At 33.9% G+C, this 144,179-nt stretch overlaps 6 protein-coding genes, 1 long non-coding RNA gene and 1 pseudogene across 10 annotated transcripts; 4 read left to right on the forward strand and 4 right to left on the reverse strand.

The window, feature by feature from the left end:
• Window positions 1-56,883: 56,883 nt before the first annotated feature.
• Window positions 56,884-58,976, forward strand: LOC148206443 (uncharacterized). Its single transcript, XR_015786082.1, has 2 exons — window positions 56,884-57,048; window positions 58,182-58,976. It is a non-coding gene; the product is annotated as an uncharacterized LOC148206443 (long non-coding RNA).
• Window positions 58,977-64,224: 5,248 nt separating this feature from the next.
• On the forward strand, window positions 64,225-67,387 carry LOC148206444 (uncharacterized). Its single transcript, XM_088107868.1, has 6 exons — window positions 64,225-64,327; window positions 65,076-65,241; window positions 65,383-65,560; window positions 65,603-65,863; window positions 65,908-67,194; window positions 67,274-67,387. Exons 1-6 carry the CDS (start codon window positions 64,225-64,227, stop codon window positions 67,385-67,387), a joined length of 2,109 nt encoding a protein of 702 aa, XP_087963994.1.
• On the forward strand, window positions 67,387-68,239 carry LOC148206445 (uncharacterized). The gene is made up of 3 exons (XM_088107875.1): window positions 67,387-67,496; window positions 67,566-67,823; window positions 67,894-68,239. The coding sequence occupies exons 1-3, from the start codon at window positions 67,387-67,389 to the stop codon at window positions 68,237-68,239; spliced, it is 714 nt and encodes a 237-aa protein (XP_087964001.1).
• A 588-nt stretch (window positions 68,240-68,827) lies between these two features.
• On the reverse strand, window positions 68,828-69,434 carry LOC148206446 (uncharacterized). The gene is made up of 2 exons (XM_088113575.1): window positions 69,209-69,434; window positions 68,828-69,124 (listed from the first exon to the last, which is right to left on the reverse strand). Exons 1-2 carry the CDS (start codon window positions 69,398-69,400, stop codon window positions 68,918-68,920), a joined length of 399 nt encoding a protein of 132 aa, XP_087969701.1. The 5' UTR covers window positions 69,401-69,434; the 3' UTR covers window positions 68,828-68,917.
• Window positions 69,435-82,232: 12,798 nt separating this feature from the next.
• LOC124820921 (ethylene receptor 2-like) lies at window positions 82,233-86,150 on the forward strand. 3 transcript variants are annotated; one of them, XM_047292712.2, is made up of 3 exons: window positions 82,233-82,653; window positions 83,456-85,372; window positions 85,562-86,150. In XM_047292712.2, exons 2-3 carry the CDS (start codon window positions 83,633-83,635, stop codon window positions 86,099-86,101), a joined length of 2,280 nt encoding a protein of 759 aa, XP_047148668.1. In that variant the 5' UTR covers window positions 82,233-82,653; window positions 83,456-83,632; the 3' UTR covers window positions 86,102-86,150. The 3 variants fall into 3 exon arrangements, with proteins under 3 accessions (XP_047148668.1, XP_047148669.1, XP_047148667.1); XM_047292713.2 differs by having other exon boundaries at window positions 83,515-85,372; XM_047292711.2 differs by having other exon boundaries at window positions 83,519-85,372.
• Window positions 86,151-108,042: 21,892 nt separating this feature from the next.
• LOC148206447 (AT-hook motif nuclear-localized protein 20 pseudogene) lies at window positions 108,043-109,794 on the reverse strand (annotated as a pseudogene).
• A 17,006-nt stretch (window positions 109,795-126,800) lies between these two features.
• On the reverse strand, window positions 126,801-133,469 carry LOC148206448 (bet1-like SNARE 1-2). 2 transcript variants are annotated; one of them, XM_088104305.1, is made up of 6 exons: window positions 133,284-133,469; window positions 130,605-130,761; window positions 129,594-129,650; window positions 129,456-129,515; window positions 129,275-129,360; window positions 126,801-127,261 (listed from the first exon to the last, which is right to left on the reverse strand). In XM_088104305.1, exons 1-6 carry the CDS (start codon window positions 133,295-133,297, stop codon window positions 127,234-127,236), a joined length of 402 nt encoding a protein of 133 aa, XP_087960431.1. In that variant the 5' UTR covers window positions 133,298-133,469; the 3' UTR covers window positions 126,801-127,233. The 2 variants fall into 2 exon arrangements, with proteins under 2 accessions (XP_087960431.1, XP_087960432.1); XM_088104306.1 differs by lacking the exon at window positions 133,284-133,469 and adding an exon at window positions 130,891-131,597.
• A 5,163-nt stretch (window positions 133,470-138,632) lies between these two features.
• On the reverse strand, window positions 138,633-141,518 carry LOC148206449 (uncharacterized). Its single transcript, XM_088104307.1, has one exon. The coding sequence runs from the start codon at window positions 140,842-140,844 to the stop codon at window positions 139,027-139,029; it is 1,818 nt and encodes a 605-aa protein (XP_087960433.1). The 5' UTR covers window positions 140,845-141,518; the 3' UTR covers window positions 138,633-139,026.
• Window positions 141,519-144,179: the final 2,661 nt, after the last annotated feature.

The raw sequence follows: 144,179 nt of genomic DNA on the forward strand, positions 1-144,179 counted from the left end.
GTTTAACTCATTCGATGCATGATTATTGGTTTTGTCGATACGGGCACGTACGGGGAAGTCTAGATCCGGGGAATTTCTCCCAATATGATATTGGTTGTCGTTAAGCTCCTGCACTTATGAACTGATCATTAGGAATGCTAGGAATTGTATGAACTCGTGATTAGGGAGAAGCCTTCTAGAAAGGTACTTTAGAGAGTGGCATTAACAATGATGATTTGAATGTTGAATTCCTAAAATATATGAGAGTGGATAAGATGAAATTGACCCCCAACAATATATTGATACATAAATTTCATTGAAAGTGTTTATCTTTTGCTTTTTGCCATTGATCAAAAACTTCATGCATACATGTTTATTTTCTGTCTTGCATATTAAACTCCAAATATTTCGTCTTTTAAGTCTTAACTAATCAGTAACCCACACAACTAAACTAGGCCGTGAGTCCTTTGGGAAGAACGATACTTGGTCTTACCAAGTTTATTACTTGAACGATTCGGTCATACTTGCCGATTGAAAAACAAGTTTGTGACATCATAATTGGGTGTTCATAAATTTGTCCATCAACTTTTTGGCGCCGTTGCCGGGGACTCGTGGTTTAACTGGTTAATTTGTGTGATTATTGATTATCTTTGACTTATTTTTTTATTTTTAATTTAAATTTCGAATTTATTTTATTTTATTTTATTTGTCTGTTTTTCTGTTTTTTCTGTTTTCTGTTTTTATTTTCTGAATCTTATATCTTCTCTTATATCTTTTTGTGCTAACCAAATCTTTTCTAGGGTTTTGTGTTCTTGTGTATGCAGGAGGCAATTCGAACTAGGAGCAAGAAAACAACAGAACCTCTGCTTGAAGGATTAGAAGACAGTAGACGGAGGAGAAGAATCAGAACATCTAGAGAACTTTTTCCTCCTCCGGAAACTCTGTTACAACCATCACCACAAGGTTCTGACAATAGCACAGAAAATATGGAGAATAATAATATCAGAAGAACTCTTGCTGATTACACCAATATAGCTGGACCTCAGCACTTTAACAGCATAGCTAGACCTAGAGTCGATGCAGCTAACATGGAGGTCAAACCAGCACTGATCCAACTGGTAAAGAGCAATCAATTTAATGGGTTATCTCATGAAAGCCCATATGAGCACCTTACTACATTTAATGAAATTTGCAACACAGTCAAAATCAATGGGGTGCCAGACGAAGCAATCAAACTTAGTTTGTTTCCTTTCTCATTGGGAGGCAATGCTAAGCTTTGGTTGAATTCTTTTTCAGAAGGAAGTTTCACAGAGTGGGAAGCAGTAGTAACAAAGTTTTTGAACAAGTACTTTCCACAATCAAAGGTGACAAAAGGCAAGCAAGAGATATCTTCATTTAAGCAGGGCATGGAAGAATCACTGGGGCATGCATGGGATAGATACAAAAGTCTACTAAGAAAAACACCCACGCATGGTTTTCAAGAACAGGAAGTAGTCTTAACTTTCCTTGGAGGGCTTGGTTCACAAACCAAGATGATGCTTGATGCCTCAGCAGGAGGCAATATTAAATGGAAAACTCCAGAGGAAGCCAAAGAAATTATAGAAAACATGGCTACTAGTGATAATGAGCTGCACAGTGAGAGAGGAGCTCCTATGCAACAAAAAGGGGTTCTCCAATTACAGACACATGATGCCTTGCTAGCTCAAAATAAAATTCTAACTCAACAGCTGGAGACTCTGACTAAAACTCTTGCATAATTACCTAAAGAGTTGAAAACTGCTGCACAGGTACAAACCCAGTTGTGCGAATTATGTGGAGGTGATCATATCAATGGTCAATGTGCTTTTCTAGTGGAAGCCGTGGAGGATGTTAATTTCATGGCTAATCAATTTCCATATCGTCAAGGGAATTACAATCAAGGGTGGAAACCACATCCAAGCATTGGTCAAGGACAAACTGGGCAAGCAAATCAATATAATAAGCAGCAGCAGCAACCAACCTTTTGGCAACAGTTATCTATGCTTAATGAAAGATCAACAAGGTTGGAAGAAACTCTTCAGCAATTCATACAGAAAACTGAATCTTCTCAAAAGAGCACTGAAGCTGCTATAAAGAATTTGGAGATTCAAATGGGTCAGATTACCAAGCAATTGGAAGAAAGGCCAAATAGAAATTTTGGGGCTAATACTGAGGTTAACCCCAGAGAAGAGTGCAAAGTGGTAAAGAGTGTGAATGAAGAGATAATTGAGTTAGAATAAGGAGAAACAGAAGAAAGAAGAGAAATAGAGAGCAAAAATACTTTTCCTTTTCCAATAAATCAAGAGAAACAAATGGACTTCACAGAATTATTCAGAATGGTGGATAATGAAGCACCTTGGGAACAAATTCTACAGAAAATTGCAGTTTACACAAAATCTGATGAAGAAATCTCTACAAAGAAGAGACGTAGAGATGATAAGGCAAAAGAGTGTATAACTGTTAAGAAAGAGTCATTCCCTCCTAAAGCATCAGATCTAGGCAGTTTTTCTATTCCTTGTACTATAGGGAAGAAAAAGGTAAAGAAAGCTCTTCTTGATTTAGGTTCAAGTGTTAACTTGATACCTTATTTTTTACTGGAGCAAATCGGCAATGTTAAAGTGAAACCTGCAAAGGTTAAAATAGTAATGGCCGATGGATCTTCAAAGGAGCCATGTGGGATTGTAGAGGACATTATAGTTTGTGTTGGCAAACTTCAGTTCTTGGCAGACTTTGTGGTGATGAAGATGGAGACCGAGAAGATACCTATCATACTTGGAAGACCGTTTATGAAAACGGCCAGGGCTATCATAGATGTAAATGAAGGTATAGTGGTGCTCCAGGACAGAGAGGAGAGAGTGGTGGTAGATGTCTTCAAAGAGGAGACACAAGCAAAGGAGGAAGAAGCTAGTTATAAAGCTGCATTTCGAGATGCACCCATGACTAGCCGTAAAGATGAAAATCTTGAGGTTTCAGGTAACCATTGTTTGTTGTTTCAGGTACCCCAGGAAGAAGAGATTGGAAGAGGAGAAGAAATTCCTAGAGACTGGAAGAAAAGAAGACTCCAACTTGGCACACCTGTTAGAATCAAGAACAAGTTGTGGGTTATGAAGGGCTTTAAAGAGAAGGAGATGATAGAGATAGAGTCTCCATATTCTAGAAGAACCAAAACAGTTCAAAGGAAACAGCTGAGGAGTTGGTGGAATGACAACATCAACTATAAAGAAGATGGAACTTGAACTTTATTGGGTCAAGCTAATGACATTAAAAGAGCGCTTGCTGGGAGGCAACCCAGTGAATTTAAAAACTTTTGATTTGGTTTTGTAATTTTTAATTTGTGAACATTATTTTTGTATTTATTTTGTTGGATATAGCATCTACTGAAGGATGCTAGGTGGTTAATTATCTACTGAAGGATACAATGGCTGTAACACCTACTGATGGGTGTTGGTAAGAAAATTTTGCACCTACTGAAGGGTGTTGGTGGATTTTGGGTCAGGCTCGTGACGTTAAACAAGCGCTACCTGGGAGGCAACCCAGTTGATTGAATATTTCTGTTTGTTTGTTTTAGTTAGGGTTTGCATAAGCATTTTGATCATTGAATTGCAGGGAGCCAGTGAGGGGCATGTCTAGGAGGCACGTAGGTTAAGAAAAGAAGGAGAAGAACACATCACGAAAGTGCCGCTGAGCGGTACTTTACCGTTGAGCGGTACTCTTGCAGATTGGGTTTTAGTTCCCCTTAGCGGGACCCGAGCCCATTAGGTTATTTTTAAACCTTAAGCTGCGTATTCTTTCACACTTTCAGATTTTTCTCTGCACAAACACTCCCACATACCTTCTCCAAGGTTTTCCACATCTTTTCACTCTTCCCTCTTAAGAAAATTTCTCTTCCACTCACTTTTTCACTAGTGTGCCATCAAAGTTTGGGGTTGGAAGAGAGCATTCTAGCTTGGAAGCATTCTCATTGCATCTAGTATCTCCACCCAAGTAAGTAACATGCATTTTGTTCATTCTAGGGTTTATTATTTTGAATATGATTGTCAAAACATGAAGATTTAGGGGTTTTGATTTCTTTGCATGATTTGATGATATATTTGATGTTTGAACCGATTAAACTGCTTGATTATGAACTGGAAAACTGAAAATTGCATTTGGGTGGAGTTAGGAAAGCTTTAAAACAGGTTTTTCAAAAATCTGCAGAGTTACCGCTGAGGGGTAAACTGCCGCTGAGCGGCACTCTGCCAGATTTGATTTTTCTGGTTTTTTGTGATATGGAATGTGGTACTGGTGGCGCTGAGGGGGAATTCTGGCCCTCAGCGGTGGTTTAGCTTCGAAAGGAGTTGTGTTCTGTGTTTTACTAATGATTAACATCATGTTCTGTGGTTGTGTATTTGTGTTTTGAGTGTAGGAATGGCATCCTCTTCAGGAAAATGATTGAAAACCATGGCAACCAAGAGAAAGGAAAAGGAACCAGAGCAACCCCACTCTAGCAGGTTCCTCTCTAGGAAACATGAGAAGCACTTTAAAGTGGTTCAGGACAGGAGACTTCTGATGGAGAGAAAGGTTGGAATGATACCTAACCTTGCTCCTCAATTTGGAGAGCAAGTTTTAGGGAATGACTGGGGAAAGCTAGCCACTTATCCTGCACCTGCTAACATAGCTGTGGTTAAGGAATTTTACACTAATGCAAAGAAGATTGGTGATTATCCAGCTGAGAATTATTTGGGCTATGTCAGAGGCCATGCTATCAGGTATGATCCTGATTCTATTAATAACTTTCTGGATACTGTATGGGCTGGTGAGCAGTGCTAGTTTGCTCTTTGCATGGAGGAAGGTGCTGATTATGAGGATGTAGAGAGAGTACTATGTATACCTGGAGGACACTTCCAAAGGAATCGATCTGGCTCAGTGGTTAACATTAGGAGGACAGATTTGACTCCTCTTGCAAAGTATTGGATGGCGTTTTTTCATGCCAACATTCAGCCATGTTCACATGTGTCAGATATTACTCTCAGCAGGGCATTCTTCATCTACTATGCTATCAGAAACTTGAATGTTAATATTGGGCAGGTGATAGTTGATGAGATTAGTGTGTGCGCCAATACTTCAAACAACAAAGCACCACTAGGACATCCTTCTTTGATCACGCACCTTTGCAAGATAGCTGGGGTGGACACTTCTGCTCCACCTTTTGAGAGGCCAAGAAAAGCTATTGATGAGGCCTACAACAGACAATACTGTGGAGGTGAGGATGTAGCTCAGCCAGTTCCACAACGCAGGGCTCGTAGAGAGAGAGGGCCAGCACAGAGCCAGACAGAGCCAGATGAGGGACATGTATATGTCTCTTATAGGAGCTCAGTTGCAGTCCATTCACAGAGGGCAGGTGGCCACTGCTGAGATGATTGTGGGGATGTATGATACACCTCCAGCCCACAGGTGGACTATGGATGAATTCCATAATGTGGTAGCTTGGCCAGAGGAGCCAGTGCATGGAGGAGGAGCTGGAGCTGCTGAAGCTTCAGCTAGAGAGATGGAAGAAGATGAAGCTGATGATGATGATGAATTTGAAGATGATGAAGATGAAGAGGAAGAGGAAGATACAGAGGACAGCTCAGACTGATGAGGAGTTGAGATAGCATTTACTGATAAATGCTATCATATGATTATGCTTTTGTGGTTTAAGTTTTCTGAACTTATTTGTTTTTGTTTTAGATTAGGGTTTGATGTACTCTATTTGAAACCTGGTTTCTTGTGATGGTTTGCTATTAACTGTGATTGTGTGATAAGTAATAATGAATGATGCTTATGATTAATTGATGTTGAGATGATGTGCACATTAAAATGCTTATACAGGTGATTCACAAGCTTTGTGAACAAATGCATGATATCATGATTGTGATTGTGAAATTAAGCAGGATGTGTATGTCAAATGTGAATGAGCTTATATGTGAGATTTTGAGCTCCAGAGTTGTTATTGTTGAATGCTATTACTTTGTAAGCATGAATGATTTTGCCCAGGTTTTCTATGATTGAATCAATTGCTTGTTTTGCATCATATGATCAAGGCCGTTTTGGAAACCTTTTTATTGGCCAAATTTGTAAAAATTAGCCCACTAAAAGAGAACACTTTGTGTTTAATCCTTTTGAACCCTTAGCCTTGAGCATACACTGAAACCCTTGATTGAAAATTTTTACCTTGAGTTAAGTAGAAGATCTTGTGTAGTATTGTTAAATGTTCAAGTTTGGGGTTGTTGGGAAAACATGAAAAGCATTGAGCTAAGAGCTAAAAAGTAAGAATATGCAAAGAAAAGAAAAGAAAAGAAAAAGAAGCAAAGCTCAATGCAAAGGCAAAAGAAAGTTGGGAAAGAATAGGATGATTGTGTTGTATGATTCTCTTAACTCAAGGATTTTGTGATCTAGAAAAACCAATTTTCTTGTTAGCCCAGCCACATTATAAGCCATAGAAAAGTCCTTGTGATGATGCATGCTTGTGAATGTTTTTGATGGTGGTAAAATGAAAGGCAAAGTTGATTCATGGGACATTGTGATAGTAGAGTGAATGAGTGATCATCTCTTATACACTTGAGTGTGAGTGAAATACTTGACTTAGTGAGGAAATATTACATGAACACATGAACATCCATGCTTAATTGATTGATCATTCATGAAAATAGCATTTGTTGGAATTTAAATGACTTTGTGAACACTAAAGCATGTGCACATCTTGATTGAACTCTTGGTCATAAGTTTGAGTGAAGTTGTTACCTATCTTGAAAAAGAGGATTTTTGAATGAGTGAACCATCATATGAATTGGTTGAAGATTGAGTTACATCTTATTTGCTTGAGGACAAGCAAAGTTTTAAGTTTTGGGTTGTGATAACAGTTGAAAAACTGTTATTTTCATGGTTAAAATTGATATTAAAAGCAACCTTTATACTTAGAAACTAGCTTGAAATCATGCTTTTCTTCATATTTTTAGAAATAAGAGAGCTGGATAGGTTTATGCTTGATTTCAGAGTTTTTGTGCAGGTTTTAAGGTGAATTTGGTGAAAGAAGTGAAGAAGGAGAGAGATGAAATCAGAAAAGACATCAAAAAGTGCAAAAGGAGAAGCCGAAGTCACCGCTCAGCGGCAGTTTACCGCTGAGCGGCACTCAGGCACTCACGGGAGATCCGCTGAGGGGCAAAATGGCCGCTGAGGGGAGAAAACAAGACACGCACTTACCGCTGAGCGGTAATTTACCGCTGAGCGGTAATTTACCGCTGAGCGGCACTTTAATGGGCTTGGACCTAAGTTTTTGTAATTTACGAATGGTATTTAAGCTTTAGGGTTTCCTAGGGTTAGGTATCTTTGGCTGGAACGAAGCAAACACTCTCTCTTCCACCCCTTTGAAGGAGGATCTTGGATGCTGAGGCTTCCTCTTCACCTTTTTAGGGTTTATTCTTTCATTCTTTAATTGTAATTTGTCGCAACCGGAATCGCGACGGGACGACGATCCAGAAAGAAACGCGGGTTTTGAAAAGAGATTTTGGAGTCGCCACCATAGTTTATTCTGGAAAACTACGGAAAAACCATAAAATGATAAAGCACGGTCCACGAAAACCAAAGATTGGGTTCGGGAGTCGGTTACGCGTGGGGAAGGTGTTAGCACCCCACAACGCCTGCCCTAAGGCAGTACCTTTAACTAAATGCACGAATATGATGTGATTTTCAAAATGTTTAACTATCCCCTAAAATAAAATTCTAAAATAAACAAAACATATTTTTTAGTTTTTTGGGCCCGACAAGGATTGACCTTGCTCCTACGTATTCTCATTCAAAATGAGAAATCAGGGTTACGTAGTTCTTTTAGAAAACTGCTTGAAAATTTTGTTTGAAAATTGTTTAGAAAATTTTGTTTGGAGAAATTGATTATGGATAAATTTGGATTTTTGGGGAAGTGAACCTGACAAGGACTGGCCTTGCTCCTACGTATCTCCATTTTTGATGGAGAATCAAGGATCACGTAGTTCTAGCTAGGAAGATTGTTTGTTGTTTAAAATTGTTGATGTTTTTGGGTTTTTTTTGAAGATTTTATACCTTTTTTGTATTTTGTTTAAGAAAGAGAAAAGGTTGTTAGCACAAGGACGATGCGTGCGATCACACATGTGCATAAACCTTTAAAACATATTTTGTTAATTTTACTTAAGGAAAAGAAAAGGTTTTTAGCACAAGGACGATGCGTGCGATCACACGTGTACCTAAACCTTTAAAACATATTTTTGTAATTTTATTTAAGAAAGAGAAAAGGTTTTCAGCACAAGGACGATGCGTGCGATCACACATGTGCCTAAACCTTCAAAACATATTTTTGTAATTTTATTTAAGGAAAAGAAAAGGTTTTTAGCACAAGGACGATGCGTGCGATCACACATGTGCCTAAACCTTCAAAACATATTTTTGTAATTTTATTTAAGAAAGAGAAAAGGTTTTTAGCACAAGGACGATGCGTGCGATCACACATGTGCCCAAACCTTTAAAACATATTTTTGGTATTTTTAATTTAGAAAGAGAAAAGGTTTTTAGCACAAGGACGATGCGTGCGATCACACATGTGCCTAAACCTTTAAAACATATTTTTTGTAATTTTAATTTAGAAAAAGAAAAGGTTTTTAGCACAAGGACGATGCGTGCGATCACACATGTGCCTAAACCTTTAAAACATATTTTTTTGAATTTTATTTTTATTTTATTTTGTGATTATTATGTGAAAACAAAACAAATAAGTCTAATAAATAAAACAAAGGGGTGTGAGATTACCATACAAGGGGTATGCAGTAAAAACCAATAACCCCAAACAAATAATGCAAATAGAAACAAAAGCCTAAAAATAAAACAAGAAAAACAAACCAACAAGAATAGAGGTGCAGAGATAAAAAACCAGGGGTGTAGAAAAAATGAAGCTCTTTTGTCCGGGCCAAAATCCTCTTCTCCAGACTTTGGATCTGCTACGGGTGTAAGGATGAAAAATAGAGGTGCATCAGAGTATTCGCTGGTCAGGCCCGGTTCTCTTTTCTTTATTTTTATTTGCATAAAGGCTTAAACCCAAATAAAAGGGGTGTGCGGGTGAAAAACGAGGTTGCGCAAAGAATTGGCTTGAACACTTGCATCCTCATGGCTTCAGCTTTCCTTTTACACTGACCTTTGCTGAATGTTTCACTGATAAATTTTTCTGCAAAACTCCAAACGTAATGAAACTTTTTTTCATAGAAACTAGATCGAAGGTGCTTTCATTTGATATCTCACACTTATATTTTAGACCTCTGGACTAGCTTCAGTATAACTTCGAAATCAGGTTTGGATGTTTCGTTTCTGGCACTGACCTTGTTTACTGTTTGGCTCATATCTTTTTCCGCAGAGCTCTAAATGCAATGAAACTTTTTAGGTTGGATTCTAGACTCAAAGGGCTTTCATTTGAATACTCACACATAATTTTTGGACCTCTGGACTAGATGCAGTATGATTTCGAAATCAGGCTTGACTGTTTCGTTTCTGGCACTGACCTTGGTTTACTGTTTGGCTCATATCTTCTCCCACAGAGCTCTAAATGCAATGAAACTTTTTGGGTTGGATTCTAGACTCAAAGGGCTTTCATTTAAATACTCACACATAATTTTTGGACCTCTGGACTAGCTGCTGCTCAATTTTGAAGAGATGAGTGGGGAAAGAATTTTAGTGTTTGGTCATGATGAAGGAAATCAATTTTGCGGGTAAAATATGTTGATACTGGTTTGCTGAAGGGGTGTAAGGAATATGGAGAATACAGAATAGGAAAGAGATTGAAAGTAATTGGGTTTCATATGAGCAAGAATCAGATCTATGAATTTGGTTTTGGAGGAATGAAAAGATTGAAAGGAAAAAGAAACTCCCTCTCTACTCTGGAACGTCCTCCCCTTTTTAAAAAAACCTGGTTGCTTGGTGTCCAACTTCTTTTAAAGCCAATATCCCCGCTTCTTGTGCTTCCTCTACGGCGCAAATATTAAACCAAACACGGGCCCTCCACTTTCTCTTCGTTTCAGTAAAATGAGTGCACTGCTTCTTGGGTGCAAAGTTGATTCCCATGGGCCCCTGCTACCATTTCCTCTCCAAGGTGCTGCCTCCATTCTCATCACTCTTTCTTCTCTGGACCTCCGCTTCTCCTTATGTTGGTGTACGTACTGCTGCACCTCCATTTTCTTTAAGCACACACACTCACTAAAGTTGCAGTGCTGCTGGGCCGTGAAGTAAGGATGTTGGTGGTTGAGTTTGGTTTGATGAGGGGATAGGTTTCCAGTGAGTAGTGTGTGGGGTGGAAATGAAAGTCAGGGGGTTGAGTGAGAGCTACCGAAGCTTGGGCGAGGGAGGATGGTTAATGGGGTTGAAGATGATCGAGGAGTAAGATGCAGATGATAGGCTGTTGGAGGTGATCACGGGTGAAATGGAAGTGTAGTTGGGATGGTTATGGGTGAGGGGCTGAGGAATTTCAAGTTGATAGCCATGGGTGTTCCCCGTAGCCGTGAGTGCGTCCTCCCCTTCTTAATGCAATCCTCCTCCATTCCAATCATAAGCCTGTGGTTGCATCTGTGCTGGCTGCCATATGGAGCATGCGTATAAAGCCAGCACGGGAGGCAAGTGGAATAATGTCTGCAGCATCAGCAACATGCCAGGCACATGGGAGGCAACCAGTAGTGGCTGCCATGGAGTCAAGCTTGTGTGACTGGAAAGCTGCAGGTGCGCATGGTGGCTGGAAAGCTGCAGGTGTGCGTGTTGGCTGCGGGAAAGCATCTTCTCTGCAAAGATTAGGAAACCATCGTGGCATCCCCCTTTTTTATTTTTTTATATATATTTTTTTTGTATTTTTCTATTTTATATATTTTTTTGTATTTTGGATATTTTATTTTTTTTGGTTTATAAAAAATACGTAAATAAAAAATAAAAAAAATACAGATAAAAATAAAATGAAAATAAGAATAAAGTCAAATGGAATAAATCAAAAATAAAGTAAAATAAAATTAGAAAACAAGATTAATTTATTACAATTTTTATTTGATTATTTATTTTTTACGAAAATGAACTAAAAATAAAGATGAATTGGAAATGGAAACAAAGATAAAAAGATGCAAATTTTTCACACACACTTTTATCATACCCGGACAAAATTGGGTGTTGACAGCTGCCCCTCTTTACTTTAGTTTTATTGTAGATAAAAATTAAGTAAAGATAGAAACACTAATTTTGTCCGCGTTTCAAAATGAACAACTAAAAAAACTAAAAATGAAAACTCATACTCACACATAAACATAAGAGTCACACATGCATGGAAATCACAGTGAAAAAAGAAAAAATGAGAAATTATATTGAAAAATAATAAATCACAATCAACATTGATATAACGGCCAAGTCAAACAAAGGGGTTGCTACCCAACAACGCAGAGGACTCTACTAATCTCAACTGGAGATCTCATCTGACGATATATGGATGAATGATATGAGGTGTACTAACCTCGTGAAAAGGGTGTACCAACCCTATGGAAGTGAATGAGGTGTAATAACCTCGTGGAGGGTGTACCAACCCTATGGATGAAGTTGATGAGGTGTAGAAACCTCGTGGAGGGTGTACCAACCCTATGGAAGTGAATGAGGTGTAATAACCTTGTGGAGGGTGTACAAACCCTGTGGATGAATGATATGTGGTGTACTAACCTCGTGGATGGTGTACAAACCCTGCGGATGAATGATATGAGGTGTACTAACCTCGTGGAGGGTGTACATACCCTATGGACGAATGATATCAGGTGTACTAACCTCGTGAAGGGTGTACAAACCCTGTGGATGAAGTTGATGAATGATATGAGGTGTACTAACCTGGTGGAGGGTGTACAAACCCTGTGGATGAGTGATGTGAGGTGCACTAACCTCGTGGAGGGTGTACAAACCCTGTGGATGAAAGATATGAGGTGTACTAACCTGGTGGAGGGTGTACAAACCCTGTGGATGAATGATGTGAGGTGTATTAACCTCGTGGAGGGTGTACAAACCCTGTAGATGAATGATATGAGGTGTACTAACCTCGTGGAGGGTGTACAAACCCTGTAGATGAATGATATGAGGTGTAATAACGTCGTGGAGGGTGTACAAACCCTGTGGAATGAATGATATGAGGTGTACTAACCTCGTGGAGGGTGTACAAACCCTGTGGAATGAATGATATGAGGTGTACTAACCTCGTGGAGGGTGTACAAACCCTGTGGAATGAATGATATGAGGTGTACTAACCTCGTGGAGGGTGTACAAACCCTGTGGAATGAATGATATGAGGTGTACTAACCTCGTGGAGGGTGTACAAACCCTGTGGAATGAATGATATGAGGTGTACTAACCTCGTGGAGGGTGTACAAACCCTGTGGAATGAATGATATGAGGTGTACTAACTTCGTGGAGGGTGTACAAACCCTGTGGAATGAATGATATGAGGTGTACTAACCTCGTGGAGGGTGTACAAACCCTGTGGAATGAATGATATGAGGTGTACTAACCTCGTGGAGGGTGTACAAACCCTGTGGAATGAATGATATGAGGTGTACTAACCTCGTGGAGGGTGTACAAACCCTGTGGAATGAATGATATGAGGTGTACTAACCTCGTGGAGGGTGTACAAACCCTGTGGAATGAATGATATGAGGTGTACTAACCTCGTGGAGGGTGTACAAGCCCTGTGGAATGAATGATATGAGGTGTACTAACCTCGTGGAGGGTGTACAAGCCCTGTGGAATGAATGATATGAGGTGTACTAACCTCGTGGAGGGTGTACAAACCCTGTGGAATGAATGATATGAGGTGTACTAACTTCGTGGAGGGTGTACAAACCCTGTGGAATGAATGATATGAGGTGTACTAACCTCGTGGAGGGTGTACAAACCCTGTGGAATGAATGATATGAGGTGTACTAACCTCGTGGAGGGTGTACAAACCCTGTGGAATGAATGATATGAGGTGTACTAACCTCGTGGAGGGTGTACAAACCCTGTGGAATGATTGATATGAGGTGTACTAACCTCGTGGAGGGTGTACAAACCCTGTGGAATGAATGATATGAGGTGTACTAACCTCGTGAAGGGTGTACAAACCCTGTGGATGAATGATGTGATCATTGGGTTCAACCATTGTCTTACAGAGGGCCGAAATGCAAAAAGAAAAACTTGAGGTTAGGGTGCCAGGCGAAACTGGGCTTGGGGGGCCAGTATGGGAACTGGGCTTTAGGATTTGGAAATTCTTGAAACTTGTAGTTTTGTGAAATGGGTTTTTTTTTTGTGTAATTTTGACAAAATTTTGATTTTTGAAAAGGCATCAGTGACCATTTCCAAAGAGAAGGTCCTAATATGAGGATAGGAGAAACAAAGTGTAACGACCATGGTAGAATGTTGAAACACTAACTTAAAGGCGGTGAGTAGAGTGTAAAGATGTGGGTGTCAAAACCCCAAAATGAGAGAAAAAACATGATCAACATGAAACAACATGATTTGAAAGAGAAAACCATAATGTTATTCTTTTTGTATTTTTGAAGAAGGATTCGACAACCATTCATATCGATGAAGAGGGTTTCGATCTGAAAGATTTTTTTTGATGGATGAATGCACACATATGGAAAACATTTGCTTTGTTTTGTTTTGTGTTTTTTTTTTTTTTTTTTTTTGAGTCAATCGTCTTACTTGCAATCATCAAACTGGTCATTATTTTCAATGCTTCTAAAAGTGAGGAATGTCATACATCCGAGATTTAACTTTGAGATTATCACATTTTGACTTTTTCTTTCGAGACATCAATGCACACATGCTTGAATTTACTAGCAAATGAAGAAATGAGAGCTGTTTAGAATGGTTTGGAAGAGAATGGGATAGCCATACGGGCATGTCACCTCCTACATTCCTCAAAGGAGATGTAATATGGAAATGTCAAGGGGAAACATGAGATACCCAAAAAGTTGCCCTAGTTTGGTGTAATCAGTATGATGATGAATCCATGATAATTCGGGTGGAAAATTGAAGTAAGATCCGCAAAGCTGCCCCAGTCTTGAGATTATGGGCTGATGAATTTCAAGGAAAAGATGTGTGATGAGATCCACCAAGCTGCCCCAGTTTTTTTGTTGTGTTTTTTTTTTGTTTTTGGCATGGGGTTCCGTTTGGGAGAGGTAATGGGCATGAAAGGATCGGCTAACAGGATGGCGCAAATTGGTTTTATTTTCTTTTGCATGCTTTTGCCTAGTTGGCAAAGAGATCCCTTCTTCCTGAGACATTAATTTTTTCCTTTTTTTTTCATTCATTTTCATAGTTTTTGTTTTTTTTTTGTTTTTTTTTGTTTTTTTTGTTTTTTTTGTTTTTTTTTGTTTTTGTTGGACACATTGTAAGTCATTTCGTCTTATCGCAAAATTAAGCTTTATGAAAATTTAAGCAAACATTATTCAATCTGTGTGGACTTTATTAGGCTTGTAATGTGGCCAGGGCTAGAAGGTATTGAAAGGAAGGGGTATAAAGGCCCAAATGAATATTCGTCGGATACATTTTTTGAAGCAAGGGTTGTCATCTGGCATTGTGTCAACTATTTGACCTTTTGAGCACTTTGCTTTCCTTGAACTCCATTTTTTTATTTTTTCATCATCACTTTGTGATTTTTTGTTCTTTTTTTTTGTTTACCATTTTGAAGGATTTCTCCGTTTGATCATTGAGTGCTCTTCATTTGCATCATGAGTTGACTCCTACCTGATGACAACCCTTGCTTGGGGATAATTTTGAAAAAGAATTTATTTTTTTGGCTCAAACGGGGTAACAATGGTTATAGTTTTTGCTTTTTTGGATAAAGAAAGAAGGTCACACATCATTTTGAACTCTGATTGCCTTATTTTTCAAAAGGTTAATTCTACGATTAGATGACCTCAACATGAGTCATTTTTTCTTTTTACTTCTTTCTAGACCGCCCTTTTGGGTTTTCAATCTAGTGGACTTATTCTCCTTTTGAAAATTCTTTTATTTGTCTCAATGGATTCAGGGATCACCCAACTAGGTCAAGCGAGGAAAATTTTGGTCTGGTCAATCTGCCCCAGTGTAAAGGTTTTTGTTACTGGGGGCAGTGATAATGCTTGTTGGGGAAAATCTTTTATTTTAGAGAAAGTGAAGGGTGAAGGCTTTCAAGCAACACACGCACAAACATCTCGAAAGAAAACATCAAATTGTTATTTTTAAACATTTATCCTCAGAAAAACTTGACATTCCAATTTTCTTTTTGATTATTCATCATTTTTCCCTTTTTTCTATTTTTGAAAAACAAGAGTTTGACGATTCACAAGAAAAAACAAGTGACTCCAGATTTCTTTCATTTTTTTTTGTTTTTTTTTTTCAATTTTGTTTTCCTTCTTTTTTTTTTTAAATACCCTTTCAGGACTCGATTTCCAGCACTACTTGGAGAAACCCTATAGTGAATGTTCGCTTTGAAAGTCATGGATGAAGACGTGATACCGATGAGCATACTTCTCCATAGCAAGACACTTCACAACATCAAATTCATTTGTACAATGACTTATGCTCTCTTATGTGGTCCTAAAGCCCACTTCATTTCTTCATGGCATCTGTAGAGACATTCTCAAGTCGTGCCTCAATGTTGGGTTGACTTCCTTCATACTTTAACCATCTTGAATGAATCAAAGTTTTCCTTTGCGCTTGAACCAACAGCACTTTTGGTGGAATGATCGATAGCCACTCCATGGTAATCACCTTTTGTATACGATGCATCACGAGTCTTGAGGTATTGAGGCTTTAAAGGCTTCATGTAACAAGTAAAGACCAAGCCTTTTTATGCAGGAGACTTGGAAGAAATGTTGCATAAGTCAGAAGATTAGGAGTGAAACTCATATGCCTTTCGTCTTGATCAACATTTTTTCTGCCTGACAGCTTGGTGGGAAGTTGAGTTTGGGTCGAGTCCATTTTTGTCTCAGAGCAGTTTCAAAGGGTAGGCCAATGGTATTTGAGCAGTGGGATGTGATTGAGCTCTTTCCTCTCTCCTTATCCCAAGCTTAGACCGAACTTGTTAACATTTGCCATCATGGTAGTATCGCGTCGGATTTTTCCTCACATTAATGTCAATTCTTTCTCCAAGTATCCTCAAGTTTGCAAAGTTTGAGGAAATACTGCTCATCATATGCTCATAGAAGGGTGATTGTAAAGTTTTTAAGATCATGACAACCATTTCCGTGTCACTCATAGGATACCCTACTTGAGCAGCAATCTCGTTCCACCCTTGGGCGTACTCTTTGAACGATTTGAACTCCCTCATCACGCTCTACAATTGCAATCTATCAGGTGCTACATCCAGATTGTACTTGTACTGCCTCAAGAAAACATCCACCAGATCCTCCCAAGACCGGATGCACGAAGATTCAAGATGAGTGCCCCAGTTTGGTGCCATGCCAACCAAACTATCTTGGGAAAAATGAATTAGCAACTTTTCATCACATGCGTGAACAACCATTTTCTTCCCATATGTCATGAGATGGGTCTTAAGACAAATGGTCTCTCTTTTTCATCTACGCTTTGGGAGGTATCACCACATCTGGGACTAAGCATAGCCCAACAACATTTTCAAACTTAAAGCTTCCTCCAACTTCTATGACTCTCGCCCTTTTCCAGCATTCCCAATTTACGTCTGTCAGCCTCAACATCCATTGGCATAACGACATGAGGAGAAGATTTCACCTCGGGTTGCTTTGTCATTGTCTTGCTTACTACATTGGGCTGAATCATTTCTGTAGGGACCATGAAAGTGGTTGCCCTAAGCTTGTTTCTTCCTTTAACTGCGTTATTTTATCCCTTTTGAGTGTGAAATTGTCTCGAGTCCGCTTCCAAGGATGTAGTGTAATTCTAGGGAAGACCATAAGGAGGGAAAGTTTGTGCTCCTGGAACTCTTTGTTGCGCTCATGCGCGCGAATCTACACGGCTTTGCAAGGCATTCAGAAGCTCTAGAATTCAATTCATTTGCTCATTCAATTGTTGGACACCGACTTTCATCCCTTCTTGAACTTTTCCTTGGTTCTCCAAGATCCTGTAACTGGTTCAAGTCCTTTAGGCTATCTCGGATGTTTAGCCGTATTTTTAAGTTTTTTTTTTGAAACAAATTAAGAAAACGAAAATGAACAGAAAAAGAAGAAACAATGTAGTTCAAATACTCTAGTCAGAAATTATAAAGCTGTGAAACATTGCCCCGATATAGTTTGGAAATTAACATGAAATAGAGTCAATAGGGTGGTTCATACAATGAAACATCCACCACCTCTAGAAGTTCCCAAAATGTGAAGCATGGAAAGTCCTTGTCAATCATCTCGGGCCTTAGCCATCCCATTCTTCATTTCTCTAGTCAGCTCTTGCAGCAATTGAGGAAAGTTCAATCCCCTTAGGTAAGTTAAAGATCGACACTGCGGACTCAACATTAGTTAATAACTTCATAACACCTTCAATGGCTTCATTGGCGAGGGAAGCTAGTTGTGAGAGACTTCTTTTTCAATTCCCCCTTGCTCAACAATATGCCTCTTCATTTGAGTTATCAACTCTTTATGTCTCCTTTTTAGCTCGATGTCAACATTCCTTATTCAGTTTTCCCACTGCTGCTTTCACACGTTGCTTAGTAGTGTGAAATTGCTCTTCACAATTTGGGTCTGGAGAAATTACATTGAATGACAACTTGACTGTCTTAACCCTCTTTGTGATCCATTGGCTAAGGGAATCTTTCATTAACAGTCCATGATCCTGGGCCTCTCTCGCAGTGAAGAACATTGCCCCAAGCGTCCCTAACTTGATGAAGCATTTCAACAAAGGTTCATTCCTCACAAGATCTGCCATGTGGCAAGAGATGCTGGCGTTGGCGATCCTCTCATAGGATACCCAAATTGTTTTTTATGCTGACACACACACAACACTAGATACCCATGAAGGGAACATTACGGTAATTCCCGCAACGGTGTGTGATACACGATCTTTGCTGTCAAGAAGACACGCGATTTTAAAAAAAAAAATCCTCCTCTGAGCCTGCACAGAGTTGCGCTCATTCATTTGCCTCTTTCATCTTCAGTTTACACCGCAACAACTCGTCCACATGACATGTGGCATTCAAAATGGCCTTACTCATGCGAGAGATCTTCCTTCCACATGGATCATAACCTCGACTAAGGGTCTTGGAAACTTCAGTTAGGACAATAGTGAGTGGATTCTTTAGAACAAACTTTGTATCCCACAAAATGCGTTCATGGCGACATAGCCGACAAAATCCGAGATATTAGCAAAGAGCGTGATACCATAGAGGATAAGAGCTAGTACATTCGTAATTGTTTCCCACTTTTTCCCTTATCCAAACGATACAAGTACCACTCTAGGTAACCATGAGGAAGGTTCCTCGCTTTACCCTTAAGCATGAATCCTCTCTCCAACTTCATAGGGCGCACTCTTATGATTCTCACTTGCTGCTAGATATGGGTATATTTCCCGAGGTAGTTGTATAGAGTTTTGCCCTCGAGAGGTATATCTAAAATTTGCTCGAATTCTTTTACCATAGGCACCAATTGGAAATCCCAGAAAGTGAAACATCTCAATGGTGGTTCATAAGACTGGGCTAAAAGAGTAATGGCCGATGTTTGAACTTCCACCTCTAACAGGCTCAACAAATTCCCATACTCCTTCCTGAATGCATCCTTTTGGGTTGTCTCCATTTTCTTCAGCAGTTCTCTCAGGCCATCCATATTACCCTCCCTTACTTCAATGGCTATCCTTTCCTTTAAAATGTCTGAACTTGAACCCCCCTTGACTTCAGATCTCATGTTAATTTCCATTTTATCTCAAATGCTTAGTCACAAATTTATAATTTCCGACTAGAACCAGTGACAAGACCATAAAAATGCATGAGAAAAAGAAAGAAAATAAAGAAAGAAAGAAAAGTATCAAAAGACATAGTGATATGTACAAGGTGTTGGATTTTATTAAGCAAAAATGAGGGTTATAAGACTGCACACATCTCCCTTTGTGCCCTAATAAAGGTTCAGCGCTTCAGATTGAAGGTCAAGTACATGCAACCTTACAAGGATGGCTCCCTGAACCTAAAGGTCGATGGTCACTAGAGCTATGGCCCCCTTCATAGTATCTCCACAACAGTCGAGTAATCAACTAGGTGTGAAGACACAAATGAAGAGAACAGACTCTAGCTGGGGTTCTCACGATAGCCAAACAGGAAGTACATCCCAGAGTGACACCGCTACACAACCCCTCTAATTCTAAGTTGCGCTCAGACCCGGGTATAGGGCCTCACTCATGATATGCATAAGGTGCGTGTGTGAAGGGAGAATGCAATGCATACCCAAACCCTCACCTGCAAAACAACCAGAAAAATTCCCAGGCAGATATAAACATGGTTTCTACCCTAGGGTTCAATATCCAACAGGCAAATTTACTCACATGTGATTATTCAATATCAAAGATAGATAAAGAAAAAGGGAAGAAAAACATAAAGAAAAACCACATTGAATTCGCGCATATAGTTAAATGGCTTGACTCTCTAAAAAATTCCCCAGTGGAGTCGCCATCTGTCGCAACCGGAATCGCGACGGGACGACGATCCAAAAAGAAACGCGGGTTTTGAAAAGAGATTTTGGAGTCGCCACCATAGTTTATTCTGGAAAACTACGGAAAAACCATAAAACGATAAAGCACGGTCCACGAAAACCAAAGATTGGGTTCGGGAGTCGGTTACGCGTGGGGAAGGTGTTAGCACCCCACAACGCCTGCCCTAAGGCAGTACCTTTAACTAAATGCACGAATATGATGTGATTTTCAAAATGTTTAACTATCCCCTAAAATAAAATTCTAAAATAAACAAAACATATTTTTTAGTTTTTTGGGCCCGACAAGGATTGACCTTGCTCCTACGTATTCTCATTCAAAATGAGAAATCAGGGTTACGTAGTTCTTTTAGAAAACTGCTTGAAAATTTTGTTTGAAAATTGTTTAGAAAATTTTGTTTGGAGAAATTGATTATGGATAAATTTGGATTTTTGGGGAAGTGAACCTGACAAGGACTGGCCTTGCTCCTACGTATCTCCATTTTTGATGGAGAATCAAGGATCACGTAGTTCTAGCTAGGAAGATTGTTTGTTGTTTAAAATTGTTGATGTTTTTGGGTTTTTTTTGAAGATTTTATACCTTTTTTGTATTTTGTTTAAGAAAGAGAAAAGGTTGTTAGCACAAGGACGATGCGTGCGAACACACATGTGCATAAACCTTTAAAACATATTTTGTTAATTTTACTTAAGGAAAAGAAAAGGTTTTTAGCACAAGGACGATGCGTGCGATCACACGTGTACCTAAACCTTTAAAACATATTTTTGTAATTTTATTTAAGAAAGAGAAAAGGTTTTCAGCACAAGGACGATGCGTGCGATCACACATGTGCCTAAACCTTCAAAACATATTTTTGTAATTTTATTTAAGGAAAAGAAAAGGTTTTTAGCACAAGGACGATGCGTGCGATCACACATGTGCCTAAACCTTCAAAACATATTTTTGTAATTTTATTTAAGAAAGAGAAAAGGTTTTTAGCACAAGGACGATGCGTGCGATCACACATGTGCCCAAACCTTTAAAACATATTTTTGGTATTTTTAATTTAGAAAGAGAAAAGGTTTTTAGCACAAGGACGATGCGTGCGATCACACATGTGCCTAAACCTTTAAAACATATTTTTTGTAATTTTAATTTAGAAAAAGAAAAGGTTTTTAGCACAAGGACGATGCGTGCGATCACACATGTGCCTAAACCTTTAAAACATATTTTTTTGAATTTTATTTTTATTTTATTTTGTGATTATTATGTGAAAACAAAACAAATAAGTCTAATAAATAAAACAAAGGGGTGTGAGATTACCATACAAGGGGTATGCAGTAAAAACCAATAACCCCAAACAAATAATGCAAATAGAAACAAAAGCCTAAAAATAAAACAAGAAAAACAAACCAACAAGAATAGAGGTGCAGAGATAAAAAACCAGGGGTGTAGAAAAAATGAAGCTCTTTTGTCCGGGCCAAAATCCTCTTCTCCAGACTTTGGATCTGCTATGGGTGTAAGGATGAAAAATAGAGGTGCATCAGAGTATTCGCTGGTCAGGCCCGGTTCTCTTTTCTTTATTTTTATTTGCATAAAGGCTTAAACCCAAATAAAAGGGGTGTGCGGGTGAAAAACGAGGTTGCGCAAAGAATTGGCTTGAACACTTGCATCCTCATGGCTTCAGCTTTCCTTTTACACTGACCTTTGCTGAATGTTTCACTGATAAATTTTTCTGCAAAACTCCAAACGTAATGAAACTTTTTTTCATAGAAACTAGATCGAAGGTGCTTTCATTTGATATCTCACACTTATATTTTAGACCTCTGGACTAGCTTCAGTATAACTTCGAAATCAGGTTTGGATGTTTCGTTTCTGGCACTGACCTTGTTTACTGTTTGGCTCATATCTTTTTCCGCAGAGCTCTAAATGCAATGAAACTTTTTAGGTTGGATTCTAGACTCAAAGGGCTTTCATTTGAATACTCACACATAATTTTTGGACCTCTGGACTAGATGCAGTATGATTTCGAAATCAGGCTTGACTGTTTCGTTTCTGGCACTGACCTTGGTTTACTGTTTGGCTCATATCTTCTCCCACAGAGCTCTAAATGCAATGAAACTTTTTGGGTTGGATTCTAGACTCAAAGGGCTTTCATTTAAATACTCACACATAATTTTTGGACCTCTGGACTAGCTGCTGCTCAATTTTGAAGAGATGAGTGGGGAAAGAATTTTAGTGTTTGGTCATGATGAAGGAAATCAATTTTGCGGGTAAAATATGTTGATACTGGTTTGCTGAAGGGGTGTAAGGAATATGGAGAATACAGAATAGGAAAGAGATTGAAAGTAATTGGGTTTCATATGAGCAAGAATCAGATCTATGAATTTGGTTTTGGAGGAATGAAAAGATTGAAAGGAAAAAGAAACTCCCTCTCTACTCTGGAACGTCCTCCCCTTTTAAAAAAACCTGGTTGCTTGGTGTCCAACTTCTTTTAAAGCCAATATCCCCGCTTCTTGTGCTTCCTCTACGGCGCAAATATTAAACCAAACACGGGCCCTCCACTTTCTCTTCGTTTCAGTAAAATGAGTGCACTGCTTCTTGGGTGCAAAGTTGATTCCCATGGGCCCCTGCTACCATTTCCTCTCCAAGGTGCTGCCTCCATTCTCATCACTCTTTCTTCTCTGGACCTCCGCTTCTCCTTATGTTGGTGTACGTACTGCTGCACCTCCATTTTCTTTAAGCACACACACTCACTAAAGTTGCAGTGCTGCTGGGCCGTGAAGTAAGGATGTTGGTGGTTGAGTTTGGTTTGATGAGGGGATAGGTTTCCAGTGAGTAGTGTGTGGGGTGGAAATGAAAGTCAGGGGGTTGAGTGAGAGCTACCGAAGCTTGGGCGAGGGAGGATGGTTAATGGGGTTGAAGATGATCGAGGAGTAAGATGCAGATGATAGGCTGTTGGAGGTGATCACGGGTGAAATGGAAGTGTAGTTGGGATGGTTATGGGTGAGGGGCTGAGGAATTTCAAGTTGATAGCCATGGGTGTTCCCCGTAGCCGTGAGTGCGTCCTCCCCTTCTTAATGCAATCCTCCTCCATTCCAATCATAAGCCTGTGGTTGCATCTGTGCTGGCTGCCATATGGAGCATGCGTATAAAGCCAGCACGGGAGGCAAGTGGAATAATGTCTGCAGCATCAGCAACATGCCAGGCACATGGGAGGCAACCAGTAGTGGCTGCCATGGAGTCAAGCTTGTGTGACTGGAAAGCTGCAGGTGCGCATGGTGGCTGGAAAGCTGCAGGTGTGCGTGTTGGCTGCGGGAAAGCATCTTCTCTGCAAAGATTAGGAAACCATCGTGGCATCCCCCTTTTTTATTTTTTTATATATATATTTTTTGTATTTTTCTATTTTATATATTTTTTTGTATTTTGGATATTTTATTTTTTTTGGTTTATAAAAAATACGTAAATAAAAAAAAAATACAGATAAAAATAAAATGAAAATAAGAATAAAGTCAAATGGAATAAATCAAAAATAAAGTAAAATAAAATTAGAAAACAAGATTAATTTATTACAATTTTTATTTGATTATTTATTTTTTACGAAAATGAACTAAAAATAAAGATGAATTGGAAATGGAAACAAAGATAAAAAGATGCAAATTTTTCACACACACTTTTATCATACCCGGACAAAATTGGGTGTTGACAGCTGCCCCTCTTTACTTTAGTTTTATTGTAGATAAAAATTAAGTAAAGATAGAAACACTAATTTTGTCCGCGTTTCAAAATGAACAACTAAAAAAACTAAAAATGAAAACTCATACTCACACATAAACATAAGAGTCACACATGCATGGAAATCACAGTGAAAAAAGAAAAAATGAGAAATTATATTGAAAAATAATAAATCACAATCAACATTGATATAACGGCCAAGTCAAACAAAGGGGTTGCTACCCAACAACGCAGAGGACTCTACTAATCTCAACTGGAGATCTCATCTGACGATATATGGATGAATGATATGAGGTGTACTAACCTCGTGAAAAGGGTGTACCAACCCTATGGAAGTGAATGAGGTGTAATAACCTCGTGGAGGGTGTACCAACCCTATGGATGAAGTTGATGAGGTGTAGAAACCTCGTGGAGGGTGTACCAACCCTATGGAAGTGAATGAGGTGTAATAACCTTGTGGAGGGTGTACAAACCCTGTGGATGAATGATATGTGGTGTACTAACCTCGTGGATGGTGTACAAACCCTGCGGATGAATGATATGAGGTGTACTAACCTCGTGGAGGGTGTACATACCCTATGGACGAATGATATCAGGTGTACTAACCTCGTGAAGGGTGTACAAACCCTGTGGATGAAGTTGATGAATGATATGAGGTGTACTAACCTGGTGGAGGGTGTACAAACCCTGTGGATGAGTGATGTGAGGTGTACTAACCTCGTGGAGGGTGTACAAACCCTGTGGATGAAAGATATGAGGTGTACTAACCTGGTGGAGGGTGTACAAACCCTGTGGATGAATGATGTGAGGTGTATTAACCTCGTGGAGGGTGTACAAACCCTGTAGATGAATGATATGAGGTGTACTAACCTCGTGGAGGGTGTACAAACCCTGTAGATGAATGATATGAGGTGTAATAACGTCGTGGAGGGTGTACAAACCCTGTGGAATGAATGATATGAGGTGTACTAACCTCGTGGAGGGTGTACAAACCCTGTGGAATGAATGATATGAGGTGTACTAACCTCGTGGAGGGTGTACAAACCCTGTGGAATGAATGATATGAGGTGTACTAACCTCGTGGAGGGTGTACAAACCCTGTGGAATGAATGATATGAGGTGTACTAACCTCGTAGAGGGTGTACAAACCCTGTGGAATGAATGATATGAGGTGTACTAACCTCGTGGAGGGTGTACAAACCCTGTGGAATGAATGATATGAGGTGTACTAACTTCGTGGAGGGTGTACAAACCCTGTGGAATGAATGATATGAGGTGTACTAACCTCGTGGAGGGTGTACAAACCCTGTGGAATGAATGATATGAGGTGTACTAACCTCGTGGAGGGTGTACAAACCCTGTGGAATGAATGATATGAGGTGTACTAACCTCGTGGAGGGTGTACAAACCCTGTGGAATGAATGATATGAGGTGTACTAACCTCGTGGAGGGTGTACAAACCCTGTGGAATGAATGATATGAGGTGTACTAACCTCGTGGAGGGTGTACAAGCCCTGTGGAATGAATGATATGAGGTGTACTAACCTCGTGGAGGGTGTACAAACCCTGTGGAATGAATGATATGAGGTGTACTAACTTCGTGGAGGGTGTACAAACCCTGTGGAATGAATGATATGAGGTGTACTAACCTCGTGGAGGGTGTACAAACCCTGTGGAATGAATGATATGAGGTGTACTAACCTCGTGGAGGGTGTACAAACCCTGTGGAATGAATGATATGAGGTGTACTAACCTCGTGGAGGGTGTACAAACCCTGTGGAATGATTGATATGAGGTGTACTAACCTCGTGGAGGGTGTACAAACCCTGTGGAATGAATGATATGAGGTGTACTAACCTCGTGAAGGGTGTACAAACCCTGTGGATGAATGATGTGATCATTGGGTTCGACCATTGTCTTACAGAGGGCCGAAATGCAAAAAGAAAAACTTGAGGTTAGGGTGCCAGGCGAAACTGGGCTTGGGGGGCCAGTATGGGAACTGGGCTTTAGGATTTGGAAATTCTTGAAACTTGTAGTTTTGTGAAATGGGTTTTTTTTTGTGTAATTTTGACAAAATTTTGATTTTTGAAAAGGCATCAGTGACCATTTCCAAAGAGAAGGTCCTAATATGAGGATAGGAGAAACAAAGTGTAACGACCATGGTAGAATGTTGAAACACTAACTTAAAGGCGGTGAGTAGAGTGTAAAGATGTGGGTGTCAAAACCCCAAAATGAGAGAAAAAACATGATCAACATGAAACAACATGATTTGAAAGAGAAAACCATAATGTTATTCTTTTTGTATTTTTGAAGAAGGATTCGACAACCATTCATATCGATGAAGAGGGTTTCGATCTGAAAGATTTTTTTTGATGGATGAATGCACACATATGGAAAACATTTGCTTTGTTTTGTTTTGTGTTTTTTTTTTTTTTTTGAGTCAATCGTCTTACTTGCAATCATCAAACTGGTCATTATTTTCAATGCTTCTAAAAGTGAGGAATGTCATACATCCGAGATTTAACTTTGAGATTATCACATTTTGACTTTTTCTTTCGAGACATCAATGCACACATGCTTGAATTTACTAGCAAATGAAGAAATGAGAGCTGTTTAGAATGGTTTGGAAGAGAATGGGATAGCCATACGGGCATGTCACCTCCTACATTCCTCAAAGGAGATGTAATATGGAAATGTCAAGGGGAAACATGAGATACCCAAAAAGTTGCCCTAGTTTGGTGTAATCAGTATGATGATGAATCCATGATAATTCGGGTGGAAAATTCAAGTAAGATCCGCAAAGCTGCCCCAGTCTTGAGATTATGGGCTGATGAATTTCAAGGAAAAGATGTGTGATGAGATCCACCAAGCTGCCCCAGTTTTTTTGTTGTGTTTTTTTTTTTGTTTTTGGCATGGGGTTCCGTTTGGGAGAGGTAATGGGCATGAAAGGATCGGCTAACAGGATGGCGCAAATTGGTTTTATTTTCTTTTGCATGCTTTTGCCTAGTTGGCAAAGAGATCCCTTCTTCCTGAGACATTAATTTTTTCCTTTTTTTTTCATTCATTTTCATAGTTTTTGTTTTTTTTTTGTTTTTTTTTTTGTTTTTTTTTGTTTTTTTTTGTTTTTTTTTGTTTTTGTTGGACACATTGTAAGTCATTTCGTCTTATCGCAAAATTAAGCTTTATGAAAATTTAAGCAAACATTATTCAATCTGTGTGGACTTTATTAGGCTTGTAATGTGGCCAGGGCTAGAAGGTATTGAAAGGAAGGGGTATAAAGGCCCAAATGAATATTCGTCGGATACATTTTTTGAAGCAAGGGTTGTCATCTGGCATTGTGTCAACTATTTGACCTTTTGAGCACTTTGCTTTCCTTGAACTCCATTTTTTTATTTTTTCATCATCACTTTGTGATTTTTTGTTCTTTTTTTTTGTTTACCATTTTGAAGGATTTCTCCGTTTGATCATTGAGTGCTCTTCATTTGCATCATGAGTTGACTCCTACCTGATGACAACCCTTGCTTGGGGATAATTTTGAAAAAGAATTTATTTTTTTGGCTCAAACGGGGTAACAATGGTTATAGTTTTTGCTTTTTTGGATAAAGAAAGAAGGTCACACACACTAGTAGAAAAATGACATTTTATAACAAACCTATTATAACGGACAAAAATTATCCATCATAATAGGGACATATTATAACGTAGTTTTTTAAATCAGTTATAATATGAGACGCGGTGGCAAATTTGTAAATAAGTTTAAGACATATTATAACGTAGTTCTGAAAATCAGTTATAATATGAAAAGCGGTGGCAAACTTGTAAATAAGTTGAAAACCTATTATTGATGTATTATAACGGACTTTTAGAAATCAGTTATAATATCTCAGGATCCCTCTCACTCTCGTTCCTCTTTTCACGCTCCCTCTCACTCTCATTCCTCTTTTCACGTTCCCTCTCACTCTCATTCCTCTCTTCCTCTTCGTCTCATTTCTCTCTTTACGTTTTCTCTCAGTCTCATTGCGTTCGTCTCATTCCTCTCTTCACGTTCCCTCTCACTCTCATTCCTCTCACGCTCCGCTGCCTCTTTCCGCTCACGCAGCTCCGCTGCCTCTTTCCGCTCACGCAGCTCCGCTGCCTCTTTCCGCTCACGCAGCTCCGCTGCCTCTTTCCGCTCACGCAGCTCCGCTGCCTCTTTCCGCTCACGCAGCTCCGCTGCCTCTTTCCGCTCACGCAGCTCCGCTGCCTCTTTCCGCTCACGTAGCTCCGCTGCCTCTTCCTCGAATTCTCTAAAGTCTAACCAAGTAGGTTTTATGTTTTTCCCTAATTTGTTATGTTTTTCTTCTATTAATTTCACTAATTTCTTAGATTGGTGGGGATTGTGTTTCGTTTGGTGGAGAAATTAGCGGCGTTAACACGAGAGAGAGGTGGAGGAGGGAGCCTTATCCACAGCGGGGATTGGAGAATTTTGAAGGTAATTATAGTTCACATTCTTCTCTGTAACACTTTTCCCCTCTTTTTATCCTGTTAATTTAGTTTTCATTGATTCTTGAAGAACAAAAAATCGTGTTTTAAGTCTCGTGTGTATTGGGCATAGTAATGTTGAACTGTATTCTTCCATTATCTCTGCTACTCTTTCTCTCAACTGCCCATGCTTAAATCAATTTGCTCTTTGTATTAAATTTTATACACTCTCCATTTACTGTTATAATAATTTGTACGTATTTTTATTTGATGAGCTTTGTCTTCACGATTTTCTTAAACCTTAGAACAATTTGACATAATAATTTGTTCAAGAAAGGTTGTCTCTGGAGAAGGATGTGAGCAGTTTGTATCAAGAAAAATCGAAGAAAATATAATTATTGAAAAAAACCAAGATAAAAAAAAATTAATAAAAGAAAAGTTTGAGAAATAAATAAAGAGATTTCCTTTGAATTTGGTGCATATAATATACACAAAAGTTTGACAGTGGATTAGTTTAACACCAATGGTGCCTATAATATACACAAAAGTAATGGAACAAATTGCACAGAGCTTTCCTTTGAATTTGTTCCTTTGAAGAAGAATGGGAAAACAGAGGAGTCTATATATATATAGGTTGTGTGATGATACTTTGAAGTAAAGTCTGTTGGGAGTGTTATTGCAGGGCACACTGAGTAGTAGTAGTAGTCTTCAAGTATATTTTTCTTGCTGCCTTTACATCAAAGCATAATACTAAGTCATATGCCTTTGATTATTAATATATAAATGTGGCATAAGATTGTGTATGGAAGAGTTCCTTTTACAGGAGCAGGAGAACCTTCACATGTAGAATGATTTTTTATACGCCAAGAATACTTTTATTTTCATGAAGATAGCTAAAGTGATTGCATATTATTTACTTATAACTAATATTTATTATATGAAAAGTCGGCTTCAAGTATGGTAGTCTTGGATTTTGCTTTGAGCAGAAACTTGGTTATGATAAGCTTCTTTATTATGTAAAAATATACTTTTACCCACATAATTCTTTTTTATTTATTTGATTTTTTATATATTTCAGTATAGATAAAATCAGAATTTCTATTTGTGCTTCAATATATTCAACTTTATTCACAAATCCAGGTCACCTAGTAAAGGATTGAACCTTTCACATCTTCTCTCACAAATCCAGGTCTTACTATTTGAGATGCTGCCATTGTTGATGCTGCCATTACGAGACTTGAAGAAACGTGTACCTTGTTGATGCTGCCATTGTTGTTGCAAGAAATCTGTGACCTTTTTGAAATTTAACACCAGTTTTTAATAGGTGAGTTCAATGCTCTTTTGTCAACGTTTTTCTACAACTTCTACAACTTCACTGCTCATATAATATAGGACACATTTCTGGTCTTTCACTTTCAGATTGGGAACGAAACTCACCATTATTTACTTGATAATATTATTTGCAAAAGAGAGAAAGTAAGAGGGTTGATGCTTGTCTATTAATCTGTGCTGATCTAGTCAATAATCTGGACTTTAGGTTGTTTGTCTACTTTTCTTACTTCACTATGTTTGTTTGTTTCTTTTGTTGTTTGAGATCCTAGATGGAGTGCTAATGTTAACTAAATGGCTTCAACAACTCAAAAGGGGGATTAATTTGGTTGTGAAGCCAAGATTATTTGAAAAATCTTCCTCTTTTGAAAGTGTTTTATATATACATACTGGATTGGAGGTGATATTAAGGGCTGCCTATAGTACAATTTCACCTTCTTAAATCACAAATTTATAATTCTTGAAGGAGTTGTTTAATTCATACAAGTTTACAAGTGTCTAAAGCCATTGATCTATATTCAAATTCTGCTCTGGAACATGATATCTTCTGCTGGATCTTCTGTCAATGAAGTAACTAAGAATGCAATAAATAACTAATTGGGTATGTGAGAGACCAATACTGTGAAGTTACTTTCGAGGGCAAGCTACTTTGTGTGGAGAAGGGAATGAATTAGAAATGCTAAGTAAATTTTCCTGTTGCTGGTTTAGTATAAAAAACGAAAGATGATTTTTAAGTTCTATTAGATGTGTAAATAATAGAAGGGAAACGTCGCTGTGATAGACTATGTTTTAGAACCCAGTCCACAACAAGCTTACGGTTGCAAGCAACAGAAGCATGCAAAAGTGCCTGCACAAAAGGACAAAGAACGTAAGCCTCATATCAAATTCACTTGAATGAGGAAATTCAATACATACCCAAAGTCATTGGCTTATCCTCACAAATACTACATCCTTTTTAGATTGAAAAGAATGGGATTGCACAAGAAAAAATAACATGAAAAAGCAATTCAATATATTTTGCGTTTGTAAGTCATAATTTATCACTAGTGATGTTATAACTCCCTATAAATTCTGAAAAACCAATGCTTCGTTTTAGCCATTTTTCTTACTTTTCCTTATTTTCTTAAGGTTCTGTTGCTTTGCCTTAGTATACCAAATCCAGGTTTCCATGCATCAGAATCGTAGGGTGATATAGACACCCATTGCTGATTACATTACTGCAGATTAGTCATCACAAGTGGTATGAGTGCATCTATGCTACAGATAACAGAATCAGGACCAAAATTGATAAAACAGTGATTGAACTCTAATAAAATCTAGTGTACGGGTTGAAAAGGACAAAATTTATACTTTAATTTAAGAGTTAGTTGGCCTTTATATGAGCACATTTTGCAGATATTGCAAAGATCACTGGCAAATTTTTCGTACCTTCAGTACAGAAAGATATGCATCTTATCCAACTATTCATTACAATATTGTTTTAACTCTATTATTTTATTTGTAGATCTTTAATGATTCATCTCCCATGGAAGCTGCAGACATGGAAGAAATTAGAAGGAAATGGACTTTTTTTATTTTAAGTGTTAGTAGAAACTTGGCTACACTTAAATAGTGTATGTACATTAATGTAATATTTTGGATTTAATATATAGTTTCATGTATAAATGATGTATTAAATATTAGACTATTTAATATTTGAAATGAATTCTATTTTGTTAGTTTCAATAAATTTGTTTATTTAAAGCTATATTTATTATAAATGGATTGGATGAGATGATAATACAGGAATATTATTATAATTTCATTGGATGTCAAATTTAATAATCAATTTTTTTTTTAAAAACATTTATTATAACGTACTAAGCAATGTATGATATGGTATGTTGATCACATATTATAACGTACAATAATATATACGTAATAATATATAACATATTATAACGTACAAAATTTTATACGTTATAATATCTTCCACCGGACAAATGCAGAATTTGTTATAATAAACTGCACATATTATAACGTACATCAGAAACTACGTTATAATATGTTGAACATATTATAACGTAAATTTTTGCTACGTTATAAAATGTGCAGACTTACTATATCGCCCAGAACTATATCCCCAGTAACTACGATATAAAATGTCATTTTTGTACGTTATAAAAAGTCATTTTTCCACTAGTGGCATCATTTTGAACTCTGATTGCCTTATTTTTCAAAAGGTTAATTCTACGATTAGATGACCTCAACATGAGTCATTTTTTCTTTTTACTTCTTTCTAGACCGCCCTTTTGGGTTTTCAATCTAGTGGACTTATTCTCCTTTTGAAAATTCTTTTATTTGTCTCAATGGATTCAGGGATCACCCAACTAGGTCAAGCGAGGAAAATTTTGGTCTGGTCAATCTGCCCCAGTGTAAAGGTTTTTGTTACTGGGGGCAGTGATAATGCTTGTTGGGGAAAATCTTTTATTTTAGAGAAAGTGAAGGGTGAAGGCTTTCAAGCAACACACGCACAAACATCTCGAAAGAAAACATCAAATTGTTATTTTTAAACATTTATCCTCAGAAAAACTTGACATTCCAATTTTCTTTTTGATTATTCATCATTTTTCCCTTTTTTCTATTTTTGAAAAACAAGAGTTTGACGATTCACAAGAAAAAACAAGTGACTCCAGATTTCTTTCATTTTTTTTTGTTTTTTTTTTCAATTTTGTTTTCCTTCTTTTTTTTTTTTAAATACCCTTTCAGGACTCGATTTCCAGCACTACTTGGAGAAACCCTATAGTGAATGTTCGCTTTGAAAGTCATGGATGAAGACGTGATACCGATGAGCATACTTCTCCATAGCAAGACACTTCACAACATCAAATTCATTTGTACAATGACTTATGCTCTCTTATGTGGTCCTAAAGCCCACTTCATTTCTTCATGGCATCTGTAGAGACATTCTCAAGTCGTGCCTCAATGTTGGGTTGACTTCCTTCATACTTTAACCATCTTGAATGAATCAAAGTTTTCCTTTGCGCTTGAACCAACAGCACTTTTGGTGGAATGATCGATAGCCACTCCATGGTAATCACCTTTTGTATACGATGCATCACGAGTCTTGAGGTATTGAGGCTTTAAAGGCTTCATGTAACAAGTAAAGACCAAGCCTTTTTATGCAGGAGACTTGGAAGAAATGTTGCATAAGTCAGAAGATTAGGAGTGAAACTCATATGCCTTTCGTCTTGATCAACATTTTTTCTGCCTGACAGCTTGGTGGGAAGTTGAGTTTGGGTCGAGTCCATTTTTGTCTCAGAGCAGTTTCAAAGGGTAGGCCAATGGTATTTGAGCAGTGGGATGTGATTGAGCTCTTTCCTCTCTCCTTATCCCAAGCTTAGACCGAACTTGTTAACATTTGCCATCATGGTAGTATCGCGTCGGATTTTTCCTCACATTAATGTCAATTCTTTCTCCAAGTATCCTCAAGTTTGCAAAGTTTGAGGAAATACTGCTCATCATATGCTCATAGAAGGGTGATTGTAAAGTTTTTAAGATCATGACAACCATTTCCGTGTCACTCATAGGATACCCTACTTGAGCAGCAATCTCGTTCCACCCTTGGGCGTACTCTTTGAACGATTTGAACTCCCTCATCACGCTCTACAATTGCAATCTATCAGGTGCTACATCCAGATTGTACTTGTACTGCCTCAAGAAAACATCCACCAGATCCTCCCAAGACCGGATGCACGAAGATTCAAGATGAGTGCCCCAGTTTGGTGCCATGCCAACCAAACTATCTTGGGAAAAATGAATTAGCAACTTTTCATCACATGCGTGAACAACCATTTTCTTCCCATATGTCATGAGATGGGTCTTAAGACAAATGGTCTCTCTTTTTCATCTACGCTTTGGGAGGTATCACCACATCTGGGACTAAGCATAGCCCAACAACATTTTCAAACTTAAAGCTTCCTCCAACTTCTATGACTCTCGCCCTTTTCCAGCATTCCCAATTTACGTCTGTCAGCCTCAACATCCATTGGCATAACGACATGAGGAGAAGATTTCACCTCGGGTTGCTTTGTCATTGTCTTGCTTACTACATTGGGCTGAATCATTTCTGTAGGGACCATGAAAGTGGTTGCCCTAAGCTTGTTTCTTCCTTTAACTGCGTTATTTTATCCCTTTTGAGTGTGAAATTGTCTCGAGTCCGCTTCCAAGGATGTAGTGTAATTCTAGGGAAGACCATAAGGAGGGAAAGTTTGTGCTCCTGGAACTCTTTGTTGCGCTCATGCGCGCGAATCTACACGGCTTTGCAAGGCATTCAGAAGCTCTAGAATTCAATTCATTTGCTCATTCAATTGTTGGACACCGACTTTCATCCCTTCTTGAACTTTTCCTTGGTTCTCCAAGATCCTGTAACTGGTTCAAGTCCTTTAGGGTATCTCGGATGTTTAGCCGTATTTTTAAGTTTTTTTTTTTGAAACAAATTAAGAAAACGAAAATGAACAGAAAAAGAAGAAACAATGTAGTTCAAATACTCTAGTCAGAAATTATAAAGCTGTGAAACATTGCCCCGATATAGTTTGGAAATTAACATGAAATAGAGTCAATAGGGTGGTTCATACAATGAAACATCCACCACCTCTAGAAGTTCCCAAAATGTGAAGCATGGAAAGTCCTTGTCAATCATCTCGGGCCTTAGCCATCCCATTCTTCATTTCTCTAGTCAGCTCTTGCAGCAATTGAGGAAAGTTCAATCCCCTTAGGTAAGTTAAAGATCGACACTGCGGACTCAACATTAGTTAATAACTTCATAACACCTTCAATGGCTTCATTGGCGAGGGAAGCTAGTTGTGAGAGACTTCTTTTTCAATTCCCCCTTGCTCAACAATATGCCTCTTCATTTGAGTTATCAACTCTTTATGTCTCCTTTTTAGCTCGATGTCAACATTCCTTATTCAGTTTTCCCACTGCTGCTTTCACACGTTGCTTAGTAGTGTGAAATTGCTCTTCACAATTTGGGTCTGGAGAAATTACATTGAATGACAACTTGACTGTCTTAACCCTCTTTGTGATCCATTGGCTAAGGGAATCTTTCATTAACAGTCCATGATCCTGGGCCTCTCTCGCAGTGAAGAACATTGCCCCAAGCGTCCCTAACTTGATGAAGCATTTCAACAAAGGTTCATTCCTCACAAGATCTGCCATGTGGCAAGAGATGCTGGCGTTGGCGATCCTCTCATAGGATACCCAAATTGTTTTTTATGCTGACACACACACAACACTAGATACCCATGAAGGGAACATTACGGTAATTCCCGCAACGGTGTGTGATACACGATCTTTGCTGTCAAGAAGACACGCGATTTTAAAAAAAAAAATCCTCCTCTGAGCCTGCACAGAGTTGCGCTCATTCATTTGCCTCTTTCATCTTCAGTTTACACCGCAACAACTCGTCCACATGACATGTGGCATTCAAAATGGCCTTACTCATGCGAGAGATCTTCCTTCCACATGGATCATAACCTCGACTAAGGGTCTTGGAAACTTCAGTTAGGACAATAGTGAGTGGATTCTTTAGAACAAACTTTGTATCCCACAAAATGCGTTCATGGCGACATAGCCGACAAAATCCGAGATATTAGCAAAGAGCGTGATACCATAGAGGATAAGAGCTAGTACATTCGTAATTGTTTCCCACTTTTTCCCTTATCCAAACGATACAAGTACCACTCTAGGTAACCATGAGGAAGGTTCCTCGCTTTACCCTTAAGCATGAATCCTCTCTCCAACTTCATAGGGCGCACTCTTATGATTCTCACTTGCTGCTAGATATGGGTATATTTCCCGAGGTAGTTGTATAGAGTTTTGCCCTCGAGAGGTATATCTAAAATTTGCTCGAATTCTTTTACCATAGGCACCAATTGGAAATCCCAGAAAGTGAAACATCTCAATGGTGGTTCATAAGACTGGGCTAAAAGAGTAATGGCCGATGTTTGAACTTCCACCTCTAACAGGCTCAACAAATTCCCATACTCCTTCCTGAATGCATCCTTTTGGGTTGTCTCCATTTTCTTCAGCAGTTCTCTCAGGCCATCCATATTACCCTCCCTTACTTCAATGGCTATCCTTTCCTTTAAAATGTCTGAACTTGAACCCCCCTTGACTTCAGATCTCATGTTAATTTCCATTTTATCTCAAATGCTTAGTCACAAATTTATAATTTCCGACTAGAACCAGTGACAAGACCATAAAAATGCATGAGAAAAAGAAAGAAAATAAAGAAAGAAAGAAAAGTATCAAAAGACATAGTGATATGTACAAGGTGTTGGATTTTATTAAGCAAAAATGAGGGTTATAAGACTGCACACATCTCCCTTTGTGCCCTAATAAAGGTTCAGCGCTTCAGATTGAAGGTCAAGTACATGCAACCTTACAAGGATGGCTCCCTGAACCTAAAGGTCGATGGTCACTAGAGCTATGGCCCCCTTCATAGTATCTCCACAACAGTCGAGTAATCAACTAGGTGTGAAGACACAAATGAAGAGAACAGACTCTAGCTGGGGTTCTCACGATAGCCAAACAGGAAGTACATCCCAGAGTGACACCGCTACACAACCCCTCTAATTCTAAGTTGCGCTCAGACCCGGGTATAGGGCCTCACTCATGATATGCATAAGGTGCGTGTGTGAAGGGAGAATGCAATGCATACCCAAACCCTCACCTGCAAAACAACCAGAAAAATTCCCAGGCAGATATAAACATGGTTTCTACCCTAGGGTTCAATATCCAACAGGCAAATTTACTCACATGTGATTATTCAATATCAAAGATAGATAAAGAAAAAGGGAAGAAAAACATAAAGAAAAACCACATTGAATTCGCGCATATAGTTAAATGGCTTGACTCTCTAAAAAATTCCCCAGTGGAGTCGCCATCTGTCGCAACCGGAATCGCGACGGGACGACGATCCAAAAAGAAACGCGGGTTTTGAAAAGAGATTTTGGAGTCGCCACCATAGTTTATTCTGGAAAACTACGGAAAAACCATAAAACGATAAAGCACGGTCCACGAAAACCAAAGATTGGGTTCGGGAGTCGGTTACGCGTGGGGAAGGTGTTAGCACCCCACAACGCCTGCCCTAAGGCAGTACCTTTAACTAAATGCACGAATATGATGTGATTTTCAAAATGTTTAACTATCCCCTAAAATAAAATTCTAAAATAAACAAAACATATTTTTTAGTTTTTTGGGCCCGACAAGGATTGACCTTGCTCCTACGTATTCTCATTCAAAATGAGAAATCAGGGTTACGTAGTTCTTTTAGAAAACTGCTTGAAAATTTTGTTTGAAAATTGTTTAGAAAATTTTGTTTGGAGAAATTGATTATGGATAAATTTGGATTTTTGGGGAAGTGAACCTGACAAGGACTGGCCTTGCTCCTACGTATCTCCATTTTTGATGGAGAATCAAGGATCACGTAGTTCTAGCTAGGAAGATTGTTTGTTGTTTAAAATTGTTGATGTTTTTGGGTTTTTTTTGAAGATTTTATACCTTTTTTGTATTTTGTTTAAGAAAGAGAAAAGGTTGTTAGCACAAGGACGATGCGTGCGATCACACATGTGCATAAACCTTTAAAACATATTTTGTTAATTTTACTTAAGGAAAAGAAAAGGTTTTTAGCACAAGGACGATGCGTGCGATCACACGTGTACCTAAACCTTTAAAACATATTTTTGTAATTTTATTTAAGAAAGAGAAAAGGTTTTCAGCACAAGGACGATGCGTGCGATCACACATGTGCCTAAACCTTCAAAACATATTTTTGTAATTTTATTTAAGGAAAAGAAAAGGTTTTTAGCACAAGGACGATGCGTGCGATCACACATGTGCCTAAACCTTCAAAACATATTTTTGTAATTTTATTTAAGAAAGAGAAAAGGTTTTTAGCACAAGGACGATGCGTGCGATCACACATGTGCCCAAACCTTTAAAACATATTTTTGGTATTTTTAATTTAGAAAGAGAAAAGGTTTTTAGCACAAGGACGATGCGTGCGATCACACATGTGCCTAAACCTTTAAAACATATTTTTTGTAATTTTAATTTAGAAAAAGAAAAGGTTTTTAGCACAAGGACGATGCGTGCGATCACACATGTGCCTAAACCTTTAAAACATATTTTTTTGAATTTTATTTTTATTTTATTTTGTGATTATTATGTGAAAACAAAACAAATAAGTCTAATAAATAAAACAAAGGGGTGTGAGATTACCATACAAGGGGTATGCAGTAAAAACCAATAACCCCAAACAAATAATGCAAATAGAAACAAAAGCCTAAAAATAAAACAAGAAAAACAAACCAACAAGAATAGAGGTGCAGAGATAAAAAACCAGGGGTGTAGAAAAAATGAAGCTCTTTTGTCCGGGCCAAAATCCTCTTCTCCAGACTTTGGATCTGCTACGGGTGTAAGGATGAAAAATAGAGGTGCATCAGAGTATTCGCTGGTCAGGCCCGGTTCTCTTTTCTTTATTTTTATTTGCATAAAGGCTTAAACCCAAATAAAAGGGGTGTGCGGGTGAAAAACGAGGTTGCGCAAAGAATTGGCTTGAACACTTGCATCCTCATGGCTTCAGCTTTCCTTTTACACTGACCTTTGCTGAATGTTTCACTGATAAATTTTTCTGCAAAACTCCAAACGTAATGAAACTTTTTTTCATAGAAACTAGATCGAAGGTGCTTTCATTTGATATCTCACACTTATATTTTAGACCTCTGGACTAGCTTCAGTATAACTTCGAAATCAGGTTTGGATGTTTCGTTTCTGGCACTGACCTTGTTTACTGTTTGGCTCATATCTTTTTCCGCAGAGCTCTAAATGCAATGAAACTTTTTAGGTTGGATTCTAGACTCAAAGGGCTTTCATTTGAATACTCACACATAATTTTTGGACCTCTGGACTAGATGCAGTATGATTTCGAAATCAGGCTTGACTGTTTCGTTTCTGGCACTGACCTTGGTTTACTGTTTGGCTCATATCTTCTCCCACAGAGCTCTAAATGCAATGAAACTTTTTGGGTTGGATTCTAGACTCAAAGGGCTTTCATTTAAATACTCACACATAATTTTTGGACCTCTGGACTAGCTGCTGCTCAATTTTGAAGAGATGAGTGGGGAAAGAATTTTAGTGTTTGGTCATGATGAAGGAAATCAATTTTGCGGGTAAAATATGTTGATACTGGTTTGCTGAAGGGGTGTAAGGAATATGGAGAATACAGAATAGGAAAGAGATTGAAAGTAATTGGGTTTCATATGAGCAAGAATCAGATCTATGAATTTGGTTTTGGAGGAATGAAAAGATTGAAAGGAAAAAGAAACTCCCTCTCTACTCTGGAACGTCCTCCCCTTTTTAAAAAAACCTGGTTGCTTGGTGTCCAACTTCTTTTAAAGCCAATATCCCCGCTTCTTGTGCTTCCTCTACGGCGCAAATATTAAACCAAACACGGGCCCTCCACTTTCTCTTCGTTTCAGTAAAATGAGTGCACTGCTTCTTGGGTGCAAAGTTGATTCCCATGGGCCCCTGCTACCATTTCCTCTCCAAGCTGCTGCCTCCATTCTCATCACTCTTTCTTCTCTGGACCTCCGCTTCTCCTTATGTTGGTGTACGTACTGCTGCACCTCCATTTTCTTTAAGCACACACACTCACTAACGTTGCAGTGCTGCTGGGCCGTGAAGTAAGGATGTTGGTGGTTGAGTTTGGTTTGATGAGGGGATAGGTTTCCAGTGAGTAGTGTGTGGGGTGGAAATGAAAGTCAGGGGGTTGAGTGAGAGCTACCGAAGCTTGGGCGAGGGAGGATGGTTAATGGGGTTGAAGATGATCGAGGAGTAAGATGCAGATGATAGGCTGTTGGAGGTGATCACGGGTGAAATGGAAGTGTAGTTGGGATGGTTATGGGTGAGGGGCTGAGGAATTTCAAGTTGATAGCCATGGGTGTTCCCCGTAGCCGTGAGTGCGTCCTCCCCTTCTTAATGCAATCCTCCTCCATTCCAATCATAAGCCTGTGGTTGCATCTGTGCTGGCTGCCATATGGAGCATGCGTATAAAGCCAGCACGGGAGGCAAGTGGAATAATGTCTGCAGCATCAGCAACATGCCAGGCACATGGGAGGCAACCAGTAGTGGCTGCCATGGAGTCAAGCTTGTGTGACTGGAAAGCTGCAGGTGCGCATGGTGGCTGGAAAGCTGCAGGTGTGCGTGTTGGCTGCGGGAAAGCATCTTCTCTGCAAAGATTAGGAAACCATCGTGGCATCCCCCTTTTTTATTTTTTTATATATATTTTTTTTGTATTTTTCTATTTTATATATTTTTTTGTATTTTGGATATTTTATTTTTTTTGGTTTATAAAAAATACGTAAATAAAAAATAAAAAAAATACAGATAAAAAAAAATGAAAATAAGAATAAAGTCAAATGGAATAAATCAAAAATAAAGTAAAATAAAATTAGAAAACAAGATTAATTTATTACAATTTTTATTTGATTATTTATTTTTTACGAAAATGAACTAAAAATAAAGATGAATTGGAAATGGAAACAAAGATAAAAAGATGCAAATTTTTCACACACACTTTTATCATACCCGGACAAAATTGGGTGTTGACATAATTCATCTAGGTTCACCATGAATATGGTGAACTAAACTCTGTATGTTTGTTGGGGAATCAATGTAATCTTGTGAAACTCTCATATATGGAATCTGTTTTTACATCTTTTAATTAAGACTTATGCTTTCTTTTCATCATTAGTCAGGGTTTTTCCTCTTTGCTTAATGCTTGCATTGTTTAACTCATTCGATGCATGATTATTGGTTTTGTCGATACGGGCACGTACGGGGAAGTCTAGATCCGGGGAATTTCTCCCAATATGATATTGGTTGTCGTTAAGCTCCTGCACTTATGAACTGATCATTAGGAATGCTAGGAATTGTATGAACTCGTGATTAGGGAGAAGCCTTCTAGAAAGGTACTTTAGAGAGTGGCATTAACAATGATGATTTGAATGTTGAATTCCTAAAATATATGAGAGTGGATAAGATGAAATTGACCCCAACAACATATTCATACATAAATTTCATTGAAAGTGTTTATCTTTTGCTTTTTGCCATTGATCAAAAACTTCATGCATACATGTTTATTTTCTGTCTTGCATATTAAACTCCAAATATTTCGTCTTTTAAGTCTTAACTAATCAGTAACCCACACAACTAAACTAGGCCGTGAGTCCTTTGGGAAGAACGATACTTGGTCTTACCAAGTTTATTACTTGAACGATTCGGTCATACTTGCCGATTGAAAAACAAGTTTGTGACATCATAATTTGGTGTTCATAAATTTGTCCATCATGCTTGACGCCTCAGCAGGAGGAAATATAAAATGGAAAACTCTAGAGGAAGCTACAGAAATCATTGACAATATGGCTACTAGTGACAATGAGCTCAACAGTGAAAAAGGAGCGCCTATACAACAAAAAGGAGTTCTACAATTACAAACCCATGATGCCTTGCTAGCACAAAATAAGATACTAACTCAACAACTAGAGACTCTTACGAAAACTCTTGCACAACTACCAAAAGAGTTAAAGACTGTTGCACAGGCTCAATCACAGTTGTGTGAAGTATGTGGAGGAGACCATATCAATGGTCAATGCACTTTTCCAGTAGAAGCATTAGAAGATGTAAACTTCATGGCCAATCAATACCGTCAGGGGAATTTTAATCAAGGGTGGAAACCACACCCAAGCATTGGTCACAGACAAACTGGGCAAGCTGGACAAACTGGGCAATTCAATAAGCAACAGCAACAACCAACCTTATGGCAACAGATGGCTATACTAAATGAAAGGTCAATAAGGATGGAAGAGAATCTTAATCAGTTCATACAGAAAACTGAGTCTACTCAAAAGAGCACTGAGGCTTCTATTAAGAATTGGGAGACTCAAATGGGTCAGTTTACCAAGCAATTGGAAGAGAGGCCAAATAAAAGTTTTGGGGCTAATACTAAGGTTAACCCCAGGGAAGAATGCAAAGTGGTGGAGAGTACAAATGATGAGAGAGTTGAGTTAAAAGAAAAGAGAGAAAAGAAAGAAAAAGAAGAGAGAGAAAAAGAAAAAGAAAAGAGAGAAAAAGAAAAAGAAGAGAGAGAAAAAGAAAAAGAGAGAAAAGAGAAAGGAGAGAGAAGAGAGATAGAGAGTAATGATATTTTTCCTTTTCCAATGAATCAAAAGAAGCAATTTGATTTTACAGAATTATTCAAGATGGTGGACAATGATGTACCTTGGAATCAGATACTACAACAAATTGCAGTTTATACTAAACCTGAAGAAGAAGTCTCTACAAGGAAAAGATGTAGAGAGGATGATACAAAAAAATATAATACTGTTAAAAAGGAGCCATTCCCTCTAAAGGCAAAAGATCCAGGAGGTTTCTCCATTCCATGCACAATAGGGAAAAAGAGGATAAACAAAGCCTTACTCGATTTAGGATCAAGTGTTAACTTGATACCTTATTCTTTACTGGAGCAGATCGGTGATGTTGATGTGAAACCTGTAAAGGTTAACTTAGTAATGGCAGATGGATCTTCAAAGGAACCCTGTGGAATAGTAGAAGATATTATAGTTTGTGTGGGCAAACTCCAGTTCTTGGTAGACTTTGTGGTGATGAAGATGGAGACTGAAAAGATACCCATTATTCTTGGAAGACCGTTTATGAAAACGGCCAAAGCTATCATTGATGTGAACGAAGGTATAGTGGTGCTCCAAGACAGAGAAGAGAGAGTTGTTGTAGATGTCTTCAAAGATGAGAGGCAGATGCAGGAGGAAGAAGCTAGTCATAAAGCTGCATTTCAAGATGTACTCATGACTAACTCTCAAGATGAAAAGCCCAAGGTTAAAGGTAAGCATTTTTTATTGTTTCAGGTAGCAAAAAAAGAGAAGACTGGAAGAGGAAGTAAAGTTCCTGATGACTGGATGAAAGAACAACTCCAACTGGGTACACCTGTGAGAGTCAAAAACAAATTGTGGGTTGTGAAAGGCTATAAAGAAAAGGAGATGTAGAGATAGAGTCTCCATATTCTAGAAGAGTCAAAATAGTACACAGGAAGCAGTTGAGGAGTTGGTGGAATATGGACATCAACCAGGAAGAAGGAACTTGAACTTTATTGGGTCAAGCTAGTGACGTTAAAAGAGCGCTTGCTGGGAGGCAACCCAGTGATTTAAGGACTTTTAATTTTTGTTTTGGTGATGTAATTTTGAACTTTTGGATATTATTTCTGTAAATATTTTGTTGGGATATAGCATCTACTGAAGGATGCTAGGTGGTTAAGTATCCACTGAAGGATACTAGGTTTGTTACACCTACTGATGGGTGTTGGTAAGAAAATTTTGCACCTACTGATGGGTGCTAGTGGATGTTGGGTCAAGCTCGTGACGTTAAACAAGCGCTACCTGGGAGGCAACCCAGTTGATTGATTATATTTTTGTTTGTTCTGCTGTAGTTGCATGATAGGATTTTGCATGAGTAATCTGAGCATATTATTGCAGGGAGTAAGTGAGAGGCATGGGTAGGAGACACCTAGGTTAAGCTAGGAAGAAGAAGAGCACTTCCCGAAAATGCCGCTGAGCGGCAAACTACCGCTGAGCGGTAGTGTCGCAGACTGGGCTTAGGTTGCCCCTAAGCGGGACCCGAGCCCATTAGGGTATTTTTATACCCTAAGTTGCGCATTATTGTCTCTTTTTAGAGTTTTCTTTGCACACACACTCCTACATACTTTTTCAAAGGTTCTCTACAACTTTCCCTCATCCCTCTTGAGAAAATCTCTCTTTCACTCATTTTATCATTAATTCCATCTAAGTTTGGGGTAGGAATAGAGAGCATCATAGCTTGAAAGCATTCTCAGTTCATCTAGCATCTCCACCCAAGTAAGTCAAGCATTTTTCATTCTAGGGTTCTTGAATTTGAATTTGATTGTTAAACCATGAATCTTTAGGGATTTTGATTTCCATGCATGATTTGATGATTTAATTGAAGTTTGAACCAATTAAACTGAATGATTTTGGTCTGAAAAACTGAAAATTGCATGTGGGTGGAGTTAGGACAGGTTAAAACGAAATTTTCAAGAATCTGCAGATTTACCGCTGAGGGGTAAATTACCGCTAAGCGGTACTTTGACAGATAACAGATTTTTGCTGAATTGTGTTCTGGATTGCTACACTGGTGGCGCTGAGGGGTGATTTTGACCCTCAGCGGTGGTTTAGCCTCGAAATAAGGTGTTTTCTGTGTTTTTACTAATGATTAACAACATGTTGTGTGGTTTGGTATCTGTGTTTGATGTAGGAATGGCATCCTCTTCAGGCAAAAGATTCAAGACCATGGCATCCAAAAGAAAAGAAAAGGAACCGGAACAACCCCATTCTAGTAGGTTCCTATCTCGCCAACATGAGAAGCACTTCAAGGTGGTCCAAGATAGGAGGTTACTGATGGAGAGAAAGGTGGGAATGATACCTAACTTTGCTCCTCAATTTGGAGAGCAATTGTTAGGGAATGATTGGGGAAAGCTAGCCACATACCCTTCACCTGCCAATATAGCTGTGGTAAAAGAATTCTACACTAATGCAAGAAAGATTGGTGATTATCCAGCTGAGAATTACTTGGGCTATGTCAGAGGCCATGCTATCAGGTATGATCCTGATTCCATCAACAACTTCTTGGATACTGTGTGGGCTGGTGAACAGTGCCAGTTTGCTCTCTGTATGGAAGAAGGAGCTGATTTTGAGGATGTAGAGAGAGTTTTATGTGTGCCTGGAGGACATTTTCAAAGGAATAGAACTGGCGTTGTGGTAAACATTAGGAGAACTGACATGACTCCTCTTGCAAAGTATTGGATGGCCTTTTCTCATGCCAACATTCAGCCATGTTCTCATGTGTCAGACATTACTCTTAGCAGGGCACTCCTCCTTTATTGTGCAATCAGGAACTTGAATGTCAATATTGGACAGGTAATAGCTGATGAGATAAGGGTGTGTGCTAACACAACAAACAACAAAGCACCCTTAGGACATCCGTCCTTAATCACACACCTCTGCAAGATAGCTGGGGTGGATACTTCATCTCCACCCTTTAAAAGGCCAAGGAAAGCAATTTATGAGGCTTATTATAGACAATATTGTGGAGGAGATGAAGTAGCTCAACCAGTTCCACCACGCCGTACTCGCAGAGAAAGAGGGCAAGCACAGAGTAGGGCATCTGCTGAGACACATGAAGCAGAACCATTCCAAATGAGGGACATGTACATGTCTCTTATAGGTGGGCAGTTACAGTCTATCCACAGAGGGCAGGTGGCTACTGTAGAGATGATTGTTGGAATGTATGATACACCTCCAGCACACAGGTGGACTATGGAGGAATTTCATAATGTGGTAGCTTGGCCAGAAGAGCAAGTACAAGGAGGCAGAGCTGAAGCAACTGAAGCTTCAGCTATGGAGATGGAGGAAGAAGATGATGAAGCGGATGATGAGGATGCATTTGAGGATGCTGCAGATGAAGAAGAAGAGGATACATATGACAGCTCAGATTGATGGGGAGCTGAGATAGCATTTATTGATGAATGTTATCATGACTAGAGCATGACTTATGCTTTTATTTGGTTTTGTGTTCTGAACTTATTTACTTTTGTTTTAGAATAGGGTTTGATGTACTCAATTGGAAACTTTGTCTGGTGTGATGGTTTGCTTATAATTGTGATTGTTTGATAAGTGATGCTTGATGATACTTTGATATGGATTGATGTTGAGCTGTGCACATTACATGCTTGTACAGGTGATTCACAAGCTTTGTGAACAAATGCATGATGTTGTGATTGTGATTGTGATATTAAGCAGGATGTTTATGTCAAATGTGAATGAGCTTATATGTGAGGTTTTGAGCTTCAGAGTTTTTGTGATTGAATGCTATTACGTTGGAAACATGAATGACTTTGCCCAGGTTTTCTATGATTGAATTACTTACTTGTTTGCATCATATGATCAAGGCCATTTGTTGGTAACCCTTATATTAGCCAATTTCATGATTAGCCACTAAAAGAGAACACTATGTGTTCTATCCTTTGAACCTTTAGCCTTGAACATGATTTGGAAACCCTTGTTGAAAAGCTTTACCTTGAGTTAAGTAGAAAATATTTTGTGGTATTAATAAATGTTCAAGTTTGGGGTTGTTGGAAAATAGAAAGGGAAATTGAAAGCATTGAGCTAAGAGCTAAGAATAAGAATGTGAAAGAATAAAGAAAAGAAAAGAAAAAGCAAAGCTCAATGCAAAAGAAAGTTGGGAATAAATAAGAATGATTGTGTTGATATGATTCTCTTAACTCAAGGGTTTTGTGATCCAAAAAAACCAATTTTCTTGTTAGCCCAGCCACATTATAAGCCATTGAAAAAGTCCTTGTGATGATGCATGCTTGTGAATTTATTTGATTGTGGTTAAATGAAAGGCAAAGACTATTCATGTGACATTGTGATAGTAGAGTGAATTAGTGATTACCTCTTATACACTTGTGTTTGAGTGAAACACTTTACCTAGTGAGGAAATATTCATTGAGCACATGAACATCCATGTTTAGTTGATTAATCATTCATGAAAAATAGCATTTGTTGGATATTAAGTGATTTTGTGAACACCAAAGCATGTGTACATCTTGATTGAAATCTTTGTCATAAGTTTGATTGAAGTTTACTTATCTTGAAAAGAGGATTTTTGAATGAGTAAACCATTATAAGGATTCGTAGACGATTGAGTTACATCTTGTTTGCTTGAGGACAAGCAAAGTTCTAAGTTTGGGGTTGTGATAATAGTTGAAAAACCTTTAACACTTAGAAATTAGCTTGAAATCATGCTTTTGGTTATATTTTTAGAAATAAGAGAGCTGGACAGGTTTACGCCTGATTTCAGTGTTTTTGTGTAGGTTTTAAGGTGAATTTGGTGTAAGAAGTGAAGGAGGACAAAGATGGAATCAGAAAAGACATCAAAAAGTGCAAAAGGAGAAGCTGCAACTGCCGCTCAGCGGTAGTTTACCGTTGAGCGGCACTCAGGCAGTCACGTTGGATCCGCTGAGGGGAAGAAAACAACTCACGCACTTACCGCTGAGCGGTAGTTTACTGCTGAGCGGCACTATTTTTGGGCTTGGGCCTAATTTTCTGTAATTTTAGAATAGTATATAAGCTTTAGGACGTCCTAGGGTTTGTATGATGGAATCCTACTTGACTTAGTCTTCCTTTTGTATTTTTATCTTTCCTAGCTTAGTTCTTAAGGAGCATGGGTTACTATAAATACCCAACTCCTCTCTTGTATTAGTACTTTTGAGATTAATGAGAATTAAGTTTTCTGAAATAGAAACAATTCTCTCTTGAAAGTCAGGTTAGAGAGTCCAAAGACTCCCTCTAGCCACCTTCCTTGCACACTGCCTTCATTCTCATTTTCTTTGAATTCCACTGTGCTCCATTTATTTCTCTCGTTTCCTCGCTACTATTCTTCGCTGCTACCTCACATCAGCACTCCAAACTGCCTACACCTTCAGCAGCCATGCGTCCTCTTTCGTATCCTCATTAGCACATCACTCTTCACTTATTTTTTCATTCACGTTTCTCTCTCGAGAATGTTCTTCATCATCACCAACCATTCTTCATCACAGATCCATTTCTTTGCTTCAGTAAGTCTCAGATTCACCAGTTTCTTCATCCTTATTCCACTGTCACCGAATCATCTGCACCTTTGGTTAGGGTTACTTCATCTTTCATCATTTTCTCTGATTTTAGCCGATTAAAATCACTCTTGATTCGTTCCAAACCTTTTCCACCGTTCAATCTTCATTTTGAACCGATTAATCGGTTAGTATTAGGTTTCCTTCCATTTCTAGGGTTTCTATCGAATTTAACCCTCTAGTTCTTGTTCTTCTTCGAGTTTTTGTTTTTTCCGCTGCGTCATCTCTCTGGAGGAAGCTTCGAGGAGTCTGCGTCGCGCCTTCGTCGGCCTCTCCTCGGGCGTTCGTCCATCAAGTGGTATTCAGAGCTCGGTTCGAGCACGCTTCGAAGGTAAGTATCTCGGTTCGTCTCTATCTCGGTTTGATTCTGTTCTTTGCGTTTTGTTTCGATTCGGTCTTGTCTGATTCATATTTTGTTCATTTTGATTATGATTCGCGTTTCTGTTTTATGTCATCCTCTGTTCGTTTTGTCTCGTTGGGATTCTTTGTGTTTTGTTTCGTTCAATTTCAGAGTTGTTCATCATTTTCCTTCATTGTCTTGAGTGTTCTGATTTGTTCTGTGCCTTGAGTCATTACTTTGAGTTTTATTTTCATTTTATTCGGTGATTTCACTTTATTTGAGTTTTTATTTTCTAAATCCATTTCTGTCATGTTTTAGTCTTGTGCTTTGTTTTATTTTGTTATTCTTAATCTGAGTTTAACCTTTCAAATTTCCAATTCATGATTTGATTTGATATCTGCCTTGTTTGAATCTGGTCAATCATCAAGAGCCGTGACATTCAATTGAATGAGTTCGATGACAGATTTCAGTGGCAGCATTGGTTGATGTATCATGTGCTAATTGTGCGATTCATGATCTGAAATGTGTTTGAATGTGAATGTCATTGCACACCAAATGAGTGATGAATTTCAATTGTGAGCTCGGGTGCAAATGATTAACATCAACACTGTTTTTCACCAATTACACCGAAATTGGAATTTGCTTTGAAGAGTCTGTGAGTCATTCATACTTGGTTTTAAATTCTTTGCCAAGTTCTGATTCAAAATTTTTCCAGTATTGACTTTGTTTCATTGGCATCTATTGGGGTATTTGAATCTGCAGAATTGCATTAAAACTGTTTACAACAGTGATTGAATTTAGTTTGAACTTCTGAGTTTGTGAGCCATAGTGTGCATTCACTGTTTTCACTTTGCTATCAATTCTGCAATTGAGAATACATTTTTGGTCACTCAAGGAAGCCTAAACCAGTGGTATTTGAAACTATAACTGTGGCTGAGAGTGATTAACCTCTTGTTTTCCTTTGGATTTGTTTTTTTTTAGTTGAACCATGTTTACTTTCCTTTGGCAAAAATTTGATTAAGTTGCAAAAACTGATTAGGTGATCTGTTGTGAATTGTGACTGAAAATAGCAAGTTCTAAAGTGTTATCCAACTCGTCCATTTGGCTATCAAATTGTGAAGAAAAAAAAAAAGAGCAAAGAGAACTGGTGCAATTCACAATATTGTTCACTGTTTCAGTAAACTATCTCTGCCAAAATCAAATCAGATATAACTTTCTTCAATCATAACTTTTTATTGTTTTTAAAATCTGTTCTAGTTCTATTCCTTAGGTTCTATTTGTTGTGCTTACTTTGATCAAAAGCTTTGTTTCTTGTTTGTCAATTGTTGGCTGTCTTAGTTTTGTCTCAATGCATGTGCATTCTATTCTGCTGTTCTTTAATTGAGCTTTTAATTGTTTTTTTTTCATCTAATCTAGAGTCTGTCTACAGTGGTTATTGTATTGTGCTGTCAATTCCTTTGCTTTAGTGGCTGTCCTGTTCTGTTCTACCTGTCTGTCCATTACTTTGATCTTTGCCTAGCCATTTCTTTATTACTTGAGAAGCTATTTCACTCTGGTTTCTGGAATTTGAAAGAAGGTTTGTGTGCTTGGTAGCATCTTAGGTGGTGGTGGTCTGGAAGACTCTCCAGCTTTGAACTGCCAAGGGAGAATCTCCCTTCCAAACCTTTCATTTTTATTTTTGAGTGCTTTAAACTTCCAGAGATAGACCTGATTTTTGTGAGTTTTGTGTGGCTGCGTCTAAGAGCCAAATTTCTTGTTGAGAGTGTGTTCTTGTTTAAGTGTTGAAATAACTTCTGAACTTTCAATGTGCTGACCATTTAGTTGTGCAGATTTTGTTCTGATTAATACTGTTCAAAAGCAGTTTGCACGTGTGGGAAGTCTAACACAAGAATACCTACAGTGGAGAAAAAGGAGCTTTGCTACCTTCATAAACTACACCAAGTTGAATAGGGAGTTTTTTTCATTCTGTTGTGTAGTTTCGTGCTATATTTGTGCCTGATTAGAAATAGTTAACCATATTTGATTGAATATTATGCTTGGATATCATATGGTTTAACTGTTCTTGAAAATTGAATTTGGTTTAGCAAGTTTGGACATCCATACATTAAGTGATAGTGCTGGTCTAGTGTTATTGTTGGCTTAGTAGATTTAACGTAGGCAAACTATTTCTTTGATTCAATTCAGGCTAATAAATTGGATGTTGTAATTATTGTTTGGAAGATGCAATAATCCTTTAAGGGTTCAAAAACACCAATGCAGGGAGAAAGTCTAGATTAGGGCTGGGATTTGTTTTTCTGTGTTGATAATAATCCAATCTGAACTGTGCTGTTATAAATACTAATTCTTTTCTTTCTCTGGGATCTTGGTGTATAGATAAACTGCAGCATTACGTGGGATAGGAGTTTTTTTTTTTTTGAAAAGCATTTAGAAGCAACACAACAATTGCACACGGTGAAAGCCAGAGAATAAATGGAGCTATCTAAAGTTTAATTGAGCAACCAGTAGCAGCCATCTGAACTGAAGGGAGTTTCTTTCACCTTAAATTGCATTTGTTTTGGTTGAACTACTCTTGCTATCATGTTGAATCTGGTATGACAGTTTTTGTACACTAGGATTAGCCAATCTGAATTCTGAACTGCATTGCATTGGATTGGTCAGGATTTGATTAGTCTGGATGGTTGTTTAATCAGTTTGGTTTCAGCTTAGATTTTACATTTCTTTGAATCTGGTATAATGACCATTTGCATGTGTCTAATAGAATGTGGTTTGATTTTGGTGTGTGCAGAACTGATTTGTTTGAGAGTTTAGCTTGAGCAGGAAATTACTGAGAAAACAGCAACCTAAGCATTTAATTTGGAAGCTTTGAACTAAAGGGAGTTATCTAGTTTAATTGCTTCTGACTGTTTAAACTCTTTTGGATTTAAATTGGTCATTGTTGAATTACATGATCTGCTGAATTGGTGTGAATTATCTGTGCAGAGTTGTTTTTTATTGGAATTCAAATTGTCCAAGAGTTTATTTGAGCAGCTGCAGATTATCACTAGAAAGTTTGTGCAGCCAAGAGAAAGGGAAGTTCTTACTGTCCTATATTTTTGTGCAAACTAGTTTTACTAAGGGTGTAAGTGACAGCAACCTTGATTCATTTGTGTTGCAGGATTGGACAAATTAATTTCTGGATTAGGCTGAGAGGGGTAGTTGAAGGCCACATTTTGATCAAATGAAGCCCTACAGCAGTGAACCGTACCCAGAATATTCAAGAACAAGACTAGTAGCATAGTTTGTTTTCTTTGTAATTGTTTTCTTCAATTTGTTTGTAATAGGCTTGTGTTAGCCTACTGTTAGCTTTAATTTTTGTTTTGTAAAAAGGCCTTTAAAAAGTCCAAGTATTTGGAAGAGTCCTTGGTGCTCTTTCAAACTCTTGGCAACTTTACTTGCTTTAAATTTAGCATAGGTAGATAGATGAATGTGTGATTTGATTTGTGTTTCTCGTAGGGGTCATTAGAGTCCGCTGGATTCTTAAGTGTTGTGTTTGTTTGATTTTGTGTTCACGGTTAGGGGTTACTTAGGCTAAAAGAGATTAAACTCTAAGCCTTTTCACATTAGAGTCCGAGAGTCTAGTCTTTTATTTGTGCTTAATTGTTTGAGTTTTGTACTTTGTTTCTAAAGGTGATTTTAGTTTAAGGGGTAATTAGTTAGTAGCCTAAGACATTTCTGGCAAGGCAAGACTTGGTACTTAAGCAGCTCTCTAGCTCACCTCTCTTACCTGGGACTTGTCTAAGTGAAAGTTTTGAACCCTTTAGATTAAGAAAACTTTTAAAAACAAAGATGTCTTCTTATGGTTCATATAGGTCTTTTAGGTTAGATAAAGTTGATGAAATGTTTAAACAAGCTAGGAATCTTCCATCATTTGGTAAAGACATAGGTGCATTAACATACCTAGCTTGGGAGAAAGAAATTGATAAAATAAATCCTTGGTTTTATGAAGAGAGTGAATATTATGTTCTTAGTATATATCTCTCTAAGTTAGAAGTGCATGCAAGAGAGTGGTGGAATGAAAGACAATATCATGTTAGGAAAGGTAGAAAGTCCTCCATACGTGATTGGCATGATTTAAAAGCTTGCATGAGAAGAAAGTTTGTGCCTTCAAGCATAAAAAGAAACCTAGAACTAATTAGGGATTACATTGATGATGGAAAATTATTTCTTGAGAGTTTAAATGATCATGGGTTTCTGATAACAGTTGAAAAACTGTTATTTTCATGATTAAAATTGACACTAAAAGCAACCTTTACACTTAGAAACTAGCTTGAAATCATGCTTTTCTTTATATTTTTGGGAATAAGAGAGCTGGACAGGTTTATGCTTGATTTCAGTGTTTTTGTGCAGGTTTTAAGGTGAATTTGGTGAAAGAAGTGAAGAAGGAGAGAGATGAAATCAGAAAAGACAACAAAAAGTGCAAAAGGAGAAGCCGAAGTCACCGCTCAGCGGCAGTTTACCGCTGAGCGGCACTCAGGAGTTCACGTGAGGTCCGCTGAGGGGCAAAATGGCCGCTGAGGGGAGAAAACAAGTCACGCACTCACCGCTGAGCGGTATTTTACCGCTGAGCGGTACTCTGGAAGTCACGGGAGATCCGCTGAGGGGCAAAATGGCCGCTGAGGGGAGAAAACAAGACACGCAGTTACCGCTGAGCGGTAGTTTACCGCTGAGCGGCACTTTAATGGGCTTGGACTTGACTTTTTGTAATTTACGAATGGTATTTAAGCTTTAGGGTTTCCTAGGGTTAGGTATCTTTGGCAGAAACGAAGCAAACACTCTCTCTTCCACCCCTTGGGGTAGATTGGGAGATGGTGACAGCTCTCCTCTTCTCTTTCTCGGGTTTATTCTTTCATTCTTTCATTGTAATTCATTTAGGTTCACCATGAATATGGTCAACTAAACTCTTTATGTTTGTTGGGGAATCAATGTAGTCTTGTGAAACTCTCATATATGGAATCTGTTTTTACATCTTATATTTAAGACCTATGCTTTCTTTCATCATTAGTTAGGGTTTTTCCTCTTTGTTTAATGCTTGCATGGTTTAACTCATTCGATGCATGATTATTGGTTTTGTCGATACGGGAACGTACGGGGAAGTCTAGATCCGGGGAATTTCTCCCAATTTTATATTGGTTGTCGTTAAGCTCCTGAACTTATGAACTAATCATTAGGAATGCTAGGAATTGTATGAACTCGTGATTAGGGAGAAGCCTTCTGGAAAGGTACATTAGAGAGTGGCATTAACAATGGTGATTTGATCGTTGAATTCCTAAAATATATGAGAGTGGATAAGATGAAATTGAACCCCAACAACATATCCATACATAAATTTCATTGAAAGTGTTTATCTTTTGCTTTTTGCCATTGATCACAATTCATGCATACATGTTTATTTTCTGTCTTGCATTTTAAACCCCAATTAATTCGTTTGTAAGTCTTAGTTAATTAAGAAATCACATAACTAAACTAGGCCGTGAGTCCTTTGGGAAGAACGATACTTGGTCTTGCCAAGTTTTATTACTTGAACGATTCGGTCATACTTGCCGATTGAAAACAAGTTTGTGACATCATAATTTGGTGTTCATAAATTTGTCCATCAGTTTCTTCGGAGAGAATTAGAATTTGGGGCAAGACTTAAAGAGATCAAGGATAAGAAAAGAAAAAGAGAGATTGAGAGAAAAGAAAAGGAAAGAAAGGAAAGAAGAAGAGAAGAGAGAGAGAAGAAAACGAGAAAAGAGAAGAGAAAAGAAGAGAGGAATTAAGAAGAGAAGAAAAGAGAGAAAGGCAAGAAAGAGAGAAGAAAGAAAAGGAGAAATTGTTACTAATGACAAATCCTATTCTTTCAAAGACCATGGAACCTAAAAGGGAAGGTTTCCAAATCTTTACTTCTTTTTCAATAATTGATTACTTTTCAATTTTTGACTTCTCTTTCAAACCAATTGTCATTATATTCTCTATGAAAACATTTTCAAAATATGACAATTCAAATCTTGAGTTATTGTTATCTTTAAAAAAACAATTAACTCAAGATAAAATTGAATTTGGACTTCTAAAATTTTCAAAGATTACAAATCAAAGTATTAGAAGTTCTTATTCTCTTGTTTTTAAAGAAAAATTCTTTCTTGGATTAATATTAACCGAAGATATATTGGATGTGTATTGCAGATTCGTGTTTGATCCATGAGGAAGAAAACTAGATCTAAAAGAATAAGGCCACTCCAAGATGGCCATGCTCCCAAAGATTGTGTGGAGTTTCTTCATAAGGCGATTGCCAGATTTGAGGACAAATCTTTTCTTAAGAGGGATGGCATGATGGAATCCTACTTGACTTAGTCTTCCTTTTGTATTTTTACCTTTCCTAGCTTAGTTCTTAAGGAGCATGGGTTACTATAAATACCCAACTCCTCTCTTGTATTAGTACTTTTGAGATTAATGAGAATTAAGTTTTCTGAAATAGAAACAATTCTCTCTTGAAAGTCAGGTTAGAGAGTCCAAAGACTCCCTCTAGCCACCTTCCTTGCACACTACCTTCATTCTCATTTTCTTTGAATTCCACTGTGCTCCATTTATTTCTCTCGTTTCCTCGCTACTATTCTTCGCTGCTACCTCACATCAGCACTCCAAACTGCCTACACCTTCAGCAGCCACGCGTCCTCTTTCGTATCCTCATCAGCACATCACTCTTCACTTATTTTTTCATTCACGTTTCTCTCTCGAGAATGTTCTTCATCATCACCAACCATTCTTCATCACAGATCCATTTCTTTGCTTCAGTAAGTCTCAGATTCACCAGTTTCTTCATCCTTATTCCACTGTCACCGAATCATCTGCACCTTTGGTTAGGGTTTCTTCATCTTTCATCATTTTCTCTGATTTTAGCCGATTAAAATCACTCTTGATTCGTTCCAAACCTTTTCCACCATTCAATCTTCATTTTGAACTGATTAATCGGTTAGTATTAGGTTTCCTTCCATTTCTAGGGTTTCTATCGAATTTAACCCTCTAGTTCTTGTTCTTCTTCGAGTTTTTGTTTTTTCCGCTGCGTCATCTCTCTGGAGGAAGCTTCGAGGAGTCCGCGTCGCGCCTTCGTCGGCCTCTCCTCGGGCGTTCGTCCATCATTGTATCTTTGGCAGAGACGAAGCAAACACTCTCTTTTCCACCCCTTGAAGGAAGATCTTGGATGCTCAGGCTACCTCCTCCTCTTTCTAGGGTTCTATCTTTCATTCTTTCATTATTGTTCATCTAGTTTCACCGTGAATATGGTGAACTAAACCTTGTATTGTTGTTAGGAATCAATGTAGTCTTGTGAAACTCTCATATATGGAATTTGCTTTAATGTCTTAAATTAAGATATATGCTTTCTTTCATCTTTAGCTAGGGTTTTTCCTCTTTGCTTATTGCTTGCTTTGTTTAACTCATTCATTGCCATGATTATTGATTTTGTCGATACGAGAACGTACGGGGAAGTCTAGATCCGGGGAATTTCTCGCAATAGCATATTGGTGCCTTTAAGCTCCTGAACTTTAAGAACTAATTACTAGGAATGCTAGGAATTGTATGAACTCGTAATTAGGGATAGGCCTTCTTGCAAGGTAATTTAGAGAGTGGCATTAGCATTGATGATAAGAATGATGAATTCCTGAAAATATATGAGAATGGATAAGATAAAATTGATAACCCCAACAACATACTCATTCATATAATTCATTGAAGTGTTTGTTTTATTCCTTAGCATTGATCAAATTCATGCATACATGTTTAGTTATTGTCTTTTGCATTAAAACCTATAATCAATTTGTTCTTAAGTCTTAAATAATCAACAAATCACATAGCTAAACTAGGCCGTGAGTCCTTTGGGAAAACGATACTTGGTCTTACCTAGTTTTATTACTTGATACGATTCGGTCACACTTGCCGATTGTTAAACAAGTTTGTGGCGCCGTTTTTCTGTGTTCATAAATTTGTCATCAATGACCCCAGTGTTTATCACAGACTAATAGGGAAACTTTTTTATCTCACTAATACTAGACCTGATTTATGTTTCACTGTTAATCTTTTAAGCCAGTTTATGCAGGAGCCTACTAACTATCATTATCAAGCCTTACAACATATCATTAGATATGTCAAGTCCAGCCCTTCTGAAGGACTTTTCTTTGCTGCTGACTCTGACATACAGATCAAAGGATTCAGTGACTCGGACTGGGCCACTTGTCCTAACACGAGGAGATCCACTACTGGTTATTGTATTTTCTTAGGAACCTCTCTAGTTTCATGGAGGTCGAAGAAACAAAGCACTGTTTCAAGGTCCTCTACTGAAGCAGAGTATCGTGCCCTAGCTGCCACTGTTTGTGAAATGCAATGGCTTCACTACCTTCTTGAAGATCTCCATATTCAACCCACTGCTATTGGCGTTCTCTACTGTGACAACAACTCTGCAAGGCATATTGCTCACAATCAAAGCTTTCACGAGCGGACCAAGCATATCGAGTTGGATTGTCACGTAGTATGTGAAAAAGTTCAAGCCAAATTTCTACGACTTCTTCCCATTAGATCGGAGGAACAACTTGCCGATGTTTTCACCAAATTTCCTCACCGCACTCACTTCAAATCCATCATCCCCAAGCTTGGATTAGTGAATATTCACCATCCAGCTTGAAGGGAGGCTATTAATGTTTCTGTTTCGTAGTTATTGCTCCTAAAAGCAACATTAAATGTTTTAGGGTTTTTAGTTTTAGGTTTTTTATGTTTCTGTTATGGATTGTAACTAATCCATTTTTCTGATTCACTGGAACCCTATATAAATAGGGATTCCAGCACTTTGTTTAGAGAGAAGAAGACAACACATTCATATATTACAAAATACAAGAAACATTCTTTTACTTACCTCCAATTACAAGCTTTTCTTCTCTTCCTCTTTAATCTTCTCCTTCTTTTCCACCGGACAACCATTGGAACGAGCTTCGTTGTCACCTCCGGTTGTGAATCGCCTCAGAGAGCCTTCGTTCTTTCTTTTCTCTCGTGCACATCCATTCTCAGACTCATGTGTGTTCTGACCAAGGAAGCTTCTAGCAAAAGTGATGTTTTACGTTTCTGGGCCAGAGAATATTGGGCCTCAGCTTTTCTTTAGTTTGGGCTTATTTTAATATAGAAAGAGAACATAAATTTACACTCAAACTATTTCGAATACAAAAAAGTTACTTTAAGTTATGCAACAAATTGTTTTATGTTTACAAAGAAAGTCTCAAAGAAAGGATATATAATCTATAAGTAATCCTTACGCTAGAAACTAACCTTACAAAGGTAGAGGGTTTACAAATACAACTTTTTCTAAGTCGTACACTAAACTATCTTTTAAATAAGCCCTAGAAGCTTATGAATCTCTCACTACAAAAATACTATATTATAGTAGGGTTAAATTTCCGGGGTTTTGAAAACTTCAGGTACCTCTAGCGGTTTTCCTCCAAACCGTAGTTAAGTTTTCAATTATTTTTTAATAAATCTTCGAATCTTTCTTATTACCTCACTTTCTTCCTTCTTCTTCATTTTTCATTTTCTTATTCATTGTCCTCACAGTTTCTCTAACCTAGTTGTCCAGTTTCCATCTTGCATGTGTTCACAGTTCACCACCGTCTCCTCTCCACTGCAGTTCTCGACTTGCATTCCTTTTTCACGATTCCTCAGGGAGTGTGCGACACTATCCTTCGCTTCACCGGTAAGTTCTCTTTTTCTGGATTCCCTAATTGCTTCGCTTCTCGTTTGAACTCCATTTTCCATTTCGTTACACTATTCTGAAAACCCTAGAAATTAGGGAACCTAATCCCTATTAGAATTTTGCGAAATTAGGGAACCTAATCCCTATTAGAATTTTGCGAAATTAGTTTTACAAATGTGGATAGAAAATAGGGTTGGATGCAAAGATTTTCTATATTAAAGCTTTCACTGTTTTGAAGTTTATGAATCTCGTTCGTTTGTTCTACCTTTCTCTTGCTTTATATGCACTTTCAATTTTCCTATTAGAGCTTCACTATGACCTGTTTTGTTAATTTGGCTATTTGGCATAAAGCATTTTTTATTTCGCTTTAATTAAATAGATTATGAAGTTATATGCAGAATGTTATTTCTTTTCTGAGGTTTTTTTTTGTCTGATAGAGTATGTTCCTCCATTATGCAAAAGAAGGTACTTGTTTCTTTCACATTCTCCTAACATATTTTATAATCTTTTCTTTCAAGATAAAGAATTTGCATAAAGTATGTTTCTTCAGGATCATTGGTTGTTATTCGGAAGTGGAGTTTATTCATGTACTTTGGTTGTTGTGGTCTGTTTCCAATTTGCTCTCCTTCATGTAGAATACACACCATCGGCACCATATTTATAACAATTGTTTTAGTAGGCTTTAAAAAATGAACTTGTCTCAGTTGGATCATAGTTATGACAACTTTTCCTACTTAAAATCTTCAAAAAGTTTAACAAGATTGAAATAGAAGTTGATTGGAAAGATGAAAGGCTTGTAAAGAGATTAATAAAATTTTGGGAACCGCGTGTGAAAAAGTATATATATATATATATATATATATATATATATATATATATATATATATATATATAATATTTTGAGATGTAATGTAAGAGATATATCAAGTTAATTCTCTCTGAGGTCCATGATAAGATCATTTTTCTAAAGACTAAATATGCAAGTTTCAAATCACTTACAACCTCTAATGGTTATACAAAAAAATTTTAGCTACACAGTTGCCCCAATCCTGTACTTTTGTTAACAGCTACTTATTAAAGAAGTGCTAGGAGTTTATAAAGATTACTAATCTTTTACCTTTATGATAATCTAGAGATTTCAAGGACGCACTTACGATGTGCTTAATTCCTGAGGTTGATCTTGAGTTGGAACCAAATGGTTTGTCTTTCCTTTTTCTCTTCAGCTTGGTGTCCATGACAATAGAGCTGCTGCAGCATCCAATTGGTCCGACAGAGGGGTTGCAGCAGCTAATGTCTTCACATTTGACTGAGTTCTTACTTTCATTGAAAGCTTAGCTGGTTTACTAGCTGTTTCAGAAGACCTTTAGCTTTTGTTGAAGAAAGAATATGATTAGATTATGACTGAGCTGCAATATTTTATTCATGATCTAATCATCAAATTGTTATATATACTTGACAAATTGTTCCTTCTCTTGAAACTTGTAATTGTATAGTAAAGTTGTTTCTTACCCTGGTTAAGAATTCAGAGGGAAAAAGAAGTTGATCAGTAATTTCGTTTGTTTACGGTTTTTTTATGATTGTTAGGACAATTAGGTATTAAGCTCTTTAGAGTGAAGCAGGTAAATTGTTGCTTAGGAGATCAGGAAAAGCTCCTGATGACATCTCAAGTGTTGTACTGGTTGAGAAGGACAAGTACGCTTATTGAAGGTTCAAAAACATTTGTTAAAATTTCAAGATTAAGAGCTTTAGCATCTATCTATAATGTTCCATATTCCATTCGGTTGTAAAGAGCTGGTGATAAATAAATGTTTTTCTTTTTGCCTCAACGATTTTCATCCAAATTAGATCACCATTTTTGTTAAATTAGTAAGCTTCAACTCATCAGTTTATGCTTGATATTGTATAACAAATATCTCATATTTAAGATCCCTTGCAGTTGTGAATGTCAAATGATCATGGCAATAATTTTATTTTTTTAAAAAAAAAATTGATTTTCCGGCGGTTTTGAAAAACCTCCGGTAATTACCGGTGGTTTTGGAAAACCCCCGATAATTACCGGCGGTTTTGGTGAAAACCCCTGCTAGTACCAGCGGTTTTGAAAACCCCCGAAAATTGCAGCGGTTTTCAAAAAACCGTCGGTACTTGTGACGCTGTTTTCCCAGTGGTTTTCGCAACCGCGGGAAACGTATTTAGAAGGGGTTAAAACCCCTGGTAACGTGAAAAAAAAACCCCTGGTAAAATTGGGTTTTTTTGTAGTGTCTTTGCACACCATTTCATGTATTTCATATACAAATCATTCTCATTGTTTTCATGACTTTACTTTTATCTGTAAATGTTTTATAGAAAGGATTGGAATAGCTTGTGTGCTTTTTTGTCGTTATATTAGTGCTTTTCAAAACATGTTTGATTTTCCATTAATAATTTTTAGGTATAATTATTCATTTAGTTTTTGTTTTTGTCAAAAAGTGTGAAGTTGGTTCTTTAGTTTTTTTTTTCATTTCAATTTGATTTTTATCTTTTAAAAGTGATTTAATTTAATGATTTTCGTTAGCATTGTGCAAACAATATCATGTGTTGATTTATGATTTTTTATAATTTTTTTAGTTCTTTTTTTTTTAATTTTTTTGGAACTTTTTTTTTCATGTAGTCACTTCAAAGTTGTGTGACAACACTATCAATGTGACATTGACAAGTAATAATGTGTGTCACCATGTAGAGTCTCAATTTAGTCTTTATGTTTGTTTATTTATTTAATTTAGTATCAATTTTTTAGAGAATAGAACATTATAGTCCTTTTCAAACTTAGACAAAATTTATTTTTGACATAAATCTTATGATATTATTTTTATTAAAATTGACATTTTTATTAAATATTTCTAAAAATATTTTAAACTAACTTGAAAATCTATATAAATTTATTTCAAATCGCCTTAGTTAGAGTTTTAATGTGATTATTAAATCAATATGAAATGAAACATAAATTGAGCAACAAAAACAAGATGAAAAAAAAGTAATGACACGTGAAGTAACACGTGAAAAAAATTAGAAACACAAATTGACACGTAGGAATGAATTTAACACCATTTTTACAATACTAACAAAAATTACTAAATTGGATGACTTCTAAAAAAGTTACGAACAAATTGAAATTAAAAAAAACTAAAGGATAACTTTATACTTTTCTATAAAATCAAATATCAAAAGAATATTTAAACTTAATTTTTAGGTTTAATCCTTTACTACATCCCTATTTATGTACGAATTTCTCAATTGGGTCCTCGTTTTTTAAAGTGTATCAAAATGGTCCCTAATTTTGAAAATTGATATCAATTGAGTCCTTTCCGTTAAGTTGGCTGGACGGCGTTAAAAAAATTGATGAGTGGATGCTGAGATGACAAACGAGCGCTCGTCCACCAGCGAACGAACGCTCGTCCAGCAGCGAACGAACGCTCGTCCACCAGAGAACGAACGCTACGTCGACCTCTTACTGCTGGACAACCGTTCGTTCCACACTGGACGACCGTTCGTTCGGTGGTCGACGAGCGTTCGTTCGCTGATGGACGAGCGTTCGTTCGCTGGTGGACGAGCGCTCGTTCGTCATCTCAGCATCCCACTCATCAATTTTTTTAACGCCGTCCAGCCAACTTAACGGAAAGGACTCAATTGATATCAATTTTCAAAATTAGGGACCATTTTGATACACTTTAAAAAACGAAGGACCCAATTGAGAAATTCGTACATAAATAGGGATGTAGTAAAGGATTAAACCTAATTTTTATTATCCCCAACATGTTTAGCATATAAATTTCTGCATCACATTCTATATTTCAGCCAACACCAATATACAAACTCATAAAGTAGGTTTATTGTGTCAAGATCATCTAAGATGCATGATTCAACTTGCATGGCTTGTAGATGTTCTTGCATATACAAATGTATCTTTTGTTTTCCATGTGCAACTTTCGTTTGGTTCATTTTTACTTACATTTTATACCAAGTTTTATGGACTCTGAGTAACATGTCTTTAGCTCTTATAAAAATTGTGTATAATCTTCATATATGCAACTGAGACTTTTTGTAATTTAAATATAATTTTTATGTATGTCTATGATGTAAATTGAGTACACTCCACTTTTAAAATTATGTCTACTATGATTGTAAGTTTTTTATGCATGAATTTAATATTTGGTTAAACTTTCTCTAAAGTTTTAATCTTATTGATTTATATAACCTATTTTATACTAAATATATATTAAATACACAAAAAAATATGATATTACTCTATAATTATAATATTATTACCAAAACCATAAATATTCACAACATAACGTTATCTTATGTACTTATTTTTTAATGTTATTTAAACTTTGTGAAAACTTATAAAATAATATAATTTGGAAGGGTCAATGTAATTTGTTTTTAGTTTTTTTTTTCTAATTTTAATTTTTTTAATTAAATATGGAAAGTAATGATTCATAAAATAAAAATTAATGAGAATATTAGTGGAGAACAATCATTAGAATTAATGTGATGATATATATATATATATATATATATATATTATATAATTCTAATACAAAATTGAGTTTTCTCTCAATAATAATTATTTGGATATAAATTATATAAGAATCCACATTTGAATAGAGAGAAAAATTAAAAGAGAAGCAAAAGTATATAAATAATGAGAAAATGTTTGATAAGTATTTGAAAATATATATTCTAACTGCGATAATATAGAGATTGAAAAAAGAAAAACATAGAAAATTAAATTAGGTGAAGAAGTTTTGAGAGAGAAAGCGGAAAAATCACCAGAGAGAGAGTAGAGAGAAGGTAGAGAGCAAAGATAGAGACGAAGAACGGGATGAAGAGAAGGTTCAAGGCTCACACACAAGGTATGCTCAAATGATTTTTTCTGTATATCATTTCTGAATGTATTACATCTTTTATAGATGAAACAATGTAACTGAAATTTGGTTTTTGTTTACAACATAATACTCCTTCCTAAACAAAAACCCTAACAAAATCGAAATTCCCTTCTTTAGAAAAAAAACATCTCCTTTCACCAATTGAATTGGTAAAACTTCCTCCTCCGATGAACTGAACGTTTTTCACCGATTGAAATCGGGAAAAAACCCTTCCTTCAAGCACACAAACATTTTTCACCTATTGAAATCGGGAAAACCCCTTCTTCGAGCAAGTCTCCTTTCATCGACGAAAATCCTAGGTGTCAGCTTTCTCAACACCGATTAACTTTCTTAGGGTTAGAAAACGCTCTCCTTTAAGAGCTTTGGTGAGTATGTCTGTTAGTTGATCTTTGGATCTGTAGTGTATCACCTCTAGCTTTCCCCTACTGACCTGTTCTTTGATGTAGTGGAATATGGTCTTAATGTGCTTACTCCTCCCATGAGATGCATTTAAATGTGAAATCCTTGGGTTCTGCATGCACCTACTTATTACTCCCACACTATATCTTAGATCAGGTCTAGTGTTACATAGGTACCTTAGGCTTTCAACATTTTCCTATAAACCGTAGGATCATTAACAGCCTAGTCAAATTCATTAGGTTCAGCTTCTGCTATTAGAGCATAGTGAACAAAATTACCTTCTGATGTGATTGTAGCATCATAAAACACCTCATAATCTCTCAAATATGCTGGCAACTAGGTTATTCTTGATGACCTTATAACACTGTCATCTTTGCTACAAACATCTGAATCAACTACTGCAGTTTCATCTTCCAAAACAATGGTTGATGCTCCCTGCTCTATTGATTCCTACTGCCAAAATTCAGCTTCATCAACTATTACATCCCTACTAATAGAAGCTGCTCCAGATTTAGGATCATACAACTTATATCCTCTAGTAGAATTATATCCAACCAAGATTAGAGGCACCCCTTTATCATCTAATTTCTTTTTCAATTGGTCTGACACATGTTTATAACATATAAAACCAAATATCTTCAAATGTTTAACATTAGACCATGCTTCTTCAGGTGTGATACCTTTCGGCCTCTTTGTTGGAGATAGGTTTAGGATATAGGTGGCTGTCAACCTAGCCTCTCCCCATAAAAAGTTTGACATCCTTTTACTTTTCAGCATACACCTAACCATATTCAATATGGTTATGTTCTTCCTTTCTATTGTCACATTGTGTTGTGGTGTATAGGGTGGAGTAACTTCATGCACTATACCCTCATTTTCACAAAGAACTTTAAAATCAGTTGACATATACTCTCCTCCTCCATATGTCCGAAGACCCTTAATCTTCTTCCCACTTTGCCTTTCTAATAGACATTTAAACTTTTGAAATACCTGCGACACCTCACATTTTCTCCTGATCAAATAACTTCAACTCTTCTTGGTCCAGTCATCAATAAAAAACAGAAAATACCTACTGCCCCCAGGTGTTTCTGTCTGAATTGGACCACACACATATGAATATATCACCTCTAATTTCTTTGTTGTCTTTTGGGGTAAAAATTTCTGAAAACTACCCGTGGTCTGCTTCCACTGAATGCACTCTTTGCACACTATTTCTGGTATGCTAACCGCAGGTAAGTCATTCACCATATTCTTTTGGTTTAACTATGATAGATCTATGAAATTTAGATGTCCAAATCTAAGAGGCCACAATCATTTTGCACTGTTTTCTAATGCAGGAAAACATTGGTGTTTAACTGCATTCATCATGATCCTAAATGTACTGTATTGTTCTTCAATAGTTGAGCCTGGACAATGAGCCTCTTGGTTTGATAAAAAATGCTGAGACAATTATTCTCCATTTTCATCACATATGCTTTCTACAACAGTTGGCCCAAACTAAGCAGATTGGTCTTTAGGCCTGGGACATATAGTACTTCTTCAATCACTACTTCTCTCCCATCACCATCTCTCAAGACCATCCTGCCAGAACCCTCTGCAGTTAGACTCTTATCATCAGCAAATCTAATTTTTCCCCACATAGCCTCCTTCATCTTCACAAACCATTCCTTCCACCAGTCATATGGGTGAGTAGCCAGAATCCAGATACCAGACTGCATTTTCTGGTTGATCTTCCCTATGTGCTAGCCATCAACATTACAACTTCAAAATTTGACACATCCTCTTGGGCCAGATTAGCCATCTTCTTTGGTTTATTCTTTGCTCCTTCTCTCTTCCAACACTCTTTGGCATAATGGCCAAACTTCTGGTAGTTGTAGTACTTAACTTTCTTCTTATCAAATTTCCATCCACCATCAGTATTTGTGCAAGACTTTTGATTATTGCCTTTTGTTCCGGTGAGTCTTTATGCTTAATGTTTCCTTTATTACCTTTCTTGAACCCTCTTTTGCCCTTATTCTGAGACTGGGCCTACAGTTCTTGTTCTTGGCATTGCTTGTGTTCATTGATGCGATACTCATGTGCTTCTAATGAGTGCTGCTATTTCTCAATTTTTAATTTCTCCAAATCACGGGTCTCTTCAATAGCAACAACCACATGGTCAAAGTGTATTTGGCTTAGTTTCAAAGTGTATATTTATCTATTGTTGCAAAGAGGTTGCAAATAAAATGTTCTACATATATTATAAGTAGAATTATCTTGATAAGTTAGAAACCAGTTTGAAACTATAAAATGTTCTACAAATATAGTTCATTTGAATTACTTAAGATAAAAATTAGCTTGAATTCTCCCCTGTAAGGTATTATTCATAGAGTTCCTAAAATAATGAAAAGAAAATATTCATATAAAAATACAATTATAAATTAAAATCTTATATTATTTACATATAAATTAAAGGTTTAATACCTCTTTTGGTCCCTAGAAAGGGGGCCAAAGTTCAATGTGGTCCCACCTTTTTTTAGAAGTTCAATGTGATCCCACCTTTTGTAAAAAGTGTGCAATCAAGTCCTTTTTGCAAACGGCGTGAAGTTTTTAACGGAGCAGCTGACAGGGTGGACTGAGTATCATTACGTGGCTTTGTGTGGGTAAGACGTGGCAAAGAGAGGGTGATACGTGGCTGTGAGAGGGTGAATTTGGTAATATTAGTGAGGTTAGGAAATCAGAAATTAGGGTTCAGGAGTTTTAGAGAAATTGCTAATTTGGGATTGATCATCGTGGACGAAGTGCACATTCAGGATCTCAAGCGCGAATTGGAGACCACAAATCTGAAGCTCAAATTGGAAACCGCAAATCAGGTTAGGGTTTATGATATGTATTTGTTGTATATGTTATCACTGTTGTCGCTTTATAGGGGGATTAAGTAGGGGTGAAAAGTTGTCTTGTTTTGATGGTTCATAGTGGTCCCATAGATATTAGTTTAACTTAAATTAGTGGTCCCCGTTTGCATTTGCAGGGTTGGGGTAGGGATGGGTGATGACATGTTTCAGGTTGTGGTCCATCACGGTGGGACCTTGATCAAAGAAGTCCCCTTTAAGTATATGGGTGGGGAGATAGTTTATTGGGACGTAGATCCCGATAAATGGTGTTATTTTGGAGTATTAGGTTCACTTAAAGATCTGGGTTACATGGAAGTAAAAGAATTATATTACAATATCCAACATGTTTTACATAAGCTTGATGATGATAAAGGAGCCATGAACATGATGAAGGTGGCTAATTATTTGGGGAAAGTGAACCTGTATGTTGTGCATGGGGTGGACGAACCAGCTATTGTAGAAAATGATGACAATGAGATTTTGTACGTATGTGAAGGTCCAGCAGACAGTGGTGAGGGTAGTGACGTTGGAGGAGAAGCACATGTTGAGGGTGACAATGAGGATGGTGAGAATGAAAATGTCTGGGAGGAAGACAAGGAGGATGCAGAAGATGTTGAGGTTGAGAATGAGGGATTAGTGGAAGTGCACATTGAGGATGGAAGGGAGATGGAAGGGAGGTTGAAAGTGAAGAAGAATTGGAAGTGGACATTGAGGAGGGAGGGGAGGTTCGTACTGAACAAGAGGTGGAAGTTGACATTGAGGATGGAGGGGAGGTTCATACTGCACAAGAATTGGAAGCAGACATTGAGGATGGAGGGGAGGTTCATAGTGAACAAGAATTGGAAGCAGACATTGAGGATGGAGGGGAGGTTCATAGTGAACAAGAATTGGAAGAAAACATTGAGGATGGAGGGGACAGTGATGATGAACCTGGAATGGATGATCTCAGTGGTGATGAGTATGTGGATGCAGACAATGATGAAGAAACCCAACAACAATGCAGGGGTTTGTCAGATGATGATTGGGAGTCTGATATGCTTGTAACTCCTGAAAACAGTTCAAGTGAGGAGGATTACAACGAGGATAGATTATGTATGGGTGGTTTCTCAAAATATACAAAACAGAAGTCCATGGCAGATTACAAGTGGGAAGTGGGCACCATTTTCAGTGGGAAGGAAGAGTTTAAGGATGCTATTAGAAGGTATGCTGTTCATGCTGGGAGGGATCTAAAATTTGTGAAGAATGATAAGCGTAGGGTGAGGGTGCGCTGCATGGGTGGCCAAGGGAAGTGCCCATGGGTAGCTTATTGTGGGTACTTGCCATCACGCAAAATTTGGCAATTAAGGAAGATAATTGATACTCACGGTTGTAGTAGGCAACTTAACATCAAACTAATGAATGCTCAGTGGTTGAGTGAAGAAATAGATAGGTCTTTAGTTGACAATCCTAACTTAAAGGTGAATGATATTCGTACTAAAGCATTAAGAAAATGGAATACAAATGTGTCAATATCCAAGGCACGAAGGGCAAAGTTAATTGCCACAAGACAGCTTGAAGGAGATTTCAAAGAACAGTATAAAAGGATATACGACTATGGACATGAGTTGTTGAGGTGTAACCCAGGTTCAACAGTGCAGATTAAAGTTGACTCGCATAATGGTGATACAATCTTCCAAAGAATGTATGTTTGTCTGAAAGCTTGTAAAGACAGCTTCAAAAGTTGTAGGCCCATAATATGTTTAGACGGATGTTTTTTGAAAGGTTATTACAAGGGAGAGCTTCTCACTGCTGTTGGTAGGGACCCAAACGATCAAATGCTACCACTTGCCTATGCAGTAGTAGAAGTGGAGAACAAAGACAGCTGGACATGGTTCTTGCAATTATTAATTGAAGACCTCGGTGGTAGTGAAGTATGTGGGGGGTGCACGTGGATGTCAGACCAGCAGAAGGTAAATATACACCTTATATTCAATTTTAGTTAATGCTTTGTTAAAGGATCTTGTTTTATGACTAAAATTATTTGTGCAGGGGTTGGTCCCAGCTATCCAAGAGCTTCTTCCTGGGGCAGAACAAAGATTCTGTATGAGGCACCTGTATGCAAACTTTAGAAAAAGGTTTGGTGGTCAAATTTTAAAAACCTGATGTGGACAGCTGCCACAAGCACATATCCACAGGCTTGGGAGAGAGAGATGCTGAAAATTAAAGAAGTCAATATTGAAGCATATAAATACCTCATAGCCATTCCCCCGAGGTAACCCATTAGCCATTACATACAATTTACTGTCCCTGATGCATTGTAACCCATTTGAGTGTGCAACAGGTTTTGGTCAAGATCTCGCTTCACAGGTCAAGCAATGACTGATACACTAGATAACAACATCAGTGAAGCTTTCAACAGTGTTCTTATTCATTCAAGAGGAAAACCTATTATAACCATGATGGAGGATATCAGAGTTTATCTCATGAAAAGGTGGGCCACCAATAGAACCAAGGTGGCATCTATGGAGTTCACAATATGCCCAAAGATAAAGAAGAGACTTGAGAAGGAATGTAATCTGTCAAGATATTGGGTGCCAAGGTAATATAACTCCATTTATTTTATATACAAGTTATTTATCTACATTGTTGATGTGCTTCATTTGTTTCAGCTGGTCTGCACGAAAGATTTTTGAGGTTAGGCATACTTCTTCAGTTGGGAACAAGTTCACACTGGACCTGGACACAAAGGAGTGTAGCTGCAGAAAGTGGATGATTAGTGCCATTCCATGCTGTCATGCAATTGCAGCAATGAACTTCTCCAACGTTGATCCACAGACTTTTGTCCCCAATGTGTTCACAAGATCCACCTATGAAGAGGTCTATGCGTCCATCATTTTTCCACTCAATGGCCACCTACTATGGGAAAAGACAAATTTCAATGATGTACTACCACCACTGATCAGGAAGATGCCTGGGAGGCCAAAGAAAAAAAGAGGTTGGAAGCATGGGAGCTAACTAAAGATCAGACTCAAATGCGTGTTGGTGGCCATAAGAAAAAATGTAGTCTTTGTCGTAACATGGGGCACAACAAGAGTAACTGCCCTTTAAAGCCCCAGCCAGTAGAAACAACACAACCATCACAGCCACCTCCAAGTTCACCAACCCCTGAACCATCACAGCCACCTCCAAGTCCCCAATCACCCGGCCAACAAAATGCAAAGTCAGAAGAAAACGTACTTAGATGCAAAGTCAGAAGAATTGTTATTAGATATTTAAATTTTGTGGTGCTGTAATATGTACTATTTCTTACATGGTGGTGTAATACATACTTAACGTACTTACTGAACTGATTTTCTGTATTTCTTTTATGTGTCGTAATGAATGAAACTGCTTTTATGTATTTGTTTTATGTATTTGTTTTATGTATTTGTTTTATGTGCCAATATTCAGCATCATATGCATTATTTGGTGACCTTGGTGAACAGTTTTAAAGCAAATGGGGGACTCATTTCAACATTTTTAAAACATCAGGGGACTGATTTCAACATTGTTAAAACATCAGGGGGACTGATTTCAACATTGTTAAAACATCAGGGGGACTGATTTCAACATTAATCACTAAAATTTACTCATTAAAATAGTCAATACGTAATACATTGAATTGCATAATTCATCTTACACCTTACAATCTAACTAAATGAACCTAGACAGAACCTGAACAAGGCACACCACAATACACACACACAAAGCTACAACTAAGATCTTCATCATTTTCTGCAAGTCCTGCACTGATTTTTCCAGCTGACTTATCCTCCTCACCATTGTGCAATCTTTTTCATCAACTTTCTCTTCAACACACCACTTGAAAAAGTTACACGAGCTGCCAATTGCAGATCCACCCTGTTATTCACCAAGTTATGGATTCTATCAACAAATGCATCATCAATTCAAAAAAACTTTAACTCAAACGGGTATAATTCAAACCTTGTAACGTGGACAACCCCAGAAATTTCTCCCAGCATTCTTCGTAGTTCTCGCCACTTTGGTTACAGCAACATCACCACAGTAACAAGTAGGGATTATCCCACCTCCTCTCACACCACAACCATGGGACCACCCAGAAGATCCTTTGCCCCAACTTCTCGAACACGATGAACACCCTTCAGAAGAAGCCATTCGTATCCCAAATTAGCAATTTCTCTAAAACTCCTGAAACCCTAACTTTGATTTCCTAACCTCACTAATATTACCAAATTTACCCTCACAGCCACGTATCACCCTCTCTTTGCCACGTCTTACCCACACAAAGCCACGTAATGATACTCAGTCCACCCTGTCAGCTGCTCCGTTAAAAACTTCACGCCGTTTGCAAAAAGGACTTGATTGCACACTTTTTACAAAAGGTGGGATCACATTGAACTTCTAAAAAAAGGTGGGACCACATTGAACTTTGGCCCCCTTCTAGGGACCAAAAGAGGTATTAAACCTAAAATTTAAAAGACGAAAGATTTATGTTAAATTTTAATTATTATTTGTTTAATTTTTGTTTTTTTTAATGTTTTCAAGTGATAAATTATAATTTTTATTAGTGTATAAAAAATATTTCATAAGAATTTAAAAAAATTAGAGTAAAAAGAAATTTTAAATATTTTTAAATTTGATTAATTATTTTGTTTTTGTAATTTTTTAAAATATTTTTAAATTTTATCAATTTTTATTTTATTAACTTTACAAATTTAATAGATATTTTAATAAATTTAAAATGCGTATATTTATAATTTTTTTATAAATATTTGATATTAGAAAAATAAGAATACATCTTTTTCATATTAATATTTAATAATATTATGTTTTTTTCAAAAAAATTATTATTTTATAAAAAATAATTAAATGATATTGAAATAGTAAAAAAACAATTCACATGTATATCCAATTTAGACAAAGATTTTAGAATCAAGTACAAAATTATCAGATTTCTGGGTCATAAAAAAACAATTACATTGTGAAAAGGTTTTCCTTTAATGAAATTTTCTAAAATAAAATTTGAAATGCATATAATACTTTAAATTTTCCTGAAAACTCCTAGCTCAAATGTCTTTGAAAAAGAGCTTTTCAAAAGCTTTCCAGATTTTTTTTTTCATTATTTCTTTTTCCTTTTGTAACGTTCTTCTCTCGTCTTCTTTTTCTGCAAAGGCAGTAACGGTGGAAGTAACCGTGAAAGCAACGGTAGTAACATCTATAGCAACTGCAGTGAGTAGTAGAGGATGTTTTAGTCTTTTTACATCACTATGGTATTACGGTTAGTAATTGTGGAAATGCAGAAAGCAATACCTTCACATAACTATGAACTAAAGGTTTGAGTATTGTAAATTTGTAGTAGCCCAACAAAACCGATAGGCCCAAATTAAATTATGTCACACTTCAAAACCTGTGGGACATTATATATATTTTTTTAAATTTATAAAAAGCATTTAGGGTATTCTAATATTTTTAAAAAGAAAATATATATTTGAAGGGTGACAGACATAAAACAGAAAGGAAGAAGAAGAAGAGAGAGAATATATATTTGGTACACATGGTATGTTGCATCAGCATGTGAATATGGATGCAAGCATGTGCATTTTGCCAGAAATAGCAACCCTTCACTTCACACCATATTTTTCAACAATTTAAAACTCAAAATAGATATATAGAGAAAGAAAAGATAGATACTCATAAAGTCAATTTTAGAATGTCTTTGACAAAATCTATATATTAACTATTAATTTATTATGAGAAAATGTACACATATTTAAACTTATGGTAACTTAGTTACTTTGGAAGTAAAATAAGTTATTGCAAAATCAAATTACAAACACAAAATTATAATAAATGGTTACGCGAATTATTGTGAATTAAAAATATTATAAACACACACTCTTGACTTAATTTGTTTTATTTATTCCATAATTTTTTCTTCAAATTAAATGCATAGCCCACAATATAAGTGTTAATAAATAATACGTATTTCTAGTTCCTTCTTTTATCTATATATACTGATAAAGTTGCTGTATTATAAAGATTCTTATAAGTATAAACTATATGTAGATTGTAAAGTTTGTTATATTTTTATTTGTTAGTTTTCTAAAAAATAGTGAATAAAAAACTATTTAATATGTCACAAATGTAGATAGAAAAAATAATTTAATAATAAAAATATTACATCTATTTATTTTATTTAAAATTATTATTACATTCAAACTGAACCAACTATTTTCATCTAGATTATTTCGTTTGACATGTGAAATTAAATCAAACCTCAATCCATATCTGCATGTAGACTCCTAGGTTTTTCTAATATATAACGATTTATGATTATATCATGCTGATAATAACATTGAAATCATAATTTAATATCACAAGTGGTCTAAATTATAAAAATGTCATTATAACTCATCATAGAAGTTTTCAGCAATTGTTAATCTTTAATGGATCGGTAAAATATATAAAATAAGAAGTGATGATAATTAAAGTGTGGAATATGTAATTAATCAAAAGATTTAATACAAGATAAAAATAAGGGATCAAAATATAATATATTTAATTTATTAAATAATATATATAAAAAAAAATCTTTAAGACTTATCAAAACTAGATTTTCTTTTTTCTGAAAACATTGATTGGTAACTTTATAAAGGAAAGTGGCCAAGTAGGTATATTCCAATAGATGAATGGAATGAATAATAGTTATTATATGTATCTATTCCAAATACATTGTATCATAATTTTTGCTTTGACTCAATCAAAAACCAATAAAAAAAATATCCCTTTATACTTTTTTAATTCCTTTCACATATGTCTCCTTCGTGGAGAAGCAATGGAAAAATAAACTTTCTGTTTCTTATTACGCCATTAACAATTTTTTATTATTATTCTAACCCTAACATTTGACTTCTTATGATAAAACCATTCTGCTTTACTTTTGTACTATAATGACTCGTTAATCAATAACTTAAAATGCCCTAATTTTCTATAATGGACTTTGCTTTTTGTGATTGGTAAGATCGTATAAGACACATTGGGTTTATTTTTATTATTAGTGTTGTAGTTATGAAAGTGTTAGATTAGTTGAAAATCCAAACAACTACTCTTTAAATACTTTAAGATTTTATTTAGATCCCTTAAATTATTTACTTCTTTTCATCTTTAGTTACTTAAGTGATAATAATAACAAATGTTCATCATCAAAAGAAATACATTTGATTAAATTTAAATTCTTAAATAAATCGTAAAATGGTTCAAGAAATTATTTTAGTTCAAAATTTTATAGAATAAATTTATAAATTACTCTTATTATTATTTTTAACTTCAGATATGAAAAAAATAGTATTTTATTTAAAATGTAAAATTTTTATAAGTTTTCTATTCATGTAATTTATTGAATTCAATATGGAATTTGAATATTTCTCGTTCATGTTACTTACTTTAAGTGGAATTGGATTAATCTACAATAAAACTTTAAGAGGGTCACAATAAGAAAAGTATTAAATAAAAAAAATAATCACAATAAGAGAATTTTAAATAATAATAAATAATAACTATATTAACTAATTTAGATATCATTTTATAAATTAAAAATTACTAATATTTAAAATAGTCTCATTATAAATTAAAATTTATAATTAGTTTGTTATTTATTAGAATTTAAATTGATTTCTAATTTTATTTATTAAATAATTAATGTTTAAATTAGTTTATAATTTTAATTAGAAACTAATTTATAATTAATAATAATAAGTGTCAGACCTCGTTAAACGCACTTCAAACCCCTCCTGTCAGAATCATTAAAACGCACTCAAAACCCTCTGCACGAACGTCAGGTGTCAAGCACGAGGATCCGAAAATCAGATAGTGGAATGCAGGTGTCAACAGCTGAGCGGACGTTCGTTTTAAGTAAAACTGAGTTTTTTTGAAAGTTACGTCACACTCTCGCTGCATGCACCTTCTTCTCCAACCTCTGATCTTCCATTTCTCCTTCTTCTCTCTAAAAAGCTCTCCTTCTCTCTACCGAAACTCACCATTTTTGTACTCCGATCTCCATTCAGGCACCGTAGAAGCACTTCCGACGTCCCAAGCTTCAATTTGAACCGATCAGTTTTGATTTCTGAACGGGTAAGTTCTTCTTATCCTTAACCGATCGTTCTAGGACACATGCAAACCAAGTTCTGGTTGCATGAATTCATATCCTTATTTTGAACCATTTTTGTTCTGTTGTTTGATTCTGGTTTGAAGAGTCGTTGAACGTTGAGGTTAGAAAGATCTGTAGTCAGACGAAGCGTTTTCTGTCTCTAGGACGATCATTCACACTAGAGGTAAGGGAAGCTTATTAATTTAATTTGTATGATTGGGTGTTGCATGAACGTTCGTTGAATTGATTTAATATGAAAAAAATATGTGATATGTTATGAGGCATGAAATATATGAAATTTCTATGTTTGGATGGTATGAAGTATGAAAGTTAATTCTGATATGAATGTCTAAAGTTGCGAAACTATATGTTAAGAAATGAGTTGGAATATAAATGATCCTGGTATGAAATTCCCCTAAGAAAGTATACGTACATTACTGAACGGTCTTTGACCGTTCGGTTTTCTAATGAATTTGGTTAGTAGTGGATTCTTTCATTTGGGAAGAATCCTACCTGAAGTCGAGCGTCTACACTTTGAAATACTGTTCTTGAGCGTTCGGCCAAGCATAGTTCTGTCTTGATATTCTGTTATAAGCTTAAGCATGTATATATATATATATATATATATATATATATATATATATATATATATATAAGATTGTATATCTTGGCTATTCTTAAATACTACTTCCATAGTAACTTAGCATAATTATCAAACCTCTTTTCTATAAGATTAGTAGCTCCTAGTCTTATACCAAGTGTGTTTGTCCTAAGCCAGTGTTTGGTCTTACACCAGGCACTCGTTCTATCTCCTTAAACAAAATTTTCTAATACTAGCGTTCGTTCAAACCACTAAGGTTCGCTCTCTATAGTGTTCAGTCTTTAACTGACATTCGTATTTCTTAATACTAAATCCAAATAATCTAAGTCCTCATAAACGCTCGGTTTATTCATGGGAATTCCTCTACGTATTATTCTTTGAATCTCTTGGAGTGTCTGTGTCTATTGGCTTCGGCCTGGAGCTTTAGTGCTGAGTATGGTTTTTCTTTTTAGATGCTCGGCTAACGTTCTTAAGAGTCAATTCATCTAATTGACTCATTTTGCAAGTTACGTTCGTTATGTTCATTGGTAGTGATATTAGATTGTACTTCGTTTCTTTCTCAAACCGATAGTAAACCTCTTGGTCTAAATTCATTCTGGAATTGGAGGCCTCTCAGTCTCGCTCCAAATTGTTCAGTCTCGTTCTGAGTCAGGGTTGAACATTCGATAAATTGTCTCCGAACGGGTCTTTGTGTGAAATGATTAAGTAAGTTGATTATTAAAGAAAGATGAAGAAAATGAGATATGGAAAGGTTGTGGTTTTTGGACGAGCGTTCCGGGGAGGAACGACTCATGCTTGAATATTGAAATTGGTAATGTATGACTGTGGGCATGCTAAGTTGGCTGTTCATCCTGATGTTCCGTGGGTACTCGTCTTCACGTAGAGGAGGGTAGGTCATGTGTGGGAACGACAGGAGGTCCTAGTCCTTAGGGGTACTTTGAACAGATAGGGCTAACCTCGGCTGGCAGCTGTTGAGAGCATCCCAGTTACTACATCACCCGGGTGCACGAACGTCTGTAGCTACACAAATTTCATACAGTCCGGACAGTCAGTCTAGTGATAGGCTTTGTATGATTCGTGTGATGAAATTTATCTTGTGTTGAATTGTTTGAAATGTATATGTATGTATGAATTAAATTACACAAGCTTACCCTGTGTTTTTCTTGTGTTGTCTCGTCTTGTCGTTGCAATGGTCATCCGTGTGGATGTGAGCAGAAGCGAATGCGCTGTTAGAAGATACGCTGGAAGAAGAAAATTTGGTCGAAGTTGAAGTTAAGACCGAACCTTAGGACATTCGGTCCGTAGAGTAGTTTTTGTAATGAGACGGTCTTTTGCCACTTTCTCATCTTTGTATGTATGACCGTACGGTACTTGATTTTTTTGTAAACCGTTCGGTCAAACTCGTACTTACGTATTATTTAAATATAGCAACTCTCTCTGTAAGGCCGTTTGGCCATGTGCGTATGTTCTCTTAGTATAAGACTGAACTGAAATATTATTAATTGTAATTATTCTATCATATAGTATATTGTTGTATTTTTGGGATGTTACAATAAACAACTAAAATATTGATAAATAATATTAGAAATTAATTAAAACTCCTTTTCACAGATTAATTATAACTTTTTATTAATAATAAAAATTATTTTAAATATTAGTAATTCTATTTTAATCTATCAAATTAATAACTAATTATTTTAATCATCAAATTAATTTTTAAATTAATAGTTTTCTTAAAATAATAATTAAAAAGATATTTTTTATATGAACGAAAATTGGAATTTCATTTTCTTTTGACAAATTCATTAACGCAGAGACTATATTTTTCTTCATTTTTTTTTTCTCAAACACCAAAGCTGGGAAAAAAAACCTTTAAGATAACTTCCAAAGAATATAAGTATCAAAATAAGTTCTTTTTTCCAATGTAGAACTTTTTTTCTTCTTGGAAGATAAACTTTATAACTATTGATATTTATTTATGATTAAAGTGGGACCTTTGACAGTTTTCATATATATATATATATATATCTTATTTAAATATTTATATTTGATTTAAGGATGGAAGGAATTGTGAGAGAATGGTGTCTTTTCTACTTTGTGAGCAGTGGATGGCAGATTCATGAAACCACAATTCAAATCTGCCTTCACTGTTACGTCAATACATCCAATCCAACCTTCTATTTTTTCTTTTGTCGGTGCTTCAATCCTCTAACTTATTATTATAATGTAAAATATATTTTTACATATGAAATTAAAATTTATCTATGTTTAATATAATTTAATCTTTAAATTTTAAAATTAAATAGATATAATAGTGTGATTTAATTGTGTTAAATTTTTTAAGTATCAAACAATACTTAAGTTTACGATTTGTATTGTATATTAGTGATGTATACAATACAAATTTTTTTTTTTGAGAAATGTATACTTCAAGTCTTTATGTTTTGAAATTTCAGAAGATTTGTATTGTATATTAGTGATGATTTCTTATTTTAGATTTAATATAATCATTAAGTATTGTCTCCAATTTAGATTGTCTTTAACATTTCTTTTAAGTAAAAATAAGAGGGAAAAATCCTTATAGTTATTTTATTGAATCTTAAATTTTTATGTCTTTAATAATTTGTTGGGACATATATGTTAATTAGTTAGTGCCATCAAAATGGGTTGAAACCCGTGAGCCCGACTCACTACGGGTTTGAGCCGGGTTAGATTGGAAAAAAATACAAATTTTTTTATGTGAGCCAATTTTGACCCGGTTCACTAAGAACCCGGCTCACACGGGTTGAACCCGTGGTGGGTCGGGTTGGCTCACCAACCCACCTATTTTCTTTAATTAAATTAATTATTCAAATCCTATTTTTTTTATTGAAATCAAATTAATTAAATTAATTATCCAAAATGCACAACCTTTACTTAGAAATAAAGCCTTTCGCACTGCTGTTTTTTCAAAAGTTCTCCTCTGCAAATAAACCCTAAGATTATAGATTGGATAATATTGTAGATGGAGATAAAGAAGAAGATGCTTCAAGACTTTGGATTTATCCATTCAGGACTCCAATTTAATAGATGAATAATATTATAGATTGGATAATTCAGGAATATATAATTTGTTTTATCTTGTTTTTAGACCTATCTACAAGCATGACAGTTTTATCTTGTGCTATATATTTTTGTTAACGACGACTATATGTAGTTTCTTGGTCAAACGGTTATGTATGTCTCGTTAAACTAAATTGGCAAAATTTTATGCTTGATAGCTTAGAATATATATAACAATATATTTCTTTTGTTTCATTTTCTTTTATATCAATTGGTTAATTATTATTGTTTCAATTTGATCTATCAAAGTAACATTATAAGAATATAAGAAGAAGAGGGGGTGAAAAAAAAGTTAATTAAGTGAGTCAATGAGCCATCCCGTTTAACCCACCAACCCGTGGTGGGTCGGGTCGGGTTCGAATTTTTTCGGGTTGCTAATAAATGAGCCGGGTTGAGTTGGCTTACTAAATGACCAACCCGTGGTGGGTCGGGTCGGACCGAATTACCTGTTTTGAAAGCTCTATAATTAATGTTTCATATATTTCATAAAAGAATTGGTTGATTATATTTTGTATTTATGTGTGTATGTTTGAGTGGTTATTATTACTTTCATTTTATGCAATCTAAAAATTAATGTTAATTAAAATATAAGTATTAATCAACTATAAAATTTAATCTTTCTAAATGAGATTTACATATGTGATGATAAGATTGAATATTCCTATACGTATATGAGTGAAAGAATTTCAAAACATACCAGTATTAATTCAAAACATACCAGTAATGAATATGAGTGAAAGAATTTCAATAATTTATACAACATAATATTAATACTAGTGATGGAGGAAGGTGAGACGTATGAAAAATATTTACCTTAATAGTAACAATTTTATTACTAGTAGTAATAAATTTTTCTTTATGAATGGAAAATATAATTAATAAGTTTATATAAAAATAAAATGTGAAAAGTTAAATAAGAAATTTTGGTAGCTTAAATGATAGAAAATTGTGGTGATTTCAAGAACATGGGTTAAATAAGAACAACCTCTGATCAAGAAACCAAGTGTGGAATAGAGGTAGGGAAGCTAACCTTTCTAAGCTTTTATATTATGATTTAATATTGTTTTATTACTATTCATGTTTTGAAATTCTGTGTGAATACTCTTAATGAAAAACATATGTGCTTGTTATATATCTATATATATTGAATTTCTGTGTTAATATTATATGTTGTTGTTTTGAATCTGTAAATAAGAAATTTGTTTAAAATTAGTTGAGGAACACTTTGGCTAAGGAAAGACTTGGTATTTAAGTTGTCCATTGTGACACACCTCTCTTTCTTGGAAGTCTACTCGACAAGTTTTTAGCTTAAATCTTATTAAAGAGATTATGTACTGTTAAATTATTGTGCAATATACCTTGTTGGAATGAAAATTTCTGATGAATTCATGTTATTGTGGTGGATATGGAATTATAAATTTGAGCATGGTATGAGTTGATGAATATGAACATGACATGAGTCTCGTGGAGAGATTCTGTAATGATATGATATTAGTGTATATGTTGATGTTGAGGGTCCTGTTGTTGGAGGTTATTCTGATACTCTAATAATCATTCAGTCTCAAGTAGAGAATGATGAATTATGTTGTGAGAGGGGCAGGAGGTCCTGGTCTATGTGCCGGTTTTGGACATAGTGTTGATGACTAACCTTGTGGATGGTATGGAGCATTTTGGAAGTGTATTTGTAAGAAGAAGTAGAAGTCATCACAAGTGCATAACCTCCCGTGACCGTTTATCTACGTATCATCCGAATGAGTGTCTATTGGGTATTGTGGAATGAGTGTCTATTGGGTATTGTGGAATGAGTGTCTCTTGAGTATTGTGGGATGATGGTCTATTGGGTATTGTGAGATGAGTGTCTATTGGGTATTGTGGGATGAGTGTCTATTAGGGATTGTGGCATGATGGGATGAGTATTTATGGTGCGATTGTTGTATGATGGTATAAAGGTGTCTGACATAATTATCAAATGATGTTTGTTTAGTGTATCAAAGTAATTATGCATGTTTTATAAATGATTTATTGCATGTTAGCTCACCCTACTTGTTTGTGTTTGTGCGATGATCGTATAATTCGTTATACGGGAGCAGATGAAGGAATGTCGTCTGATTCAGTGTCAATGAAGAAAGAGATAGAAGAATAAATTAGAAGAATTCGAGTTATAATTATGAGTTTGTAGTTGAAATCTGAGTTTAAAACATATATATATATATATATATATATATATATATATATATATATATATATCAACTATGAACGATCAAGTGTGAGATTATGGGATGTTACAACCTTGTGTAAATTGTTTAAATGGAAGAAGAGACTACGTTAAAGAAATTTTTGTTTGATGATTTTCTTAAATATTATAAAACATGAACTTGATATAATAAATTATTAAATCTACCACTTGTGTACCAAATCAAGAAGGTTGTTGATTGAATAATAAGCAATCAAATGGAAAATAGGATTGATTATGTATACGATGAAAATATCATATAACAACTTTCTTATAATCAGAGCTTTTATTGGGAAGACATCATCTAACCTTGATTGAAAATACACTACTATCATCCATGATTTAATTAAGTGCATCATCGTACTCATTAACTTTTAAAAAAGAAAAATCACCAAACTTATTGAAAAAAAAAGTTTCACTAGTTACATGTGTAAGTCTAACTAATAACAAAGCATAATTTTCTTTGGTTTAAAATGATGGTTTCGATGTTGAATTGAGTGTAGGTAATCATGAATAATTCAGTGGATTTAGTAAATATGGCAATAAATGATAAAAAAAATTTAACTTATGCTTCAATTTCAATCACAAGTCAAACTTGACCTTAAACACAATCACTAATCTCAGCTTATTATCACGTTTTATAGCTCCTCCAAGTTTGGTCTATGTTTATTCTTCATAAAAAATGCATTGTTTCTAGTAAAAATACTCTGGGATAATCAATTATCATAAGTGATAATCAATTATTTCCGAAACATACAATGTACATAAATTACCCTGTGACATCAAGATAATCGATTATTCTCGTGAACAATCACGTTCCTGGACCAAAACCTAAGGTCCAACCCCTATGTATCAATCCCAAATCATGTAAAAACATGCTTAAGACTTCATACATATGCATTCAAGCATCACATACCAATGTAACATACTCAAACACATACATCATAATACTTGAATCATCCAAACCTACATGTTATACCCCAACAAACCCACAAACCCATATATACTTCATATGATTATCACAACACCCTTACAAAATATATTTGCAAAGCATCATAACTTTGTTCCCCTTAGCATCAAAGATAACCTAACAAACTATACATACATTCATAGGAAAAACCCATAACAAATATTACATAAAACTCTATTCTCATGCATACACAACCATTACCCAACAATAATCATAATCATATACACATACATCAAAACAAAGACTATCAATCAAGATAATCAACAACACATATAAGATATAACAACAAGCAATAATGATAAGCTTCCCCATACATTGGCTAAACGCTAGGGCTTTATCTAAAAATCCCAAAACACCACCAATCTCCCATTTGCTCTAAAGGTTTTTGTTACTCTTTCTCTTCTCTCCCAAATGCCTCTATCCCCTTTGTTTCTCTATTTGGTTTAGAGTTTCTAGGGTTTCTAAAACACAAAATGTCACTCCTCTCTCTATATCTTAATATTTATAAAACAACCCAACCCTATTTCTAATATCTCCTCTTTTTATAATAATATATTTTAAAACCAAATTTATCTAAATCTCTATTCTCCTTCTATCTCACGTCCACCATCTACCTTTTATTTTCTTTTATTTAATTCACACCCCTTTTACTTCCTATACCCCTTATCTAATTTCTACATCAATTAAATAAAGTAAAAAACCATTTTACCCTTAAACAAAAATACAAATTGAACTCACAACCATTCAATTCTAGACAACTTTTCTACCAACAAGTTAAACACATCACACTGATAATATCACACACACCAATTACTAAATTATCAACATATCAATCATGTGATGCACTTTATTAATAATAACATAAAAAAAATAGCATAATTATATTTTAACAAAATATTCACACACAAAACCTTATTAGAAATATCAACTCTTAAAAAAAATATACTCAACTTTTAACAAAAACTTTAATTCTATAACCCTTATTTTATCTTGTACTTACGTTAATGTTAAATAAAATAAAATATGTATTTAAATATATTAGTAGATATTATTGTCATCCTTTCAATAGAAAAACAAAGTCTTATAAGTTGATTACGTGTTGAGTGTTTCATTTTAATTTTTAATTAAATAAAAATAACCATTATCTTAACTTTTTATTCTTTTCGAAACATAAAGAGCATATGATGAAAACCATTTTGTTTTGAATAAAATTCAACAATTAATTAACGTTTCAAATTTGAGCATTATAGGCAAAACACAACTAAAACCAGAATTTTGTTTTCAAGAACATATAATATTCATTTTACAGAATATGTCATCAATAAATTTTATGATATTTTACTCTAAAAATATAGTAAAAATAAATTATTTAACTGAATTTTTTAACTATGACACTAACTATTCTAAAATAATTAATCTACTAAAACAAGTAATTATTCAAAAAATAATTATTTATTCACACATATTAATTAATTAAATGAATAGTTAGTTAAGAAATGAATATTTTAAAAAATAATGGTATTTTAATAATATTTTTGAAAATATTTTAATTTCAATGTGAGTGATTAATCCAAAATTACTTCATAATCAATAATAATAATCATAAACACTAATGTAAATCAATCACGTAATAACACATAAATATTTTTAAAATATTATAAAAAATAATAATGTGAAAGTATCGTTATTCTATTTTAAAACGGTGAGTATCGGATAAGGAAAGGGACAACATATGGAAAATATTTTCTTGTTTTCTGTATATATTATTTATCCACAAAAGAGAAGAGAAAACACCTACCAATAAAAATGGTATGCTTGTGTTCTATAGCGAAAGAGAGAGAGTGAAACAGAAAACAAAACATTCAAAGCTTTTGAGACTGATAAAGACATCTCAGTTCAAAAGGGCGTCTAAGTTCTCTTCATGTAAGAATAGTGGACCCTCTCTCTCTCTCCTCTTTCTCTCTCTTCTCTCACGAAACAACGGCGCTATTCTCTTTCCTTTTATGGTTTGTGGTTTCCCTCTCATTCCTTCAAACAAAACCACATTGCTTGCACTTCTCTCACAAGTCTCATACATATCATCATCACACACCCTTTCTTTCTCTCTCCATTTTCTTTGTGTGCTCCAACACAAAACAACTACTGCTATTGTTTTTGTTTTTATTGTGGTTGTAGTAGCAGTAGTAATAGCAGCAGTTGCAGCAGTACCTTAACATCCACAACAAGTATAAGAACGCCACTTGCATTATTTTTCTCCATCTGGGTGTCTCTTAACTTGTGCTCTTTTCCAAGTCCTGCTACCCTTTGCTTGTCACACACCACAACACACCCCACTCACCGGATTACAAGGCACGAGGTAGTTGGATTTGACCACAGTAAACAAGGTTTTTTTTTCAGTGGTGGGATTCGTTGCATGCTATAAAGCTGGTTTCTTTCTGTTCTTTCTTCCTAATTATCAAAAGGGTTGCACTAGTTTAATCAATGCGTAGAGAAAAATGGGGTGTGGCACGTTTTTTTGTGTCTGGCAGGTTGGACTGATTGGTAGAAGGTTATTTTAACCTCTTGGATGTGATTTGCGATATGTCGAATGTGAGAAGCGTTTTATCTCTCTTCAGGTTTATTCTCATATGGATTTTCAAACACTCTGTGATTAGAGCGAATGAGTTTTGTGTTTTTATTCAGGTTTTGGTGTCTCCTGGGTAGGGATAAGATAATTCTTAATTACGATCCAATCAGGATTGGATTATATGTATGATTGAAATCTGAGTTTTGTTTATTTTAAGTAACTATTGGGTTGTGTTTTGCAGACACTTTATTTTTAAAAGGAAAGATTGGTCTTCATAACTTGGTCTTTTCTTTATTTATTTTTAAGCAGTGAACGTTGTTGGAGTAGTTTTATTTTTTTAATGATTTAACTTGTTTTTTTCTGCATTTGTTTATTCCATATGTGGATATATATATATGTATAGGCACATACATATAATTTGGTTGATGAAAATGTCATCTTTACCGTTTGTACTGTGTTATTTACTGAGTAATGCCATTCCAACCAAAGGGCTGTGTGTGGATTTTGAGAAAAGGTGAAAACAAAAAGAATTGTAGTTTCCTAGACCTTTTTCTTTCTCTCTATTTATTTTTTTCCCCTTTGGATCTTGTAGTGTTTTTGGTGATTTGGATCTTACGAAGATTGTAATTCTTTTTATTTAACTGTGTTGAGGAAGGAGGAAACGATAGTTGAAGAAGCAACATTGGGAGTTGGAGGTTGTCGAGGGATTTTTGATGTGTTTTGAGTTTCTTATTGAGTGAATGGATTGAAGAAGCTACGCATAGGGATAATGTTGAAGTCAGTGTCATTTGGACTGTTGTTAACTTGGTTTGTGGTGGTGACATGTGTGTATGGAACAGATGTTCAAAGATGTAACTGTGACGATGAGTGGAGCTTCTGGACTATTGATACCATTCTGGAGTGCCAAAGGGTTGGTGATTTTCTGATTGCTGTGGCCTACTTCTCCATCCCTGTTGAGCTGCTTTACTTTGTTAGTTGCTCAAATCTCCCATTCAAATGGGTCCTCTTTGAGTTCATTGCTTTCATTGTACTTTGTGGGATGACACATTTGCTGAATGGGTGGACTTATGGTCCCCACACATTTCAACTGATGGTGGCAATCACTGTGTTCAAAACTCTCACTGCCTTGGTGTCATGTGCCACTGCTCTAACTCTCCTCACTCTGATCCCTCTGCTGTTGAAAGTGAAGGTTAGGGAGTTTATGCTGAAGAAAAAGACCTGGGATCTTGGCAGGGAGGTTGGCTTCATAATGAAACAGAAGGAGGCTTCGGTTCATGTAAGAATGCTTACTCAAGAGATTCGAAAGTCCTTGGATAGGCACAAGATTCTGTACACCACCTTGGTTGAACTGTCCAAGACACTTGGTTTGCAAAACTGTGCAATTTGGATGCCAAATGATGAGAAAACTGAGATGAACCTTACTCATGAATTGAATGGGAGGAATGCCAACTGTTCTATTCTCATAACTGATCCTGATGTTGCCAGAATCAAGGGGAGTGATGAAGTGAACGTGATTGATTCTGATTCAGTGCTTGCCACTGCCAGCAGTGGAGATTCTGGTGTGGCAGGACCAGTTGCTGCAATCCGAATGCCAATGCTTCGGGTTAGCAATTTCAAAGGGGGAACGCCGGAGCTGAGGCAAACATGTTATGCCGTGTTGGTTTTGATTCTCCCTGTCACGGAGGCTAAATCATGGAGCACTCAAGAGCTGGAGATCATCAAGGTGGTTGCTGATCAGGTGGCGGTGGCTCTGTCTCATGCTGCAATTCTTGAAGAGTCTCATATGATGAGAGGGAAGTTGGAGGAACAAAATCGAGCATTGCAAGTGGAAAAGATTAATGCTATGAGGGCCAACCAGGCCAGAGCAGCATTTCAGAAAGTGATGAGTAATGGAATGGGAAGGCCTATGCACTCAATCTTGGGGCTGCTTTCAGTGATGCAGGAAGAGAATTTAAAGCGAGAACAGAAACTCGTTGTGGATTCTATGTTCAGAACCAGCACTGTCATGTCAAACCTGCTGAATGATGCCATGGACTGGTCATCAAGGGATGATGGAAGATTCCCTTTGGAGATGAAGCCTTTTGGACTGCATGCTATGGTGAAGGATGCAGCTTGCTTTGCCAGGTTCATGTGTGTTTATAGTGGCCTTGGCTTTGTTGTTGATGCCGATAAGTCTTTGCCAGACAATGTTATAGGTGAGGAAAAGAGGGTCTTCCAAGTGCTTCTGCATATGGTTGGGAGTGCAATAAATTGTAACCGAGGAGGAGGGGTTCTTGTGCTCCGAGTTTATGCAGAAACTGGAAGTCAAGGGAGGAGTGACCAGGGTTGGACAAATTGGAGACCAAGCTCTTCAAATGGGGATGTAAATATCAGATTTGAGATAGGGATCAAAACTGGTGATTCTGAAATGGACAATCCAGTTCCTTCAGGGCACCTTCCTGGTACAATGCGTGCTACTGATACGGTTGAGCAAAGATTGAGCTTCAGCATTTGCAAGAGGATAATTCAGGTGAGTTTAGTGACATTGATTTGGTGTGTGTAACAAGTTCATTATGATACTTTTTCTATATGTATAGTCGTAACTGTTATAGTAATAGTTAAAGTTCAGACACTGATAACATATTTAATCCTAATAGTTTCTATGTTCTGTAATATTGTTCTCTCTAATGACTTTGTGCTTTGTTTCTGTATATTGCAGTTGATGCAAGGAAACATATGGTTTGTACCAAACGGTGAAGGTGATCCTCAGGTAATGGCCATTTCTCTACGGTTTCAAGTGCAGCGATCTGTTGCTGTGTCCATGAGTGAAACTGGGGAAAGTTCCGAGGCGTCAAATTCGAACTCATTTTTCAGAGGTCTACAAGTGTTGTTGGTGGAGAACGATGATGTAAATAGAGCAGTGACTCAGAAGTTGCTGCAGAAACTAGGGTGCTGTGTGACTTGTGTTTGTTCTGGAATCGAATGTCTGAGTGTGATTGGAGCTGGTGGATGCTCCTTTCAAGTGATTGTTTTGGATGTTCACATGCCTGAGCTTGATGGGTTTGAAGTTGCATCAAGGCTTCGCAAGTTCGGCAGCAGAAACTGGCCGGTGATTGTGGCCTTGACTGCAAGCACAGAAGATTTCTGGGAAAAATGCATGCAAGTTGGCATCAATGGAGTCATAAGAAAACCGCTTTTGCTGCATGGAATTGCCGCTGAACTCAGAAGAATCCTGTTGCAGGGAAATACTGTCATGTGAGGATTAAGCCCTTGTAACATGTTAAAATATAAACTTTTATACAAAATTTTTTTCACCCATATTCTTGGTAGCTTTATGGTTATCCTTTTGCGGCATGTTTGATCCTTATAGATAGTCAGTTGTTATTATGCCTCAAAATTCGTTATAAGTTTAAATCTCACTTTACACCTAATTCAACTTTACAAAAGTAGTAGTAGGTAAAATTTTTCACTGTTTTATATATTATAAATTAGTTTTATATTTAATCGATATAAGATTTTCAATAATAGGAAAGATTGACGATTTTTTCAACCTAAAATCTAGAAAATGTAAAGATAATGAGTTTGAGTTATTTATTATGATATTTAACTTTTATGTTGTTAAATATGCATTGCATTTGATTGGATATCTTAAATATAATATGTTTCTTTGTTGGATTTTAAATTTTAAATGATAGATTTTTATCATGCTAAATCATTCCAAAAATTGTTTTCCTTTTAAAAGAGTTTCAAATTCATGCATGAAGTGATTCCAAACATTGAATAAATACTCACCTACAAACATGGTAGAAGGAAAAGATAAAGTGACAGACAAGAATTTGTTGAAGTAAACTAGAAAACTTGCATGAACCTTACCACGTAAATGAAACAACACTTGTATCATTTTCATGTGGACCCATTTATTTATTTTATTTTCCCCAACAACCTTAAACACTAAGGGCCCGAATTTCAATTTTATAACGTATTTTCCGCTGTGAGCTTTTTCCTTGGAGACAAAACAACGAAAGAAAAAGAAAAAGAAAAAGAAAAGAAAAAGAAGAATCACCTCTCAACCTTTTGGTTGCTCAATCTTTGTCTATTTGGTAGGTTTGTTTCATGATTTATTGATTTCTTTCCTTCTCAAATATTGACCTGCCGTCACAAAATAACAAAAATTAAAAATAAAAAGAATAAAAAACGAAACAAACCATATTCACAATCTCATATTAATTCAATCTTTTTTATCATTTTATATAAAGTGAAAAAGGTGTTATTCTGATTTACTTGGTGGAACCTGGATATAGTATTCCCCTGAAGTTCACCATGTTATAACTATCATTAATCTTTTTGAATTATTGTCTTTCAATGAAGTATACTTCGGGAATTATTTCTCCAAAAATGTTCAGAGTATTATGAGAATAATTAATATGTTCATGCTTAACTTCATTTCTGTTTACCTAAATGCTCTTAATTTTATTATTATTATTTTTCGTTTGATTATTATATTGTATTGTAAATACATTAACTATAATAATTTTTCTATTAATCCAACAGAGTTGAATTGAAACTGTCAATTTTGAAAGAATCTTAAGAAATGTTAAAATATTTAATTAATTAAAGCATGTTTAGAAAAAAAAATTAAATATCTTAAATGAAAATTTTTATATAAAAGTTTAATAAAACATTGCATTTTCATATCATATTATTTAATGATATATATTATTAGTTTTAAAGAACCAAATCAAAAAGACTTAATTTTGATGACAAGACGACGTGTGAAGTAATGAGAAAAATGGATTAGGTGGCCCATGGTTTTCATCATGGCCCAGGTCCTATTTGGGCCCTTATTGATGCAATTACCCAATAATTTGAGAAGAATATTAAGATAATAATAAATAGTCTACATCACATTTTCTTCTAATTTTATAGTTTAAAATAAATTTTAACTTCTTTTTATATATAGAAAGCATATTTCAATCTAGTAATTAGAAATTACTAATTTCTATGAATTACTAAATACCATATATATTATATAATAAAGGATTACATATATTTTTTATCCTTAATTTTTTAATGAAAATTAAAATTAGTTTTTTTTCAAAATTTTGATTCAATTTATTCTTTCAACTTTATAAATACGTAGATATAGTCATTTTAACTAAATCTATTAAATTTATTTGACATTTTAAAAATATTTCATGATATTTGAATTGTATACGATATTTGATATATTTTTTTTCTTTAATATTAATTGAGTAATGGGTTTAAAATTTCGGATAAACTTAAAAAAAATTTGATTAAAAAAAACTAAAAATTTATGTGATTTTAAAGATAAAGAACTAAATTAATTTAAAATTATAAAAAAAAAACTAATCAAATTTTTACTCAAAATTAAAGGAGAAAAATATATTTAATCCGCTAATAAAATATTTCATGTGAACCAACTTGTAACAAACATTTCTAACTCGTCTGAGATTTCAAACTCATTAAGTATCAATAGTATAGTTATACCATTCGTAGTAAGCCTATTGGGCAGTACAAAATTATAGTCTTATAATAATTGTAGAGTCAAAGTATTTATACAATAATCAATTCATAAACTGATACCATTATCACATCACGCAAAAGACAAAACATGTTCTTGGTCTATGTTCTAAATTAATTGCGTACAATGGCAAGTCACAAACTGGGTTTCTACTGTCATATATGTACAAATTGCATTATTAATTTATTAATACGTTATGCTGAAACATGGTAGTAGTTATGTAAATATATAAAAAAATGTATCAGATAAAGAATATTAAGCAGATTAATACTTGCAAGAAATATTGATTAAGTCAAGTGGTATGTTCAATGTTGAAAACTCCAACACAATGTTCCAAAACACTACATTTTCAACATCGTTAAGGTGGCTATTTGTGGGGACTTGTGTTCTTCTTTCTTCTAATCTGAGACAGCCTAAAAGATTCATTGGTGCGTTTGCTAGAACGTTTAATATTTTTGTGTAATTCTTTTTATAAAAAAATTTAAAATTTTAAGCAGTGTTTAGAAAAATAGCATCACAATATATAAAAGATTAAAATAGTGGAAAAATTCAATCATGAAAACATATCTATTTCTTGGGTCAAATTGCTTCATCTTTTCAATTGCTGTTTTTTTTAATGGATGTATGAAGGTTGCTATTTAACTCGACAAATATAGATATTGAACTATTTAATTTATAAATTTTTCTTCTTGTATATTATTCATCGGATTCATATTCATATAATATGATTCTCACATATATTCTTTCCAGTATTTAATATTAAGTAATAATATATAAGTCATGACTTGTTCATAATGTTTTCAATTCCATCTTATCATATTCTTAACAAATATAATAAAAAATCGAGAAAATAGTTTTTTCATACAAAATAACATTACTTGTATAACTCTATAATCTTATAAATATGTACAAGGTAAAAGAAATACTATTTTATAATGATTGTCGAAAAGATATTTTTACGTTATAAAAGATAAAAATTAATGGTAACATAACATACATTTTTTGACACACATTATAAAAATAATATAATCATAAAAAATAAATTTTTATATATATTTTCTAAAATAATATAAAATAAATATAAAAAATAGGTTTAATACCTCTTTTGGTCCCTAGAAAGGGAGCCAATGTTCAATGTGGTCCCACCTTTTTTTAGAAGTTCAATGTGGTCCCATCTTTTGTAAAAAGTGTGCAATCAAGTCCTTTTTGGAAACGGCGTTGAGTTTTTAACGGAGCAGCTGACAGGGTGGACTGAAGTTAGCTACGTGGCTGTGTGTGGGTAATACGTGGCAATGAGAGGGTGATACGTGGCTGTGAGAGGGTAAATTTGGTAATATTAGTGAGGTTAGGAAATCAGAAGTTAGGGTTTGAGTTGCAGAGAAATTGGTATTTGCGGTTTCTAATTTGCATTACGAAGTGGCATTGTCCTTTGCAATGCTCTTAACAAAATTGAAGTCCCCTGCGATAGTGTTATCATTCCTGATGGGCACCTCTGTCTACTTACCAATACTTCGAAAATGTAAGGAATTTTCTGGTAACTATGGAAGAAATGGGGCTTCCCACCTTTGAAGTGAATTGTGTTTTAGCACTTAAGTCTTACAGTGAAGTGAATGGAAACAGGGAGGAAAAAATGGGTCATGGAAATATGGTGGGAATCCAAAGCCACCTTTATGTGTACCCACTAGAACACCCTGTAACAGTTAGAAAGGGAAAAATCATTAAATTTATGAATTAAAAATTTGTATAAATCATGAAGCATTGTGAGGCAAGAATGCATATAGAGGAGGAAAAACATACCTGGCCGTCAGGGGGTAAGAAACAGCAGTAACCATTTCATGTATATCAGTCCAATTCACAACGACTACATTTCATAAAATTATCAAACGTAAACCCTAACCTGATTTGCGGTTTCCAATTTGAGCTTCAGATTTGTGGTTTCCAATTCGCGCTTCAGATTTCAACACACTTCCTCCACGATGATAAATCCCAAATTAGCAATTTCTCTAAAACTCCTGAAACCCTAACTTCTGATTTCCTAACCTCACTAATATTACCAAATTTACCCTCTCACAGCCACGTATCACCCTCTCACTGCCACGTATTACCCACACAAAGCCACGTAGCTAACTTCAGTCCATCCTGTCAGCTGCTCCGTTAAAAACTTAACGCCGTTTCCAAAAAGGACTTGATTGCACACTTTTTACAAAAGTTGGGATCACATTGAACTTCTAAAAAAAGGTGGGACCACATTGAACATTGGCCCTCTTTCGAGGGACAAAAAGAGGTATTAAACCTAAAAAATATATATATCTCAAAGTATCATTTCTCTATAAACTAACATCATTACAACCATGACCATATGCAAAAGCACTTTGTTTTGTCGGTGCAATGCTTATTTTGGTACTAAATGAAAACATATAAAATTAATATTTTAAATCATAGTAATTTTAGCAAGACGAAAGGAAAACCAACTATAATATCCGAACCATCTATTTTAATCTAAAGTGTCTCTTGTGGCAAACAAAACAAAACCTAACTACTAAAATATGTTTAAACTACTAAAAAATAAAACAAATATTTAACATGGAAGTTTTGTTATGCATTTGTAGGTAGATATACATTGAAACAATAACATTATCCATTTCAAAAACGAAACCTATGTTGTGTCATTGTACCTACAAATATTTCCACTTCAACCATTATAATATGGTAATTAGAAATTGAATTATAAGATCATCAACTTTTGTTTTGTCATCATCATCACAAATTTCTACCTATACTTCACCAGTCACGTATTCACTTAAATAACAACACAAAATGTTTTAAATTGAAATTTTATCAAATTTAAGGTTATATTTAATCTCTAATTTACTATGAAAAAAAAAAGTCTTAGTGTCCAAAGCAAATAATTCAAGATTTAGTGCAATTGCTTGATAATTAATCATGCATACTAAACCTCAAATGAAAACTAAAATATACTCAATGTAAATATAAATTTAAAATTAAATATAAACAAAATTACTAAAATAAACATGACACATCTCAATTAAACATACATATTTTTTTTAAACATCTATTAATTTGAATAGTTTCAATTAAAATATATGTAAAACATATAAAGTCAATATCGTATATATGTCTTACTTTTTAGATATTGTAATTTCACTATATTTTAGTCTTTATAATATAATTTTTGAATTTAGTCCCTATAATTTTATTTAATTAAAAAAATTTACCTATCTAAACTATAATTTTAAATATTTAAAATATGTACTACCAGGGTTTAAACTATAAATTTTAAACAATTCAAAATATTTACTCCAGTGAAGTAAACAAATCCAGTTCGTGTAATTTTAAATATTTTTTAAATTTAAAAAATAAATGAAACAATCTACTTTATGTTTAGAAAATTTTCTGAAATTTCAATATCAACAATAGAATAGAAAATTTAATGTATTATTTGTGATTGAAATTGTCAAAATTAACCATATATTCAATTCTAACAACAATCTGAAAATATAAAAAGCACTTACCTAAGTCCCATACTATCGATCATTTTCAGAGGGACCCAACAATGTGATTGGACAGAAAGAAAGTCTAGGATGCAAAACCAGGCACAAAGAGAAGGAGCTTTGAAACTCTCTAATGGCACATGCACAACCACAAACAAAGTTGTCAAAAGAAGAGCCTCTCCAAAAATCACAAATTTATAAAAAAAAATACGAAGAAGAAGACGAATGAGATTGTATAACTAGACATTCGTGTTCCGATCTCTATTTTATTTTTAAAAGATGTTTAAAATAATTAAAAAATAAATAAATATTTAAATTATATTGATTTCCATTTTTAAACGATTAGATGTATCGACATTACCAAAATGTTGTGACATTTTGTTGAATAATCAACTGTTTAAACCTGTTAATTCTCATTTTAAAATACAATAGAATAAATATAAACTCAAGTTTTAAAATAGCATTTTTCTACTTGAATAAATTACTATCCAGATGAATATTTGCTCTTTAAAAATTAGGTTAAACTCGATCTGATTTGGGTAAAAGATGATGTGTACTCCATGACAAGAATGAACAAAAGGAGCAAGACTTAGAGAGCAAAAGCCAACATTTTCCGTGAATTTTCTTGATGATGTTTGAATGTGCCCCACCATACCAACTTATTTAATTAATTAATCCTGAGTCTCACTTTTGCAAATAAAAAAAGTTTAATGGGCGGTCCAAATTTCATTAATGCAAGCTTAGTGGATTCCTTTAAACATAATTAGTTGATTGCATTACATGGAGAGAATATATATTTGTTTAATGATGCCCATTCATGGGGGTGATTATAATATATACAAAACCTAATAATTATAGGATTAACAAATAATGGGGTCCATCAAATTTCCAACTTTTGCTTTGGAATGTTGCATTCAAGTTGCTAAAAATTTTGGAATTTAATAATTGTGGATTAGGAACTAAGACACGTGATTCCATGTGAAATATGGGTCCTCCTCCCTTTGCTATGCCTCTAGGATGCTTTCACCACTAAACTTCAACTTCTTTTTAGTGCCACTAATCAATTAATCCAACTTGCTAAACTTTTTCTAAACTAACTATTCAAATTTAACTCATTTTTTTAGCTTAAGTTTCATAAATAAATGAAAGAATAGACTCATTAATTAATTAGTAATTTAGAAAAAAAAAAGTTTAATGAACTATATATATACAACAAGTCTTGACTAGGATAAAAAAAAGTTTGACTTGTTCAATGCTTTGTTTTCTAGTTAAAGGAAAAGTTAGTACTGCTAATCACATGAACTTTCTGGATAAGTACATAATGAGTTTCATAAATCTGATAATCTTTCTATTAATTAATTACATTAACGTGATAAAGAGAAAAGGTCATCATTGACCATCCATTGTTCTATATTTTTGTGATATTTCTAAATAGAAAAACTTGCTTAAAATAATTATTTTTCCAGCGTCAGTGTTGGTATAAAATAACAACACATGATTCGTCGAGTTTTTTTGTTACAATTTTAGGAAATTTTGAATGATTGAGAGTATCTTTTTGGCTTATAAAAAATTCGAGGACCTACTAAAATCAACGTGGTATTTGCTAAATTTTTTATTCAATTAAAAATGTAGGGGTGTTGCTCCCTCCACCACCACACCTTTCTCCCTCCACCTCCCCAATTTTTTTTAATTCCAATTATATCCTTAAATTAAAATTTTTTATTTTTATTATTTTAATTTATTCCAAACCTAGTTCTCCTACTTTACTCCCTGCACTCAATCTTTCCATCTCTCAATTTCGTTTAACAATTTGTCTTCTGTTTTACTTTACAACTCCATTTGTCTTCTCCGTTTCACTTCTCCTCATACGATTCTTTCTTCTTCATTTTCCTTATATTATTAAAATACATTAAAAATATATTAAAAAATAATAAATCAAAACATTTAAATTAAATTATTAAAATATTTCCAAAATAAAGAATAAACTAATAAAATAAATCCTAAAATTAAAAACGTAATCCGTTTTTTCCTTAAACGGATGTTGACATCCGTTTTTTTCCTTAAACGGATGTTGACATCCGTTCTTTCCTTAAACGGATGTTGACATCCGTTGAAGGATGTCACCGTTTAAAAGTTACGTTTTTTATTTTAGGGTTTTATTTGAAGGTTTATTCGAAAACACACCTTAAGGAAGCAACACATGTAAGACCCATAAAAAAAAAAAAAATATATATATATATATATATATATATATTTATAGTAGTAAATTTTAGTATTTTATTAGTAATAATAATTTTAATGGATAGAAAAATGTAAATTTTGGATATAAAATTATAGTAATTTTAGAAGGAGAGGTTCAAATTTTTGGTAACTTATTTAGTAAATTTTTTTAAATTGAATAGTAAAAAGTAAATAGTAAATAGTAAAAAGTAAATAGTAAATAGTAAAAAGTGAATAGTAAAAATAAATTTTCAGCATTTGGATTTCTTAGCATGGAAGAAAGTAGTAGGTAGAAATTAGGATCAGATTTGGTGAGAAAATGATTGAAATATTATTTTTAAATAATATTAAAATAATAAATAATATTAAAATATTAATGAATAGTAAATTTTTTTTACTATAAATAACCATGGGAGGGAAGATTATTCTGCACCAAGAGAAGAGAAATCAAGTGAGAGAAAGTTAGAGAGAAATTTTTAGTTGCAAGAAGGGTAGAGGTTCTGAAAGGTTTCGGAGAAATAAATTCAGAGCAAGAGACGTCTGGAATAGAGGTAGGGGAGCTAACCTTTATATGTTTTTATATTATGATTTAATAGTTCTATGCTTTTATATTATGATTTAGTATTGTTTTATTACTATATATTGAAATTCTGCTGTGTGAATACTGTTAATGCTTACTGTATGTTAATCTATATTGAAATTCAGTGTTAATATTATATGCTGTTGTTTTGAATCTGTAAATAAGAAATTTGTTAAAAACTAGTTGAGGAACACTTTGGCTAAGGAAAGACTTGGTACTTAAGTTGTCCATTGTGACGCACCTCTCTTTCCTGGAAGTCTACTCGACAAGTTTTTAACTTAAATCCTATTGAACAGATTGAGTACTGTTAAATTATTATGCAATATATTGAGTTTGTGTGATTTATGCGATGATTGTATTTTATTATATTGCATTTGAATTTATGCATCTGAACATGTTATGAGTATTATGGGGAGATTTTGTAGGGGTATAATGTGAGTTGAGGAAAATGAGTATGGCATGAGTCTCGTGGAGAGATTCAGTAATATTATGGTATTTGTGTATATGTTGATGTTGAGGGTCCCGTAGTTGGAGGTTATCCTGATACTCTAATAATCATCTAGTCTCAAGTAGAGAGGGATGAATTATGTGGTGAGAGGAGCAGGAGGTCCTGGTCTATGTGCCGGTTTTGGACATAGTGAGGGGATTAACCTTGTAAATGGTATGAAGTATTTTGAAAGTATATTAAAAAAAGAAGAAGTAGAAGTCATTACAAGTGCATAACTTCCCGTGACCGCTCATCAACGTATCATCCGGATGAGTGTCTATTGGGTATTGTGGTGTCTATTGGGTATTGTGAGACGAGTGTCTAATAGGAATTGTGGTATGAGAGTGTCGAACATAATTATTATATGATGTTTATATCAAGGTAATTATATATGTTTTATAAATGATTTGTTGCATGTTAGCTCACCCTACTTGTTTGTGTTTGTATGATGTGATTGTTGTATGATGGTATGAGTATGTATGACATAATTATTATATGAGGTTTGCATGCATGTTTCATAAATGATTGGTTGCATGTTAGCTCACCCTACTTGTTTGTGTTTGGGTATGTGCGATGATCGTATAATTCGTTATACGGGAGCAGATGAAGGAATGTTGCCTCACTCAGTGCCAAGGAAGGGAGAAGTAGAAGAACTATAATTAGAACATTTTTACATGTATAGACTTATATCAACTAGGAAATTTTAAAGGGTGAGATTACGGGATGTTACCGTAAATGTAATGTTACAATATATAAATTATGAATTATCCAATGTGAGAATTTGGGATGTTACATTAATGGTATCAGAGCAGTTCGTCCTTAGGATGACCTCTGTGTTGTGAGTCTTCCGTGTCTTCTCTGTGAAGAATTGAGTCTAAATGGTATAATTTACCATTTCCTCTAAATCTAGATAGTAGAGTATTGTGTCTAATTACCATGACTTTTACCATAGATGATTTTCCTTTCTTAATTCTGAGGGTTTGAGGAAATATATTAGAATTAGTTAAAGCCTTGATAGGGAGATATAATACTAGAGTTTAAGTTTCAAAGGATGAGTGAAGATGTTGGTGTTTAGAAGTAAATTTTTAGAAGTTTCTAGAACAAAATTAATAGATGAGATATCTTACGTTTCACAAAAAAGGAGTTGAGTTCAAAGGCTAGATTAAGAGAAGCTTTGGATAAGCATGAATGTGGCAAGGTTTGAGAAATCAGTTTGGTTTAGTATATCAGTAACGTTAGAAGTCAGAAGAGAAGGAAGTATTGATGAGAAACGGAGTGGCATTGTGTGAGATTGGTAACATGGATTGATGTATCAGCGATGATTGGAATCTGAAGAAAGAAAATGGTGGAAGATTTGAAGATAAAGTTTAAAATAAAAAGGGATAGGAATACTGAAGTAGATTAAGAATAAATCAAATATTAGACGAAGAAGAGTAAATAAGAAGTTGTATAAGGCATAAAGAGGATTGAGAGAAAGTTTAATAGGAGGAGAAATTTATAAGTTAAGAGAACACGAGGTCTTTAGAAAAGAATGAAGTATTGGAAGGATTCTAAGCTAAATGGATGATTAAAAGGAGATGGTTAGATTTTTTTCAGTAAATACATTAGAGATAAGATTTGAATATGTGATTTTGGTATGAGGAGTAGTGGAGAAAATCCAGGTACGAAAATTTTGGCTTTCGGCTTATGCAAAATATTTGGTATTTTTATGATAGGATTAAAATGTCATGATTTATGGTTGTAAATTTTATTGATTTTGGAATGTTAAAGTTAGTAGAGGTAGTGTAGGTTGAATTGATATTATTATGAATATGGCAAGATAAGGAAGAAGAAGAGTTTGGAAATAGATAAAAAGGAGGGTTGCAACACTAATGTGATTAGGGAATTAGGAATAATTAAGAAGTTGTAGGTTGTGATTGGAGAAATTTCATCAGGTATAGTTATGTGGTAGTATTCAAACCTCAATGGTGATGTAAAGGATGAAGATGAGTATTTTAGGGATGTCTGACCAATGCAAGTGAAGGATAGATATTGCAGTCTAGGGTATGATCGAAAGGATAGTTTGGTCATGTTACAATATGTTTTTAGAAGTTTATGGTCTTCAAGAATTGTGAGTTGATTGTTGAACATTAAGTGTAGTTAAGGGTGAATGCAATATTACCGAGAATCAGATAAGTTCATCAAGGACGAGTGAAGGAAATGATGCATAATCTTAAGTGTGGAAGAGTTTCTATGGATGTTATAAAGCATACTCAAAATAAGTATTATTTTTGGACAAGTCCTTGTTAAATGGGTATAGAAAAGAAAACATAAGGATGAATTGTTTAGTAATAGTGTTTTGGACTCCGTGTAATCATCAGAGTAATTAGAAATTTTACGGAAAATAGAAGTATAGGGTAAGGTGGAGCAATCTAGTATAAAATTTTGGTAAACATAAGTGGCTTTTGGAGGCGTACGATTTCTAGGAGTAGAAACTGTATTAAATAATGGAAAGTTGTTACGGAAAAAAAAAAATGATTCTTAGAGTTTAATGGGGTCATGGAAGTCTTAAATAGGGATCTATAAGGAGAATTACTTTCTTGTTATAGTAGGAATGAAAAGTTTTATGAAATCTTGTGATTAATAGTTTATGAGTGATGAGTTCTTTTAAAACATTAATGAATTATTTTGAGACTAGTGAGGTATGTTTAATGGTGGTTTTCATGGGGCTAAAAGTGTCAAGTAAAAGTGTTTTGAAGGTTTATGATTTTAATTTTTTTCGTGAATACATTTCAAATTTGACATGCTAGAAATTTGATGCACAAAATAAGTAGAGTAAATGAATTTACAAGGAAACTAGGAGATAAGGTGAAATAATCATAACTTTATTTCGAATTTTTGAATTTTCGAGGACGAAAATTTTTTTGTGTTGGGGAGAATGTAAGACCCATAAAAAAAATATATATATATATATATATATATATATATATATATATATTTATAGTAGTAAATTTTAGTATTTTATTAGTAATAATAATTTTAATGGATAGAAAAATGTAAATTTTGGATATAAAATTATAGTAATTTTAGAAGGAGAGGTTCAAATTTTTGGTAACTTATTTAGTAAATTTTTTTAAATTGAATAGTAAAAAGTAAATAGTAAATAGTAAAAAGTAAATAGTAAATAGTAAAAAGTGAATAGTAAAAATAAATTTTCAGCATTTGGATTTCTTAGCATGGAAGAAAGTAGTAGGTAGAAATTAGGATCAGATTTGGTGAGAAAATGATTGAAATATTATTTTTAAATAATATTAAAATAATAAATAATATTAAAATATTAATGAATAGTAAATTTTTTTTACTATAAATAACCATGGGAGGGAAGATTATTCTGCACCAAGAGAAGAGAAATCAAGTGAGAGAAAGTTAGAGAGAAATTTTTAGTTGCAAGAAGGGTAGAGGTTCTGAAAGGTTTCGGAGAAATAAATTCAGAGCAAGAGACGTCTGGAATAGAGGTAGGGGAGCTAACCTTTATATGTTTTTATATTATGATTTAATAGTTCTATGCTTTTATATTATGATTTAGTATTGTTTTATTACTATATATTGAAATTCTGCTGTGTGAATACTGTTAATGCTTACTGTATGTTAATCTATATTGAAATTCAGTGTTAATATTATATGCTGTTGTTTTGAATCTGTAAATAAGAAATTTGTTAAAAACTAGTTGAGGAACACTTTGGCTAAGGAAAGACTTGGTACTTAAGTTGTCCATTGTGACGCACCTCTCTTTCCTGGAAGTCTACTCGACAAGTTTTTAACTTAAATCCTATTGAACAGATTGAGTACTGTTAAATTATTATGCAATATATTGAGTTTGTGTGATTTATGCGATGATTGTATTTTATTATATTGCATTTGAATTTATGCATCTGAACATGTTATGAGTATTATGGGGAGATTTTGTAGGGGTATAATGTGAGTTGAGGAAAATGAGTATGGCATGAGTCTCGTGGAGAGATTCAGTAATATTATGGTATTTGTGTATATGTTGATGTTGAGGGTCCCGTAGTTGGAGGTTATCCTGATACTCTAATAATCATCTAGTCTCAAGTAGAGAGGGATGAATTATGTGGTGAGAGGAGCAGGAGGTCCTGGTCTATGTGCCGGTTTTGGACATAGTGAGGGGATTAACCTTGTAAATGGTATGAAGTATTTTGAAAGTATATTAAAAAAAAGAAGAAGTAGAAGTCATTACAAGTGCATAACTTCCCGTGACCGCTCATCAACGTATCATCCGGATGAGTGTCTATTGGGTATTGTGGTGTCTATTGGGTATTGTGAGACGAGTGTCTAATAGGAATTGTGGTATGAGAGTGTCGAACATAATTATTATATGATGTTTATATCAAGGTAATTATATATGTTTTATAAATGATTTGTTGCATGTTAGCTCACCCTACTTGTTTGTGTTTGTATGATGTGATTGTTGTATGATGGTATGAGTATGTATGACATAATTATTATATGAGGTTTGCATGCATGTTTCATAAATGATTGGTTGCATGTTAGCTCACCCTACTTGTTTGTGTTTGGGTATGTGCGATGATCGTATAATTCGTTATACGGGAGCAGATGAAGGAATGTTGCCTCACTCAGTGCCAAGGAAGGGAGAAGTAGAAGAACTATAATTAGAACATTTTTACATGTATAGACTTATATCAACTAGGAAATTTTAAAGGGTGAGATTACGGGATGTTACCGTAAATGTAATGTTACAATATATAAATTATGAATTATCCAATGTGAGAATTTGGGATGTTACAACACACGCACTGCACCACTCCACACACTGCACCACGAGAGCGACACTGCATCACGAGAGCGACACTGCACCACGAGAGGGAGACTACTTGATAATTCTTTCTACTACCACCAACCTTTACAACTTGTAGTATCTCACTGCGACAAAAGAAAGAGATGAAGAAAAATAATGTTAAAATAAAAGAAAAATATTTTACTCATGTAGGAGGAACTAAAATAGGTTATTAGTGGAATAGGTTGTGAATGGGTAAAATTAAAAAAATTAACCCTAAAAATAAAATTTTATTTAAGGGCAAAATAGTAAAGGGGAGGTGGAGGAAGAAAGGTGTGGTGGTGGAGGGAGCAACACCCAAAATGTAGAATATTGGATGTCCAATCTCGTTTTCTTCATTTTTTTCCAGGTTTAATCATAAAAAAATGCTTACGTTTTGGCTTCTTTTTTTTTTTGTTTTTTTTTTTCTATAAGTAGGTGAGTTACCCACCAATGGAGACAGATGATAGAACGTAGTCACACCTCTTAATAATATATGATTATTTCCATTTCTACGTTCATGAAAATATTCTTGAATAAATATTTTTTAAATTTTCACGATTTAGATATTATGAAAGTGCTCCGAATTATGTAATATGACAAGGTTGTGAATTTGATTTGTTGTGTTTTAATTGAAGTTAATTTTTATTAATGTAAATATATGTTGTTTTCTTTAAATTTCAAATAGGATATATTAATTATGAAGGGATTGATGGTGATTTTTTGTTGCATCGATCTGTGGGTGATGATTTTCATAATAAAAAGTTGAGAAAAATAGTAGTTTTGTCACTGATAATTTATAAAATTAAGGTAGTGATCTTGATTTAATTGCAAACATGAAGGATTTTTCCATGTTTTTTTTAGTGGTTCAACTCTTACGTATATTTCAAAATAAAGATTTGATTTCTTGTTTGTATATAGGTTTAAGTATTCTTTGTACTTAGAAGTGTTTTCTTTATAAAAAAACGTGGAATTTCAAAAACAATAATTATATAATTTTATATTTTCATAATTTGTTAATTAAATATTAAACAAATTTAGTAGTGCTGACTAAATGAAGGATGGTTTATTTTCTAATCTTTTGCATGTCACATTAATATCACACGAGTACTTTAGTGACATGTTAAATATTTATTTGACTATACCACATGTGTTAAAATGATAAAATCTAATAAATATTTAAATGAAAGCTAACAATGGGCTGAATCGCATCATTTTTTAAAATTTAAATTCATACTAAATAAATGAAATATTAAAATCACATAATTAAAATACTCATAAACTAAACATTATAAACACCAATCTTAAAAAGGTCATACAGGTGAGGTTTTATTATATTATATCTGTCTTTAAGCAGCCAAAAAAGCAAATTTATTGTTTGGAACATGTGTGTTAGTCAAAATATATATGCTAATTAATCAAAGTCGCGCAACACTTACAATATTTATATCTTTTAATAAAGTATATCATAATTAATTCTAATAATAACTTATCACATTCAATGTGGAAAGAAAAATGTGTATATTAAATACATAACTTATTAAACATTGTTCAACTTTATTTCAAAGGCTGACAATATATAAGTAAGTATAAGGTATCATATTTGTACAATCAATCAAAATCCAGAAACAACAACTGTTTTTCAGTCTAAAACTAAAATGAAAGAAGACATATAGTTTATTTTATTTTAATTATCTCTCCTTCGGGTAATGACGAATGTTGTTATATATACACATATATGGAATTAATAAAGTTGTATTATAGTAAAGAAACAAATGTTCTTTAATTATCATAATAACGTGATAAATGAGAAATAATTTTATTTCTTAAACCTGGAATGACACATAAATTGATTCTAAAAATAGTAGAGAGCAGTTTTTCATAGATATTTATGTTGTCGTGTATGAAAAAAATGTCTGTGTATTCACATACATCACAGTAAGGTCTTGCTATCTGATCTAGGTTTGTTCTGGGACAAAAGACAAGATCCTTTTTCAAGTTTCTTTTGTCTTGAAAGATTGTGAAAGGTTAAAGTTGTGGATGGGGTGAATTGAATAATTCATCATAATTTATATTTCCATGTCACTTCAATCTTTTGTCGTTTTTGTTTCTTGATTCGTTTTGTTAATGATAATCTATCCATCAAAACAAAATCACCATGTCAAGAATAGTCTTCTTTCCCCACCTTTCATATATTTTAATCCTATCACCTTTTTGCACTCAAATTTAATCATGCAATTCCATTCAATTTTAGTCTTCTTAAAAACTTTTTATTTTTCTCTTATATATGTACACTTAAATATGTATATATTAAATTAACTTTAAACATGGATGTGACTTAGCTTTACGTGCATGCATATACCTTGTGCATATAGTAAATTATCATTACTAGCTCAATTAAAAACTTTATCTATTTCACAACTAGTAAATTTTAAGTACCACATTAACTAAAATAAAGATTAGGGAATTCAAATCTATTTTATTAGTCAGTTTTATGAAATAGATTTAAAAATCAAAATCATGACTTATAATTTATTTTAACAAAATTTGTTGTTTGTTAGATTTATTATTTTAAAAGTTTCATATTTGATTATATAAAAATTAATTTACAATACTAAATAAATGTAAATATCATTTTATAAACTAATTTTATAGAATTGTGTTAGATTTAAAAATTTATTTTTTAATAAAAGAAATTGTGAAATAACATAACTTAATTTGACAGTGCACCTTGTTGATTTAATATGTTTAGTACTAACCTCTTGAATTAAACTAGAAGAACAGTTAATTAATTTGTAAAATGAGTTCAATTAACTTCCACATCGTTTTCCGTCACTAGTTCTCTAATTTTTATGGAACTTGTTCACTATAATAAATTTATTAACTAAAAATTGATTCAGGAGGTACAAATCTTGATCATAAGTTTACGAACATTAATAAGTTTCAAAACTTGTTATTAAATTTGTATCTAAAGTTAGTTATCTCATCAGTTTTAGGTACTTTAAGTGTATATTTTAATCAAATTTTCTTGTTATCAACAATATAATTATGTTATATTTACACTACTGAAATTGTGTTGAAAGCAGTAGTAAGCTTATTATTTCAAAACAATTTTAGTGAAAGTAATCCTAAAAATAAATTAAAGAAAAAATTACTATGATACTCTTATTGAATTTTTTTAATTACGTTTATACCTACTGATTTTATTTTACTATTACAGTGATCTTTCTTATTAGAATTTGTTAGGAATAATGTTTTTAAAATTTAAAGGAAGGTCATGTGTAACTTGAAAACAAAAGTGATAATATAATTTTTTTAAAAATAAAAGAGAAGTTTACATATAATTAAAAAATGGGATCATGATATAATTTGAGAAACAACATATTATAAATATTTTAAATAATTAAATTGAAACAACATATCAATTTGTATTTATTTCAATTCTTTTATCAGCAAATAATTATATGAAATGAAGAATTTTGGATACTCTACTTCATATATACAATAAGATACATTTCAACCATCACATGTCACCCTTCACCAAATATGTAATTTCCAGTTGCTATAACTCCAACTCTCACCTAATTAATTACGTATTAGTCACTGATGTTTATAAATTATCAAGGTAAACTGAGAAAATATTAAAAAAAAAATCAATGTGTAAAACATGCTGAAAGTGGAATTTTCAAAACCGTGTTGCATAATATAAAAACACTTTAGTTGTTTGAATCCATACAACACTATTCTTTAACATTTAAACTTGGTCTTCCCTTCCTTCAAACACATCTTATAACGATACTTTCTTCTCTTCTAAATATTAATTTTATTTGGCATGTGCCTTCGAAAACCTTTTCAAACACCATTATAGTAAGGTACAAGATCTCACACCATAATCAAATTTTCATTTTATAATACTCATAATTAACGATAACTCTTTTATATTGACATGAATATATAACACTTGCTATTTAAAAGCAAATTAGGTTATCATCCCTTATAATAAAATAATGCTTTAAACCTTTAATCTTCGATGACAATAATTCTTTTATATATGGACTTAATTTTTAACCAAATCAAGAGTTAATTATATTTTAGTTTTTTTTACTTTAATTTTACTCTCTCAAACCTCACAATTAGATTCTTCTAATATAATAAATATGTGATTTTAATCTTTCATGTGCTAATTGAATATCGAAATATTATAATGGTAAAACTTAGTCCTTTTATAAAATTTGAAGATGTTAATGAGCCATTGACTTGTATATATATAATTAAAAAAAAAATTATATAACTTTGTGCAAATTATATATTTACATAATCAAAAAGATTCAATTAGCAAATTTATAAAACTTTGAGTAACTTAAATTACATAATCATGATTATAAATGATAAATCAAAAGTAGAATTAGGTAAAAAAAAATTAAAATGTGATAATTTTGCATTATTGTTATCTCAAACCCCAATGTGTGGAAAATAAAAACAAGGGTCAATGTAATGTATTGAAGGTTTCTATGTGACACCAAAACTACATATGTTTCCTCCCTTTTATTAATAGTATGTAATGACCCTTAATGTGCTCAAACAGATAAGAAGGACAAAAGCTGCAATCACATAATATTATTAAAATGATGAAGGAAAATAATTGGAAGCATATTTTAATGTGAGAACTAGGAACTTTGCACAAGGCACATACAGCCAAACACTTATCTCATATCTCTCCCTGTCTGTTTTGTTTTTGGAGGAACCAATGTTTCCATTAATATATAATTAATGTATATGCTAATTATACTGTTCTTGGACTAAGTAATTTTTTCAATTATGTTACTATATTGGCATGGACTGAAAATCCTCTATTCTGCACTAATGAGCTTTTCATGAAGTTTCTGGGGACTCAATAATGTCGACAACTTTATATGATGACAAAAGTTTCTGCAATTTGATCAAATCATGTGCAAACAAGGAAGAGCCATGCTCCAAACAGTACCAAGCAGCTTCTGCTTTGAACAAATTGCAAAGGATGTTCAATCAATTAATTTATTATGTATTGTCCCCATTACACACAGTTCAACACTTAGTTTCTGCTATACTGAGGAGGTGCACATGCGACAAATCGAATGTTTTAGAATTTCTAAAAGGAGAAAAGAAATGAAAAAGAAAATTATTCAAACCTCTTTCTTTCCATTTCGGATTAATTAAACATTAGAAAATTAAATATTTTTTCACGAATTACATATAAAATATTTTTTTATGAATCAATATATTATATAGTATCTTTTTATAAATTAATTCAATTTATTGATCAATAAAAATCCTGCTTCATATTTTTTTTATTGCCTTCTCTTAAACGCCATCATATATTCTTGTATCAGTTTAACTCGATGGAGAGTCTAAAAATGTTATACTATTTCCTAGTTCTGAATTTTGTAATTATTGAAAAATTATATTTAGCTTGTCTACATATGATTTTTGTGAAATTTGTTTTATGTGCTAGAGCAGTTATATTCTGTTTCTGATAAAGTTTTGTAAAAAAATATATTTCCCCATATTTTAATTTTCCAAAATTAAGTATTGGTCAAATATTAATAAATTCTTTAATAGTTGAAAAATGATATTTATAAGTAAAAGTATTATTAAAAAAATGTTACTATTAGGCATATTATTCCAATGTGACATCCTCCGTTAATTAAACATTTATTAATGATGGATCAACATTATTTAATTTGAAGGACTGAAAGACTAAATCAGTAATTAAAATTTTATGCAATTTATAATTGTACAAAAACTATTGGAATTGAAAGTGAATTTAAGTGGAAAAAAAATATTAAAGTTAAGGCTATTAAAATTAATATACATTTTAGATTGTTGAAGCTCGATATTATGGTGGGTCTTACTCGTTTGATTGTGTGTATTTACTAATTATTGTTAGAAACTATAATAGTAGGCAATGTAAAGTGTACTTCCAACTCATTTTATATCTAAGTAATTAAATCAAGTCATTAAAAACAAAACAATTAGTATAATCGTTCTATAAAGTCTAAGAGGCAGGTACAACAATCTGAAACAAATGCGTATACGCAAGAATATTCTTCCTGAAATGTTGATCACTATGCTCTTGTGTTTGATTAATTATTTAATTCTTTGTTGAAATACCTATTAAGTTCATTTTAGATAATGTTTAACATTAAAAAATTGATTTTAAGCTAAATCAATAAGATTATGATCAATTAAAATACATGGCTCACACTCACAACGTAGGTTGTTAACATTACTCAATTTGTGTATAACTTATAGCTTATGGTGTAGCTTGTTGACATTAGCTTATAACAGTGAAAAATTTAGGGCAACACTGGTTAAGTAATATATATAGTTCGAAAGCATCCTTAGCTATGTGAGTCATTTTGCTGAATTATGGAAATTTCTGTCATCTAAACAAAAATAAAACGTAACTTCGATTCATTTAATTGAAGACAAGATATAAAAAAATATTACACTTTTTTTCTTCAACCTTTTAAGGTATTATTTAAAAACAAAACTATTAAAAGAACTCTAAGTTTCAAAGTGACCAACACCTCCTCTATATATATATATATATATATATATATATATATATATATATATATATATATATATATATATATATATATATCTTAATAGACTTAGAGTTGAAACATTAACATTTTTTATCGAAACAAAATTGAGACACTAAAACTCCTGTTTTCCTTAATCTTCAATTGAAAACTTGTTTTAGTATTGTAATAGTCCAACATAGATTGAAAATTAAGGTTAAAAATAATTTAGATATATATTTTTCCTTAATTTTTTAATGTATTTTTAAAAAACAAAAATTTTAACTTGAAAATAGATAATATCTTAAATACGATAATTTACCATAAAAATGTTATATTTAAACTTGCTTAAGTTTGAGTTTCTAAAATGGAGTGGACAAGGAAACATAAATTAAAGTAGTTGTGAATAAATTTTACTATAAGATTGCATTAATTAAAATAAAGTATATGCGCTTTAAACTAGAACAGATAAATTGCTTGACTCCCACATTTTTCTTTGGTTTAGATCTTTTAGATTCTGTGTCCAAGGAAGTTGGCAATGATAGTAAGGACATTTTTTTAATGCAACTAATTCTTTTAATTATCTTGAAAGAAATGAAGAATAATATGAGCATGTGATGTGTAAAAAGAGAGAGTAATAATATATATATAAAAGTGTTGTTAAAACTATTATATGAATCATGTTACCCAAACAATAATTGCCAAGACAGAAAAGGCAAGCCATCTTCTATATATTATTTAAAATATTTTATATTACATCTACTCCCACTTCTCTTTTTATACATTACATTGTTCTAAAATCTTTTTATTATTAAGAAAATCGAGAGAAAATAAATGTTTAAATACTTTTTCTATCCTTACTACCATAAATAAAAAGTTACATGGGTAGTCAATATAAAGTTGGGTGTATACAATTATCTTTTCACCTTAAAAGATATCCATGGTTGGTATGTGCATTTAACAAGCAAAGTAATGCAAAGTTCTCATTCATAACAATCCTAATAAAGAATGAGCATGGTATGCTTGAAAATTAAATATAATTAAGAAGCAAATTCACACCATGCATGAATGTTCTATATGTCTAATTCATTTTGTCATGTTATATCAAACTATTGCAAACAGTGATTCACTTTGTTCTCGGCAGTAGAAAAGAACAGTTGAAAACCACAAATTTTCTCCTCTTAAACACCAAACATGAACATAAACTTCTTCACATCCTGCAAGTCTAATCAATGATCCCATCATGTATTTAATAGCCCCAAAGTGGGTACTAAAATAATAATGATAATATTAAGAACCCAAATAAGGAAAGATAACTACTATTTTATACCACATTTTTATATTTAAAGATGAATAATATAATGCAGAGACATAAAAAAATATCATCTAAGTAAAATATATGTATCTTTTACATGAATATAATATCTCAAGAACAAAAATATCAAACATAACACAGAGATTATGAATTAAAATGTACTCGATTAAACTATTCAGAAATTTATCCATTAAAAATACGCCATCATCATTATTCCAAACACATAAAGCAAAAGGAAAGAAAAAAACACAGAAATCAAAGTTCTTACTCCAATATACATATACACTGAGCTAAGTAAAACAGTCTTCCGTTCTTCGTCTCCCACTGATCTTCACAACTACTCCAGTTTTCTAAATCTTTGCAATTCTTTTCCTCAATTCCTAATCTCTCAAACTAGAACACAACATCATTAGATCTTGAACCAGCCATATCCAGCATCATGTGATCACAACATTAGAGTTGTGAAACTCCTCACTGCAATCTAAAGCCTTTGATTATGAGCTCAGAAAGGTGTTCTTCCATGGCCATGTGCCCAAGCATAAGCCTCATGCCCCACTGGGCCTCCTCCATTGGATAGAAGATTTGGTGGAAGGTTATACAAAGGCAAAGAAGAAGGATCGGGAATCCCACCGGGCAAGTGGCTCCCACCACTCACACCGTCACCACCACCACCGCCACTGCTACCGATTCCAGGAGGAGACCCTCCCAGAGTACTTCCTCCTTGGACACTGCCACCACCGCCACCGTCTTCATCCTCCTCTTCAAGTGGCAACCTCTCATATGTAGCATTAGCAAAAGTGGCAGCTATAATCATCACTGGTCCAGCTGCCACAAGAGGACCAACAACGCTTCCTCCTACAACCTGGCCCTGTCCTCCGGCCAGATACACAGTAAGTCCGGTGGCACCTGGCGGAGCAGGGCCAGGCAGAAACGCTCCGGTTAGGGATAAAATCTCAAACCTTCCATGCAGTGCCACAACCGCTCCCGGTGCTGCCGGTTGCCGGAGAGTGACGTTGGCAACAGAACCGCTCCCACTGAGAACACACACCCCACGCTGACGGCGGCGAGCGAACTGGGCGACGCTTTCGGCGACGTCTGCGCCACCGGCAACCTCCATGACATGGCTTCTGAGGGAGTTTGGGCTGTCCCTGGTGACAAAGATGGGTGGTTTGGGCTTGTTCTTGGAGCCCGGTGGTCTCCCTCTGGGCCTGCGAGTTCCAACCTCGACAGCACCCTCTTTGGGTTCATCGCCGTTGTCTCTATCTTCTTCCTCTTCATCTTCTCTTTCTCTGCCGAAGCTTCTCTCGTTGATGGAAAGGTCCATGTGACGTTTGTTTAAGGTGGAAGATGGCGAATTGGTGGCAGGGTCTACCCCTGCACCCAACCCCACCTGATGACCGGTCCACCAAGGATTAGCCAGAATTGCTGTTCTTGAGAGTGTCTTCCTCCAAGAAACCAAGAAAAGAATAAGAAGATCTGAACAAACACACTGTTTTCTTACCCTATAATATTTTCTGATGACAAAGCAAGAACAAGGTTAAGCAAATTTAAAGCTACAACGCAATTTGCCAACTTGCCAGCTATGGGTTATGTTAGCAACAGGAGATTGATTTGCTTTGCGTTTTCTGAATTCAAGGGACAACAAAAGTCAAACCCTTCACAGCTAGGTCTTAAGGAGAAATTAACAAAGAGGGCTGTCTCTTCTATCTCTTGTATCCATGACCTAACCAAATATGAAAACATATGAATGGTCTTTCCACTCTCTAATGGGTGGAAGGGTAGAGAGAGAGAGAGAGAAAAAGAGAGAAAGAGAGAAGAGAGAGAAAAGGGGAAAGGAAAATGGTGCTTAGATGTTAGAGGAGAGGAATTAGATTCAATGGCTCAAGGGAATCAAAGTAAAGGGTGTAATGAAGAGATTAGTTATTAATTAATTAATTAATTGATTGATCAATCAATTGATTATTTAATCAAGTAAAACAGATGGGTTTTCATCAGAAGATGGTTTGGTTGTAGATCAGACGATCAGGAAGTCTTCTACTTATAAACGTGTTTTCATTCATTTTTTTTTTAATTTTGACTATTTTGTATAAGGAAGTGATCTCAGTGGACAAAACATGGAAGAGATGAAAAAGCCTTTACAGAAGCAAGCAAAAACAATGACAATTATGAGAGATCTTAGAAAAAAGAGTAAACAAAAGCTAATAACTATCTATAAATGCTTAAAAACTACTATATTATAGAAGAACAGCACAACAAAAACTGCTTTGTTGTGAAAAAAAATAAAAATACATTAATTTTTCTCTTTGGGGTGAGCCATGTTGTGGTTTGGGGAGCTACAAATTTGTTTTCCCTTTGCATTCGGTCTCCAACAGTGTTTGTTTATTTAATGTAGTTTTTCTTCCTTGTTGTGGCTGGCACTACACATATGCTGCAATGGCACAATGGCAACAACTAGCTCTGCTTTTGGAGGGTCTTGGAAATTAGGGTTTTGTGGGGTCTTGTGCAAGTGGCCAGGTGGGGAGAGCGTCCTTGTCTTGGGCCCCAATATTTTTACACATCAACGTTCCATTTCAGGAGAAAAATTCTTATCAAATCAAATCCAAAATATACTTAATATACATGTAAAAGCATTTGTTAGGTTAAATTTCGAAATAATAAAGAGGTAAGTATATATATCTAGCAAAATGTAGGAATTTTCCTTATCTATTGGTCAAAAGTTACGAAAAAATATGAACCCAAATCCGGGACAATTCAAATTGATTCAGTCAAATAGTTAAAATAAAATATGATTTACAGATAATTAATATATGATCATAAAATTGATTCTCGATCGAATCCGTGACGTTCAAATACGTTAAGTATTTAGATAAATATCTTTAATCAAGATTAATTTATATCTCTTATATACGTGAAACAAAAAATGATTATGGAGTTCGTTTGTTAATATAAGTCAAACTTTAAATAAATAAATATCTGTTAATAAAGATTAATTTCTAACTTTTTCATAAGAGATACGTTTATTGTAGTTTGCTGAAGAAAACAGTCTCGTAATCTGTTAACATTTGACTAACTTATATAAAAAAATAACTTTAGCATGCGGTAGTATTAAAAGAAAGAAATTGACAATTTGAAATTGTATATAATTAAAAAAAATGATTTTTTTTAATATGTTTATATGAACCCTCTCGCTTTCTGCTGCTACCAGATCTTTGGCCACAAACTCTGACCAGAAATTCGACCAAACACTGATCTGAAACCTGGACCTGTGGCCTATATCATCGTCACAATCAGATGTGTTATTGTGGCAGTAATAGTGGCCACTGCACTAAAACTCTTTATGCTCAATTTCAATTTATTCTTCTAGAAGAAAATGATGACTGTGATGCTTTAGAGCAAGAAAACTTGCAGGTTTATCATTGAATTGAAATAATCACACATGAATTGGTCATCACCTGTGACAGTGAAAGAAAACTTGTGGACGGAGTATGTGAGATCAGGACGTGAAAGTTAGATACTGCAGCACCAACAATATGACGATAGAACGTGTGATCCTGAAAGGCTGTGGAATCATCAATGGTGAGCTTTATAGAGGAAATCATGAGAGTTGGTCGAGCTTTTTCAAAGAGCATATATAAGCTTTTTGAGGCATGTTGTGCATATTTTGTTTGGGTGAGCATAAGAGAGTCATTGTGTTGCTAGTGTGCTTCGATATCTAGAAAAAAAGCTAAGTTTTCCAAGATCTTTGAGAGAGAATATATTGTTAAGTGTGGAGATGATATGTGTGATGGCAGAAGAGGAAGAACCTGTAACAAGAATCATCAACGTAAATAAGTATAAGAATGATGTAATTGAAAGTTTATTGAATAAAGAGAAGGATCAAGATGGTAGTTTTGAAACCAAGCTGAATCAGGGTAGTACTGAATTTTTTATACCAAGCTTTTGGAGCCTTTTTGAAATGGTAGGCTTTGTTTAACCTATACATATATACATTGCTAAGAAAAGAAAGTTACCATATTAAAGGTCATTACAAATAATTTTAAATTTTTTTATGCAAATTAGGACCAAGCAACTTTTGGATGTTACTCTCTACTTTCATATATTTGGATCATTTGAAAAATGAGAAATTGTAGAAGATTTGAACATAAAATTTCATCATAAGATTATAAGCTACAACTTTGGTAAACTTTGGTAAAGTTGAGTGGTAATCTTTGTAAGGGTTATTTTAACAATTAGGGTGTTGCTCCCTCCACCACCACCCATTCTCCCTCCACCTCCCCATTTTTCTTTAATTCCAATTGTATCCTTATATTAAAATTTTTTACTTTTACTATTTTACTATTTTAATTTATTTGAAACCTAGTTCTCCTACTTTATTTTCCCTGCACTCAATCTTTTCATCTCTCTCATTTCCGTTTAACAATTTCTCTTCTCATTTCTCCCATTTTTGTTTTACTCTGCAACCTTAGTTCTCTTCTCCGTTTCACTTCTCCTCCTCCATTTCTTTCTTCTTCATTTTCTTTTTGGGTTTCAAAGATTCCATTGTCGTTCATCTCTATCAAAGTTCACGGACATCGTTTGTTATGAATAGAACAGAGTATTCATCAGTAGTTAGTACCTTCATTGGAGTCACATTATACGTAGAAACACTTGTTATTGGAGTAGAACTTTTGTTTTCCACAATATAAAATGCGAGGGCACTTTCACCGGGCTTGACCCTAACCTGGTACAATAAATGAACAATGCCACATTTTAGTCTTTATTTTTTCATTCTCCGATTCCCCGAGTGTTCCAAGGGATGTGTACTACAACCTTCAACGTTTTTAATGACATGAAACACGGAAGCTTTGAAACCCAAAAGGAAAATGAAGAAAAAAGAAAAGGAGAAGTGAAAAGGAGAAGAGAACTGGGGTTGCAGAGTAAAACAAAAATGGGAGAAATGGGAAGAGAAATTGTTAAACAGAAATGAGAGAGATGGAAAGATTGAGTACAGGGAAAGTAAAGTAGGAGAACTAGGTTTCAAATAAATTAAAATAGTAAAATAGTAAAAGTAAAAAAAATTAATCTAAAGATACAATTGGAATTAAAGAAAATTGGGAAGGTGGAAGTAGAAGGGGTGATGGTGGAGGGAACAACACCCTAACAATTATATACAAATCCTAAACACACCCACCAGTTGAGTTACATGCAAGCAATCTAATATTCATGCATAAAACTTCTAAAAAACTACTCAAGTAAACGATAAAAGTGAATTTAGTACAATGGAAATTTTGATCTGATAGAATTATTTTATTCTATTATAAAATCTTTATGGTTGACTCTGATCTTCAAAAATACAAGGATCTTGTTGGAGATCCTAAATCGAATAAAGATAAGGTGATTTTATAGTATATAAGTGAATGCAAACCTCACTTTACAAGTCAATTTTTTGGGGTTGAGTTAGGATTTATCCTAGCGAGACTTGTTATTTGTTAGGCCTATAATGTCACTCATTATCAAGTCACTTTCGAACCACCCTTTAATGTCTTGTCTCTTGCTTGATATACATATGTCACGTGGGGGAATGTGTTGCAGATTCTACATTGACTAGAGATAAAGACAATTTCATAATATATAAGTAGGTGCCAATTTCAAACTGATTTTGTAGGATTGACTTAGACTTAAAGTCTACTTCTTAATAACTCTTTCATAAACATATAGATATAGAGAAAAAAAAGTAAAAGTTTTAAAGAAATAGTAATCTTTTTAATATAAAACTTAAATAATTGATTTTCCTAATTCTTTTTATATTAGAAAAACAAATATATTAATGCAGATAATTGGGTTCATAAAAAAAATGTCTAAATATGTATTTGGTCCCTAAACTATCATACGATTTTGGTTTTAGTCTTTCTTCTAACTTTAATCTATTTTCATCCCTCTCCTTTTTTAAAGTCCCTGATTTAGTCCTTCCGAAACAACGTCGTTAGTTTGTTTCTACTGTGGCTAACGATATAAATTAAATGTTTAACATCAAAATTGAAATTAGGGATCCCAAATTTTAAAAAAATAGGGTTAATTTTAAAATGCAGTTGAAATTAGGGTTAATTGTTGAAATCGAAATTGAGAGGAGCTTAGTCGTGGGATTCCTATTTCAATTAAGAAAAACGAAGATTGTGCTTGGTGTGGATTTGTCTTTAACGAAATCGCAATCTACCATTAGAAGAAAGACGAAGTGGACTTGGTATTGGGGAAGTTACGTAAGTTCAAAGTGAGGTTAGTTTGTAAATTGGTTTTCTTTTTTCTGTAATGTGAGGATGTGTGTTTAGGATTGTGGTTGTTTCACTATAAAGTCCTAACTTACAATGTAGGTTTCGAATGGGGTTTGATGGCTTTGCGTAATATGGGAAGTTCGAAAATAATTGAGGGCTACAATACTTGATAAGGACATACATGTAATTAAAGAAATCGATATGATCGATGGGCATACTTCAAACACTAGGAATAGTTAAATAGTTCAAATATGATGGTGATGTAAAATTGTGGTGGAAGGGATTGAAATAAACACTACTCAACAATTGAGAATACTCGGTAGGAGCGTTATACTGACTAACTACGCAGAGGGCCAATGGTGAAGTGGTTGAAATATATGTGGAGCATGTTCTTAATCAGACTAAGTTATTAACTTCTTGTGTTGGCTTCGTGGACAAAGTCGTTGGTGAAGAGGTAGAGGTAGAGGTTAATGAAGATCTTAAGGAAGAAGAAGTGAATGTGGTTGAGGAGTAAAAATGGTCATGTATTGATAAATGATGATAGTGAAGAAGAAGAGTGACAAATGATGATGAGGGTTTGGGATGATGGACAATGATAGGGGGTATATGATCATAGAAATATTAATCCTGTATTAGGATAGAGAGAAGATTGACAAAAAAGAAACAAACAATTAGGAGTAGAAGCAATGTGATGAAGGGTAATTTTGAAAACCAATGAAATAAACGAAGTATACAATATTGATGATTTGTCTTTTAGATGTGGATAGCAATGAGGGTGTCAGTTTGAATAGGGAGAAGTTTCTCAAAGTATAGAACGAAAAAAATGAAGAAGACCTTCAATTAATTTAGTGATGGAGTTGTTCTTTGAAGGATTTTAAGAATGCATTAATGAAGCATATAATTTGAATGGAAAAGAAGTTAAATTTGTGAAGAATGATCATAAAGAGTTACGGTTGTGTGTAAGAAGAAATGTGGTTTTTAATTATGGCTAACAAGACAAGAGGCATCCATACCTTTAGGGTGAAAAACACTTGGTGGATGTCATAAGTGTGGTAGCGTTTTTTTTTTTGTAACAAAAGTACAAGTGTACAGGGATTACATAAGTATAGTTAACAAATTTATAGACTGGAGATCATGACAGTGAACCAAATAATTGATGAAATTCAGAAGACATATAGTGTTAGCATAACACCTGGAAGGACTAGCAAGCAAAGGAACTGCATTGGATTGTTGGTGGGAGATGGAAAACGACAATATTGTGTCTATATGACTATGTGTTAAATTGTGAGATTTAAGGCTAGAACATCAAGATTAAGGTTAATCAACCCTAACCGACTTTGTCACAAAGGTTTGGGTCTTTTACATGTGTTTAGAGGTTGTAAGGAAGGCTTCTTGGGTGGTTGTAGGCCTTTCATCTAATGTTGATGGTTTCATCTAAAGACATCTTGTGGTGGTCAATTATTAGTGACAATGGGTAGAAACCCTAATGACCAATATTTCCCACTAGTTTTGCTATTGTTGAAAACGAATGCAAAGACACGTAGAGGTGGTTCTGACATTATTGTTGGGTGATATTGCATACATTGATGTCAATGTTGTGTTTTCATTTCATATCACAAAAGGTAAAGGGCTTGCAAACCATATGAGAAACACAGTGTGTCAATGTCAAGGGTGTGTCTCATCGAATCCACCAACCTCGCTAAGGAAAACATTTGAAGGTGATAGATAGGTTTCTAGTAATGTTACTTAGTACACCATGTGATCTCTGCTGAATAAACTAGGGTAGATAGGATGACAATGGGTCGGGTCGGGCATGGATAGTGCCTACCCGCAACCCAACCCACATGCAAAAAACCGTACCACAACCCGACCTGCTACCCGCTGGATATCCGCATAAAAAAATCCGCGGAATTTTTTTCAACCCGCGGATACCCAGTTTTCAACCCACAAATATTTAAAAAATATATTTTGTGAATTTTTAAATAAGGTTTAAATTAAATTACAAGTTAAGAGAAAAATTTAATATATTTGCTACATATTAAAAAGACACAATGTAATTTTTAAACAAGTTAAAGAAACAAATACTGAACAACTTTTGAAAAAAAAATATAAGGACGAAACACCCCGTAACTGAAGTCTCGATTGTAGTCACAGGATTAACCTACAAATACTATCAATGTATGAAACAGAGAGATAAAGAATTTCCAGAGAACGCAAAAGGAACCCTAAACCCAAATTCCAAAAACGAACGCAATCACAGAAATCTCCAAATCACGAAACACCAAAGGTCTTCAAAAATCCAATCTGCATCAATGAACTAAAATCCAAAAAAGTTCAAAACACTCATTCGAATCATAACCCCAAAATCGCATCACCAATCAACAGGGAAGAAATCAAGAAACGAACTCCCAAAACGCGAATCAAAACGTAAAAGAAACCCCCAAAATCGAAGACAAATAAAACCCTATTTTCAAATCCCAAATTCGAACAAAACCCCAATCAGAAACAAGAGAGAGAGGAAGAGGGAATGGAGCCTACTCCCTGCGCGAGCTGAACCAGAAGGAAGAAGAAAAAAAGTCATCCATTAAGAGAGAATTTTCCAATGGGATTCTATGTATATGTCTGATATCTCTATTAGGGTTAGGTCAAAAGTAATGTAACCCCTTTTTCTTTTTTTCTTTTAAAAAAAAGGTAATGAAAGGAATCCTAAGTCATTGTTATTAAAATTTCCTTTTTTTTTAAGAATAAAAAAATTGATTTATTAAAAATATTGTAATTATTTTTATTTTTTTTTTTTCGAGTAACGCGTATCCGTGGGTTGGATAGTATAATACCCGCATCCGACCCGTTTAGAAGCGGGTATTAAAATACCCGCTACCCGTTACCCGCGGATAATAAATAGTCGCGGATAGTAACTATCTGTCGCAGGTTTTATCCGCAGATATCCGCGAACGCGGATTTTTTTGTCATCCTTAGACGTAGAGCTTGGTGTCAACTAATTTGAAAAAGGATAGTGAAAGAGTTGTAAGCACAAAAGAGAAAATATTTGAAAAATTGGTGATAATTAATTGTATTTAACAACATTAATTATTTTTTATTCAACAATTAATTGAATTTAACAATATTAATTGTATTTAACAACATTAATTATTATTTATATTAAATAATTAATTGTATTTAACAAAATTAATTGTACTTAACAACATTAATTATTTTTTATGTTCAATAATTGTATTTAACAACATTAATTATTATTTATATTAAATAATTAATTGTATTTAACAACATTAATTGTACTTAACAACATTAATTATTTTTTATGTTCAATAATTGTATTTAACAACATTAACAATGTTTAGAGTATATTTTATATATAATATATTTTTTTTCAAATTATCTCAGTCTTTTATTATCAAAACATGTTTTTATAGTAATTAGATAATTTTCGCAATACAAAAACAATGATTTTTTGACAGTTTTGGAAAACCCTAAAAGTATTAGTGGTTTTGGAAACCTTCATTAACTATTGGTAGTTTCGTGAAAACTTCTGCAAGTATTGGCGGTTGTGAAAATCCCAGTCGTTGTCGATGATTTATGTGAAAATATCTGCTAGTAGTGGCGGTTTTGAAAACCTCCAAAAGTCACAGCGATTTTCTAATAATGATTAGTGTTAAATATATTGAAAATTATATATGGGATTAATCTCTCTTGTGTTAAACACACATAGGGTTCTCTATTTATAATAGAAGAAATATGGGCTAAGCCCAAAATACAAATAAGAAATAATAACAAACTAACCGAAAGATAAAAGATAAAGATAAAAGATATAATATTTCTAACACTCCCCCTCAAGCTGGAGCATACAAATTGTATGAACCAAGCTTGAAATAACTGAACTTGGTTTTGAACTAGATGATTTGTCTTCAAGAGTGTGAGGCAAACAGAGATGGGTTATCACATGTCAATGAACAAACAGCAGCTTGTGAAACTTCAACTTCAAAAGTAGATGAAGGAGAGCAACGGAGAAGGAGGCAATAAACACTTCAACTTCAAAAGTGGATGAAGGAGAGCAGCGGAGAAGGAGGCAATAAACACTTCAACTTCAGAAGTGGATGAAGGAGAGCAGCGGAGAAGGAGACAATAAACACTTCAACTTCAGAAGTGGATGAGGGAGATCAGCGGAGAAGGAGACAATAAACACTTCAACTTCAGAAGTGGATGAAGGAGAGCAACGGAGAAGGAGGCAATAAACACTTCAACTTCAGAAGTGGATGAGGGAGAGCAGCGGAGAAGGAAACAATAAACACTTCAACTTCAGAAGTGGATGAAGGAGAGCAGCGGAGAAGGAGGCAATAAACACTTCAACTTCAGAAGTGGATGAAGGAGAGCAGCGGAGAAGGAGGCAATAAACGCAGCAGATCTGTGCGGCAGATACAATAAGAAAGGAAGAACAAGGCAAGAACAGCAATACAGAGGCGAAACCCTCTACAACAGAGACGAAGCACAAAAAAACGCAGAAAGAAGAAGGAGGTCCGAAGATGCGGAAGCATGCGGCGAGAAGAAGACAGACGTTTATGGCAGCAATGGCTGCTCTGGAAGGTCTGAACAGAGAGAGGAAGGTTCGGTGAGACGACTGGCAGCGGCGCGGTTTGATACTGACGCCGAGAAGGCGGCGCGTGATGAACACGCGTTCGAGATCTACTTTCGGAGAGTGGAGGCGCGTGACAGCGCATGCAAACGAGACAAAGACGGCGACCGCCAGGGTAAGGTCGCGCTTGAAGAGACGGTCCAGATCCACTGGTCACCGGTCGAAACTGTGACGGTGGCCGGTGAGAAGGCGGCGACTGGTTCAGAGGAGGCAGTGGTTCCCAGGAGACTTGTCTCTTTGATTCTGGGTGCTGAGATTTAAGAAGAAGAGAAAATGAATCTTATGAAATTTTTAGGGGCTGCCGGCGGCCATGATGGCCGACCGCCGGCAGACAGCAAAGACCACCGGAAGATATCAGAAAACCTGCTCTGATACCATGTTAAATATAGTGAAAATTATATATGGGATTAATCTTCCTTGTGTTAAACACACATAGGGTTCTCTATTTATAATAGAAGAAATATGGGCTAAACCCAAAATACAAATAAGAAATAATAACAAACTAACCGAAAGATAAAAGATAAAGATAAAAGATATAATATTTCTAACAATTAGCAACATTGTTTTTCCAATAATTTTCTTAACAGCAGAAAACAAATTTAAACGGAATTAAAATCGCCTATGTGAAAAAAAATGTCTAATAGAATTGAACATATTTGTAGTGTCTAATCTGTTTAAACATATGTTATTTCAATTAAGTAAAATAATTCTATCATTTGTAATAATTGTTACTCAAAATTACTAACTTCAGTGATTTTTTATTTTTGTGACAGATTTTTCTGTCATAATAATTTACATATTTATTTAAAGGTTTAATTGCTTGTTTTGTCCCCAGTTTGGCTGTAACGTGTCAAGTTAGTCCACAATTTTAAGAAAGTTTCAATTACGTCCAAACTTGGTTTAAAAGTGTCAATTTCGTCCAAACGTAGTAAAATTTGCTTCAATCAAGTCCCTTCCGTTAAATCCACATAAACGGACGTTAATTCTTTTTCTCTCTCCTCTGTTGCTCTGCTCCTCTCCTCTGAGGGATGAAAATAATGCATTTGCACTAAAAGTTGTCTATCATATTCTATATGGTAGTGTCTAATTTGGTCAATCAATATTTTAAGAAAATAAATAATCATTTCAATGAAAAGTTTGAAAGAACGAAAAACTTTTAAATAATTTTCAATATCTTTTATTTTAATAAAATTACTTTCTTTATGTTTTAATAAATATTTTTTCGTATTTTATTTATATAAACATACGCTTATATTTTTAAAACTTTATTTTTTACCTTTTTATATTTTTATTCAATATTATATCTTTAAATAAAATAAGAGAAATGTGTTGTTTACTAAATATATCACGTAGATTAATTTTATTTTTATTAAAATTATAGTTGAGACGAATGTGAATTCTAAATCTAGAGGACATATAAATGTCACACATAATATTAAAATCTTCTTTAACATCATTTTAAAGAAGGTAAATGATATTTCTGCAATTATAATTTTTAATTTAATTGGTCTATACATAACTCTCCAAACTATTTAAAACATGTTTCTATTATAATTTATAAATACAGTTTAACTAAAAAATTATTGTTTTATAATAATCAAGTTCAGTTTTAACTAGTAATTAAATAGTTTGTTAATAAAACTTTTCTTTTATGGAGTGGATCCTTCTCTTTTGACAGTAAATGGAGACTCTTCCATTCCAGAAATGTGAACCATTTGATTATCTTCCTATTTTAATTAACCTCTTTATATATAACAATTACATTATATGTATCTCTTAATCTAAACTATTCATTTAAATTCAAATATTAAAATAAATTTTAGTGTATGCAAATATTCAAAAGAAAGAGAGGGTCTGCTGTTGCGCAGAGAAACAGAGCAGAGGAGCAGAGGAGAGAGAAAAAAATTAACGTCCGTTTATGTAGAATTAACGGAAGGGACTTGATTGATGCAAATTTTACTACGTTTGAACGAAATTGACACTTTTAAACCAAGTTTGGACGTAATTGAAACTTTTTTAAAATGGTGGACTAACTTGACATGTTGCAGCCAAACTGGGGACAAAGCAAGCAATTAAACCTTATTTAAACTTGTATGTATATCTTTGCGGTGGATTAAAAAAATGGTAATTATATATCCTTTTCACTATTAATAAAAACTTTTTGTCAGAAACATTTCATAATACTTATTTTTACAATGTCATTGTATATTGTTACATTTCCGTGTTAATATAGTTATAGAAAAAGGTTTTATTTTTTGAAAAATATTTTGTCACAAAATAATATTATTTTAGTAGTGTAACTAAAGAAAAAGAATACTACACATTTTTGTAAATACGAAAAAAAAAACACAAAAGAACTTGAAAAAAGAAATTATAACACAAAAACCTTTTAAATAGAAAAAACAAAAGTGTTTCCTGTAAATCATTAGACTAGTTTGCAATAAAAATAAACAAAGTAGTACTTGTAGAAAAAATAATACACTAATAGAGTTTACTTGTAGATCAGCTGAACACTATAAATTCAATAAATAGCACTTACTATCTAGTATATAATAATGATTTTGTGAATATGTAAAAAATATGAAGGATTTATTTATTTATTTTATAAATGGCTATTAACTTCAAAGAAATTATAATGATAAATAAGTTCATCAAACAATAAGGTGATCGATCTCTCATGGAACTCATGGAAGAAACTTAATAGGTTAAATAGCTAAATAAATAAGGTTAGGGACAATTTTGCCTAGTTTAGGAGTAAACTATAAAATTAGGGGCAAACATAACTACAAAGTTAAGGGTTAGAGTTTTGCATTCTGAAAAGTTTGATGTGTTATAAGGTCTAATTTTGTTTGAGTGAGAGATTGACAAGAACATGTTTTCAAGAGTCAATCTATAATATAATTATATAATTGTTATATTTTTGTTTTCATGATTTTGTGAACATGAACTGGTTAAGAAGAATTATAGATATAAAAATGCTTATATATGGTCTTTGAATATAGATAAATATGGATAAAGTAATGTAATTGGATTTTTAGGTGACCGTGATATTCGCCTTGGAAAAAGTTATCTGTCTCGTGGGAATTTGAATCTTCCTAGGTAAAGTTGCTGCTAACATGTGTCACGGTAACAAAGTTTATATATTTTTTTATAGCAAAGTATCATCAAACATTAACAGTTGAATCCGAGGTTGATGTTAGACATAGACATATAAAATAGGACAAATTTTCTTTTTCTATTGAATATAGGTAAGTTATATTACCCTAAATAGTATTAATTTTATTTTTTTATTAGAATTCAAATTCTACTCAAAAAGTTTATACATTAAACATAATCTCAGGTAAGTAAATGTGATTAGAAAAACATTTTAATCATACATAAAAAAAAAATTCTTTTATGTAAGCATATTAATGAAAAGACTTATCCTATGATTTATGGTTTAACGATGTAGTTTGTTTTGTTTTTTATGGGTAATTATGGTTCCTCATTTGTGATATTAGTCTGCTAGTGGGTCAGTCTCTGTCGGTGTTAATTAATAAACTGTTAACAATGATTGAAAAGTTTTAACACAACATGGTAATTGTAAAAAGAATGGAGTGTAGTGTGGATTACTCTTTCTCAAAAAAATAAAATAAATAAATAAATATAGAAAAAAACACAAAAGTTGGGAAATAGTATATAATAAGTGAAAGAATTTCTTTCTATGATTGTTCGAGAAGCAGTAAATGCAAGTGATTAATTAACAAAGACAATGATTGCTTTGATTCTGTCCTAAATAGGTAGGTCACTGATTCACATCACATTCTTAAATTGGTTTTTCCTCTTCAAGATTTTTTAATTAATGTAATTTTTTTTCTCTATCAAGCTGTTTGCATTATTTATTATGTAATGAGAGATTTTCAACATGGTTCTATATATTAGGGTTAAATATGTTTTTAATCTCTCAACTATCAAGTGATTTTATCTTTTGTTCTTCCAAAACCAACGGCATTAAGAATCAGCTAAGGTGGCTAACGTTTGGTCACGTGTGAAGACATTTTTTTCTTTCTAACGTTTGCCACATTTGAGTTTTTCAATGCAAACATCAATGTCTCCTTCTTCGATCCGCACCGGCCGCCACAGCTTTAAACCAAAATGACGTTAGTTGCCTTTCTTCTTCCTTGGGCAACACAGGGGTCATCCCCTCTTCTTTCTCAGTGAGAACAGCAACACCCACCGACCCAGCACCTCCTCCAATCGGCTGAAGGCGTCACCGACGACCACGAAACCACCATTCTCAATCTAAAGTCAGCCATGTTTGGCGACACCACCCAAACGGTCGTCTGCTGTTTCTTCTGGATCTCGACCGCCATTCTCTCGTCCACAATCGACGAGGATGACGCCTCAGACGCTGCAAGGGGCTCCTTCAAGGCGTTTGCCACGGAGGTGATGACCATCGAGCCACCTTTCAGAGGAAGGGAAACAAAGGTCGTGCGTCTTTGGGGAGTTGCCGATAGTGCCTTTTAGAGGAAGGGAAACAAGGGTCATTTCTCATTTGATTCATCAGTTTTAAAAAGATTAACATGAATTTATGTGAAACGTAATAGTTTTATTGAATATTGCCTCAACCGAGTCTGGATATATATATATATATATAAGTAAACGTTCATTCTATTACAATCAACAAACAATGCAATAGAAGTGGAATATATGAAGAACCGAACGGTGTGGTAATGACGATCAACAAAACAACGTAATAGAAGTGGAATAAATGAAAGACCGAACAGTGTTTGGGTAATGACCGAACGATTACTGTAAACGAATGATGAAGAGGACCGAACGGTAAGATTTGGCCGAACGGTGATGGTAGCACAGCTAGAGAAACAGGATTCAACCTGTGGAAGGAAGGAATTCCAAAATGAGCAAAGAAAAGCAGAGAGATGGTGTTTTTAAAACTGGACTACTATTAGAGGTCTCATATTTTAATTCTCTTTCATACGAATTTGATACAACTTTCTCGTGCTGTCTAACCAAATCCACAATTGCAACATTTCAACAAATCCCTGGAAGATGGAACTACTTCCAAATCCATACATAAAAAATGTATAAAAACCCTTGAACCACTTACAATTAGCATCAACGTTTCACCAAATTCAAAAACAAATCACCTTACAAAAATACCCATCAACCAAAAAAAATTGGTATTTACTTCGACATTTCCTCGGTCTTCGCCTCCCTCTTGTCAATCACCTTCCCATCGGATCAACAAATAAGACAAAAAACCTGTAACAAAAAACATAGAGCCACCGAGATCGAAATCGTGAACAACTCAACAGAAGCAAAGGTGATTCTATTCAGAGCTTGGTTTCAAGGTCACCATTTTCCTCAGGTGATAAGGGTCTATCTCACAAAGATCACCGATCTTGGTGAGTGCGGTGGGCTCCTCGCCAGTGATGGAGACAGAGTGGGAGAGGGAGATAGTTTACCACCCGGAGACGGAGGGAAAGGGAGGGAGAGAAGCTCGGCGTGAAGATGTAGAGAAGGATTGACATGTTTCGAAAAAAAAAATGATGTGGCACACTGTTAGCCACCTAAGAAAAAAATTAACGTCATTAGTCATGGAAGACTAAAAATTATAATTTCCTTAAGGATAAGGATCAAAGTTTACTAGAGTTTGAAAGGAAGACGAAAACTAAAATCGCTTGATAGTTGGGGGACTAAAATCATATTTAACCCTATATATTATTATGAAAAAATGTGTTTTCGTTTTAAATTAAATTATAAAATATTTTATTTTTGTAAAATATATTTTTCAATGAATTACATATAAAATTTATATATTTTACTATAAAATTTCATTTTCATTTGTTAAATAAGAAACATTTCATGTATGGAAAGAATATTTTACATCATGAATTAAATGATTTATAATTATGAAACATAATTTGTTATAATAATTTACGAAAATAAAAACATATTTAAGTCATCAAACTAATATTTATACCCTCTATTTTAAAACTTTGGATGTTTAATTTTTCTTTTCAAAACTTAGTTGTTTTAGACTTTTTAAATGTGAAATTGTGCATTTATTTTTTATGATTACATCCTTATATATAATTCAATAATTGAGATGAATTAATTGAAGGAGAAACAAACCTACTCTGAATATTTTGAGTTAATGAAGGTAAGAAATTAGGGCATGAATTATGGCACAACTTAACTAGCGAAGTAGAAAGATGAATTAAAAGCATCTTACATAATTTTCTTTTAATATTGGTAGATGAGTTAGTAATATATTTGTTAACACACTTATTATAAATTACAACTTTATTTGTTGAAGGTTAAAAATTTATGAGAGAAATTCATCACATAAAAAAATTTGTATCATTTTAAGATAATATATTTTAAATATAATACAATCTTACAAAGTTAACTTATAAAATAAAATTTATTTTTATATATTATAATTTAACTTTATTTTTAATTAATCTAAATACTTAAATATAAATAAAAGATACGTAAGTAAGGCAAGAATATTCTTTAGAAACAAACACTAAACTTAGATTTTATTTTATTTTTTTAGTTTTATGATTTTATCTTATTTTGGTTTTTGTTAGGCATGTGATTTGATTGAGACTGGTTTCTTAGCAGTATTCTGGGCTAAGCTTAGGATTCTGATGGGCCAATATGGTCCATTCAACTGTAGGTAGGGTGTAGTTGTAGAGCTTTTGATATTTACACTTTCCTATTTACTGAGTGCACCCTTCTTCCTTTTTATTTACTTTTAAACACTTTTTTTACATTTCCCCCATAAATCCTCTTTTTGCACCTCTCATTTTTAATATTATTAAAAATCCTATTTTTTTAATTTTCATCTTAATTAACTCCATGTTCACTTTTTTTCATAAATCCTGTTGATGCATTACTATGTTATAAGTGATGTGTTTTTTCATCAAATTTATGAGTGAATCTCCTTTTAGTGTAGGCCTCTTCTCTAATGTGTTTCAAAGTACATTTTCAATTTACAAGAAGTGTACATTTTGTAATTTATCAAGCTCTCAATGTCTAATAAGTATGGATTTAAGTAAATGTGTGATAGTTAATAACTTTCAATTTTGTTTAAACAAACATTTAATGATTTGAGGTAATTTGAATTTCATTCTTCACATTATTGTTAAAAATTACTTTCCAAAACAATGTATATCAATTCTAAGAAGTTGTTTTTGTTGAAATTTGGATTATACATTTGAGATGACTTTCCCTTTGATTATTTCATATATGATTGGAGTGCTACATCATAATGGTATAGAAGAAAAGAAATAAAATTTAATAATAACAGAAATCATATAGGAACGTTTACTGAAAATAAAATACATAATAAACAAATTATGTCCATCCAAAAAGACAAATTATGAAAGAAGCAAGTAGTAGCAAAAACAAGCATGAACATTCAAATTGAATCAACAAAGCATGAAAGATGTTATTGACTTTCTCACCATTTTGCCGTTGATGTTTCTTATCACACTAGTTACTGTCCACACCTGAATTGAAATACTTCTTGATCAAGCAAAGAGAGTACTCCCCATGCTTTAAGGTATCAAAGTATCAAAGATATTATAAGAAAAACTGCAAGTGTTCATTTGTATTTATGATGTTATTGATTATTAGATTATTCATAATCTCTTTCACAATCTTTATGTCCATGCAAATGTTTGATGTCAAGGTCAGTGTTCAAAATTTACTTTCGATGTGCTTCAAAGTGTAAAACTGTTCGAGTTATGATCCATTCTTCGTTTAATATACCTTATATAGTTAATTTGACTGTATCAACCTTATAGAAAAAATGATAAAATTTTGATTGATGCATAGAAAGTTATAATAAGATGATAAATGAAGAACACTATCTGATGACAGGATCGCATTATGCAAGGTATACTCATCACATGATCTCTTAAAAAAAATTCACCAAGGATGAATTGCAGGACCATCCTTTTTAGTACCAAAATAAAATTGAAAAGCTTAATATATAATTTAAAAGTTCATGGTAATTGATAGCATTTCCAACACCTGAAGTATCGATTTATATGGTTTTGGATAGAAAGTGAATCCTCCAAAAAGAAAAAAAGAACAAAGTTTTATGATATACTTTTTCTACTTACAATTGAATATAATCATCTCATATACCAGGAATTTACATAATAAATTATCTCAAACCTATACTTTTCAACTATGAAAAAATGGATACAGAACCAGGTCAACGGAGGAAGTATACAATATAGACTTTCCTTAAGCTTCATGTATGCAACAAGTTTTTGCGATCACGGGTGAGTCTCAAACTATCTCAACCAAAATGGAATAGAATGGTTCCAACATTTTGCAGCACAAGACCACATGATTCCATCATTTTTCTTCCAAACATCCATCACAGGACCAAATCTACGATCTTTTAGCAACACGTTCTTACCCAAGCGTAAAATATCCTAGGATCCTGTAAATGCATAGCTTGCATCAGTGAATAGTAAACATCTCGTGTTACAGGGGGTGCCAGTGAACATGATCCAGACAAATACATTTATGTTGCGTATAGATGAGGAATTTTTGCAGGGTAATTCACTTTTTTTTAGAGAATTTAAAGTGTTTAATGGTGAAGTATGTTATTTGGATACGACAATTTTAAAAATTTAAAGTCTAAAAGTTTATAAATAATCTGAGTACTTAAATTAGATAATTTCAAATTTTATATAAACAAAAATTGAAACTCTTCAAACTATCTTATCTATCACATCTATGTTTTTCTCTCACATTAAATATTTTAAAGTGGCTAACCTTTGATATTAAAATTTCAATTTTGAATATATAATATATATATATAATATATATATATATATATATTCGACATGATAGAAATTAAATTATCCTTTCCAAACTAAGTTTCAAATTTATCCAACAATTATTTAAAAAATATAGGAAATTTCAAACATTTTAAATTTCCTGAAATTTTAAAATTCTTCGTTCAATAACAACATCAATATCCCATGATTCGTTTAATAGACTCTCTAATACTATTTCTTTCAATACACTCTCTCTTATTAGTTAATATCATGTGTCTTACAAGTTTGTAAATGAGACCCGCATATTTTGTGGGTCTCGTGAATTTCATCCAACAAGAGAGTGCTTACGAGAGACTGTTAAGAGACTTTGGAGTGTGCAAATGCACCCTCTCATTCTGAGAAAATTTTAAGTATATATAGAGAAATTTTTGAACTTTGCATCCTCATTTTTTAATCCCAGATTATCATTTCAGTGTCAACTTGTCTTGAGAAGTTCCAGTAATCCACTATCCAACACACTCTTTTCAATATACATTCTCATACTGACTAAAATTTTTACAAAATCAGAGGATAGAAACTCTTTAAAAAGAATCTGAGACTCAAAAAAAATTGTAATTTCTAATAAAGTTTAGTCAATAATAAAAAATGTGTTAAAAAAAATGGGTGTTGCTAGCACTTCTCGTTTTGTTCGCTAGATTGTTTCTTACATTTCATAACAATTTCAGCTCTTCACAGGTACTTTGAACATTATTGAGCTATGCATTGCATTCCATTCCATGATATGATTAGGGATGGCAACGGGTCGGACACGAATAGTGTCTACCCGACAAAAAAAATTCATCCACTACCCAACCTGCTATCCGCACGGATATCCGCTTAAAAAATATCAGCGGATATTTAAAAACCCGCAGATTTCCGTGGATACCCACGGATACCCGTAAATATTTAAAAAAATACATTTTTATAAAATACTATAATAAAACTTAAATAAAATTACAAAAAATATATAAAATATAATATATATTAAATTAAATATAAATTAAAATTTAATTTTAATTATATTTAACCTTATAAAATATAAACTAATGTTAATTTTAATTAAATTAAATTTTTATTTTTGTTTTTTGCGGATATTCGCGGGTACGGATAATATAATACCCACACCCGACCCGTTTATAAGCGGGTATTAAAAAATTCGCTACCTACAGCTCACGGATAGTAAATATCTGTGGGTACCAACTATCTGTCACGGATTTTATCCGCGAGCGCGGATTTTTTTGCATCCCTAATGATAATGATAATAATAATAATTATTATTATTATTATTATTTAAATAAAATGCTCCATCTAACTAGGGGTCCTAGATCTGCAGTTAAAGTGTGTTAGATTGCATTTCTCACTATCATTTATGTACGCAGAATTGAGCCAACAACTGTATTAGCGAGTCCTAGCAAGATTGTTAGAAACTCAACCGCACTAGTGTTCAAGGACGAGCACAAGAAAAAATGCCCTTGATAGTTTAATTATGTTTCTTAAAGATTACCTTGTTTAATAACCTAACGAGAGTATAAACATGTATAACATTAAAGACAGGATCTAAGATTTTTCTCATAAATATTAATTTCAGCCATGTCAGGTCAAACAGTAAAAAGAGAATTGAATCATTTTACCTAATAAGATAGTATACGAATATGAAGGCAAGTGTGAAATAACCCACATATGAGCACGTTTTCCTCGCTGATTTCTTCTCAAAAACCTACAAAATACGGTTTTTGCACACTAAATAATTTTCCAATCATGTAAAATCAAAACAAGACAAAATGAGGCACATTAATGCAGAAAAAGCATTACCTTCTTGAATCGATCCATGGTTCCCATCATCATACCCCTTGACGCATCCATTTTGTTACCCTAATTTACAACGGAAGCCAATTAGAATAATGGAAGAGAGTTTCTGACAGAAACACACGAAGTGTATTGTTTACATACCACCCGATCAAGTAACTGGTTATGACTCTCAACCTCCTCATGTATATCACCTGTTAACTGTTGATCAAGTAAATATTAACAGTCCAATAAAATATAAATCAACAGATCATTTCATTTTAGTGGTTCCTCCAAGCAAATTAGTAAATGAATAATTAGAACCTTATCCAACGAAACCCATAGGCTAAATAATTTCTTAGGCATTAAAGTAGTAACTGACCAATCATTCATACTTTAAAAGAAATCCAATACGAAAAAGACAAGAAAATTTTTGTTTAAATGGATGAGTTCGCCAGCAATTGCTACCTTCAAGCCTTATACTATCAGTTTTTAGTAAAATGTTGTTCCCTATTATTTATAATTTTAAAAGTTCAAGACAATATTAATTACTATATTTTGACAAATATAACATACTCTTTAATAATTTTACACATTTATCATGAAATTGCCACAAAAGACGAATAATAAGAGATGGAGAAATTTATTTAATTAATTAGAGGGGTAAATGGTATAATATGAAATCAGATCATAATTTTAATACTAATGAGAACATTAATTGTACTTCTCAGTTCCTATATCAACCATAAAAGCCATTGAAGAAGGAACAAAGGTCATGGCATACATGCGCACACACATAACCTTGATGAACTAATCACAAGCACTACCGCACCAGCAATTAACATAAATTCAGAACCGCTTATTTACAAATCAACTGATGCCCATTAAAAAAAAGTACAAACACATTTGGTTTTACAATAGAGCAGCAAATTAGAAACAAGGCAGACATTTCCCAATATCTCACCTAATGATCCAAAACGGTAATGGGCAAATTAGAAACAACATATGTGCCAAAAGTATAGCCAAACTTCAACAAAAATTGAGCCATGACAAGAAATATTTTCAACACTGGCAGAACTGTTCCATGAATCTTTCCATTTCATATAGCCAGGCACGAAGACCATAATTTAGTTAATACTTCAAAAAAGAAACAATACTTGGATAGATAAAACTTACTCGTTTCAAAAAGGAAACTTTGTCATGCAAAGTCTCTATGGCTTTATCATTATCATGCTCATTAATATCACGTGAGTAAGAGGAAGAAGCCCTTAGACCACCCTCTTCCAGACTATCAAAACCATCTACCACTGATGATCTGGAAGGACGATTATCTCTGTATTTGAAAATTAAAAAGTTGAGAGTTAATACACAAGAGAGTAATAATATTTCACAAAAATTTAGAACAAAGAAATCAAATTAAGAACATCAAAGCCTACTAGAAGAAAATAAACATTAGCATTACCCCATATCAGATTTTATAGGATTACGGTAACTCAAAAGTTGGTTTGGTTCTCAACGGTTTGAACTCCAAACATGAAACAATCTAATTTCAATAGTCAATCATGTTAATGTTAAAAAAAATTTTAAAAATGGCAATGAATAATTGCTGATAGCATAAATGAAATCAATCACTTCCTGAAAAACTATAAAACAAGAAGAAGAAATATTCATGAGAAGCAGTGTGAATCAAGATGATTCCAGATTTGAAAAAACAAATTTAGCAAGAGAAAATGCAGTTTTAGAGACAAGGTCCTATGGAGGGAACCGATTTGACAATAATCAAACAGAGTATTTATCTCAAGATAGGCCTTAAGCTACTGCCAACACTCTTTACATGGAAAATGATAGCATATGTCGTGTAAACACACAATTTTCTATACCCTTTTGCTTACAGAATTATACCAATGAATTTTCCTCACCTAACTAAACTTCAGATAATAGATTTTACAGGTTTCTTTTGGTAATAATTCCCTCATATAGATCATAAGAGAAAAAAAAATACAGCAGAGTGCAACTAAAACAAACGTTGACAATATGAAATCTGAAATAACACGAGAAAAACGTATAGAACTCGTCAGAAGGAAATCTCAAACTCCAATATTATGTGATCCTGCTGCATCACATAATTTAAGGGATTATATAACAATATTCTGTTTTTTTATTTATTTCAGTTTCTGTATTTTAAGAGTTCCTAGTTTAATATTAGAAATTGCATATTTTTCGTTTCCTTTTATGGTTCTCTATTCTGCCTACATATTTACTCTCCTCGATCATTGCAATCAAGAAGAGAAGGAATAATCCTTCCATACAAAAAATAGAGTGACAAACGAAAGTGAAAGCCCCAAAATTTGTATTTTAAAAGGCTAGGACAAAAGAATAGTGTCAAAATAAAATCAAGCCTGTGAGGCCTTGAAAACTCAAAAAAGTGTAGCACAAAGCCACTATAATAAATGAAAGCAAAACTTGTAGCCTTTTGAGACCCAAAACTTAACAAGCCCAGGCTGAAAAGTAAAGACAAGTCACACTTGGGTCAAGCTAGTTGAATTTGTGTTAAATGTTGAAGAACAAGTCTCACATTCGTGAGTTAGAAAAAAGTTAAATATTATATGAGCAAAATGGCCATGAATCCAGTACAAGTATTATTTTAACAAACAAGCCACTTTAGCAAAAGCCCGCTAACTCAATCTCCCATGCTCTTGAACACGGACTCAGACATAAAATTCTCATACAACCAAGGCAAAAATAATATCTTCACCCTCTCTACTTGAACACGGACTCAGGCAAAAATTATACTCTTCTTGAACACGGACTCAGACATAAAATTAACATATGAAAATAAATGATAAAAGAAAATTGAAATTGAATGATATCTTCACCCTCTCTACTTCCTAACAAATCAAAATAACCCATGTCTTTTTCCCTGAAAACCTTTTGCTATACTGCACAGAAAACCTAGAGTAGTCTCAAGATGCGAAATAAAAGAGATAGTCTCAAGGTCATAGTTCGTTCATAATCATAAACAAGACTACAAACCACAATTTAAGCTAACTCGATCTAAAAACAAGTAAAATAGTTTTCACTTTCCAGGGCATTCCTACTTCCCTTGTTTGGAACAGTAGATGCATTGTGGAGTGTAGTGTGTGCGCGGCCTTTCCCCTACAAGTAGTTTCCAGCATGTAAACCCTCGGCCCAAAGAAACGACCTTCCTGTTGCACCACAGTTTACAATCTTGTTTGAACTCGAAAACCTCCAATTTTCCAAATCTTGTCACCCTATTAAAATCCTCACTCTTATTTTTCAGAATCAGTAGAAGAAGCATTGACCATTTAGCAATTGTTTCACATCTTTCCCAGCAGCCATGATAACTTCTACCTCTTAGTGTGGACTCAAGCACATTACTAAATTTACTTGGGCAAACTTGGTTGGGATTAATTTAAAAAACAAAAACCATAATTTCAAAAACTCTGCGTGTTTCTGGAATTATATTACTTTATTTTGCCTTAACAACACCGACATTAAAAATGCGAACTGGGAAATTAAAAAGAAAAACAATTTCCCCGCAAAACCAGTCGAAACCATACATGCATGCACTCTCACTGAAGTTTTTACTATATCTTTTTAATAGTTATTCAACATCTAGATCCACCATTGCCCCCAAAATCTTCAAACCTGCGAACTACCCCATCCTCAAACCGCACAAGGTTGCAATCAGCGAATGAACAAAGCACAAACACATGACATGAACGCAAGATCGTCAAGGCCGCGAATTAGGCTTTACAATTTAAAAATTAAAACGCATAAATTAAAATCGAAAGAACAGATTAAAGATCAAAATGTGTCTTTTCGAGAACGAACCTTCTGTAACTCATTGCTCGCAATAAGTCTCAGAACTCGCGGAGAATTTGACGATTATGTGCAAGATCTTGTTCTTGTTTGGATGCCGAGAATCTGTGCTGAAAATGGTGAGAAAGTTTCTTCTTTTCGAGATCCGAGAAAGAAACCAGTGTGTAACTGGATGGGTTCATAACTCATGATAACAGATCAATACGGTGTCGTATCTTTTCATGTGTTTACTAATGAATTTAATTTTTATGCGTGAGTGTAAAATAAAAGTGTTTGACATTGTTAATCAATAAAATTATTTATATATGATCTCAGAATAATTATAATAAAAAACAAGATTAGCCTCACCTAAGATATTTTATATTAAAAGCTCTTACACTTATTTATATAATAGTTATAGCCCTAATTTGAAGATGTAACTTTATTAATTTATTATGGTTAAAATACTAATTTAATCTTTATCTTAATTTGTTTATATTAATTGAGTTGTAATATTATTTTTTAATAAGGTCTCAATTTTTTATTAATTTTTATCGATTTAGTCTTAACAGACAGTAAATAATATAGGTTATTCGCTTGGGATTATTTTATTTTATTTTATTAATTATTTTTTTTTTAAATTTCTTAATAAAAAATGTTTGTGTTAAACCAGTATTTTCTCACATGATAGTAGAGATGTATTGATAGTAGATTACTTATTGTCCTTAATTTTTTATTTGTCAACTTTTTCAATTTAATTTCAATTTTTTTTAATAAATCAAACAATTTTATGATTTTTAAAAAAGTACATATATAAATTTTATACTAATTTTTAAGCTAAATTATTTAATTAATGTTTAACCTAAAATTAAAAAAGTATTAAATAGTTTAATTAATTTTTAATCTAAAAATCACATAAAATATTAAATAGTTTATGTGATTTTTAACCTTTTTAACATTTTGAACAAATGGTATTAGTCAATTAGCTTCTACAATTTTCACTATAATTATAATTTTAAATAAAAAATATTTAACAAAAATGTGAATAATTTTGATATAGTTTAACAACAAAAAGACGTGAAAAATAAAAATATTATTTCAACCTAAAACCTTAATTTAGAAAAAGGTAAAATTATTTTATTTCAAAAAAATTAAAATTGAATTGAACAAATATAATCAATACATATAAATCAAACTGAATATAAAACATTATAACATTGATTAAGACACATATTGTAATTTGGATATTTTTTTTGTTACTACCACGTCACATTATATTAAGTGGAAATATTTTAAATTAAAAAATAAAGATAATTAAAATTTAAAAAAATAATTAAGTGACATATAAATATATTATTCTCAATTTTTTAATTATTTAAATAAAAGTTTTAAAAAGTATTAAATTAACTAAAATTTTGACATTATTTAAAAAATATATTAACACTAAATTCACAAAACTGAAAAAAAAAACTTAATTAGTATTTTAACTATTTATTAATTATAAAAATTTACGGGGACAAGTTAAAAAATAAAGTTTTAATTACTTATTTTATTTGCTACGCAACTTTTATATTGTTTATTTGGTATAAAAGACTGAAGGAGTTCTGATTGAAAAATTAAAAAAGGGAAAATAAATTCTTTAAAATATATTTTAATTTGTAATTTTTAATTGTTTAGTGTGTGAAATATTAAAAATAAAAGTTAGATAGATTCGTTGCAAGAAAGTTAGTGATTACGTGTTTTAAATTACACTTAAAAATAATTTTTTTTCAAAATTCTACACTGAGAAAATTATCGATATTATTATATATTTTAATATATTAATTCATGGTGAATCTGTCTTCATTTTTCATTTATTTTTTCTCTCTTCTACGTTTTGTAACTTTTCCTAATCAAACAAAATTTAAAAATCACTTTACGTAATTTTTCTATGCAAAATTGCTAGAGAAACTATTTGAGCTACAAAGGGTACTCCTACTTAACCTTCTTATTCATAAAAATGTATGGTTGAATACATTTCTTTGTAAATATTTATATGAACAGAAAATTAAAAAAGCAAAATAATTTTCCTATAAATTAAAATTATCTTATACATAAATCAAAATAAATTTGTTAATAAAACTAACATTAAAATTTTAACATTTACATCATGTGTAAGGTAATCCAAATTATATAAAAATAATACTTTTTTATTTTTATTATTTTTTTCTCTTGTAGATAACTTGTATTAAAGATTTATTTGAACTAATAAGCTAAAACTAATTTAAGCAGAAAGTAATTTGTAAAAACGTTTTGCAATAATGTTATTGTATGAAAATTTTATTTTTAACTTAGACCAAATTTAAAAGTATTTACTTTATGGGAATGGAAGATTAAGCTCAAGTAGCCTTATATAATTGGATGTAATTGGGTGCATGAGATAAAGGAAAAATGAGTCACATCTAAGTTTGAAGTTGGAAAAAAATTCTAAGTTTGATAAGAAAGTGTGCACATGCAATTTCTTCAAGTAGGACACACAAGTGAGTTAAATATTCACATTGAAAAATGTTACTAAAGTAGTTTTAGTAGGGACCATAATAAAATTACACATGATCCACTTAGTTTAATTTTCAAAAAATCTAATTAAAATAAAAAGGACTTGTGATTATCACATATCAAATCACTATCTAAAGTTTCTTACCAAAGTTTGGAAATTAAATTTTGGGTTCCAATTATTACATTTATTGCACACAAAGTTTGTCTTGAAACCTTACCACAATGGGTTAAAAAAAGTAACATCAACAATGGTAAGTGTTTGAATGGTACAAAAGTACCCATTGTTGTAAAGAAGCCATTAATTCAAAATTGACTACAAACTATATTGGTGAAGAAGTTATAAGTGCTTCCCAAGCACACAACAACCTATTATTAATCACTTCTCTATGTTTAGAACCCTAAAATCATTTGACTTCAAGGTTTGGTTGAAATTGGTTGAGTAGAAATAATGTATGAGGAAACAAAATTTTTCAGACATCGCTTTTTAATTAACATGATTATATATCTTAGGTTTAATTGATTTTTTTTCTTAATTTTTTATAGTAAATTTTCAAAATGTTAAAATGATAAATAAACTGAATTTTTATTTAAAATTTAAAATGAAAAAAGAAAAAAAAATCATTTGGTACAAAAAAAAATAAAAAAGTATAAAAAGTATTATATATAAATAAAATTTCTAATAATTTAAATTTAGAGCTAATTAAATTTCATATAAACAGGACGAGGGTTGTTCCTTACTGATTTTTTAATTTTAACGATATACTAATAAATGTAAAAAATAATTATATTTTTCTAGCTTCCTCGGAAAACAATTATATTCCATTACTGGCTTTGTTAACTTGACCAGTCATCACATAAAAACATGTGATAAAAATTCCCAAGTGACTCAAAGAAAAGTCCAAAAAAGTATTTGAAATACTAATTAACATGGCTAAGAAAAACACAAAAATAAAAATAAAAACAAAATTTGAGAAAAAAAATTATAAAGGAACAAAAGAAAAACTCAAAAATAATTTTGAAACCAAAAAACACATAGCCTATTAAAGTAATTTTGAAAACATGTTGATGATATTTATATGGGATGTTATTTCATGAAGACCACAAACAAAGACATATGTTAATGAAAAAGAAGAATCTAAGAAGCGTGGCCCTTTGATTTTTTTTGTGACATAATGAAAAGGCAAGTGATGAAAGGAGAGAAGAACCCCCACAAAAACAACCCAACCCAACCCCCACAAAAGATTAATGTCATCCAACTACACACTCACACTCTTTGCAACCCCTTTTTATTGCCAAAGTCACTGAATCAATGCCATCTTCTACCCATCTACTTTCCCAGCCTGGACTTACTAATTAATTATATTAATTCAACTGACATCCTAGCCACTCTTTCTGTTTCCCCATTAACTTAATAATAATACACCACTAAATGAAAAAGTCACTTCAACAAACAGCTCATAATAGTATTCTATATTTTTATTTCTTGAAAAATTTTCAAAGTCATAATTTTTGAGATTTAGAGGCTGAAATACACTCTTTATGTTCTCAAATGGCTTGGAAAAATTTTGGTACAAAAAATTATTCTTGTTGATTGATTCTCAGGTTTACTAAATTTGGTAGTGAAACTTAACTAAATTGTAGCTTAATATCAAGATTTGATAAATTTTTAGATTTAAGACTGGAATCCGCACTTTGTATCCCTAAAAATTAGCATTGACTTAAAATGATTATATTTATTACTTTTTAAGTTTAAAAATTAAAATAGAAACAGGAATTCCAATTTTCCATATAAGTTTAAAAATCAAATATATATTTAACTCTTAAAAAAGTTAGTTTATTTTTATAAAATATAGGGTTAAATATGTTTTTAGTCCCTAAACTATTGACCGTTTCTGGTTTTCGTCCCTCTTCCAAAGTAAGGTACAATTTAGTCCTCAATCTTTAAAAAACGTTCGTTTTAGTCGAAAAAACGAACGTTTTGAGGACTAAAACGAGGACTAAAAACAAAATTTTGAGGACTAAAAAGAACGTTTTTCTAAAGAATGAGGACCAAATTGTACCTTACTTTGAAAGAGGGACGAAAACCAAAAACGGCCAATAGTTTAGGGACTAAAAACATATTTAACCCTAAAATATATTACGTAATTTTTACTGTTTGCAGGGCATTGACAAATGGGAGTGATTTGTTGTATGATTTGCAGATGAAAATATTAGCTTGTTGCTAAAGTCGATGCATGGATTTAATGGAGAGGTATCGTATGAAACAAAATCAAGCAGAAGATAATAAAGTTTCAGCTGTTATAAATGAAGATGACACAGGTGGATCAGCAATGTCAATGCAGTCTTGTCATAGTGTGATTTTCCTATGTTAGTAGTTATAAAGTGCTTCAAACAGTGCAGTGACAGCACAAGTCACTGCTTTCATCAATATGGTAATCTCATCTAGGCCTCTACACCGTTGTAGGACATGCTTCTCAAGCTCCATAATGGAAACAAATCAAGAGATTACAGCAGAACGAAGCTGATTCTCTCTTACATGTACAAAATTCTACATATCTCAAAAGGTTGGACTTTCCACTCTCTTCTTTCTTATCGAAAAGAAACTCAGAATCTCGGGAGAATTACTGTTTTTGCATCTTTTCATGATTGTGAAAAGTAGTTGCCAATTTAATGTTCCATTTTCAGAGAGCTTTTTCTATAAAAGACACAAAATCTCAGCTTTGAGGGTTCAAACGTAGCAGATTCTACAAACTAAGTTACCAATATTTGAGATTTAGTTCAAGGGTCTATAACAGGAACAAGCATCTTTGATGTACAAAATTGCCCTTTGTAAGAACTATCTGCAAATTTCAAGCAATGTAAAGTCCCTCGTTCTTTGAATAGAAATACAAGCACCAACAAATGAACACCGGCTTAAAAATTAAGAAACCAGTACTAGTTTCTGTGCTATTCATGATAACGTTTCTAACAAAGCATGCTCTAAGCAATAAGCAATCTGTACATAAAAATATATACAAGTTCAGAATGAACTTCTATGACCCTTTATAACTATGACTGCTTATCCACTGCAGAAGTCAAACAGTAATATAAACACAATTATGCTTTCCAAGTCTTCAACAATAGTAATCCTCAAAGAACAAGTTCCTAGTTCCACTTTGTATTGAGATGATATCGTCATAAGATATTTAGAATCAAGAAAATGCTCACCACCATATGGAAGATTTTAAAATCCAAAATGTACTCAACTGATGAAAGAATCTCCACATTGCAATTGCCACTCCACGCAATCTTCAAAATCAAAACTGCTGGCGCAATCCAACAGTGCATTCTGCTGATGCTCGTACCGGCATATGTAATTCAACCCAACAAGAAGTTGGCAGATTGATTCCTCAGTCCTTTTCCTATCAGCAAAGAATAATGTCTGAAGCAGAAGAACATTTGTCCTGCTAACAATTTGGTGTTGCTCAAAATTGCGCTCACTTTGCCATCTGATCATGTTATGAGCGAGTGGAGCAAGCCAATTGAGTATTCCATCAAGATTCTCCTTCCAGTCATGGGCAAGAGGGGCATCATATATGGCCAAATTATTGACATATGACTTCAGTTTGGCCTTAAGGGATACCCTTAAGCTTGTAGGTAGCATCTGATATAGATCATCCCTTGCTTCCTCGCCGACTAAATGAGGGTAACGAAGCAGCTTCTCAATGACGATTATGACATTGGCATAGTGCAATGCAAGAGCACAGCCTCCGAGTGTTGATGGAGGAGCATAAACAAGTAACCTACTTTTGGGGCCTAATGTAGAGCAACTTTGTACACCAGATTTGACTTGTCTAAGATCTCCAGTGAAAGGAACACCATTTTGAGCATGATTTAGAATACCAGAATAGCACAATTGGTCCCTCTTCATGCTATTACTCCCCATCACAGCACTCCTACAGCTACTATGTTGGTCCTCCCGGTTCACCACATAGCCATCATCAGCATCATCAAATTTTGAAACTGAGCTACTCAAACTCAGGCATTCCATGAAAAGTCTCCCTGGACTTGTTCCACATGGAAAACCAAAATCTTCGGGTCGAAGAGGTGCTAAATCACCTCTCCTCAAATCAATCTGAGGCCTATTAGTAGTTCCCTTTCTCTCTGCTGCAGCAGTTCTCCCAACAGAACCAGAATGAGTTCGATTTCTTCTGCTCTGGTTGCGCTTCAACCTCTCTGAATTTGTCTGAACATTGATATTTCCAGACACAAAACCGGATTCCTTTTGTGATACTGGCGAGCCTCCACCGAGGCTGAGGACAAGGGTATTCTTCCTCAAAGCGGATTCTCCAAAGATAACAGAAATCCTAGCATAAATGGTACAAACTGTCCTAGCCAACAACTCGACAACCTTGTCAAAGTTCTGATTCCAAAGGGAAACATCCTTAAGATGCCTCACATCCTGCTTCTGCCACATGAGCTTCTGCTCAAAAGCTCTCCTACTCTCCTCGTGCTGGTTATGCTGAAACTTCTTCACTGCTTGCTCCAACTCATTCAACACCTCCATCTCACTGTACAAATTCCTAGTGACACTAACATATCTATCCATTTTCCTCACCATTCCCTCCATGTGCTTGACCAAGAACCCCAATTCCTTCACATCTATAACCCCACCAACAATGTCCCCATACACATGCTCAAACCCTTGCAGGGCAGGCTCGGAGCACTTCTTCCCCATCCTAGAGACCACACTAGCAACCCTATTCAACTCCTCAAGCTTCTCTGCCAGAGCCAGCTCAAGGAGATAACCCTCATCAGAGGACACCAAATTCCTGACACCCTCTGAGCCCAAGATCTCATTCCTCAGCTTTGAGATCTCAGACTCCGACAGCGACCGGTGGAGGTGCACAGTTTTGGACATCACATTCGCTACCTCGAAAGACAGAATACCTATGGTCTCTTTGGTCTCTGACCTCTTGTGGTTCTGCTTCCTCTTCGTCAAAGTTTCAAGAAGAAGGGCATGCTTGAGATTGGAACTTACCTGGTTACCCATCTTTACAATCCAAGCTTCAGCAACCATAGCTGCAGCTACACACACACTTTCTTCGAAATGGGATGTCCCAACACCAAAAGCAACTCCACACTCCCACTTCCACACCCCCAAAGGCTAAACCTTTGGGAACATAGAACAGCGAATACCGAAGGCCCAAGCTCAGACACAAGAACGGATAAACTCTGTGAGGGAAATTGGAGAGAGACCCATTACGGGGAAGAAGAAGAAAAGGCCAAAGGGTTATCGAAGATACAAACTTTGGTTGAATTGTTTGAGGGGTATGTTGATAAATAACAAAGGGTGGGAAAGGAAATGATGTAAATGGAAGAGGTAGTGGAGAAGTCAGAGGGTGTTGAAGAAAGTTAAAACATTGGGAGAGAGAAGAAAGGTAGGTGTGGCATGATGAGAAGAGGAGGAAGAAGAAGGTTGAAAATTGTTGCAAGGGAAGAGAGGTTAGTTAAAAGCACTAGTAGTTACTAGCATGCACCACAAAATTGAGTGCTATAGCAGGCGTGAAGAGAGGGAAGATGATGGGTGTACTTGATTGAACAGTGCAGCAATAACAAGAGAGAGGTTGTTTGAGAGAAAAAGTGTTGTGTTGTGTTAGTTTTTGAAGTGTGAGAGTTTGGTTTGTTTGATGATTGGTGTCTGGTCTTAGAAAAGTGGTATCAGAGTTTTAGAAAGTGGAATGTGGACTAAAGGGTTTTTAAATTTGGAAGCATTGTAGCTGCTCCATTCATTCAATTCCTTCTTCCATTTTCTAATGTGTGAATCTTATTTAACCCATTCTTTAGAATTTGGGAAAATTATATTTAATTATCCAAGTTGCTTCACGAAATTTCCTATTACACTTTCTGAATTTTCAATGCTTAGCAGAAGAAAAAGTTGCTAATGGTATCTTGTCTCTGGGTGTAAAAGTTTTAAATATTAGAGACCGAAATTTGTTCCCAAAAAAAGTGGTCTTTTATATTTATTTTCTAAGATTATAACTTTTCATCTTTGAATTTTTGTGATATTTTCTATTTATTTAATACTTTTCTTTTCTTCGTTTTATATCAGCAAAATCAGAAAGAGGTTGGTTTGAATGGGAGGGATGCTTACCCTAATTGAAATTTCGAACCAAAATCATGGGAATTTGGGTGTGAAAGAGATAAGTTGATTTTGGTTAAAAATGGTGAGGAATGAAACCAGTCATAAAAGTCATAAACTAAGAAATTTTTAGGATCTACTTAAAGTTCTCATCATTGCTAGGAAATGGTGATAAAATTGCATTAGAATTAGGGTTTTAATTTGTGGCTCACAATCATAACCCCTTTGACTATGTGCCAAATTTGAAATTATTGAACGAGTCATATTCTAATCTTATACCAATTTGAAGAGTGAATGGAATATCAAGGTGCAAGACAATCAAATGTCTTCCATCTTACAGGGGAAATTAGGTAAAAAAAAATTGTATATTACTAAGTTTTTTTGTAATTTTTTTTTTATGGAATCTTTTAATTTCACTAAAATTAATCTTTGTTTATATGCAATTCAATTGTTAAGTTTAACAGTGTTACTATAAAATTATCCAAATCGAAGTTAAATCCAATGTGTTTAGCCTTTTATGGCTCTTTGATTAAAAACAAAGTTTAGGTTGCATGAAATGGATAAGCGTTTTATAAATATTATGGATTTTTTTTTCACAGATATTAAATTGTAATAAATTTTATTTTATTGCACGAATATAGCATGATTATCATTATTGTTAAATAATAATTAGTTTAGGTATATTTGTAAGCAAAAGTATAGTACCATGACATAATTGGAATTTCATTTTATTAGATAAAATAATTAAAAATGATAAGATTTAAAAAAAATGTAGGAAATGAGTTATTTTAATCAAGACATAGTATCTCCATATCTATTTAATCAAGACATAGGAAATGACTTTAATTTTGAATTTCTTTAATAGAATCTCAAATTCTATTATTTTAAATAAATAAATAAGTGGCTAGAAATACTTTATAATTTATGAGTAAATTAGTTTCAAAGTTTTGTTTAGGTCATCACAACATTGATGTATAGAGTGTTTACAATAAGTTTTTTCGTTAATTTTCATTCAAAAAAAATTGGATGGGTTTTAGTGGATGTTTTCTGGTACCTTTTTCACAGTGTTGTTTGAATTTGAAATTTTGTAATTTAGACCGAGGATAATGATACTTTGACAACATTTTTTTGACATTTTAATACTGTTTACGTGTCATTCTGTGATTGGTTTATATTGGTGTTTATGATTATTAGTATTGATTGTGAAATAATTTTGGACCAATCAATGACACATAAACAGTGTTAAAATATTGTAAAAAAATGTTATTAAAGTATCATTATTCTTAAATGAGTTATACATTCGTAGATTAGTTGTATAGTCATAAGTTATATATAGAATAACAGGAATTAATTAGGGTTCCCAAAATGTGAGGAATTGAAACGGACAAGGAAGTTGGAAAAGTAGTTTGAGGAAAAGAAATAAATAGGGTCAAAAAGGGAGAAGTTAGGACACCAACTATGGAAAATTTGACTTCTTTGCATAACAGTGTTCTTTTCTTTATCCTTCCAATCCAACCAAACAAACAAACCATTAACGTTGGATCCGACGTGACTTTTGGTCCAAACAATGCATGTCAATTTTAGACCATCATCATGATGAAGACGGATTCTCGTGGCAACTCCAATAATCTATATATCAATTCACTTATACATATATTCATAAAAATATACATATTTAAATGTTTTTATTTTATAAATTTTTACGTCAAATTTAAATTTGTTTTCCATATAGTTTATATATAAAATTTAAAAATAAATAAATATAGCAGTCATTATTCAATTGCATTAATTTTATATATGTCAAACAATACTTTAGATTAACGGTTGATGTTTTAACACTTTACATAGTTTAACACACACTTCAATTCAATGTTAGCTATAATGTTATCTAACATCTCAATTTAACATCAATTAAATGTTGTTTAACATGTAAACAAAATTTATTATAATTAAATTAATAAGATTATATTTTTTTTTTATTTTAAAAGTTTACGAATTAAAATATATCAAAGTTTAAAATAAAATAAATTTAAATTTTGTATTTAAGTTTAGAATATATATATATATATATGTTTGATATATTGTTTTGGCTTACCTCTTGTTTTAGATATTTATTTATTATACCATATTTTTAATTTAAAAAATATTAAATTTAAATTATAAAATGTATGATAGTTTTAATATTTTAAAAATACGTATGTTGATGATGTATCTAAATGTGTTTTTTTTTCATAACTCCAAGTCTAACCTATTCAATCAAACAGACTTCTTTT

The sequence above is a fragment of the Vigna umbellata genome, chromosome 1 (assembly GCF_029865625.1).
Source record: "Vigna umbellata cultivar VRB3 chromosome 1, Vumbellata_1.0, whole genome shotgun sequence".
Taxonomy (NCBI): Eukaryota; Viridiplantae; Streptophyta; class Magnoliopsida; order Fabales; family Fabaceae; genus Vigna; species Vigna umbellata.

Excerpts from the sequence above, each read along its gene's own strand:
- LOC148206449 (XM_088104307.1), bottom strand. The coding sequence starts at position 140,844 with ATGGTTGCTGAAGCTTGGATTGTAAAGATGGGTAACCAGGTAAGTTCC.
- LOC148206444 (XM_088107868.1), top strand. The coding sequence starts at position 64,225 with ATGGCCAAACTTCTGGTAGTTGTAGTACTTAACTTTCTTCTTATCAAA. Across the intron at positions 65,864-65,907 it reads AGGATGCAGAAGATGTTGAG|GGAGATGGAAGGGAGGTTGA; the intron begins GTTGAGAATGAG and ends TGAGGATGGAAG. Across the intron at positions 67,195-67,273 it reads GGATGTCAGACCAGCAGAAG|GGGTTGGTCCCAGCTATCCA; the intron begins GTAAATATACAC and ends TTATTTGTGCAG.
- LOC148206445 (XM_088107875.1), top strand. The coding sequence starts at position 67,387 with ATGTGGACAGCTGCCACAAGCACATATCCACAGGCTTGGGAGAGAGAG. Across the intron at positions 67,497-67,565 it reads CTCATAGCCATTCCCCCGAG|GTTTTGGTCAAGATCTCGCT; the intron begins GTAACCCATTAG and ends AGTGTGCAACAG. Across the intron at positions 67,824-67,893 it reads TCAAGATATTGGGTGCCAAG|CTGGTCTGCACGAAAGATTT; the intron begins GTAATATAACTC and ends CATTTGTTTCAG.
- LOC148206446 (XM_088113575.1), bottom strand. The coding sequence starts at position 69,400 with ATGGCTTCTTCTGAAGGGTGTTCATCGTGTTCGAGAAGTTGGGGCAAA. Across the intron at positions 69,125-69,208 it reads GGGGTTGTCCACGTTACAAG|GGTGGATCTGCAATTGGCAG; the intron begins GTTTGAATTATA and ends GGTGAATAACAG.
- LOC124820921 (XM_047292712.2), top strand. The coding sequence starts at position 83,633 with ATGTTGAAGTCAGTGTCATTTGGACTGTTGTTAACTTGGTTTGTGGTG. Across the intron at positions 85,373-85,561 it reads TTTGCAAGAGGATAATTCAG|TTGATGCAAGGAAACATATG; the intron begins GTGAGTTTAGTG and ends TGTATATTGCAG.
- LOC148206448 (XM_088104305.1), bottom strand. Across the intron at positions 129,516-129,593 it reads ACCAGTTACTTGATCGGGTG|GGTAACAAAATGGATGCGTC; the intron begins GTATGTAAACAA and ends GTTGTAAATTAG. Across the intron at positions 129,361-129,455 it reads CCATGGATCGATTCAAGAAG|GTTTTTGAGAAGAAATCAGC; the intron begins GTAATGCTTTTT and ends CGTATTTTGTAG.